Genomic DNA, 144,179 nt, shown 5'->3' with positions numbered 1-144,179 from the left:
GGCAGATTGGGGCTGTGGGGCCCAATCTGCCTGCCAGATGAGGGAGGGAAGCCGGTGCTGCTGCCTGGGACTGGGGAAGGGAACTGAGCCCACAGTAGATCGGGCTGGGGAGGGGAACTGAGCGATCAGGCTCAGTTCCTTTCCCCAGCCCGAGCACAGTGCTTGGGAGAGGAACTCAGTTCCCTTCCCCTGCGCTGTGATCGGCTTCCCACAGCTAGGCGGCAGGAGACAGGGAGAGCCAGGGCTGCACTCCCGGCTGCTGCTGGGAGGGCAGCCCTGGTAGTCCCCCGTCTCCCACCACCTTGCTGCTGGCTGCTTCGAAATTCAAAAACTTTTCAGCTAGCCTCGTTTTGTTTCAAGGCTGTTTCAAAGCCCTTCGTTTCAATTCAATTTCACTGTTTTGAGCTCAAAACTAGTCGAAACAGCGTTGATCAAAACAGCCAGTGAAATTCGCACAGCCCTAGTAAGTTCACTGTGTAGACAGCTGGTAAAAGTACTGACCTGAAGCAATCCAGTCTAATAAAGTTCCTTTACCATGGAGTGATTGTGCCTAGACTCCAAAAGAGTCTAAAGAAAGGACTCAGGATACTAATTTAGGGTCAGTAATAGTGGGTTTTTTGTCTGTGGGGAAATGCCAGAGGTGTAACAATGCAGATGGGTGCCTTGGGCAGCAGCAACACATGGGCGCAGTGGTAATTTTGGGCTGCTGCCATGCCATCATCATGATCAAATCATGCAGCTACAGTGGCAATAGTTTTTTTTACCCACATACTCCCCTACCAAAGTCAGCACCTGAGATGCCTGCCCCAGTTGCCTGCTCAAATTATGCTACTGGGAAATGCAACAGAGAGAATTTTTTTTCCTTCGACTGCATTGATGTGGATGTATAAGAAAAAGAAGGACAACTCATCCAGGAGAGCAATGGAAAAAAGCGTTAAAGCCGATGCTAGATAATGCCAAGAAAACCTTGGAGCAGCAGGCCAATCAAGTTGGGAAAGGAACTAGAAGCTAAAGCCAGTGCACACTGGGTGCTGGTTATAATGCAGTGGAACAACATGTTCTAGACGAAATGGCTAGGATACCGAGAAAACTTATCCAAGACAAAAGGACTGTGTGTCAGGGGTGGTAAACCTCAGAACTAAATTATCAGGAGCACTACATCAATACTGAGGAGTTGATTGACATGTCAGCTCTTGAAGAAGGACAGCTAGATTTCTGGCAAAGAAGGGGGTATTGTCTGTCACAAATACTGAAGTCATGAGCAAAATAAGTGCCCAATAACTACCCAGGGGATCTGAACAGTAATAAACTGGAGAGAGTTGAATGGCTGCTGATAAGAACTAGACTGAAGTCTTCATGGGACAAATGCAAGATGAGTGAGAACCTACCTAGCAGAGCCGTAAATGCATATTCTTCTCATGAGTACATGGTAGCACTGGGCATAAAGTAGGAGCAGGAGTACAAGCAAGGGCAGCAGTTGACCTGCCCCAGAATTGAAGAGGAAACCAAGAAACAAGCACTTGCCATTGCAGAAAGAGCCGACAAAATGCCAGACTGAAGCCCTGCTACAGAAAGAGCCTAAAACCAATATGTGGATTAACAGCCAATCTGAGAAAGATAAAGAGCTTGAGAGCCTAGAGGCTGAAGTAGTTACCTTGTAAAAAAGTGCTAGAGGCACACAAGAAAAAGAGAGGGAGGCTGCTAGAAAAGAAAGATTAGTTGTACAGCAGATACACCAGCAGGAAGAAAAGACTTGCCTTCCTGTGGCAGCAAAAGAACAGAAATCTAGGGAAGGAGAAATCGAAAAAAAAATAAAAATAGAAAATATGACAACAAAAGCCTCATGCTGGTGAGAGAGCCAGAAGTTGTAATGCCAGGCCTTGGAAGCCAGGGCAGTAATGACTCAAATTAGCATGGGTACAGGAAGAACAGAAAAGGGACCTGCTAAGTGGGTTACCCAAAGCTACAGGGGAAAGGATGAAAAAAATGCCATCTTAATCTGAAAGGGTTAATCTCCTTGCATATGTACCCGAAAAGGGGCCTCTTCAAGCGTTAACCTTAACTCAGATTAAATCAGAGTAGAAGGCAAGATACTGATCCTGTCAACTGCATCAGAAGTAGCTAAAGGACTACAATGCAAGTTATGTAGCATGTTATAAAGATGGTAGAGGACTTCAGGAATCATTGCTGGCTAACAGGATAATAGGAAACCCTCTACAGACCACCTGATTGTCAGAAGCACCCTAGGGAAAGGAAAGGAATAATATGTAGCTGTGTGTCTACATGTGTTGGCCTGTGATTAGCTGGTTCAAAGAAGAATGTATGTTCTTAGGAGAGCTTTGTTGGACCGACCAGCCAACTGACAGTGAATATAGGCGATTTGCCTTCTTTTTGGTTTCTTTTACTCACTGGCAAATGGTTAGCAGTAGGACTGGATAAGTGTCCCAGGAAGTTACAACAACCATGTGTGACAGAGAAATGTAAGTAATTGTCACTTCATATCTTACTGACAAGGATGAAGATATTGCTAAAGATCTGATAAGACAGCTAAAGATCAGATTTCCTGCCGATCAAGAATAAACTGTAAGTTGAGGCAATGGCAGAGCTAGTAACAGAAGTTGGATCTTCTGCTTCCTAGCCTAAGCCTGGGTCACCCTGCACCTCAATATTTCACCCATTTAGTCTACTCATGAAAAGTGCTTTTCCAAATACTATTACTTTTCTATTGGGCACACTGTCCAGCAAATATTTTTATCTGCCTTGCAGTATGCAAGCATTCCATGGTCTTCATTAGGCAGAATAAAAGCAAGCCCTTACCCTGCAAACTGTTCTGTTTCTTAATCCTCACTATAGAGAAACACCATCAAAATCTTGGACTGCATGAGGCCAACAGTAGCATCTTGACCATCTGTAAATCTCTAGGGAGGAGGACAATTTGCAAACAAAGATATATCATCTTATACCATATGGCTCCCACTCCAACCCCCAAAATGATAGCCCTACGCCTCTGCTTGATATGTAATGCAATTAGAAAAAGTTTCTACAGAGCATGGGAGCGGCCGCTATTATGTATGCTGTTCAGCATCCTGCCTATCTTGAACGTGCATGTGGTTAGTGCTTGAGAAATGTTAAGCTGTCAGTGTGATGAAGTTTTTATGAAGCTGTCCAATTCATCAGTAAAACTTTTGTCTGTGTGCAGCTCTCTCGTTCTCCCACGCCTTAGTGCCTCCTCCAACCACTGTGATTGAAAGTAAAGCTTTTTATCACAGCTTGGCCAGGAGAACTGTAAACACAGTTATTAAAACCTGTGCATACCCTAATTGCTCTATAATAAAGGCAAACCCATGTTACCACACAAATAGCTGTTTATATACTACCATATAGTACAGTTGCACTCTGCCCATAATTCCAAAAAGGTTATATCCAGACAATGAGCCTGCAGGTGAAAGTCTCCATAGTTGATAAGAAAATGCAGGAAGCACAGTAGGTAATTGCTATATCATTTCCAATCAGTACAATTCCATTTCATAATATATTGTTCACGCAGCTCCCTCAGAACATTACAGGTAGCGAAGAAACAGATATGTTGTAAAATGTTAGACTCTGCCAGCATGAGAGCAGGTGGGGACAGCCATCAAGATGTGAGATGTTGATAATAGCCTATGCCATTGTGGGAAACAGGCTGGCAATTTATTGATTGCTAGCAGAGTAGAAAATGTGAGGTCTGGATTCTGTTCTTTAAAAAAACTTCAAAAAAGTCATAGCACCAAATGGGGTTCAAAGAACGGATTATTGGCAGAGGGGAAGATGGGAACATTCGCAGAAGAGCAATGGATGGTGGTGTAAAAAGGACAAGTCAAATGACACAAGCAGATGGGGCGTAAGAATGCCAATTGGAAAATATCTGTGTCAATATAGTGTCTGACTATTGCTTGGTACTCACTCAGCAGGCTTAATAAAATCATCACTTCCTCTCCCCACCTGATTTTGGTTTAGCCATGAGGAAAAAAACCTGATGCTGGCAAGAATATTCTGATATAGCATCACCACCACCATTGACATTTCCTTGTATACCAAGACATCTCTCTCCTGGGTTATTTTCAGTGACTGAAATTTTCCCATGGAGGTAGGAGAAGAAACCCCAAAACTTTCTCACAAAGTTCTTCTTCTCCCATCTCTGCACCACGTTTGACCATGTTGTTACACATGCTTGTGCTCGCTTGTACTTTGCGAAGCCTTTCATTGTACACGTGCCTTCAAGCAACAGGTGTTGCAGCAGGTATTTCATGGCCTGAGGCTCTATGCTGCAGTCACAGGTGGTTGAACCAATGGCATAGCCCCACTTCTGCATTAGTTCCTTGGAGCATCCATCTCAGATATGTAGCCCATGGAGACATCGCCACCTTTGCCGTGGTTCATCAGCCCCTGGTGGTAAGGACGTGGCTGCTGGAATGTCCATTTTTCCAATGTCAAGTATTTTCTTCAGCCTCTTGTTCCACATCTGTAGTCATGCCTCCTTGGGTGTGGCATTGTGAGGTCAGGTGCTGGTAAGAAAGCTCCTGTGTGATTTCAGACATGTGTGCGCTGCAGGATGGTTGTACAGTGGGTGTCTCACATCTTCAGTTTGTCTCAATCTTTCTATCCTGCTAGCCACTGCTCTTCTGTCAGGCAGAGCGATGCCAGGCAGCAGGTACACACTGTTTAGGTTGGTAGGCTTCAGTGATGCACCAGCAGCTATCATTCAGGATGGAGTCAGGGCCCTTAGCATGTACAGATCTCTCCCATACAAGGCGCACACACTCTCAGAGAAGCCGAGACGGAGAGCAGTGGTTCTGATGGCTGAAGGGTTAGCTCCCCATTTTGAGTCAATGAACTTGTATAAAATGTTGTTATGAGTGCTCACAACATTGTTCCTTGGAAAAGGTTGCTTTGAGAACCCCCTCCCGCCCCCCCCCCCTTTTTTTTTTCAAAAAAATCAGATAAATTTTGAAATTTAAAAATTGTTAAAATGAAATGCTCCAACATATTCAGAAACAGGCATCTGTTTTCTGACCGACTCCAATTGCACCTAATATCTTCCTTGCTCCACTTTCTTTATTATTTGGTACCCCTTCTCATTGTCATGTATAAAATTAAGTGCCATTTCTGAGAACTGACTGATGTTAACAAAGTGTTGCAGAATGCTATTGTAAAACTTTCGATCTTAAGTGCCTTGTGGCAGGGACCTTCTTTTTTTTTAACCTGTACTTCATAAGGGCCTTAGATTTTTGGACTGCTGTAAAAATAACAATCAATTGCAGCCTTATTAACAGTTATTAACATTAACAGATATCACATGTTTCAGGGGTGTCAGTTGTAGCTGTCTTGGTGTAAGGATATAGGCAGACAAGGTTCTTTGGGTAAATGCGATATCTTTTATTAAACCAACTAAATAGTTGGAAAAAATGTTCTTTGGAAGCTTTCAGGTGTTTGTACCCAAAAGCTTGCAAAGAACAATTTTTCCAACTATTTAGTGGGTCTAATAAAAGATATCGCATTTACCCAAAGAACATTGTCTGCCTAGGTATCACATGGCCATTTGCTACTTTTGAATGAAAGAAAAAACAGTTGTAAAGGACATGACCATCAGTATTTGGGTCTCAGTCCTGCTCCAAGGTATACAGGCAGACTGCTATGCCTACAAGCTGTCCCAAGGACTTCATAAAAATCTATTCAAGCCCATTATATAATGGACAGCTTACATTTGGTCATACCTTTGCATGCACACATACACATGCGCACACACAAAACTTTTAGCTAGGGACCTCTTACATTGGTCCTTATATTAGCCCATCCTAAATCTAAAGAGCATTTTCAACAGGCTACTTGCATGAGTTCAGATTCATTAGATATATAAAACCTACTTTCTACACTGTGAGAGGAACAAGTCAAAAGCAGTCACATTATATACCTGCCATTAACTGTGCAATGGTGCAGTGTTACTGTGGTCAATGAAATTCAGTGAGTTGATGAGAACAGGGAGCAAAGGGGCTCAGAGGGTCATTCTTTCTAAGGGATAGCTCCTTGAGAGTGAAACAAATAAATTTTTACCTTGCATATATTCTTTGATTGTGGACCTCAAGCATACTCTACAACTGCATGCTTAATAGGATTCTGAATGATCACCTGCTACAGTTGAAAATAACCCCTAGATCACAGGCTTTCTTTGACAAAGCCCTGTCCTTATAGGATAAGCTATGACTGTCTGTCATTAACTAAGGATTTTAGGTGAGGAAAATGGAAGCTGGGGGAACCATTATTTAATTAATGATATGGCCCCTCAATTAAAATAATATTTAAAAAGTGGAATAATCTTCCAATAAAAAAATATGTAATCATTACAAAGTGATTAGAATGCTTTCTAAAAGACTAAGATAAAGAGTTAATTACCCTGTAAATCAGCAACAAGTGCAAAACCATTGGAGGATGAGATAACAGACAAAAGACTTTATGTCCACTTTGCTGGTTCTACACAGAATTTGCTCCTTATCCTAGGCAGAATAAAAATGAATGATTTAAAATCTAATCCGCCAGAAGAGCTAAGTCATTCTTGCATCGTGTAGTTTAATGAGCAGAAGAGTGCACTTCCAAGAAGTGAATGCAGTTATTTAGGAGCAATGCTACTTAAAACAGGGCACTCTGGGTGGAACAAAATGGAGCTAAAGGTGCCTCTCAAAACAAGAGCTCAGGAGTTGCCAGGCTGTTGCCAATGCCAGGTCCACCCAGTCCAGAATTTGTGGTGAATGTGAAGTGCCTGAGGATGCTATCAAGTGTCCTGTGGTTGGCAGATATAAGATAAAATCTATACTGGGATTCCAGATTTCCCAGTTCAAATCCTTGTAACCCCTGTACACTAGCAAATATGAACAGTGATGATTTGAAGCAGCAAGTCCTTTTTTCACCCAAGAGAATCAAGGAACTTATTTCTGTTCCAACGCACAGAAAAGTATATCTGTTTGCATCACGTGAGCTACCCTAGATTAATACTGATACAAGAGCTCAGACTAGCCCTAAACTTGTCATTCTGTACCTACCCAGCAACATCTCTGCCTCTCAACATGGCCAAAGACACAGTGTCCCTGTTGGCACTGCTTGTTTGAACTGAAGTCTGAAAACATTATTACTTCTGATATGCTCTGGTAGTGTTGGAGTGGTGGTGTAGCTGTGATGGTCCAAGAATTATGTAAGGCAAATATTTTTGTGGGTGATATCTTCTATTTTTATTTTATATTTTTTATGTTTATCTTCTGTCACTTGCTCCAATAAAATACATTACCCACTGTGATAGGCTCAGGGAATCCACCCGGAGTCTGATGCCCCCTGGTGGTCAGACCAGCCTGCCCATGTTCCCTGGGCTCCTCCACCTCCTATCTCTCGCCTGCCACAATTTGATCTTTAGGTCTTAAACCTGAGAAGGCTGCCTCCAAAGGCTGGGTAGCCTCTTCCTAGGTGCTTTTCCTTGAGGTACAATCCTCCAGGCTTCTCTGCCTCAAACTCTATGGGGTGGGCTTCCCCTTTAAGACAACCCTAGGGGCATCCACTGCACCCAGTTGCACCTTAGGGGCAATAACTGACATCCAGCATCCCCCATAGTTATGGCCATGCCTTGCAGATGTCAGTCAGTGTTTAGTGCAGGGGGCCTTGGCCCCCATGTGCACTCAGCTCCACAAGCCTGGGACCTTTGTTGTGGCTTCCACCTTCCTGACTTCAGCCCTTTCCTCTAGCTGGGCCCCCTAGCCCAAGGTCCAGTGCCCTGGATCTCAGCTTCTGGGCCCCAGCCCTTGCCTCTTACTCTGGGCCCCTGGCCCTGGTCTCTTGCTCTGGGCCAGTCCGCTGACCCCAAGCTAGGCTGCCCTTCTCCCTCTGTCCTCTGGTCTTTTATCACAAGTAGGGCTGCTTGTCTCTCCAGCCCTCAGCCCTCTGGTCCCTGACCCCGGACTAGGCCACCTAATGCTGAGTGCCCTAGCAGACATACCTTCATGGCCTTTATGCCTCCCCTGTAGCCTTCAGTGTTAAACAAATATACACATCAGCAGCATAATAGAAATATCAGCAGATTGCTTCTACAAAGTCTTGCCCCACTCTGGGTCAACACTCTACCCAAGTTATACTCCCCCATACTAGGCTTAATCTCCTGGGTAGCTTGGGTATCCGGGAGCCTCCTTCCTGCAGCCAGCTTCCATGGGAAGCTCCTCTCCCTGCAGCTTCACTGTCCCAGCTGGGTCAGGCCTTGGGTGTATATGCCTCATAGCCCTGCCCCCTTTCTTTCATGAGGCTCTCCAGACATGCACAGGAGTTTTCCCTTTTTTAATTAAGGGTCAGCCTGCACTCCTGCTGCTGCAGCCTCACACAGCCAGCTTAGCCTGCTGCCCTTTCTTAAAGTAACAGAAGCCCTCTGGCTCCCTGTTAAATACTCTATTCCTTCTTCCAGGACCCCCAGTTGGCAAGGGGAGGGGTGTTCCACCTGTCCCGAGTTCCTCATCTCTCACACCAACATACCCAGTTTGGATTGTCAGTTTTTGTCTTCTACAGCCCTGGTATAGCTGGTTCCCATCTGACCTGACCAGCTGCTTCTAGTTCAACTCAACATTGTCCCTAGCCCCATACCTTTGATACTGTCCGCACAATCTTTCACCTTCATATGAACTGTTTTTGCACATGCCCAGGATGTGCCGATTAGGTTTTCCTCCCACCCCAGTCCCACCTCAGTGGTCCCCAAATCATGTAGCCCATACATATCTGCAGGGGTTGCCACTTGGATTTGTTTGTGGGGTGCAGATCCGACATCTGTCCACACTCACATCTGTCTTCCAAATAGATACTTGTCCATTATACGCTGAAGCCACCTGGAAGGCCTATATGGGTCTCTCAAATATGATCCTACGTCAACCTTGGTTCTTCCCACTTCATCCACTTGGATGTTTGCTGTGTTCGCCACTCCTGCTGCCCCAGATATCTTCTTGTGTTCATCCCACAGGGACCTAGGGACTCAGATTGTCAGCTCATACCACAGCCTAGCCTTGGCCTCCCTTTGTGTTTCTGTTACCACCAGGAAAACTGATCTGGGATGATCAATGTTAACTCAGACCACCCAGGCACCACCTCAAGTCCCCTGTTCCTCAAGGCTTGCTTTAGGATGTGCTGAGGTCCCTTCCTACCTACTGGCCCCTTGAGCCTGCCTTAATGCTCAAAGGTGTCCCCCCCAAGGTCATATTGGTTCAGCATCCCTAGCACCTTCCAAGCATAGCCCTTATTCCTAAACTCTATCATACTACAGCCATTGGGCTTTCCTTCCACATTCCTGAAGAGTTTTACAAGTCTAACTCTCCCAATTTCCTTTCTTGCTTTGTACAGTCCATCTGCTCATGTTGTCTGGGAAGCTACAAAAGAAAACTGTTTCCCTGCTTCCAGTCTTTCCCATCCCAACTCCTGCCTTCCAACCTTCTTAGTCCACGTTGGATTCTCTCAGCCCCCGAGGTGGACCTACATTTGATTTCTTACCTATACGTGTCCCCTCATCTTTCTTCCTTTCTACTACAATGCTGGCTTTATCTCACCTGCATCACTGCTCTGGGTCCCTTTTACAGCTCTTGCCATGGCCTCCCTGCCCTTTCGCATTGCAGCTGCAGAGGCTGGCTTTTGATAGTGGTTGTGCCTTTATCCATTTTGCTCGTAGGTTCTGCTCCCCTGCTTCCTAATGCCAGCTCGCTTATGAGCTCAGTAATGTATGCATGTTAGTGGACTCTTACAAGGCTTAAGATCATACCATTAAGACTGCATGTAACAAACTCTTCCCTAAAAAAAATGTTGGCACAACTGTATAAAAGAAAAGCTGCCCAATGGTTTGCCTGAGCCAGCGCTATGAGCTCATCACTTCCCTAGCACTTAGGAGGTTGTACATGTGAAGTACATAAAGCGCTGCTTGCAAGGCACTCACTTGAGGGCAAACTCTGGTCTCAGTTACAGTTACAGTCGGGTCAATATGCTATAACATCACTGAAACCGATATGTACACTGGTTTACATGCAGTGTAACTGAGACAGGAGTCTGATGCTTGGTTAAGTTATGAAGTAGTGATATCAACTCTGGGGTGGGGGCACATTTGGGTCTGGTTTTGGCCATGTGAGGTAGAGAGCAGATAGCACAACATGAGCAATGTGTACGCCATTTTTCACTACAGCCCATGCAGCCGTAACTCCACTGAAGTCCCTTTGGGTTGCCTCACTTGGGGTGCTTTGAATATGGATTACTGCAAATATTTTGTTTAAAAGTTTTCCTTTTTTTTTTTTAAAGCTTCACAGAAAGAAAAAATAATAATAAAATGAATCTGTTCTGCAGTAAATGGTTTGTTTTTCTCCCAATTAATTTGTGCGCTAGCAGTATGAACTAAATAAATGGACTCTAATGCATCTGTACAAATGTCACTTAGACATGGATAAATCTAACATACATTAACATTTTCATTAGAAAATCTACATCAGCTTTTTGCAACAATTGTCCTGTCTAGGGTTTTGTTGTTGTTTTTAAAGATGGTTATTCACTACAAAGCTAATAGCTTAGAAATTCATTCTTTCAAAAGGCAATATTAGTTTTGAGTTTCATATTCATAACCTGGTTTGCTGGCTGAGTGTTAAAGCCATGTTGGGAGGCAGTGAAAGGTAAAGCAGGATTTGGTCCCTTGAAAATCCTTCTTTTGTTCACCTTTCGTTTATCTACAATTCCAGGAAAACTGAAATCCCAGACAACAGAGCAAAAGTGATATTTCGGTGACATCTAAAAAAAGGCATTTCAAATCATTTCCGGCAAATCCTCCAGCCTGCTCTGTCTGACAAAGGCACTAGACGACATGCCAGTAGGAAGCTATCTATCAATAACATCAGAAAACCACGCTGTTTGCTCTCCTGATTTCCCAAGTAAAAATAATGCACAAGTGCACTCCATTGCCATCAAATCAGCAGTGCTAGTCATATCTCCTAGGAACAGATGCCATTGGCTTTTGGTCTTATTTGATTAAGTGACTAGTGTTTCTTCTTCCTATCAAGATGATAGACAAATAGAGCTCTCAGCCACCACGTGTCTATGGCACTGCAGAGCACTGCTTAAGCACATTCAGAACATTGTACCTGTGTGAACCGACTAATCCTCACACTATTGGTGGGATGCAAATAAATAACGATCCCTGTTCTGTTGCTGTGGGAAACAGACACAGAAGTTAAGCAATTTGCCCAAGACCACACTGAAAGGAACTGCTCTCAACTCAGTTTATTGCTCAGGACTTACGTACCTCCCCCATTCTCCGCTTGCTTCTACAGTCCAGGCTACTACTGCTACTCCCACCTCAGTACAGGCACATCGGCCAAAGCTGAGCAGCATTTAACCATTGCCTAGCAGAGAAGGGTGTAGTTTAAACAACTTTTCTGAGCTTTCACAACCTGGACCTTGGCTGCATTACACTAGGACAGCCTCCAGGCACCCTGGCTGACTTAGCCTGGAAGAGTGGACTTGACCCAAGTCGTACCGATTGTCAAGCAAATGCTAGGAGTTGCATATACTTGCTATATAAGGGTCTAATCCTTCTACTATTGAGCCCAATGTCAGAATACTCCATGCCTTAATCTGAGCAGAAGCAAGATGTTCTGTTCAGTTCTAGCTGGATGCAAAGCCCTTTTTCAGCAGGTCTTGTATATTGTTTTGTAGCATTGCTGACAAAAAAAAAACAGATATTCCCCCCCACAGGTAGGTGCATTTTAGAAGGAGATTTCATTCCTGTGCATTATTTATAATTGCTGTGGTGCTTAGGAATCCTTCAGGATCAAGCTTGTTAAACGGAAAACCAGATTATTGTTAGGATCTCAATTTACAGAGTAAACAACTAATAAACTTCAGCTCTCAAAAGAGCACAAAATGGCTTCATCTATTAAAATTAATCATTCTTGCAGCAGACAAGGGCAGGATTTGTGCAATATGGCCCCTTTCCCAAAGGCAAACTCTGTGCCACCCCATCTGTCACCCCAAATGTTAAGTCCTTGAAATGCTACTGTGCAAAGGTATTAATGAAACACAAGAGACTATTACAGATTTAGCTTAGATTAAGAATTGAAGGTGAAAGAATGGCTACGGGGAGAGAACACACTGAAAATCATTCAGACTTAATTATATCCAATAACCCCTCCCCTCAAAAAAAGTTCTTAAAATAGGTTCGATAGTCTCTCAGCTTTGAGCTTATCCAGAGGCTCTGTATTTTACTTAGAGGATAAAATGCTCCATTATTCTTTGGGACAGAAATCACTTCATGCCTAGGCGTAAGTGGATGACACAAAACTGAAAGAAATAGAAATGGGTCACCATTTAAAGAAAGCAGAGATCAGCAACACAGTTGTGAAGAATTGTGTTTTCCTAGGTTTGCACATACCCTTCACAGCTGGGCTCCTGCTCCTAGCCACCAGCCTGTAGATACTATTAATATGCAATTTATTAACCATGTATTAGTTTTGGTTACATTTCATTGATACTGGTAGAAGTAGCAATTGCCTTTCATTTGGGATAATAAAAGACAATAAATGCCTCAAACCAAAACTCAAGTACATCACTTCCAAAAAAACAAAGGCACCTGTGAATCTGCCCAGACATTAAACTGTAAGGTGAAGAGTATTGCTTTGGATATCAGGGATTGTAGTCAGAGGATTGAGGTAGGAGAGGGAGCAGAAAAATTACAGAAAAAGACAAGGAACCTGCAGACAGATTGGGAAATCGTTATTTGGGGCCCTAGGAAGAGTCTTGAGAGTGCTTTTAGACTGAGTTTTAGCTGAAAGTATTAGTACCTGTGAACAAAGACTGTCTCTTGTAAAGCTGTGCAAAACCGCACCGTTTCGTTTCGACTTCCGTTCCAACATTTTGAAGGGGCAGTGTTTCATTTCGCTGTTTTGAAGCACTGTTCTGTTTCATTTATTCGAAACTGTTTTGCTGTTTCAATGCTGTTCCGATGCGTTTTGACATTTCGCCCATAGGCTATAATGGGAAATCACAAAAATGCCTATAACTTTGCCATTTCTTCCCTGATTCAGATGAAAATCACAGGGATGGTAGCCCCTTTTAAGGGCATGAAGCCTGCTGAGTTTCAAGGAGACAGATGCAGGAGTTTTTGTGAATTGTACCTCAAACTGTTCAAAGCAAGACTAATATCATTTGCCGGCAGCAGCAGCCTGCTGTCATCTAACAGACAGATCCAGGGGCCCACTCCCCCCGGGAGGAGTCTGGCACCACCCTGCAGTCCTCCAAGGGCCCAAGATCTGCATGCAGGATGACGGCAGGCTACCACTGCTGGCTCGGGCCAGTGCCAGCACTGGGTTCTTCCCAGCACTCAGCATGGGCTGCACCAGGCACACTCGGGTGCTGGTGCTGGCCCCAGCATGATACTGTCATCCACATGCTTCGCAGCCGGTGAGCAGAGCTTTAAAAAAAGAAAAGGACAAAAAAAAAAAATCCCCACACTCACCAGCTGCACCAGCAGCGATTGGGGCCTCTGAGGGCTCTTGGCAGAGCCTCCTCATGCAGCACTGGGCAGTGGCAGGGAGTGAGGATCACATCCCCCCCCCTCCCACCTGGCACCTGTGCAGCAGCTGTACCATTGCACAGGTGCAGCACAGCTCAGCAGGGCACTGTGCACTGTCCCAGAGCTGGGGCAGCTCCACCTGTCCGGTAGAGCTCTCAGTTCAATTCCCCAGCTCTCTAATCAGTCCCCCAGCCCTTCCCGGGGGGGGAGTGCTGAGCAGCTGCTGCTGACCCCAGCCTGCAGCAGAAGCCTGCTGAAACCCTGCACCCCTCCAGGAAGAGCTGGGGAAATGATCAGAGAGCTGGGGAATCAAATCGGGAGCTAGATGTCAATATCAGAGCAGTCCTTCCCCCCTCTACCCTCTCCCCCTCCTTAGTTTCTGTTTAGCTGCAAGCAAGCCAGCTTCAAAACATTTTGAAACATTTCAAGTGCCCTTGTTCTGTTTTGAAGCTGTTTTGAACCCTTTTGTTTTGTTTCGGTTTCGCTGTTTCAAGCTCAAAACAAGTCGAAACAGCTTTGAAATGAAACACCCATCGAAATTTCATAGTGTTATGTTTAACTCCTCCAGTGTTGAGGAAAACAGGACACCATACACCCTTTGCAAATAAAAAGGATTGCCTCAAGGATACCCAAGTCAGTCAGATGGCAAGTTTTCATTGTAATAGCGACAACTCCAAACTTTGGCTCATTTGTTAAGTCTAAAAAGGTAACAGGTAAGTTGTCCTTTAATGAGTTAGGGGACTTGTTCCATTGTATTTTTCTGAAGAACTCAATGAGTGATACAGAATGGGTTGTGGAGGATTTAGCAGTAGCCCTTTGCCTCTTAAGCTACTGACCCTGGCTAATCGTTTTAATCATAAAACCAGATTCCAACATCTTTGGTATCATGGATTTTCCAGTGACTTTTCTAAAATTAAACATTAGTCCAGAGTTCTGGGAATTTACATTTTCTGAGTAATTACATTTTCTGAATTCAAATTCTACCTATAATTTCAACTAATGCACGGTGCACTCCACTTGTAGTCCAAAACTGGCATTCCTGTCTGTTGTGAAAGTAGCAGCGTATCAGTGATGAAGCAACCCTCCCATTTAGAGGAAGAATGTAAATGAAATACATTTTACTTGTTGTGTACATCCTTTGAAGTGAGAACCAGCTTTTTATTCTGATTTTGTATAGTACTGAGCACAGTAGAGTCCTGCCTCACAGTTGGGACTCCTTTGTGCTAGATCAGTACAGATAAACCACAGTAAAGCAGCCTTTGATCCTTAATGTAGTAGTAGCAGGGTGTGTCTACAGGTGCAAATGATCGGGGAGCAGTTTACTCAAGAGTAAACTCTCCTGGGCACGTGTTGTCACAGGTAGGTGCTGTAAGGATTTGGGGACCTCTTTGCTGGTGCCTCGCCCCCCAGAGACATCAGGGTGAAACCCTAGTCCAGTGCCACCTAGATGGTCTGGGCTCTGCCCCTTTTTCTCATCTGCCACGTCTTCAATGTTAGTTGTTGGGGAGGCAGTTCCCTGTTGGAGCCCAGAGGGGTCTCGACCCTGGGGGTGTCTTTGTGGGGCTCCAAACCTCCCCTTTACTCCATCCTTACCACACCTTCAGCCTGGGTTGATGCTCCTCCCTGCAGATCTTTCCCACACTGCCTGCCTTGAAAGGGCTGGGTCTTCTGGGCCATGAACCTTCAGGGGTTTCACCCTGGTCTTCAGGCCAGTTTTCCCCTCTTCATGAATATATAGATGATCCCAGCAGGGGCAAGTTTAACTCAACTGAAAATGTCGGTACCTGCCAGTGGAGCTCCCAAGATTGTCTCTCTCTTTCTTATCTCAGGGCTCCTTTCTGTTCCTCCCTCCCGGGGGGGGGGGGGGCTTGTTTGTCCTCTCCCCTCTAAATGGTGGGAGTACTTGGGGCACCCTCATGCCCCGCCCCTACCAGTTCTTTTGGTGGCCCCACCCTGGAGCCCGGTTGACCTGAGGTCCTGTCGTCCTGGTCCCTCTTGCCGGCATCACTTCTTTCCCCCTTTAGGGGGCTCGTGGTTACCTGTGCTCTGCTCCCTCCGGAGCCATCTGAGGATGGTCGAGGGCTTGAGGGTCTGCCCTCAGCCACAGTTCCAGAGCTTCTAGCCAGAGCCCTACCAATCCCCAGCAGCATCCCACCTGATTGCTGCCTCTCTGTGGGGCTCCTTGTTTCCTGTCGATCCTCAAGCCTGCCTCCTGCCTTATCGGTCAGGGTCTCCCAGTAGAGGGCTGACCCCTTCTCTGGGAAACTGGGCCTAGAGCTGGAGCCTCCCAGCTCTGGAGTTGGCATCTCCCAGTTGGTGTTCCACCCCTCTCTCCCTGGCTTGCTGGCAGCTGTTTCCCCAGCTGCCTTTTGAGCAGCCCACACTGCTCGGAAGCCACACCCCCAGCTCTCTCCAATAGACAGGCTCAAGCAGCTGCAAAACTGCCAAGCCTGTGCCTGTGTCCATGCTCTGGTCTCCTTCCCACTGCCGCCTGTCTCTACTCCTGCAGTGAGTGCCATGGTGTTCTGATTAGGGGTCCAGGCCACGCTGGGAGGATTCCCATTTCCCCTCTTACACATGTCTACCCATGCAGAGAGACAGGAACAGTTTTGCTGCTCCTGCTTCCTACAGCCCTGCAACCAGCCCCTGCAGCAGCCAGGGGGAGCTCCTTATCTCCAAGCACCAGTGCCATGGTCATGGTCCCAGTGCTGGAAGATCCTGGGAGATAAGGATTTCCCAGCCTGGGCCCCATTACCACATTATTCAGGCTGGGATACAAGGATCTCCTACCACCATCTGCATGATTGTGGAGCAGGGGCTGGGAGTTTCCTGATGCCAGGGCAGGGGGACAGTCCCCACCCAGGCTCTAGCACAGAGCCTGACTCAGTAGCAGGCAGCTCCTGGAAGCAGGGAGCTATCTCCTTCCCACTGCTGCCTGGCTGACCAGGAGTTCATGTCCTCCTGGTTAGTGGTCTACATGTGTACTACTGAGCAGTTACTAATCATGAGTAAATTTGCTACTTGCATTTGCAGGTAGCAAATTTACTTGCAATTACAGTTAATTACTGCACAGTAAGTGTCTGCACAGATAGACATGGAACATGGATGCTTACCGTGCAGTAATTAGCTCTACTGTGCAGTAAAGGATCTCATGTAGACATGCCCACACTGTGGTATCACCCTTAGCATAGCAGAGTGTATATCATCATGCATGAATTGTAAAGATGAATGTTTTCAACTACTTTGGAAGGCACTGTTCAGGTATACAGTTACTTTAATACAATTCTATTTGAATTCTAGTATTTATGACAGGTAACTAATTAACAGTGGATCATGCCAAATACAAATGAATCAATCCTTGATGGATAAACATATTTAGTTGTACCATATTTACAGGAGTTATAACAGATGCCTTCATGGGTAAAATCTTATCATGCAGAAGCCTCCTTCAGTAATATGGCTCATTTCTCAGCCAGCTGGGTCAGCATCTACGCATGTGCTTCTGCACTCAAACACTCTGCATCGGGGTAGTACTTGTATTTACAAACACTACCCTGCTGTAGTTTATTAGTTTCCTGCTTCCTAATAGGGATGCACATGTAGACGCTTACTACAGAACTAATTAGGCAGCTCCACAGTAAATGTCTCATGTAGACACACCTACTGTATTGTGTAACAAATTAGTGTATTTCCCTCTAGAACTGGGATGGGCAAAATGTGTCCGGGGGCCAGATGCGGCCCACGAGGTCATTCTATCTGGCCCGCGGGGCCCCTAAAAACATTTAGAAAATTAATACTTATCTGCCCTGATCTGCCTGTCATGCAGCCCTCAATGGCTTGCCAAAACTCAGTAAGCGGCCTTCTCCCAAAATAATTGCCCGCCCCTGCTCTAGAAGGTCACTTGCCAGCTGCACTAACAGGTGAGACGTGTCGTTTTACCTTCCTTTTGCCTTCTGAGCCAAGATGGGAGCACTACCTGAGATTTCACTGTATTTCCAAAAGTGACAAACAGGTGCAGTCAGTGCTGCACAGCTGCAGCTTTCGCTCAGTGTAAGAATGAGCTAAGCAGATCCCAATGTGTTCAGTGCAATCAGTGTCTGATGAGATCTATGTCCCTTCTCCAAGAGACCATACAATAGCAATTTCTTTCGTGACAAGAAAATAGAACTCATGATAGCAGAAGGAGAAAGAAAAAAAAATTATTGTTGCAGTCCACAAAAATGATGGCAGTGTTATAGTCCACCCGGTGCTCTGGTTTTAAGTAATTTCACAGTTAAAAAGCTCTCGTAATATGAACCTTTACAGATGATTCAAGCATCTGCCTAATTTTTGCATGGAAATTTAACATTCATTACTGTAAACCAATAGCACTGATGGTCCCTCTAGCAGATTCAAGCAGTACACAATAAGTGTTTTGAGATTCCCAGGAGCCCAAGTACTGTTGCGGCTGGGGTTTCTTTTCTTTTTCTTCCTCCCTTTCTTTAAACTTATTATAGGTCTTACTGCAGGGATAGGGAAATACATCTTGCTAATGAGAGAGAAAATGGCTACAGCAGCCACGCATAGGTAAAAGGTACAATGCATTGCTCCTGCCATCTGGAGGCCTTTCATAAAAATGTCTCCGAGTGATTTAATCTACTGGAGGACTGGCAAAACCAGTTAGAGACATACACTTAAGTTCTAAAAGCACTGCTTCCCCTTTCTGGACTCCATGCAATGAGACACACAGATAACCTTTTAACACTGAGCCCCGATTGCTAGTTACAGCCAAAATTTTCTCTATTATAGACCTGTCAAATTCCCCTCCGTTCCCTTCTCTTCCCCCCAGTCAGAAGGGATAAAAGTAAAGACACTTTATTATACCCCTTGCTCTGGTAGTTTTTGATGATTGACATTAGTTGCAAGGGGCGGGGAGGTAGGGACACTTCCACTATTAATACAAAAGCAGAGGCAATTTGCAGAAGCTGAGTTTGCAGGCTGTTCAGTGCTCATGCCACAATCTGGATTTAAACAATTCTCTTAGCATTATCAGTGATTCATGACTGCAATATTACTGCTCTTTTCAGCTGCTATAATTATTAATACATTCACTATGGCAACTAAATATATCCCTATCAATAGGGACATATGTGTCCACTGATTTTTTTCCCGATCATTTTACGTGGATAAGGTTTCAGCCTTCTACATATAGAGATGGGTTTGGGTACTCCAGCTTACAGAATACTTATAATAAAAAGTCGTAAGTCTTCAAAATCTTTCTTCTCTCCCTGTATGAAATGAACTTCTTAAAACCAGAAATGTACCCCAATATGATGATTTTGCTGAAATCTGGATATGCTGTTTAGTCCAGGATGTTCAGATCCAAGTCAGCTGCTACATCCAAAGCTAGAGATGCACTTCTCCCAATTTCAGTGGTGTTTAGCTCATGCCCACCCTCAAGTAATCTTCCTCAATCCATGCCACTGCAAAGCTTCATACATTAATTAAAGCTTTGTCATTCTCAGATGAAAGACATGTCTGTAGCACAGGGTAGTTCAATATTAATAAAGAAGGTACAGGAAGAAAGTTCACCTTTCCACTCTAGCTGGTAACATTACTCACTTGGCTGTGCACTGGTCTTGAAATAAAGACTGTGATTTTTGTGCCCATGCCAGACAGTATGTTATCTAGATCCATAATCGGTAAATGGCAAAGCAATATAAGCTATATACACTGAAACTATAGATGTAGCTGGAGCTACTGCATCTCATGTAAATACATTATTGATTTTTTTTTCCTCCAGATGGTGCAATTCAGAAAAATTGTTTTTAAATTATGCCTTGCAGAGATGCTAAGAAATGCTGCTAATAACCGGCATATTTCAGGTGAACATTGACCTCCTTTTCCTCCCCATCAAGCTAAAGCACCAAGCACTGCAAGTGTTTTGTATAAATTATCCGCAGTATATGAACTTAAACTGGAGGCACTGTTTAATTGGAACAATATAACTACCACCTCTTCCCCATTGCTCACTCCTGTTTCCAATGGCATTCAAAGATGGCAACAGAAAACAAGTCAAATGAATTTCAAAGCATTGTAATTATAACACTATTTTTAAAGCTAATAATTAACTGCTAGGGCGTCATTTCAACGATGCACTTGACACATGAAATATAACTTTTATTGATAGAATAGACATATTTATCTTTTAAAATAACTGTCTCGATTTCAATGAGCAACATGAAAAACACTGGCTAGGAGTAGAAAGCCAACTCCCCATGAATGCCCTCTAAGCCAGACGTTGTCACATAACTAGGGACCTTCCAAATTCATGGGGCCCAGCAGGCGATTACATGGCTGTAACATGGCTGGGCCCCCGATTTTGCAGCCATATCACGGCTGGGGCTGCCATTTTGAAGGCAGAGCAAAGCGCCCTTCCTCTCCTGCACTTCTGATTGGCTGAGGGGTACCGCAAGTCCCACCCCTCCCAGGCATTGATTAAAAGCCCTAGCTGGAGCTGCCTGGCTTGTTAATTCAGTAATTATCATCCTCTTCAAGGATGATAACTGTTCCCAAACAGTTTCTGGAGACAGAAACTTTTCCCACTTCTCTCTCTCCTTCTCCCCTTCAGGAGATGGATAGTCTGTTTTTTCTTTTCTTTTTGCTCCCCTTCCCCACCACTCTAGGAGACAGCTTTTTGCCAGACTTTGCTGGCTTTTTGAACATAGCTGGTTCCCCATGCTTTTTCACAGGGAATCGGCTATTTCACTGGAGACTGCCAATTACACAATTTCCACAAAATCCATGAAATCATGTATTTGGTAGGTCCCTACACACAAATAGTGAAAGCTTATAATATTGTGCTGTAGGGGTGGATGGAGCAGAGTTTCCACGCTTGCTGCCACCAGCACTATGGCTGAAAACCTCATAATACCTCCAAAAATGTCAGCAGATTTATTTTAGTATGTTATTACTGAGGAATTATGCGTTTTCTTTTCCTTTTTTTGCTACAGCTAGTTCTGACTAGCCACGAGTAGAGCAACTTGATTTACTCCACAGAGGTATTACTTACTTATATGATTGTAATCAAGATCTAAATCTATCCCCAGTTTCTCTTCTGTGAAAGGATAGGAATTTCACTTCTTTGATACTTCAATAAATTCATGCCACCATAGCCTTACTGTTGATGCATTCAGGGGTCTGATGCATCTGTTGCCCAATTGAAACTAATGGAAAGGCTCCCAATGATTTTAGGAGGAAGTTGAAACCAGCCCCTTATTCTACCTTCCTTCAGAAAAAGAGCAGAACGTAGAAATAGAACAAACATGTTTAAAAAGTAGCATGGGTAAAAAACTGGCTGATGGGATGCACCCAGAGAGCAGTGGTGGACGGGTTGTACTCAACCTGGCAAGATGTGAGCAGTGGGGTACCCCAGAGCTTGGTCCTCAGGCCTGCAGTTTAACATCGTCATCAGCAACTTGGACAAGGGGGTGGAAAGCACGCTGTCCAAGTTTGCTGATGACACTAAGATGTGGGGCAAGGTGGACACACTTGAAGGGAGAGAGAGGCTGTAACTAGATTAAGACAGACTACAAAAGTGGACAGATGAGAATAGGATGGGGTTCATCGTAGACAAATGCAGGGTGCTGCACCTTGGGAGAAGGAATCCACAGCATACATACAGTCTGGGGATTTCCCTTCTTGAAAACACAGAGATGGAAAGGGATCTTGGAGTCAATATTGACTCCAGGATGAACATGAGCTGCCAATGCCAGACCCGCAGCCAGCAAGGCCAGCCATACCTTGTCATGCATCCAAAGATGCATCTCAAGCTGGTCCAGAGAGGTGATCCTCCCCTTCTATGCGACTTTGGTCAGGCTGCAGTTGGAGTACTGCGTCCAGTACTGTGCGCTGCACTTCAAAAGGGATGTGACCAGCCTGGAGAGGCTTCAGAGGAGGGCCACCTGCTTGGTGAGAAGGCAGCAGGACAGGCCCCACAAGGAGAGACTGAAGGACCTGAACCTGTTCAGCCTCAGCAAGAGGAGGCTGAGGGGGCACCTGGTGGCTGCCTACAAGCTCATCAAGGGAGATCAACAGCAAATAGGCAGAGCTCTTTTCTTCCCAGCACCACCTGGGGTGACAAGGAACAATGGTCATAAGCTGATGGAGAATAGGTTTAGGTTAGAGATCAGACGGCAATATTTTACAGTTAGGGTGGCCAAAATCTGGAACCAACTTCCCAGGGAAGTGGTCCTCGCCCCTTCCTTGGGCAAATTCAAGAGGAGGTTGGATGATCACCTGTCTGGGGTCTTGCGAACCCAGCATTCACTCCTGCCTGTGGCAGGGGGTCAGGCTAGATGATCTGTTCAGGTCCCTCCTGACCCTAGCTACTATGAAACTACTATGAATCTACTTATGAATTAAGGCCATGGTGCCTGACTAAACCAACTCCAGTCTGCTATGACTGTAAGTCAATATTTGTATAACAACTTGCCCCTAGATATCACAAAAGCCATAAGAGACTTTAGGACAAAATCTGCTCTCAGTTTTCACTAACTGAAAGAAGAGTCAGAGATTTGACTCATTTCTAATTAAAGTCTTTGCTCCCTTGCCAAAAGGAAAATGAATATTGTTGCCATTTTACTTGCCTGGCAAAATTTCCTTAATACCAGACATATTGACCAACAACTTTCACCCACGAAAGAACTTGGGATTGGTTAAAAGTGTTTGGTCAAAACTGTTTTTACATAGAGAATTGTATTTAGACTAAGTCAAAGTTGTTGTGGAAAGTCTGCTTTCAATGGAAAATAGCAATATTTTGTTAAAAATCCAGAAACCCCCAAAAACTCCGGTTATACCCAAGATCCAAAACTTGATAAATTCCCCCCAAAACATATAACCCTAGCCAGACTACAATATCTGTGATGAATCATGGCCAGGGATTCACTTAATACAGCAGTTGTGCCAAAGGGGAAACTGTAAAGTGTAATAAGAGATATAAATTGGTGAAGAACCCTGCCCATAGAAGAGACTGAGACCATGAGACACTCAAAGTACAATTTCCATGAAGAGTCCTGGCAAAATTTCTGAAATGAAAATTTGATTTCTTTTACACAGAGAAACCCCCGTTTCCCAACTAGGACTGGCTTCTAGTGAGAGGTAGACATAACAACATGGTAAAAGCAGACACAAGGAGTAAAGTAGACATAACGGAAAACATTTTCTTCTTTTGACCGCTTACTAGAATGTAGGAGTGCCTATACACGTGCTCCAGGGTGAGGTGGGGGGGAAGGCATTTTAATTAGAGCAGCTCTTGAGAGCCACTCTAATTAAAATGCTGCAGCATCTCATGTATTCAGCATCCCACATTTCAAAACAGCCACAGGGCTTCAACGAGCTTTAGTTAAAGCACCCTCACCACCATTGTGAAATGTGGGACGCTGAATACATGAGACGCTGCAGCATGCTGAACCGTTCTAATTAGAACATGTCGGAGCACGTGCACAGACACCCCAGATGTCTTGTCCTGACACAGTATAAGCTAAGTACGATGAAAAACATGATGAAGGCAACATCAAGCAAACTATACGTAACAGAACCAACAAACCAATGATTTCCACAACTGGAAGCAAAACTATAGGGTCTTTAGGCCAGTATCTGAGAAAATTCAGATCTTCCTACTTTAAAAATATAAATGGCCTCTCGGTTTAGTTAAAGGAGAATCTCAATTAGCAGGACAGGGCGTATGACACAAAGTTAAGTCATTCTGATCCCATTCAGTGTCCATAAAAAACAGTGAATTCAACAGCTGGACAAAGCTGTTTCACTTCTTTATGAACTGTTCCATAAGGTGGCTCACAATCATGCAGCCTGAAAATCAATATGTATTGTAGTTACTATATAAAGAAAATACTTTTTAAAAGTGGGTGTTGGGTGATGGCAGGGTCAAGTTAAAGCCATACTAGTATGTTACTAAATTCCTTGCGTTATTTGATAGCATAGTGAAACTACGTAAATTTTGTTGAAAAATAAGTGCCTTCAAAATAAATGTAAGGCCTCTTGCAATGAAACCTTAATAAATGCCACATCCAATATATGAATGTTTCAAGTGAATGTTACCCATTATAATTTATCATTATTCTACCTTAGTGAGTGCTGTCAGCACTACTAAATATATCCCAAACTGATGACCAATATTTTCTTCTTCCTGTGTAAATAATACTTGATATTAGCCCTCAGATTTCAGAGATCACACAGCTGGTGAACTTTTCAGTTTCTTCCCTGATGGGGACTGATGACTTGAGTAATTTTTTTTTAATTAACCATAATTGTTTTACCATTAAGATAGAAATAAATTGGTTAGAAATATTCCACTTAATGAAAAAGCACAGTGGATGGCTGAGAAAATTGATATCAACATATGGAGCTTTTCATTTCAAGTCTATTGATCTGAACATGGCCCAGCCATAGAACTCATGATTGATGACCCCAAACTGTTGTGCTATTAGGAAACAAGGCCTGTAGATGGTCAACATTTCTGTTTTAGGATCCTATCAGTGGTGACTTTTGTCAGCTCAGATTCTTTTTCTGCTACACACAGTTCAATTTTATGTGAAATACACCGAGGAGGGAAGAAATGTTGCATAGATGGGCTTCGCACTGTAACCACAATGACAAACTTCTAATTGAGAAGGCACAGGGACTGACAGCTCATCCTTTGCACTGAGCAAGCCACTTTTTAACGCCAAATGAGTAGGGGGGATCAATAGTTCCTAAGCATAAACAATATTTCTCAATACTGAGGAGGCACTGTGAAAACATGATAGATAACTGCTCACCTTTAAGAACTTCAAGCCTTCTGAAAGGGAAGGTTTGCAAAGTAGGTAAACTCCAGTAATTTTCTTTCGGAAGCTGCACATCCTTCATTAGAATATTTGCAGTACTTCTGTCTTGTAGTAAGTAAATATGGTTTCACTCTGCAGTAATAATTAGAGCTGGGGCATAGTTTCCTATCCTGTGAAAACGACCAAGATTTCAAAGAACTCCCATTCCACATCAAGCCAAAACCAGGAGCTTTCAAAAATATTGGTGATCGTTTCTCTCTCTCAGAAGCTTCAGGATAACCAAGGGCCAGGTCGTTAGGACATTCATTTGGGATTTGGTGGGCCCACATTCATATTCTTGATGCATCTTATTCAGACCAGAACCTGAGTCTCCCCAGTTTACTGATCCTGCCCAGCCTATTGACAATGCTGGACACTGCAATACATATGTTGTGTGTATTGTTTGGACCAGGCTCCATCTGAGAAACCTTTCCTCTTGAAAGAGGATTAAGGCACAAATCACTTGAGTATGTGAAGATTCAGATGTCAAGTCATAAGTGATTCAAGTTTTGGTGAAGCAAAAGTAGAACTAATGGGCCAAACTCAAAACAATTAGCATTTAACCTTTGAAATCCCACACTTCCTGCTGAACTCACCTGCTGATAGGGATGGGGCCTGTCCTGGGCCCCTACTTTCACAGGGCTTTGTTGCCAAGGGGGTAAATACTGCTGCTAGTTGCCATTCCCTTCTCTCCTCCCTGATGAATTCAGCAGCTGGGGAAAGGAGGAGAGAAGCTGTGGCAGCAGTGTTTGGTGAGCTTTGGAACTGAATGAAAGCCAAGGCCCAGCTCCAGGCAGCCCCCATGCCAAGACCTCACGTGTGACACAACCACAAAGAGGTACAACCACATTACTGCACTCCCTCTGGATTTACCCTTGAAGAAGGTTACTATACAATGTGGAAGTATCGAGCTTTTTGGATTTCCCCAGGTATGGGTGGTCTGTTAAACAAACACCGGTAGAGAGAAAGGAAAAAAACTGGCTTAAGTTTACCAAGACAACATAAAGCCTCAATTGCTCAGCTGTCTATGGTACCTGGGAGTGAACCTAAGAACTATGTGTTTGGTTTTTTTCCCCCCCACACACAACACAACCACCCAAACATAACTGATACTTCACCACAATACACAAGCCAGGCCTCAGGGTTTTGGTGTAGTAAGAAGCCTTTAGGGTACCTCTACCCTTAACCAATTTGCTTTATCCAACAAAAGGTGACATATTTATTAGGGGTGTATGAAATGGGCCCTATTCAATTTGGATTTGGCCTGAATTGGGGACAATGATTTGATTTGTTGCTTTGGATCATTGTCCCCGATTCGATTCAGCTGAATCCGAATCTGAAAATTCGATGCCGATTCAGAGAATCAGCGATTCAGCCATAGACACAGCTTTAAATGTTTTTTCTATGTGCCTCAAGGTACCAGGCATGGCTCGTGAATGCTGCGATGGTGGAGCAATTAGAGCATCCCACAGGAGCACAGGGGGCCCCCCGCATGCTTGGCAGCAAACCTAGAAGCAGACTGGAAGTAGTTCCAGTCCACTTCCAGGTCCACCGCCAAGTGCACAGGGGTTCTCCACCCCCACCCCCCACATTCCTGCCCAGCTCAGTGATTGCCCACGGGGAGGCCCCAGGTACCCCCCAGGACCCAGAAGGCACCAGTTGCTGAGCCGGGGGAGGGTCCCCCATGCACTCCCCAACAGTTCCACTTCCAGGTCCACTGCCAAGCACACTGGGCCCCCCCCCCCCCCCCGCGCTCCTGTGGAACTCTCCATCTGCCCCAGCATTGCAGCATTCACAAGCCACCTGGTACCTTGAGATATGTAGAAAAAACATTTAAAGCTGTGTCTATGTCTGAATCATTGAATCTTTCCAAATTGATTCAGAAGGTTCCAATTCAGAGAGATTAAAGGGTCTCCTGATTCGATTCAGATTCAGAGGTTTGGCCGCCGAATTGGGCCGAATCTCTGCCAAATCAAATCAGTGACTTAAGCTTTGCATAGCCCTAATATTTATAGTACCTGAATAATATCTAGAAAGTTAGTGATCCCGGCCCTAGGCACAGGCAGTGCCTGAACCCAATGGGAACCATTGGTGGAAGCAAAGATTTAAAAAAGAGAGAGAGAGAGAGAGAGAGAGAACATTTTTGAAGCCTTGTAGAAAATCATCGCATCTGACTCCATCTAAGCTCAGGCTAGGTAAATGTTGATCAGCCAAATAGGGGGAGGGAGAAGAGTCATTAATAAAGCTAAGCAAATATTCAAATTATAAGATAGGTAATTAATTTAGCCTTTTGGTTTATTAGTGAGTTGTGCACACAGGGTATGATTTATTTGTTACTTCAGCACTGTTTGTGAATAATCCTTGATCCACAGATACTTTAAGTAGTTTACAAATCTTCAATATCCAGCATTACAAGCTTCCTGATTAGTTTAAATCAATGGTGGCCAACATTTTTCAGTAGGTGTGCCCTACCATTTCTCCAAGAGCCACTTTGATCCCTGCTCCCAGAGCTGTACCTGACAGAGTTTGCCCTGGGGCACCAGAATGGATATGGGGGGGTGGGATATGGAGAGGATGGGCGGAAAAGAATTAAGCCCCCAGCAGAATGGGCAAGTATCGCCTTCAAAAGCCAGGCAATCCCTTCCCTGCCCCCACAACCACTACAGTTTTATATGGGGAATGAGAATCCAAAATCATGGATTCAACAGCAGCTGCAAAAGAGAGGGAAGGGTTAACCTGAGTCTTGCTGGTGATACTGGACACCTCTTTCCCAGTAGCATTCTGCCTCCAAATTCCACTCTCCAAGGCCTGAGCCTCTGCTCAAGCCCCACCTTACCCCCAACCCTCAGCCTCCATTTCAGTGTCTTCCTGCATTGAGTGCCCAGTACTTGCATGGCACATACAGCAGATGCCCATGCCACTTGCAGGACACATTCCATCATTTGGCTACCCCTGGTGCAGATCAAATATATTGGTCTTGTTCTATTGTTTCCGTGTTCAGAAAAGCAGAACAGAGTCAAGTTTCTGGTAAAAAAAAATATACTGGCATTTGATTAACTTTTTGTAATAATCTCCATTAACAACTTCAAATGTGCTGCTTCTGTGGACATTCCTGCCAGAAAACTCATTAAAAGAGACCCCAAAGTATTAATGCTTTATAAATGCTAAAATGTTTGAGGTATTCAACTGATACACTCACTCCCATACTGACTCCCCTTCCAAACATATTTCCCCTCATTTTGACTGATAGTAGCAGTGAAGATCACATAAATCCTGTGAAATTAAATTTCAGTCTCTTTACACAGCTATCCTGGGAAGTCATGTATTTATATTGTTGCTCAAAGGAGTTTTAAATAATGCAATTATAAAAGAGAGTGCCAAGATATTGTACACTCTTAAGTACCATATTTTTTTTTAATTGAGAGTTTTCTGATGACAATACAAAGTCAGCATGATTTAGAGTGCGAACAGACTTTTTAAAGGAAAGAAAAGAAATGGTACATAATAGCAAATAATTAATATATTTCAAGAATAAAAGAGATGAGACAAGGCTATTTTGGGAATAAAAGCTTTGATTCTTAATAAAAAATGGCAAAACAATAGAGTTGGGCAGGACAGCATGCACACTGTTTTGTGTACTTTGCTGGAAAGAACAAGAAAAATATTTCTCGATCTGATTTCCATGTACTTTTCAGTTCAAGCATAACACATGCAGAAAGTGTCTGTATCAACACTATACCTTGAGAAATAGCAGACAAGATAGAAAACATGACACACATCAGCTAAGTATAACTGATCTATCCAGCAAAAGCTAATCAGTTTAAAAGCACAACCTCCTTTGAAACAGCAGGGCTTTGAAAAAGATTAGACAACTTATTGTTACCCTTCAATAAATATAATGAAAAATGAATATATTCATTTCTATTTTAATCACTTTTATTAACTTGTTTTTTAAAGAAATATGTAAACCCAGTATTCTCTAACAAGTGATCTTTCTGAATTTGCATACTATAACATTTAGCATATAAAGCACTTTTTTTAAAGGAAAGAATGTTGATTGTTGCATGTTTAAGTTGCACGCATTGGAATTTAGATAGGACTCGAGATTATTTTTTGAGCCCTTGATCTACACGCTGTTATCCCACAATGAAAGTAAACCATCTCTTGCACTGTGCTGCTTTGTTTAATACTGATGCAAAGTGACTAATGGTCCAATTCACTGATTCTCCAGTTTTATGCTGCTGGAATTCCACCATTTTTTCTGAGTGAAAGTGACATATAACGTATGCAAGCTGGTGGAGAGTCATATCTCAGATCTATAGAAACATTGTTACGAGTCAGTGAACAGTAAGCACTAGACAAAATATTGCAGGGAGAGAATCCTGCACTGGCAGGGAATTGACAAGATGGTTTGTAATAGGCCTTTGAGAGGGAAAAGGCCTATAATTTCAGTACTAACCCGTTCATCATATTTAAGACAGATTTATATGGCTATTTTTTTTTGGACGTTAAAATGAAAAGAGATTTTTGCAAGTATAAGTGCTGTATCACATTACTTGAAGTCTTTCATGTTTTGCCACCTCCCCCTTTCACTAGACCACTAAAATATTAGATTCTTGTTGAAAGTATTATCCAAGACGCTAAAGATTTATTCACCCAGAAATAAGAAAAAATTAGGGGAGATGAAACATTCAATCCTGTCCTGGCAACTTGCTTCCCAGAATTTCAAGTACTCCCTAAGTGTCAGAGATGGGCACCCATATCCTGTTTCCCAGAAAAAAAAAGCCATATTTACTCCTCTTGACAGAGTTGTCACTGGTGCAAACAACCCAGTTGGAACAAGATGATATGCATGCTTACTGAGGAAAGGAAAACATGATGTATTTAAGGCTTGCTTCTAAGACAGTTGAAGGCCCCCACCCACTTCCACAAAGACTTGGTCAGAGATTAGAGGTATTATGCTATTTTAATGTGTTGCACGCAGCTTGCCTTCATAGGGCGCATCCACACGAGCGCGCACATGCCTCTTGCCCCGCCTCGAACCCCTTTGAGGCAGGGCAACAGGCACATGCGGGAACAAAAAAAATGTTCCCCGCGCTGCAGGCCTGCAGCGCGGGGAGATAATTAGACCCCTGGATATCCGGGGGTGTAAAAAATGCGAAGTATAAAAACCTGGGGCAGGGCACGGTCCCCGACTGTTCCCTGAGGCAACCAGAGGCTGGGTCCTCCATAGAGATGCTCTGGCTGCCACAGCGTCTCTATGGTTACCCCTCGCCCTGGTACTGAAACATGCAGCCGGCCAGGCTATGTGTTTCAGGACCAGGGCTCTGGTGCTGGTGAGTAAAGGGTCCGGGGGGCTGGAGGAGGAGGGAAGGGACTGTGGGTGGACTCCCCGCCCACTCCCTCAGACCCCTCCCCCACCAACCCCCCCCACCCCGAGTCCCCGAAGCCCTGCCATGGCTGGCCTCATCTCCCCAAGCCCCCCATTCTTGCCCCCCCACCACACACTTTAAAAAAAAATTTAAAAATGTACTTACCTGCAGTTGTAGGTGCCGTGTGGCTGCCTGGGGCCCTGCCTGCACAGTAGGGGGCAGGCTGACAGTCCCAGCAGCCTCAGCCCTCCTGCCCCTGTGCTGCCCAGGGGGCTCTGCCAGGAGGCCCTGGAGCCCCCCCATCCCCGCTTCTAAGGTAAGCAGAGGCTTTTTTTTTCCTTTTTTTTCTGTTCTTTTTCTGGGGGGGGGTTGTTTGTTTTTTAAGTGATGGTGCCTGGGGTTGTGGGGGTAGCCTTGGAGGCCTGGGGGAGTGGGATGGGGCCAGGTGAGGCAGCAATCAGGGGGCTGGGGTGGGGCATGTGGGCCTTTCCAGGGGGTGGTAGCCCCTGCAGGGGCCATTTGGCCTCCATTGGGGGGCCATACCCCTTGTGTGGGGGCTGAATTCCCTGTTGGGGGGGTGCAGCCCTTGTGTAGGGGCTGAACCCCATGTTGGGGGGCCGTAGCCCTTGTGGGTGGGGACCAACCCCTTGTGTGGGGGCCATCACCCTGTGGGAGGGCAGCAAAATTTGTATTCATGAATTCATGAAACCTGTATTTAGAGTTCACTTCATTATTATGATAAGAGACTTGCTTTAACACTGTAGATATATCAATAGAACATTGTCCAACTGATCGCTGTCTCTGTCTCATTCTCTCTCTCTCTTCATAGTGGTCTTTTGTTTTACTTGTGGAGGAACATGGATTTGGGGGTATTTTAGAGAGTGATTTGGGGATTTTTATTTTTTTTTTAAATCAGGGATTTTTCAGTTTTCCAATAGGGAACACCAGAATTCCTGCTAGGGAGGTGGGTGGCAGGACCCTGCCTGCTCAGAGCTGGCACCCTGGACCCATCTGGCTGTGGCTGACCTCCTAGCCAAATGGGGCCAAGAGGACATGCTTTGACAGTTCAAAGCAGGCCACCACACCTGGAACATCTTCTGGGTGATAGCTGCCCAGATGGCCGGGCAAGGGGCACAATTGGCAGTAATGCCGCACAAAGGCCAACCCTGCAACCGCAGTCCACTGGCAGCTGGCCCAGAGGGGCAGATGCCTCTACTGGCTCTGCAGTCCCCATCCGAGTCTGGCAGGTGCGCAGCAGGTCACAGTCAGACAGCAGCCCCCACTGCCAGACTGCTGCAGTGGGTAAAGGGTGCAGGGAACAGTCAGGGCTGCTTCAGCAGTCCAGCTGGCACAAGGGTAGTGTCCACAGGTACCAGTTGGCTGGGCCCCAGAAGGTCCTGAGAGCTAGTAGCCCTGAACTACTTGCCAGGGTGGCTTTTATACTGCTGGGGCCAGGACAGGTGCTGACCTCGGGCTCTAGCTCCTCCTGGCCGAAGATCCAGAAGGAGCCAGGCAGGGTTATTTTGCCCCTACTAGCACAATTTGCTCCACAACAAAATGCATGTCCGAGCATGTGCGCTGAGGCAAATAGCCCCAGCTCAAATTTGCACCACTTCTATTTGAGCTGCTGCAAGCGCACGTGCTTGCATGTGTGGACGCGCCCATAAAAACTACTCAGATCCTTTCCACTGACATTCAAACTAGTAGTCACAAAAGCATCTTTACACATGCTCGGGGGGGGTAGCATTTTAATTAGAGTGATTCTAATTAACACACCCACAGCATCTCTTGTATTCAGCATCCAACACTTCAAAATGTAGGTGGGGGCATTTGAACTAAAGCTCATTCAATGAGCTTTAGTTAAAGAGCCCCCACCACCATTTTGAAATGCAGGGATGCTGAATACAGACGATGCCAAGGCTCAAATCGAGTCTGCTCAGACACATTCTAATTAGAACGCATTGGAAAAGGCATTGGGCATGTGTATAGGTGCCTGAAATCAAGATTTACCTATTAATTTGTCTACTTCACATCTCTTCCCCAACCTCAGAGAAGCAAGAGTTTGAATTTGCACTTGCTTTATAAAAGAGTCTATAAAACCCAAACCTCTCACATCATTGAGCCTCCATTAACTAACGGCACTGAAATTCTCAAAAGCAAAATGAAAAACACATAGTTGTACACCCCGTCATTGTACAAAAGCATGTCTGCCATAAATACCATTGACAAAATGCTTTTCAAAGTTGCTGTTATAGCCAGCGCAGCGACACCATTATATAGGCAGCTAGTAGGTTCTAGCTGCAATCCTGCAGAATGAAAACATTTAAAGCAATGGCAAGCTTCAGGAAGTGCTGTTACATCCACCCACATTTTTGGTGGCAATTGCTAAACATTAAACACTTCGTGACCTGAAAGACGATGGAGAGGTCAGTTACCATGCGAGAGAAGCAGACTTGAGAGCATGTTTATCTCTACATTTGCTTTTAAAACAACATCATTCCATTACTTTCTTCACTCCACTTCCCCATCTCTCATACTTCCCGGAACAAGATACACATTTTCATTATCGATTGCATCTCCTGGCACTGAAAGGAGTTTTTATCTTTTACTTGCAAAGATGCAAACTTTTCTCCTCTTGCAGGTAAACCCTCCTTCAGATGGGAAATAAAATTATAATGGCATTTGAAATGTCAAGCATCAAAATTGACTCACAGGGGCCTAGAATTAAAGCTGCATCTATACACTTCTAGTAAATCTGAGTCTTTAGAGGGAAAAGTAGGGAAAAGAATGTCACAAAAATAAATCCTATTATATAATAGCTCAGTGATTAATTATTTCCTTGTTCAAAGCTTGTTTTCTCACCAGTGTTAAGCAAAATGCCTGTTATCCTTTCTATAAGCCAGAGGAAGAAATCCATGAATCACTATTTAAAAAGCAAGGAAACTTTTAAATTAGAATCCTTCCTGGGAATTTTTCTTTTTGCATTCCATAGTTTCTCATCTAAAACATCAATTTAGTGCTCATGGAAAGTACCACTTAAAACACTGGAGGTCCATGTTTTCTATTTATCCTTGCTACCTGGACAAAATTCTTGTTATTTATTATTTATTGTGGGTAGTGCCCATAATCTTGAAGAGATCTTACATACATAAGACAACTTGATCGTTTGATCTTACATACATAAGACAACTCAATTTTATTTTATGATAAAGTCACAGCACAGAAAGGGACACACCATGCAAGCAAAATGTTCATAGTCATGACTGAGGAGCATCTTGTTATGTTTTTCATTACAAGGAAGCACACCTCAGTGAAATAGTAAGGGGATAGGTGGGGAATAAGTGTAAGTGAGAACAAGGAAAAAATGGAAGAGGGTCCTTTGGAATAGGAGAACAAAACAAGTAGAGGAAAGGGTGGAGAGAAATACGGAGGCCAGGAGAAAAGAAGTTGGCCGTGAACTGAGAAAAGAGAGAAAAGAGCCAATCAGAATACAGAAAAGAAGACTGTGCCCAGGGCATCCAGAAATACAGGTGCAATGTGTTCAGCTGATCTTTCCCCCCCCTACCATACAACTCCTGTGCTGTTCATCCTGAGAAGTACCTGAACTGGGGGATGTCTATCCAATAGAAGCTCCTGTCCATGCTTCTGAGGAAAGAAGGGCAGTTGTGTTTTGGTGTCCATGGGCTGTGCCCCCAAAGGAGAGTCTACCTATTCTGGTCCAAACTATGCTACGGAGATCCCAACAAATCCTCCCCCTTTGCTTGTTGTAGAAACAAAATAAGATTGCCTCACTACTGTCACTCTCTCTTTAAAGAACAGGAAATGTCCCGTCCTTGAACCTCTTCCTGTTGGATTGTCACTAGTAATGCTTCATTGATACCATGATTGGTAGACATGTACATTCAGAAATACATTTTTACCGCCATATCACCTGCAAATGTAGCAACAGGGCAAAAAACACACCAAAGTTCAATCTGTATGCTCTTACCCACCACTGCTCTCATGGGTGAAGCTGTACCTACAGTAGTGCAACATTCGCTAAAAGCTCATGCGGGGCTAAGTCTGCAGAGAAGTTTTAGCAATTTGGACAGGGACCTATTCTTGCTGTCATCTTATGATTATTAGGTGGCCTCTGATAAAATCATTTTGTGGCTTGAATCCAACTACAGATGGGCACATAGTGAAAACTACCATCACTGCTATTTTTTCAGTAGACCTGTAGCTAGACAACCAGAAGTTTGTGACTGTCAGGGTGGTACAGTTCTCCAGCAGAAAGAGCCAGATGCACAAAACAACTTTGATGCTGCTACATAATTTTACGTGTGTGGCCCTTAGACTAAAATCCACAGGCCTGAGTTGGGCACCGATGCTTCCTACTCAAAACCAGGTGAGAGCTAAAGGGGATCTCTAACAACCCCTATGCTGAGTGGAACATTGCTTAAACTAGCCAACAGGAAATGCTGAAGAGCAAGTCTTAAGCCTCGCATCTCTGGTAGCTTAGATCCCTCACTTTGGGATAAGGAAAGGCACCTGTCTAACTCGGGCTTCAGTCCTGAACCCTTCCATAGAAACCTGCAGTTGGGTGCCTGAGCCTTTTCTATCACAAGCCACAGAAGGGGGTGTCTCTCCTTTCTTTTTAAAATACAGCTAGACCAGGAGTTGGTGGTACATCTCCCCCTTCTACACAACACTCTAGTTATGATAGCGCTCACCCAGGTTATAAGTCATGCAATACAAAGTACATGATCTGTACATGGGTGTTGGCTGTAGCCATGTTGGTCTAAGGACATAAACAGACAAGGTTCTTTGGGTAATACTGGTCTCTTTTATTAGACCAACTAAATAGTTGGGAAAAATGTACTTTGCAAGAACGTTGTTTGTACCCAAAAGCTTGCAAGGAACAATTTTACAACTATTTAGTTGGTCTAATAAAAGAGACCAGTTTTACCCAAAGAACCTTGTCTGCCTATGATCTGTATATGAATCAGGGACTCCAATCCACATCCCGCCTCTCCCCAGGTGAGTGCCATAATAGCATGGATAGAAGTCATGTTCATACTTTCATGCCTTGGTTCAATGAATCTTGTATCCTTCTAAGTAAAGTGTAACAGCTTCAACAAAAGGGGTGAAGATTGCCCTCCCCATCCTAGAGTAGCTGATAGCTTGAATAATCTCCTGGGAGGGGGGAGATGTTGATTTAAACCCCCTCGGCTAGCAGAAGTAATTGAACCTCAGCCTCTTTGAAGGGACACCACTACCACCTCCTCCTACTACTACTCCAGCTGTGCTTTTGAATAAAAGTTTCTCTGACTGCCAGTTACTTTATGGAATCCAGTCTTGTAGGCACACCACCCGGGTCCCCAGGAAATGGCTGGTGTAATGATTCCATTATGGCTTAAGTAAGACATATGCTGAGCTGTCTTATAAGACTGATAAGACTGTGGCAAACCAAGGCATGCTCACAAGCAGAACCCAAAGACCCTAGCAACCTTCTCTGACAACAAAAACTTAGTATATATGGATGTAACTGCCTAAGGAGTTGGAAGCGTTTTCGAGAATCACACTCTTGAACTTGATCAGCATTTAAGCACCTACTCTTCTGATTCTGGTGGTAAATGCAGACAAAATGTTCCATAAATCATTCCCCAAAGGGAATTCTTAATACCGTGATCTCCTATTCTCTTTTCATTTCTTCCCCGTGCCCCTCTAGAGAGTGTTTTGTAAAACAGTGGAGACAGATGTGTTAAATTAAGTCAAAGAGTAAAAGAAAAACTTAAGCAACTGCATAAAATCCACAATTTTAGATATTGCAAATGTTAGTAATTTACTGCTGTGCTTTTGAATGCTGCCTTGTTCTTCATCATCATATCCTGTGGTTCAAACGCTGCTGCTGTCAGAGAAGGAACTTATGTCTATTTAAACTCACTTTTCAACATTTCAGAACCGTTTTAGTCATTCGGGGTTGCTATTAATTACCACCCTCATTTATTTTATATTTTCTCATTGTGTAGGGCAATTTATGAATCTCCACATTGCCTGCAACAAATCTAGACTCACCGCTTGACAGGTAGAAAGAAATTTATAGGGCATTCAGAATCAACCACATTATGTTTACTTGCTAATGAGATTTATTCTGGTATGTTGTTTTATTTATAGTGCACTGATTCAGAACCTACACAACCATTAAATGATAGCTTTTATCTGGCCAGTTTTAAATATTTAAAATCTCTTCTCAGAGCTACTAAGGAAAAGAAAGCTAAATATGGTTAAAGAAATAAAAGTTTTGTTACAAACACAATATAATGGGCCTCAAGTCTCAAAAGATGATCTCAGAAATGTGATGGAAAAATTGCAAGATGCTTCAATAGGCATCTTGGAGTTTACCTGCTTCTCCATAAAATAAACTCTTGAGGCCTGAATCTGCTCTAGCAGCAATATCACTCCATTTATTTCAATCACGTTCATACTAGTGTAAGTGGGAATCAGAAGAATCATATTTCTCCTAACATTTCCTCTGCTTTGTCTCCCTCCATACACATCATTCTCCCATTGCTCTGTCTCAACTTAAGCTTATTCCGACCTTTTGTCTTCACCTTCACAGCCAACTTACCATACTGTGACTGAAGAACTGCTCTTCTCAGCCTCAGAGTGAAGCTGAATGCTTGCCTTCTTCCTCCCCTTCACCTTTCTTTGCAAAAGCAGCAATCAGCACATGAAGCAACAGCTGGCTTGGTAGGTTCAACAGCTCTTAGCTGCCTCTGCCCTCCAGTCTGTCCTTAAAAAGTAAAGCTTCTCACTCCACACAGTTGGATACTGAACTTCCATGAACCATATCTTTGGCACTCCTGAAATTAAATTTACAATAGCCAGGATGGATTTATGAGAACTTCGCATTCTACGTCTAAATGTGGCCTCGCAAACCTCCAAGTTCAATTAAGCATCCTACTCAGCACTCAGACAGACCTCCCTGGGGGCTGGTGGAAGATGGCATTTCTCAGGGGACTATAACCACCTCAACTCAGAAGGGTGGAACTGCTAGGGGAGCTTTGTCATTTCCATTCCCATCTTCCAGTTCAACAACAGTCCCACAGGGTTTGTTTATTTTTATAGGACAGGGAAAGAGAATGATGTTATCTTTAGTATAAAATTTCAGCACAAGAATACGGTTATATTCTGTGTGGATAAGGAGACAGGTAGAATATTAGTAAGATTATAGCGTCCTTAGGGACTCGGTACAAGAAGGTAAGCTGTATTTCCTATTTTCTTTTCTGCTGAAGGGGTCCAGTGATGCAGCCATTTTCCTTTCGTGAGATCCCTAAGAGGATAAGCCTGAACTCAGGAGGCAGCTAGTAAGAAAAACTCACACTCACTAGACAAAAGTAAAAACCATCAGCATCTTGTTAGGATGGGGGAAGTAAAACAAATGATTGTAAAAACTACAGGAAAAGATACACAACTCCACCTCCAAGCGCTTCTCAGATACTCCTCTTTTGAGGCTAGCAGCAATTTGTAAAAGGAGAAGAGCTCTCTGAATCACCGTGTTCCTATTAGCAATCAGGCAATAGCTAACAAGCTTCTTTATTCTTCTCTTCTATTAACGTTGTTATACAGAAACACAAAAGCTGCTGTTGGGCAGACCAAACAGGAGAGTGTGGAGAGAACAGAAGTGGGAGGTTTCTTCTGGGTAAGGCTCAATTTAAAAAGCAGAGCAAAAGCAGCTAAGAGACACTACAGTAATTTAAACAAACTACCCTCAGTTTAATCTCTCTGTATAGCTGAAGTTATATTCAAAGTACTGATATGTCAATTTGTTTTTGTTATAAAGATTGCTATGTGAGTGCTATAATAAACCGTATTCTCAAATATCACATGCTAGCTATTTTAATAATCACTAGGTCCAGACATTCAGAGACTTTGGTACATAAATCCATACAGAAATCTCATCTATTTTTTATCCATTTGGGTCAAAGGGATTTATGCCAAACTGGTCTTCCATATCCTAAATAGCTTCTTCTTTCACAATGGATCTATCCAAACTAGGTAAAATCTTCCCACTGTTTTTAATGTAACCTGGTTTGGGGGTCCGAACTGCACTCCCCCAAAGGGATCTGCCCTTTCTTACTGGAGCTTTCAATGAACTTCAATTATAAAGATAAAAGAGACCTGTCACAACAAAATTTGAATCTGTGACTAAGGGACTGTTTATATGGGGAGAAATTACCTTGCACTGAATGCAAGAGAGCTCAGAAATGGAGACACCTGTGGTATTCATTAAGAGCACCCCCATAGCAGGGTTAGTGCAGAGAACCAAGTGTGCCATGAATTCACACAAGGCTTGTTAGCGTGCAACAAGCTAAAGAGTATCACTCAATCCTTATTAGCAATTAATAAGCTATTAAAAGGAAAGGTTAGAAAAAATGCCAACTCTAAGGCTTTGTCTGAATTGTCAAACTGCTTAGATGTAAAGCTAACTTGCTGCAAAAGACTGCATAGACACTCCAGTTAAACTGCAATAAAAGTGTCTACACCCAAGGGGTGTAGGTTGTAGCCATGTTGGTCTAAGCACATAGGGAGACAAGGTTCTTTGGGTAAAGCCAATATCTTTTATTAAACCGACTCAAATATTTGGGAAAATTATTTTTTGCATGCTTTTGGATACAAATACTCTTCATCATCAGGCTGAGGAAGCCTCTGCAGTTAGTCTGTGCTCTTCCTCGATGGCGTGGTTAAGCAGCCAGAGGCCAGTACATATCAAGAAAGTCAGTTAAAATGTAAATTGAGTTGGTCAATAGCTGGGGGGAGGATGGGGGATGAATATAGCTGTGGTCAAAGGATGAGAGATAGGAACTGGGGGGAAAGGAATGAATATAGCTGGTAAAAAAAAAAACAAAATACTCAAAGGGAATTTACAAAACAACTTTCACAGACAAGCCTATGATCTTCACTTCATCAACCTACTGGATACAAATAAATCATGGACTAAATATAGAAATCAGATTTATGACACATTATAACATGCCTAACATCTGACTCTCCAGGTAAATCCTCTACTTTTTACCAGCTATATTCATACTCCACCCTCCCCTACCCCAGCTTTGACTACAGCTACATTCATTCCCCTTCCCACCCTGACCTGTCTCTCATCTATTGACTGACCCAATTTACATTTTAACTGACTGGCTTTCTTGCAAAGGTACTGGCCTCTAGCTGCTTTACTACTGCACCCAGGAAGAGCACAGACCATCTGCAGATGCTTCCTCTGCCTGAGGAAGGGTAATTGTACCTGAAAGCTTACAAAGAAGAATTCTTCCAACTATTTGAGTTGATCTAATAAAAGATACTGGATTTACCCAAGGAACCTTGTCCACACACAAGAAGTGTACACAGAGAGGTTGCACCAATCCAGGGTTGGATCCAGAGGGGGTGCAATGGTACGGTTGCTCCCCGTTCAGACTGGACTATGCCATGGGAGCATCTTGGGGCTTTTTATTTTAAATCCCTAAAGCATGTAAGAATCCTCCCCTTCTCCAAGCTCAAAGGCATGGCTATGTCCTCCCCTTCCCTCCTCCCTTCTCTGCCACTGCTATTTTCTCCACAATCCCCTGGAAGGGGAGAGCTTCAGAGCCATTCTTGCTGGCTCCAGCTGGGTTGTATGGGGCCTGGGCACAGCTGGGAACAGTCAGTGGAAGCAACAAGGGCAGGGGCAATGGGCTTGGGGGGCCTCCCTCCCAGCACCTGCTCCTGGGGGACCAGCATGGTGGGGGCACCCACTCTCCTACCCAGTCTCACTGTTGCCACTGTGCTCTTCCCAGTTGAAGCAGCCACTGCTCAGCCTGGCTGGAGTAGCTAAGAGCAGCTTTGAAGCTTCCCCTTCCCTGAGAAGCAAGGAAAGCAGTTATGGCAGGCAGTGGAGAGAAGAGAAGGGGAGGGGACAGGACAGGACATGCCTTTGAGCATGGAGGGTAAGGGCAGGGAGGATTCCTACCCTTTGGAGACTTTAAATATGTCCACAGTGGCTCCCACAGCACAGTCTGCCCACACAGATGGGTGGGCAGTGGGGAGGACGTTGGGAATGGGAGTGCAGCCGTCCTTGCAGCATGGGTGGCTGCTTCTGCCACCCATGTCAAATCCTGGATATGCCCCTGCATTGGTCTAACTAAACTGATGGAAATTTGTGCAGCCCTAGGCCTCAAACCCTTAAGGGCTCCTTGTGTGTCATCAAACATGATATATCAATAACTAGAACCGTGCTGACTTCTGGGACATCTCTAAGCAATTCATACAGCTCCCCAGCAGGCCCAAAACTGAGGTGTCAGGAACAGCTGTAAAACAACATGCCAAACTAGCTTCACCACCACTGCTTCCAGGTTTGCAGCATATCAGCAGGAGAGAGTGGGCAGGACGTGCCTGGAAGCATTGTGACATTGTGACTTGGTGTCAAGGGGAACTTAACCCAAGCTCAAGTCTCAGCTCTCCCATCCTTCCTCTCAAAGAGCTGGCTTCACATGTTTTTTTGGCACGGTTCTCTTTTATGTAACAACACTAGAATTTGAAAAAAATGACCAGTCAAATGATATCAGAAAGGACTTCAGTGCAAGAGCCGACTTCTGTAAACAGCATGGATGTGTGAAGAATCCTATTTTAAAGTCATTAAGTTCTGCTCGCCTGGCACTACAACTTCAAAAAACAAAGGTTCTTATTTTATTCTGCCTCTCTCTCGCTGGTATCTGCTTTTTGGATTGTTGTGAGAAAAAGGATTTTTAGGAGGTATTCACTGCTCATTTCACTCATTACGTGCTCTGAAAATAGGGAGGAAAAGAAATTTCATTCAGCTTGATCTCCCCTAAAAAAATACAAACCACAAATACTAAAAAATATTCAGTTGCAGACAGGAATTACATACTATAGCAATCCTCTCTTTGAGTTTTTAAGGAACTTAAGCCCTTCAACCCTTGTGATGTTTTCCCTCCTGTTTCTGCTTTGCTTGAAAATTCAGTGCTCAGGCACAATTATCTTTCTGAGCTTGGGTGCTCTTCCAAGAGACTCTATCTGCAAGAGTGGTTAAAGTAAAATAGAATTGGGATTTTCATTAATGCCTTTTCATACTTAATCCATCTTAAAGCACTTTATGAAGTGACCCTATCTACTGGAAATACTGTGGCCCTGTGTAGGCAAACAAAGCACTCATTCTCTTCTCAAGAAGAAACTACATTTATGTCAGACTTGTGAATGGTTCTTGAATGTTAGTGAGGAGAACACCATGGTTATCAACAGGAAAAGCATCAAGGGAGCTCCCATGCTTTAGGGTTGTTGGCGGTAGCCTTGTTGGTCTAAGGACATGGGCAGACAAGGTTCTTTGGGTAGATGCGATATCTCTTATTACACCAACTAAACTGTTGGAAAAATTGTTCTTTCCAAGCGTTCAGGCACAAACAACCTTCTTCAGGCCTAGGGAGAGTCTGCTGGTGTTTAGTGTGGTCTTCTGAGTAGAATAGAGCCAATATGCAAAATGCAGGTCTGTGAAAATGCAAATGGATGGCAGTGAGGATCAGAGGGAATGGGAGACAAGAGGTGTGAGACAGGTAGGTTGGGGGGGAAACAGGGGAATGTTGAACTGGAGAGAACGTATCTGAACAGGTTACCTGGGGTATCAAAACTTCTACCTGGACATAATCAAAGTTACAGATAGTGACCTTCAATTTAAGAAGAGTTGTGCATAGCTTCTCTGTGGCATATATAAATGTGAAGTGTCTGTAGGTAGTAAAAGAACATGGTGATTAGGTGAGAAGACTGTCAGTGGTCTACAGAAAAACTATTGAAATCATCCCTTTAAATTTTTTTATTAAGAATATGTTTGACGAAGCAGAATATTTTGCAAAGCTTTGAGGTTTTCATCAAGAACAAAACAAATATAGTTTTTCATTTTGTATTTTTATGAAAACCTAAAAAATTGGAAAAAAAATCAACCAGATCAAATATTATTTTAATGCTTTAAGTGAAGCATTTGGTGAGGGGGGGAAAAATCCAGCTGCTTTCTGAACTGATCTAGCGTAGGAAAACTGGTTTGTATTCACTCCAGGATAATAGTCAGGAATACTCACCATCAGATAGCTTTTTGGGATGTTTCAATGCAGTTCCTAGTGGACATGTTCCCATGCTTACAAAACATACTATCCTAATGGGCTCTGACTGGAAGCCTGCCTGACAAACTCTGTCCAGTGGCCAAGGAGTGGATGAGGCAGAGGGACTAAATTGTCCCATTACTCATAGAGGTAAAGAGCATTTATTACAGGGGAAGCTGTGTGCAGCTGCGCATGCAATACCCATTCTGAGATAAATAGTTGAATTCAGTCTATAGGGCTGCCCAGACATAAGCCAAATGCAAAAATTATATTCATATAATTAATAAAGAAATAAATATAATTGATTTTTTTTAAATGAATGAGCTTCTCATTAAAGACTGATTGATTTTCTTTGCATAAAAATTTGCAGCTACCTTTTCTTTCCATTTTTACTCTCCATGCAACTTATTTCTCCTGAAGTGCCCAGAGAGGCAGCTCTTTATTAAAAATAAATATAAAGGAAATGCTGTAGGCTAAAAAATAAAATAAACTGTAAAATTGTGAAATGGTTTATTAGCACAGAACACACTTTAAATGGAAATGAACATGTACCTGGCAATGGCTCATTACATACACGTTGTGCTCCATCATGCTAAGAATAAATAGCTTCATATTAGATGCCAAATTACAGCTCCATTTTTGCCCCTAAAGCAATAGATAGTGGCATCATTAGATGATTTGCTTGCATCAAGAGCTGGAAACAAAGATCCCAAAAGGTGCATAAGTAAGCTGCCTGTTTCATACTCAATGTTTTTATTGGCATCTGCGTTACAGCGGAAATAGATACAAAGTCTGAAAGTGTAATTTTAAAGAGAAAAAATTGAAGAATGCATAAGAGTTTTTCCCCAGCCTACCAGTCAACTCAGTTGTCTCATTTAAGCGTAGCTATCACAAGAAAACTTTGATGGCATACCTCTTGCATTAGGGATGTTCAGATTTTTCTTTTTTGGGGGGGAGGTAGGAGAAGGGGGAGCTACTTGAAGTGGAACTGTATTCATCACGGCAAGATGAAAACCACAGTGTGTGCTCATCTCCCACCTCAATACACTGACAGACATTAGAATGGGGTCAGATGATCAAAAGATCTTTTATGCCTCCTTGTGAATGCCAGAACAGTCTTTTTAAGAAAAGTGAGCCAGACGATTGAAAAGTGAGCCCTGGGAAGACAAGGCATACAGTAGGATTATCAGAACAACTATAGTGGGGTTAAGTTCTTATGAATTCAAACTTTTCTTCATCAGTGTTCATCCACAGAGCCTGCAAGCTTGCAACACCACCATGCACACCATTGATAATTTTGCATATGCATTTTCAACTGAAATCAAAAGGCATCATGCAGTAAGTAATGAGGACAAAATTTAGCTGCAAAACTTATATTTATTATGTGACAGGGAGGAAATCACCACTCATGGATAAAATATGAAATAAATGTGAAGGGTTTACAATGCCTAGGGCCCTGGTTAGATACCGTTTCTTAGTTTTAAGTATAAATACCAACATTTGAAAATTTACATTCATATCTACCATCAGCCAAATCCAACATCAGTGCCCATCTGTCACTAAGAGGTACTTAGTATTCAAGAAATAACGTGTAGCCCTCACACAAAGTAGGTTCACAGTGGATGGGGGAAGTACACATGCTTAAGGAAGCAAAACTAGAAAAGGATTGCATTCACCCTCTCCGCACCAAGTTTTAAGAAGTATACTGACATGCCAAATCTGCAGAAATCAAAAGTAATACCTGTTACATATCAGCTTCCTAACTTCTTTGTCTATATAGTTTTTCTCTTCACAGATAATGTAAAGATCCAACAAAAAACACCCAGTGTTTGGTAAAATTATAGATCATGTAGAGTGTTTGTTCAGCTTTTAAAAAGACATTAAAAAAAAAACCCTTTTTTTGTTAAAGCACATTTTGTTCAATGTCCTTTTTTTTTGTAAAAATACATCATAATAGAACTGAGTCATCTTCATGGCATTATAGCATGATTTGATCTAATTTTCTTAATACTTTCTCCCCATCTGTTCCATCACTGCAGGACAAATTGTCACCCTGAGAGCCAAGGACAAAAAAAAATGAAATAGCTCAATAGCTAAAGATTATTTTTTTAAACTCAAAAGTTCATCTTGCCATTTAAATTCAGAAAGGAACAACAATGTGAAAGCTCCAGAAAACTAGGGGAATCTATGGCTGAGTTTTACAGACAAATAAGTGCTAGTTCATCAGAAGATGAATGCGTTATTAATAGTTAACATCTATGTTAACGTAACAGAGGCTACATGGCAGGAGGTGACATGGATAACCTAAGAGGGCTTTTATCGTCATTAAATTGTATGACGAAAGCGTAAGTACAACTGCTTGACATGTTTATGTAAATCATTAGGTAATAGCTCCTGCCATGGAGGACATGCTTTACTACCATTGATCACACCAGGAGGACTTGCACTCAGACAAGTGGAATGATACTATTAGCACATAAAACAGGATCAGCTGTACTGCAGGAAGCACCCATACTGAACAGAAAACACTGAGATTTAATCTAGGTCTGCAGACTGACCGTTTTGGTCAGGATCATGACCAGATCATGATCACCTGCCTCCAAAACAAAAAACAGCCACTTTCCCAATATGTTTGGATGAATAAGCTATTTTTCCTGAACTATTATTAAAACGGAGGGAGGTATTTGTGTGAGTGCATAATGTTCAGGTGACTAGATGAAAATTCCCAATTCTAAAGCATACTGATGCCTGTGATGCTGTTTCTTTTTTTTTTCCCCTTCCTTATAAAGTATCTACTGAAAGATGCCCTGGCTTTGACACTGGTTTCCTAGAGCTGCTAAAAGGCTTACTGCACTGCAATATGCCCTAAACAACCACTCAGAGTGGTATTATTTTCTTGTAGGGAAAACAATTGTATTGTATTTCTAAAGCAATAGTGCAGTAAATAGAAAGTGTGTCAGTTAGCCCCAGATATTTCCTTTCGTCTGATTCTCTTCTTTCTTCAGAGGGATACATACATTATTTTTTTCATCTCTAAACTACTGTGATACCGTTGGAGAATTGTTGCTGTTTTCCACACCAGGAGGTTAAGGGAGCATTTCTTCTTGAGAGAGTGTGATTCTCTGTAGACTGTTAAGTACAGTGCTATCCTTTTAAGACATTAGGATTTGTCCAAGAAGCATTAACCTAAACCTTTCTTTTTTGACACCTTTTTCCCCTCAAAGAGAAACTGTTGCTAATGTATTTATAGTCTGCTACATAGTCTTGGTGTGATGCAAATGGATAGAACAAAGACAAATCTATGCAAGAATAGCAAAAAAAAATGTGCACAAAACTTCATTTCATTTAAAAACAAGCCACAGTCCAGCAAAATTCTGTTTGTAAGAAAGTCTATGTTCGTTCTTGCAAAAAATGTAATTGCAAATATCCATGGCAAGTAAATAAAAAGGTCGGAAGCAAATCCATGGGGTTTGATTTAAATGAACAAGTGAACAACTTTTGCCACAAGAACCTGTCTACTCGTGTGCTGTCTCCTGTTGGCGGTAGTCAGGATGTAGAGTTTGCTTAGTTATCTTACAGAGAAGAGAGTTTAAAATTCCAGCTAAGGAGCTCTTTCATGCTGATTTCCCATAAATCTTGACCACTGGGAAAGGTCCAGAAGACTGAAAGAATGCTAATGTTTGGTCAATATTTAAAAAAGGCAAACAGGACAACCTAGGTAATTATAGACCTGTCAACTGAACATCAGTCCCAGACAAAATAATGGCATGGCTGATATGGGACTCAATCAGTAAAGAATTAGAAAAAGAGTGATGTACTTACTTCCTGTCAACATGTGTTATGGAAAATAGATCTTGTCAAAGTAATTTGGTGTCATTTTTAAATGAAACTGTACGTTTGGTTCATAAAGGAAATAATGTTGATTTAACACACTAAGAGTTTTGAAAGACTTTGAACAGCACTTTATTAAGAAACCAAAACAATACAAAATCAATCATGTCACACATGAAATGGATTTAAACTAACTAACTAGCTGATTTCAAGATAGCATTATAAATGGACAGTTATCACCATGCCTGTATATTCCTACTGGGATCCTACAGGGACTGCTTTTCTGTTATTTAAATTTTTTACCAATAACCTGGGGTAAAAGAAAGAATCATTACTGATAATGTTTGCAGATAACACAAAGATTGGAAGAGAACTCAGGTTGCTGATATGGAGGAATCTGGATCACTTGGTAAATCAGAGGCAATGACTGATATGTGTTTTGATACAGCCAAATGTAAGGTCAGACATCTAAGGAAAAAGTATATAGGCTGCATGGGGGTTTCACAGTTGTAGGATGAGTTGTGTTTTAGACCTCATTGCAGACTGTATTGGGAGCTTCACTCAGGGGACAGGCCTGGCTTTCTTCATGTCCCAAAAGGAGACTGGATCTAAAGGTTGCAGCCCTGTTTACCAACCACATACACATGACAGGCCCATGGTATTTGCAAATCCTTTCCCTTGGGAGCTGTGCCTAGCAGCTGATGAAAGTGACTTTAAACAGTTTTATCAGAACAAACACTTTGTTTAAAGGTGTAGAGTCTTGAGTTTATCTCCAGACCTCATCCTTTCCTTCCAAATTTTGGTAACTTCTATTCAGTCCAGGACCCGTATTTCAGGCTGGGAGGAATTGACTGCAGTGCTACATTATTGGCCCTTGGAGAAGCTGGCCAATGATTGGGTAGAGTCTTCATCGTCAGGAAGAACTGTTTTTCTAACATGGATGTTGTAGTTCAACTGTAGCTTTCAGGCTTGAAGCAGGGATTAATTTGGGAGGTATCATGGCCCATGTTATACAGGTCAGTCTAGATGATTTTAACAGTCCCTCTGGGCTTAAAATCTCTGACTCTAAAATATAAAAAATGGAGACACAAGTAAAATGTATTTTTCAGGCCAGATCCTATGCCACCTATTAGATGTCTAGCCATCTAACCACCTATTAACCATCTAAGTGCAAGCCTATTCCAGCCTGCTTATGTTTCTGAGAAACCATTAATGTATCTTATTTTGTAATACACCTCCAAAAACTTTCAAAAAGCACTGAGGAATAGGAATATGTCACAACCCAAAGTTGTGATTTTTGTTTTGTGTGTGCTTCGGCACTGCTAAATTATGTTCCCGCTAAATTGCAGCTTCTTTGCACGGTGGAGTTTTCTGCTGCAGAAGAGAACCCCGGTGCAAAGGAGAATTCCCGCCAATTTGTAGCTTTCTTTGCATGGTGCATTTCTTCTTGCATCTAAGAAGTGCTCGGTGCAAAGAGTTCCCGCCATTTGTATTTAAATTTGAGCCACATTATTGGTTCACGTTAAATTATGCATACGTGGCGGCTAGCGATTGGCTTGCTAGCTGTATAAAAAGCTTGAGTGGTTTCCGCCCAAGTTGGAGGACTCCACGAACACCAGGAGGAGGAGACTTCACCCTGTGTGAAGATCTCTAAGAGCTGCAGCTCCTATCGGACCCAGTGCATTTCAAGCAGGCAACAGGGGTCTGATCAGCCTCTGGCCTCTCCCCGTCGCCGATTGATTCCTAGACGTATCCCTCCCTGCACGCAAAAAAAGACGGATCCACGGAGCCTCAACAACTCCATAGGAGATAGAACTTGTCCGAGTCCTCAAACGAGGATTTAAGCGGAGCTGTGCCTGGAAAACTGTCCAGCCTACACCACAACCATCTTCAGTGTAAGTAAACAATCTTAAATCAACCACTAAGCGTCCGTGACTAATTCTAGCTCGCCGCCCATTTTCTCCGACCCCGTGTGCCCGGGCTGCTGGCCACAGCCCGCGTGCACCAAAAGGGCCGCGGATCGCTCCCGGCCCACACATGGCGATGAGGACGGGATCAGGAGAAGACCCGCTAGAGCTAGAATTGGTTAAGAACTGCCCTTGGCGCGATAACCAACACCAAGTGAAAAGCTTTGAAGAACTGGAGGTGCATATCACTTACCACCAGGCGGGAGGAACAGGTGAAAGATTTGTGAGCGGACGCCTTTTGCTGAAGGGAGAAGAGGGAGTCTCTGAAGACGGAGCCCCAAGAGAGAGGGAAGTATATTTGCTCCCTGCGGCATTCGGGTGTATAATGAGGGACGAGCGGGTCCTGTTCAGGCCCCTCAATAATGTGTCCCTCGCCAGAGTTAACCCAGCGGGCAAAGTGAACCTGACCCTCACCCAGGAGTGTGCCCGATGCCTACGATATGCTTGGGAGAGTAGAGAACCGGTGCCGATCGGCCAGTTCCCTCCCTTCATGGCGTCTAGATTAAGGGATCGCGAGCTTCCATCCGAGCTCCACGAAGATCTGGAGATGGAGGAATGCGCCGCAGATGAGAGGGTGGCCCCGTGGTACGACAAGGGGGGAGAGTTAATTGCAACTTTTCGTACGATCATGGATTTAATGCACAAGAACTTAAGTTTAAAGGCCCAGCTGCGTATGGCTGTTCAGGAGGTCAAAAAAGCGGCTGAGAAAAGGGATCCTGAAACGCCAGCCCAAGATGGCACCGAGCAAGAGAGAGACTGTGTGGAAGAACTGGAAAAGAAGGGTGGAGCTTCGGAGGAATCCGCGAGAGTTCGGTCAGCGACTCCGCCCATCGACGCAGCGTCGTCTCCAGCAACCCCACCTAGCAACGCGGTGACGCCTCTGCCGACCACGCCTTCTTGCCAATGAAAGAGAGAGTCAAGCGGAGGAGTGCATCCGCCCCTCCTGCCTGAAGCAGTAACAGCAGCAGTGACTCCCGCAGCGGCAGTTCAGCCTATAACAACATCAACTCCCAAAAGAGCAGCTTGTCCTACAGCCACGGTCAACCAAGCAACTGATGAGCGAGAAGTTGTCACCAGTCGCATTCGTGCTTGGACAGAGTTACAACAGCTGTACAAAGAATCTGAGATGGAGTCTGACGAGGCTGTAGTCTCATGGCTGGACCTCATGGCCCTAGAGTTTAAACATAACTAACTAATCTCCTTCGTCAGTTGTCACGACTGCGTATCCTGATGGAGCCAAGATTGTCTGGTGATCGGGACCGTCGACACCCGACCGAACTTCAAGGCACGAAACATCGCGAATCCGATCTTCCATTATTGCCACCAAGAACCCCAGAGAAGCGATTCATGTTTGGATTTTTCCTACAGCGTTCTGGACTCAATAAGCGGCAGCTTCGGATTTTAGGGGACGCAGGCCAATGGCAACTGGCCTATGAGTTAGGTTTCCATTATTTAGAGAACCAGATGATGGCTCCTCAACGATTTCATCCAATTGAGAATATAAAGAGAAAATGGTTTAGAGAACTAGTAAAGTTCCATGAAAATTTTGTAAATTTGTTAAAGATGCGTTAATCTATTTTTTTTTGAGAGTTTTGTTTACAGATCCGGAATCCAGAAGTGCGTGGCGAAGAGAAGCCCTGAGAGGGATAACATCATCGGAAGAAGTGAGGGCCTGACGTACGACTACGTAGCGATTGGCTTGCTAGCCGTATAAAAAGCTTGAGTGGTTTCCGCCCAAGTTGGAGGACTCCACGAACACCAGGAGGAGGAGACTTCACCCTGTGTGAAGATCTCTAAGTTCTGCGGCTCCTATCGGACCCAGTGCATTTCAAGCAGGTAACAGAGGTCTGATCAGCCTCTGGCCTCTCCCCGTCGTCGATTGATTCCCAGACGTATCCCTCCCTGCGCGCAAAAAACGACGGATCCACGGAGCCTCGACAACTCCATAGGAGATAGAACTTGTCCGAGTCCTCAAACGAGGATTTAAGCAGAGCTGTGCCTGGAAAACTGTCCAGCCTACACCACGACCATCTTCGGTGTAAGTAAACAATCTTAAATCAACCACTAAGCGTCCGTGACTAATTCTAGCTCGCCGCCCGTTTTCTCTGACCCCGCGTGCCCGGGCTGCTGGCCACAGCCCACGTGCACCAAAAGGGCTGCGGATCACTCCCAGCCCGCACAGAATACTTAGTGTTAATGGTTTTTAAGGGAATTAAGCAGGGTATAATAGGCTTACACTAAGACACTTATACACCTAAGTGTCAGTTAGATACCTAACATGTGGAATAGGATCCAACCATTCATGACTATGAAAAATGATTGTAACACATTTTATCATAGTCCTGGCAGCCATTACCTTCTTAATAGTCACAATGCTATTGCCACGCTGTATTAAAAATGTGCTGGGTTTTTTTCCTGATACACAAACTGCATTCCCTGGTGTTTCTAGGTTGCTCATTTCTATTCACTCTATAGCATTTATAAATGACATCATGATGGAATACAGTAGGACCCGGATCATTTGTATCCAGGTGGTTCGCAGCCAGCTGTCAAGTGAAGGACAAGCCACTCAACTGTTTCCTGCTGCTTTTACTTCAAAGGGTGCTGTTTCTCCCATTAGCTGAAGCACAGCAGTGGTCTCATGCATCTAAACATAAAAGCATCATCCTTGGAAATAAAAGCCACAGCAGACAGCTGGGGCATCTCAGCAGTCCCATGCAATTGTTTGCTGCAGCTTTCAACTTCAGCCCCAGTCACTTTGCAAACCCACAGAGGGTAAGGAACCTCAACCTTAGGGAATAGGGGGATACATTGGTCCATTCCATTTTCTTTAATTTTTAAGCAAAAATTTATCCTTGCTTCTGTGCCTGTCACCTTGGACCTCCTATTAAATCCACTAATAACTTGAGGGTGGGATGCAGAGACCCGGCAACGGGACTTTTCTGCAGCATGTGACATTAGTAGGTTCTGCGACGTGTCACCATGCTAACACAAATGGACAAAGATCACCCACTGCCTCAGAAGGTTAAAAGCTTTTCCATTACCAACTTTTGCTGAATGCATTTGGTAAAAAAAATGAAGCAGCCTGGGAAAATAAAGCCTTGTCATTTACCTCAACAAGTAATTCGAGAATGGTAACGAAAGTGAATCAATCAAAGCTGTAATCACAAGTTACTTCCAAGTGGCATTAACAGGCAAAAGCATATCAAATCCACTTTAACTGCTTCTTCACATTTCCAGGCAGAAGACCAAGGTTCAAAGAGAGTCCAGTCCATATCTTTTGGGCAGCTGACTCCACACATTTTAAAAGGAGTGAAGAAGGCAAAAAAGGACTTGAAGAAACCCCACCAGATGTAGTGGAAAAAGCAATCAGAAAAATCATTCATTGAAAGAAAAAGAGTGTGTGTTCAAAGAATAATTCAACATGTCAAATAAACTTTTGTCTTTTAATTGTCATCAAAATGACCCACTTGCCCTTGTCAAATATGAGAGAGAGACCTGGACAGAAGCTGTCAAAACCTGACTGATGTAAAACTCGAGAAAGAGATTGCAAAGAGGGAGACTGTTCCTTCTAAATGTACAAGGAAAGAGTTGTTACATCAAGAAAGCTAGAATGTGTGAAAGACTGATGCAAACATGTTTCTCTCCAACAGAGAATGACAGACTGATCATTAGAACCAACTATGAGTTCCTCAGAAGGATAAAATTGAAAGGTACAATGAGTTTATCTAAGAGAATTGAAGGTGTTAATGTAGTGAAGGATTTCAGACCTTGGGTATCAGAAGTTCTTAAAGCTAGATTGTAAAAATGGCCTACTCAAAAGCACAAGATCAATAGCTTCATTCTTAAAGAAAGAAAAGTGCCCTGGTGCAATGAATAAGGTGCTACACAATTTCTACATACAGAAAACTATGGAAGTTACTCACACAGTGGGTGAGATTAAATTTAATGGCACCAGGATTTACTCCCACATCAATATCACACAGTCAAGCTGCAAAAGCAAATGCAATCCTTTTGGGAAGCAAAATATTGGCTATTAGAAAACTACCCCTATGTTATGTTTTCCCCTAACAGACTCAAATTGATCGGTATCAGCGCCCCACTTGGGCTTTCTAGCTCTGATGATGGATCATTTTTTTATAACTTAGTTTTAGTTACATGTGTTTTCCCCTATAAACTCTGGCATGATTCAGATTGGCACCTTACATAGCCACACCTAAATGCCTAGGATTTAGTATGCACTCACAATATTCCATTTCTTTTAGAAAGTCTAACTGGAAGAGTTTCTCAGAAAGAAGGGTCTGCTCGGTAAATATTTGACTATTCCAGGAATCATCATGAAATGGAAGTAATATACTCCTAAGTACTGAGCAAGAGATGCTGAGCTCATTAACATCCATGAGAGCTGACATTCAGCAAATCTGTAAATCAGAACATGGGGAACATTTTTAAAAAATGTTTAAGTGGCTTAGTCACCTAAGTCCCATTTTCAGAAATGACTTGGGCACTGAAAATGCCTGAGTCTCATTGAAAGCTGATGTCTTAGAGTCCTAATGGCTGTCACTTTTGGAAACTGGATTATGGGGTAGAGTCACAAAGGCTATCTTTTTAAATGTGTTTAGATGCCTTACAATGCGGACTGGCACCTACTGGAATTTTCAAAACTCCCTACACACCTACAGACCGACCTTTTTCACCTATAAGCCATCTAAGTAGCATTGAAGCACTAGTTAAGTGTGTAAGAGCAATCTTATAGTACTCTGCTCACCTTCCTGAAACATTAATGCAAAAATGGGTACGGGGTAGGTCCTCCTCCTCCTTGTCTTTCTCTCTATCTTGTATGGCTTAGTCTTAAGGCTACAATAAAGCCTTGTTACAAAAGTATATGTATTAACAGTTTTTCAGTACTCAAGTGTGGCATCACACTTAAAAGCAAAGGCTTTTATCAGTATTGCATTTGCAGAGTCCTGGCAAAGTCACTGTAAGGACACCTTCTACTGCCACTCTCCAGACCTCAGCCTACCACATACTTGAAAGCAGCCAGTGATGATGCCCCAATGACAATGCCCCGCTTCACCATCTCATTTCCAAGTGCAGAGTGGGTGAGTAGGAGCACTTAGGTGGGGTGTGTTCAAATGGTACTAGGGATGTAATGGAGGCACACTCAAAAATGCAAACACACTCAGTGTGTTCCTTAAACACCTAATATGTGGAATAAGTTCACTCCCCAAATCAATGCAAGTTAGGGGCCCTGGCCGCTTCTGAAAAAGCCGATGGACTCCTATCTCCCATCTTTAAGTGCCTATCTTTAAGATCCCTAATCCTTGGACTCTGGAAAAATCTCCCCCATGTTTAGTTAGGCACCTAATTCCCTGTGCAGGTTTGAAATCTTTGGCCTGAATCCCCATGTCCCCTGCACATCTTCTAAGTTACATCTGATGACACCAAACTTTGGGATAGAGCATCCACACCTGAGGATAGACTGGTGATCCAGGCTGACTTGGATAAGCTCAAAAAGTGAGCAGATACAAACCTGATGACATTCAATACCGAAAAATGCAAGGTACTCCACCTTGGGGAAAAAAAACCCTCAGCACACTTATAGGCTCGGCAGTGCTACCTACACTAGCTAGCACCACAGCCGAAAGAGACTTGGCGGGTATGATTGACCACAAGATGAACATGAGCCACCAATGTGATGTCACAGCTGGTAAAGCAAACCAAACTCTGGCTGGCATCCATAGATGCTTCTCAAGTAAATCTCAGGATGTCATCCTCCTGCTGTACTCAGCCTTGGTGAGGCCGCATCTGGAGTACTGCATCCAATTCTGAGCTCCACAATTCAGGAAGGATGTGGAGAAGCTTGAAAGAGTCCAGAAGAGAGCCACGTGCATGACTAGAGGTCAAGAGAGCAGGCCTTATGAAGAGAGGCTGAGAGCTATGGGACTCTTCAGCCTGGAAGAGCTCAGGCTCAGGGGGGACCTGATGGCAGCCTATAAGTACATCAGGATTGTGCATCAGGATCCGGGGGAACACCCGTTCACCAGAGAGCCCCAAGGGATGACAAGTTCCAATGGTCACAAACTCCTCCAAGACTTTTAAGCTGGACATAAGGAAAAACTTCTTTACTGTCTGAGCCCCCAAGGCCTGGAATAGGCTCCCTCCAGAGGTGGTGCAAGCACCTACTCTGGACTCCTTTAAGAAGCATTTGGACACTTATCTTGCTGAGATCCTTTGACACCAGCTGACTTCCTGCCCTTGGGGCAGAGGGCTGGATTCGATGATCTCCTGAGGTCCCTTCCAGCCCTAATGTCTATGAAATCTATATGAGCATTTGATGCCCTTTTGTAAAGATTGTCTGAGATGATTATTTGATGAATTCACCAAAGAAAAGAACAAAATCCCAAGTATTAATTAGCTATCCAGGATATGGCCCAGCATAATATGCAAAGTGTGCTACCCCTTTAAGGAATCAAATATTTGATACTTGAGGCATAAAGAAAAAGACATTTCTTGACATTTGAAACACTTTATATTTCAGATGTCTCGCATCTGGCAATAAAAAAAAAAATCAGTGGAAATTTACAGCCTCTTCACTACAAAGACGGTAATACTGACCCAAGATTACACTGATGTCCCCTCAAATGCCAGCAACACTTAAAACATTTTCTGTTTACCAGGTAACAAGGACTGTGATTTTTTTAACACTGTACTCAGAACACATTTTGCATTTTGATAGTGATGTTTCTTTTTGATCAACCCTCTATAATTGGCTCCTTCTAAAGTGAGGATAATTTAGTTTTCTTCCAAGATCAATCCTGGCTATCCTTTCTCTCTTCTAAAATATAAAAGAACTTTTTTGGAAAGAAGATGCATCATTTACTTTCAGCCACCCTCCCACATTATGAAATTGGATTTCTAAATAATACAAAAAATAGTGGCAATCTACTGGACCCGTTTCAATCTGGACTGCATTTCTCCTGGTAATGCAAAATGTATCATGTTGGCAGATAGAGGGGTTTGGCAAATCGTGTGTTTAAATCAGTTGGTTTTTTGTCTGGTTGCCTGTGGTTTTGTGCCTCTGAACTAACCAAGTGAGGCAGATTTATTTGTTTGTGAATAGGATTGGGTGAAATGTTATTTGTGAACATTTTAGTCACTTTATAAAGCCATCAACAACCCATGGTTAGAAGCTAAGGAAGACAAATTCCAATTGAAAATGAGGCACGTTTTTAAAAGAGGGCAGTTAACCAGCCTACAAAGGAAAGTAGTAGATTTCCCATCAGTTTGTATCTTAGCATCAAGACAGATGATTTTCTGAAAGATATGCTTGAGCCAGATATGAGTTACTGAGCACAGTTTGTTGGTAAGTAAGTAGAATTCAAGGAAAATGATCTACAAGTCAGACTGATGATCTGATCTTATGGTTTCTTGTAACTTTAAACTCTATGGTCACGTCCAGATATACATGGACATTTGGTTCCCTGGGGAGAACCAGTGGCAGTGCATCTTATGCTGCTGCTAGTTGCCCCAGGAAACGGCAATGCCGCGCATGCTTTGGTACGTGACAAGTTACCCCAGGTGGCATAAGGGAGGCTGGGGTCAGCAGCATTACCTGGTGTCCTGGAGGCCTCCCAGGGCTGCAGCAGTGGCAATCCTGCCATGCGAAGCCTGGCGGGCAGCAGAGTGGCTCTGGCTGGCTACGTTCTGGCTTTGGGTGGTGCACGCTGCTGCCACGTGTGCCACTCTCCTTTTAGTTTCCATGGGGTTTTTTCACCCTTGTATATCCAGGGGTCAAAAAACCCCTCCGGGCTGCTCCCTTGCAGCACAGAGAACAACTGAATATATGGTATGTGGCACCACAGACTTGCCTGCAGCGCCACGTACCACACAGCTGTGCTCATCTGGATACAGCCTATGACTCCACGAAAACTCATGCACCGAGTACATTTGGCTGTAAAAGGGTCATCTCTCTGACACTTTACAAATATCTCCATGTCCACGTACCATGTCATATAATATAGCAGTCAAGTCAGCTTTGGTTCGGGCTGCGTACACAAGATACAAATAGATTACAGTCCAGGGGCAGGATACTGATCTCAGTGACTGGTATAAACCTGAATGCCAAGATGGGTTTGTTTGATTTTTTAAATGGATGTCTAACGTGAGCTTCCTACATTCACATTCAAGCATCTAAAGAAATGACCTGATTTCTGTGGGAGCTGGTAGGTGCTAGTCATTTTGGAAAACTAGGCTACTTATTTAAGAGATGAAGTAAAGGTCTGACAACCTGATATGAGGACCTCATCTTTAAAAAATACCTCACCAGATTTCTTTACTATTGCTTTACTTCACAGTAACATCAGTGTAACTGAGACCAGAACGTAGCCCCTGTACTACAGCATATTTTCCCAACATGCTTATAACAAATGTATCCTGTCAGCACAGCAAATTTCCAGCAACAACACAGACAAGGTGCCCCTGACACAATAACATGCGTTGTACACTATCTCTATTCCCATGGATGTGTATAGTTTCTTAGTAAAATACACTATATGCTAGAGCACTAAGTGGCTAGAGGTGGCACACACTGAACATGGAGCAAAAGTCCAAGTCACAGGCCCAGATTTCCACGTGTATACCTCACTCATTCTTAATCAGCTATTCTACTCCCCTGCATCTGTTCAGTAGTTCAGTACTTCAGATGACTGTGCTGCTGATCCAAGAGCAGGTTTCTATGAAGCATCTGACACTAAGCTCAGGTACAGACATTACACTTGTACCAGTATACCAGTCTATACCTATAATGGAACAGAAGTTTTGGCACACATTGACTGGTTTAAAAATGGTGGAACCCAGTCTAAGATTTGACCTCCTCCAATCCCCCACCAAAGAGCGAATGTGTGGTCTGTTTACTACCCATCTAAACTACACCGCTTACAGAAAATCACATAACTTAGAGCAATTCTGCCTTGGGCTTCTTGAATCTCTGTACCGAGCCTAAAAGGAAAACAGTGAATGGCTGCAATTTTACATTGGCTACATCCTTTCTTCATCAAATGTCATAATTTAGTTGCTGAGGCACACTTAGTCCATTCTGCTAAATCACTATAGTGGAGTTTTAATTACCTCTGTATTGAAAGCACTTGCATGCTTTATGGTGTTATTTAAATCTAAAGGAGAGTACTCGGTCCTTGACTCTAATGGGGGGCCTGCCTAAGTAAAGATTGCAAGATTTGGCTCTGTGCAATTAAAACCCTCTAAGGACACAAATTGGTCACCAGGTTGTTTAAAACATTGAGCAGAGTAGACACTTTAATCATTAAACTTGACAGGCTGTATTGAACTAGCCATGTTTGCAGTTGGCATGTCTTTTGTCTTTCAAAAAAGTACTTCATGTTATAAAGAAGGGGAAAAAACAATTTAGCATTAGGAAGAAACTCAGTCAACATCTAATTAACAGCTAATGGATAGCAGAATGAACATTACACAACGATTAATTTTCTTATCGTATATAAAGGCTGAGGGAAAGACAGGACTTTTGCTCCTTTAAAACAAGCATGACTTTTAAATGCGAAAGCTAATAGCAAAGAACAGTGGTACTGAGGAATGGGTTATGTGGCTACTCCTTTTGCTTTTAGCTTCCTGAAGATCCAGCCCTGTGACAATGCGAAAATATATTCCCACTTCAGACTTGGTGCTGCGAATAGAGCAGGTTTTACAAGTCTTCTCCCTCAGGAAAGACTGATAACGTTAGGCCACTATGAGAGGCTGCCCAGTGAGCCTCACCCCGTATTTTGAGGTGTCAGTGTGTACTCTGCCCTGGCCCCATTGTAGTCAAGTCAGTCCCAAAGCCACTGCAGTTGCAGGGGCACCTTAGATGCCGTAACAACCCTCCTCCACTCTGCCTGGTGTTTGGCCCGCTTTGTGCACTCTGTCAGTCGAAGCCCTGTCAAGTCCTTGTACAGGTTTCCCTCGACTGATGTGGGTTTTATTTATGTGAATTTGCTCTGACGCGATGACCCTTTATATACCAGAAATTCATTATATGCAAGGTAAACTCCCCCAAACAGGTAAGTCTGTGAGGGGAGGGGTAAGGAGAGAGGAAAGGGTCCCACTCACCCCAGTCCCTGCTGCAGCAGCCCCGGGAGCAGCCAAAGCCAGCTGCCTGCAGCCACTGGTCTGCACAATGCCCTGAAGCCCCGGGGCTCTGCTGCCCCCGAGGCACCATGCTCTGAACCCCCCAGTGCACCACAGCCCAGCGCTGCAAGCAGGCGGCATCCACCGTTCCCAGGGCTGCAGCAGGGGTGGGTGGCAGCTTGCAGCAGGACAGAAGGAGGCTGGGGACAGTGACCACTACAGATTGGGGCCAGCAGCAGCAACAGACTCTTCCCAGCATTCGGGGTGGGCTGCAGCAATAGGAGGGGGGCTGCTGCCACCCCAAAATTTACCGTAGTTTCCCCCCCCACAGCGCCGCCACCAAGAACCAGGAAGAGCCCCAGCCTGCTTTCGTGCCACTGCAGGCTGTCACCCACCTCTGCTGCAGTCCCAGGAGGGGTGGATGCCGCTGCCTTGCAGCCTCTGGGCTGCACTGTGCTGGGGGATTCGGGGGAAGTGGAGCCCTGGGGGGTTTGGGACACAGTGCAACCCAGTGGCTGCAGGCAGCTGCCGCTCTCGAGGCCGCTGCAGCAGGGGCTGTGGTGAGTGAAGAGAAGTGGAGCAGTGGGGTGAGTGGGGAGAAGTGGGGTGAGTGGAGCTGCCGCCTGGCCCTCCATTGCACCCTGTGTTATAGTTTTGGCAAAGGTGTCCGGCCTTCTTGTCATGTGTCCAAAGCATCACGGCTTCTTTTGTTGCACAATCTGCAACAACGATTTGTAGGTTCCAGTTTCTTGACTGATTTGCTGTTGTAGTTCAGCATAACATCTCAGTGTACAAATTCAGCATGAAAAAGAAAGAGAGATTCTGACCAAGTGAGGATGTCCAAGCTCTTGTGTGTCCCATGCTGCTTGGAAACAAAAATCCAGAGTGATCTAGTGGACTAAAACCCAAATGATGTAGGTTTTACTCCTCATTTTGCCACTAACCAGCTGTGTCATCTTGCACAAGTATCTACCTCTGTCTGTCTTTGCTTCCCTACCAAATCTCTTTCTGCCTTGTCTAAGATTGGAGGAGCTCAGGGTCTCTTCTCACAATATAGTTTTGCAGCCCATGGCCCCCTGAGGCCTTGAGGTACTACTGTCATAGAAATAAAATAAGAAGTACTGGGAAAGATAGAAATAAAATAAGAAGTACTGGGAAAGAAAAAAGGTGCATGGCATGAGTGGTGTTACTACCTTCTATCTATTCTCAGCAGGAGATGGTCCCTGGGGCACTGCTGGTATTTAAAGAGCCAACGTGTTGTATCCTACACTGAGTCTGGAATCAAATCAGGTAACAATGAAAATGAATCTTGTCCCTAGCAAAGGATCTAATTTGCTTTCTGAAGCAAACAGTTTGAAGTAGAGACACAAAGACACAGGACCCTATACCTGGCACAGGAAACAGAGAGAACATACTTCTGCCATTTTGCTGGGGAGACTAGATGTAGGAAGAGTGGTGGATGGGGGAAAAGAGACTATCTCAATTATTTTAATTTAGTGTTAAATCTACTTAGCACAGCGAGGCTGAAAACATGATATGGGTTTTTCCTCTCATCCACATTCCCTGGAGAGGAAGAGTTCTTCAAGGCTTTAAAGGTAACTAGAAATCCAGTTTTCCCCAAGGCCCAGTTACAACTCCAAATAAGGTAACCGATTAATATTGAAACATGTAAGTGTGCTAAATCTTGACATTCTTGGTGAAATCTTTGCATCATTAGCAAGACAAACAAGAAATGGGATTCGTCAAACAAGAAATAAACAAAAATACATGCCTGTGAGCTGGGAATATGCATCGTTTTAAGCCACTGGTCATCACTTAGATTGCTGCAAAGCTATCGTGGATGTAATTAATTTGTATACTTCAGAGCTGTCAGCCCATCAGAATGAAAATGAGCTTTGGGGCTGAAGAGGGCAAACTTCCAGATTTGTTTTACTGTAAACAGCAAAACCACTACTATATCAGGTATCCAAAACACTGAATGAATAATAACAGCAATAATAACATTAAGTATTGGACAGCCTTTCTTTAAATTCATTGTGTCAGGCAAACTTGGTATAAAATTGATTTTTATTCCATCTCCATGGTGTTTCATCCTTTCTTCTTTTTCCAGTTCCCCTCCTACACTCCACCTCTCTTCTGCTGTATGACGCAGTCTTTGTTTTCCCCAGACTAATTTTTGGTAATTTTTTATGCTTTTCAACATTTCCTTTTTCTCTAAATCTATTTTCTCACAGCCCCATTCTTCACTACCTTAGTCTTTTGTCTGTCCTATTCCCATACCCTTCCCATCCTCTTTTTTGCCTGCTATTGCAATTCTTCACTTCTGAATCTCACCGATTTTTCCCCTATCTCACCCCAATTCCTGTCCCCCTACCCCCCAGGCACTTTTCCACAGAAATGGGAAATTACCTCATCTGGCATCAGAACACTTCCATTTATCCAGTACTGTATACTATAGATGAGGGTGAACTGGACATCTCCGCTTCTTTCCAGCATAGGAGAAGGGTATGGCTTGCAGTCTCCAACTTCATTAAAGAATTTCAAAAAGTCCAAAGGAAGGTAGTATCACAATTCAAATCAAATGAGCTGCATAGCCCAGATAAATGCACACACAGACTTCATAGCTTTTGGGAGCTGTCATCAGGACAGAAAGAATGGCCATATATACAAAATATCAAATGCTGAAGCTCTATTGATTCTCTGAAACAGAAAAAATGATCCAGCCAGGAAATGTGTTTCAGTCAAGCAGTTAAATACAATCTCAAGGAAGAAAATTTTCCTGGGACAGTGGCACCAGAATATATGCCTTTGTTTCTTTGTTTGGCATTTTTTGAGGACATTAAAAAAGCGTCTCTGAATAATTTTACAGAGATTCAGATATGCACACAAAACCTATCCAAATCCTTCAGTAGCTAATAATTTCATACTGTATGCCTATTATTTAGCGAGGGGTCTCTCCTTGTCTGATTAGAATTGCAAACTCAATTTTGCAAAAGACCTACAGAAGCAGCAGCACTGAATCCAGTAGGAGTAAAAATTTACACAAATAAGGCTTTCTAGGATCAGGACTTGCATTTGTTTTCATCCCTCTGTACTGAACTCCAAACATACATCTTACAAAACAGTAGCATCCTACATTGTCTGGCACCCTTAGCAGGCTAGATTCACAGCTGTACAAGTCAACAGACACAACCCAGAGCACGGAGAGAAGAGATGAACACAGATGCCATAGATCTAGTTACTTGACCAGAGCTATAATAGCTGAGGGCAGTTGAGGACCCGCACCATAAATTCTGGGATAGCCTTGAAGCCATTTTAACGTCCATCAGATTCCCTCCTGGTTCTTGGCATGCCAGGTGAGCCAGAGGTAGAAGGATTTGGTCACTCCTCGCCTCATGCTCTCCCACCAGTAGGCAGGAAAAAATCCCTGGAGGTTGCTCAAGAGCCCTTTACATTGCCAGAGCTAAGGAAAGGGGCCTTAGCAGGGAGGCAGCATCTGACCCACAGAGTTTATATTTATCAGAGTCATTCAGGAACGAGGAATGCTTCACCAATCAGATTTTCCCTTTTTTATTTTTAAAAATGTGGTCTCTCTGAAGTCTGCCTTTCCAGTATTCCTAGCTTATCACCACATGGAGTATTTGGCTGAATCCACTACACAAGTAGCTTATTTTATTCACAGAAGTGTATTAAAAGAATGAACCATCTTTTACAAACGGGTATTTTTTTAAAATAATGTATAGATAATGTCGCTTCCCACCACCTGAATTCAAGTTGTGCGGTCAAATCTATTCCACCGCACGTGGCTCACCGTGCTTAGCAAAAACGAGACAAGCTGTCGTCTACAGTTCTGCCAATTTGTTTCACATCAAAATTACCCCAGACTTGATAACTGCTTTGGAGGACGAACGAATTCCTCTGGCTACCTAGAGCTGTAACATCCTCAAGTACTTGAGCGAACATCTGGAATAGAGACAAATTAGGTTTTGTTTTTAAAAACATACTGTGACAACCAATTACATGCTAACAATGGGTTGGTTGCAATTTAAAAAAAATCAGTATCAACAGTCTGTTCCTCAATAAATGATTTTCGTCCAGGGAACTGTTCAATTTTTCTCATAGAATAAAATGTGTAATTTTTCTCTGGAAAAGCAGAATTGTGCATATGTCACAGCAAGGAGGGGGACGACATCTCAGAAACCTTTTATGGAGCTCATGCTGGTCCTTCCAAGTCCCATCCAAACGTCAGTGGGTGACATTTAAGTCACCTGCACATGTTTACAAGTAAATAGACTAGACGGTAGGAATCATCTGGCCCGGTGAAAAAGGACAGGCACAGCTGACAATGAATGTAACAAGTGAACAAAAGGTGGCTGTAAACATGGCAAAATATAGCCCTGAGAACCGTGAGACTGGTATTTTTAGTGAAAGGGACTTTCAGGTTACGTTAAGCAGGAAATAGCACATGACAAGAAAGCAGCTTTAAATGTGAAGCAATTCCCTTGATCACAGGCAGGCAATGGAAATACAGTTGGCCTTCCATCAGAAACCCAAAAGTTATGCATTCATTCTTTTGAGCTGTTCCCACAACAAGTCTTGAAGCACACCCACACGCTTTAAAATATTCTTTGCATCCACCCAGGGATAGACCCTGCTCACTACCACACACGCACCCTGGAGCAGATTCATGCACAGGCCCAGGGGCTTCGGGCCTGCCAATCGGGGGCCCCCTCGGAAAAATTCAGAGGGGAGGCTAACTGCGTGCCACGGATGAGCCGTGACCAGCTGCAGCACCAAAGTATACCAGAACCAAGCCGAGGCAGAGGTGGAGCTAACGGGCCCACCCTGGGCTGCAGGTAGCGCTACAGGAAGAAACAGTCACAGCACAGGTATGTGGTCGGGGCACAGTGCACACCCCTGCCTGGCAGCCCTGCAGCTGGGGCAGAGGCTATATGAGGACAGCCTCCTCACTTGGTGCCGGGTGCTCATGGCCGCACACTATCTGCAGTGCTGGCAAAGCTCCGCGGGCAGACAGGCGAGCACGGCTCTCTGGGCCAGACTGGGGCAGGGCTGGGGGGAACCAGCAGCCCCTGGCAATGGCTGCCTGTGCCTGGTAGACCCCACACACATTCACACTTTTGCAGACAACCCTAGCTGCAAACAAATTTGGCCCCAGCCCCAAAAGTTTGGCCTGTCATGCAGTTTCCTGAGCTGGGTTGTGGAGTTGAGGAGGAATAGGCAGAATGTGAAAAGCCCACTCAGGGGGCTATGGAGCTCAGCAAGTGAGATAAACAGTACATTCATCAGCCCTATTGTTCTACAATGTAAGAACTGGTGTTACCCAAGGAGAGAAGTCGGGCTTTGTTACACATTCATTTAGGCATCTCAGGAAGCTCTTAACCCCTGGACTGTCCACACATTAAGACATGTAAACTAGTTTTAAGCATCCTTTAGGCATTTTAATGTTATGCCATTCCAGGGCAGATTTATCTCTGATTTGTATTACCCAGCTCATGTGCCACAAATGTGTGGCCACTCCCCAGACATAGGCCACCCACGTTTCAGTCTGTCAGCATCCCAGGGTGCAGTGAGACCCCAGCTAGACAGCCCGCTAGTGGCAAATCACAGCTGGGGACAGTCAGAGAAGGTTTTTAGCCTTAAGGTGTGACTGCTCTAAACTTGAACGAACACTGATCAACATTTGCGAAGCTTAAAGCGCAATGCGTAACAAGGCTCTTTGAGAGCTATCACTGACATTTCTACTACTTTATGCAGCTGGAATGGAAGGAGGACGAGAAGAGGTAAACTTTGTTTTCCAGCCCCCAAAGGACTTCCCTAAGCCAAGCTCAGCTAATTGTACAAGGGGAAGAGTTTCCAAATCTCTAAGGGGTGTTACTGGGACACCCGCTAAATACCAGCCACTCAAATGATTTGAGTAAACAGATGCCAGTTGCAACGTTTCCAGAGTGTCATTAGACACACATTGAACAAGTTTCCTTGATTAGCTTTTTCAAGCTAAGGGAGCCTATAAAATAGATTTGCCCTTCAAACCATTGTCTTTCTACAATCAAAACCCCACCACATTGACAGCACTGCTAATAAAAATATCTTGTGGGTAAGGACCCACATCTGATCATTGCCTGAATTTTGTACCTGGACAGTCCAAGGGTTAGGTTAGAAAACTGATAGGATTGTCACAGAATATTCTGAGTATGACAGTGCATAGGGAGGCGGTATCAGTTCTCTCATAAAGCTGCCATCATAAAGAACATAGCACCTTTGCATGGGAGTCCAGATTTGGGTGAGGAAGAGCAAGTATGTTTCCTCCAGTCAACAAATCCATTTGCTCCTTTACCTATTTAGGTACCCCATTGATTTGAGGAGCAAACTTCTCAAGAAGAACAGATTTAGTCTCTTTGGGCATTTATAGACGTGGTCTGGGAGCCAGGGGGGCGCTTTAATTAGCTTGGCTCCAAGAGCTGTACTAATTAAAACGCCTGGAGCGTCATGTGTATCATCATCCCCGCGCTGAAAAATGGCGGTGGGGGTGCCTTAACTAAAGCTCATCGAATGAGCTTTAGTTAAAGCACCCCCACTGCCATTTTTCAGCGCAGGGATGCTGATACCCATGACGCTGATACACGTGATGCTGAAGTCTGCTAGAGTGTGGTAATTACCATGCTCCAGCAGACTTGATTATTCAAGTCTGCTCCAATGCGCTGTAATGACAGCACATTGAAGCAGCCTCCCTGCACATGTATAGGAGCCCTTTGTGTGACCTTCAGAGCCCATGGTGATGGTGAATTTAGAAGACCTATACACTACCAAACACATGCATGGCATCTTCCAAGTAAATTAGGTTCTATCCCCAGTAGCAGAAGGATCAGTCTCACTGGGGAAATAATCCCCACACACCCACACCCAGTTCACATGCATTAACCCCTAAAGTAAGGCAATGAGGATGCACTTGGGGTGCTCTAGAACAGCACATTTGAGTATAGCAAAAATTCAGGTCTTGAGACCTGAAAATGATCAAGGACTACTCCCATTTCTGGGTTGTTGCATACAAAAATAAGGAGTGTGTAGGCAAGGCTTGTTTCTTTGGCAAGGGACTGAGCACTCTGCTGCTGCAATGCAAACATAACCTAAGTCGATCACTTAGATGCTTCTAAAAATTGTACTCAAGACATAAATTAGAGTGCAACTGGGAATAGGGGAGGGGGAAACATGGGACAAAAGTAAACCATCATGAGATGTGTGTAGTATTACATATGGAAAGTTAATTCCTCTTAGAATGTATTAAAATAAATGTAGTAAAGATCATGAAGGCCAGCACAGATAACAGACCAATCTTGAAGCAAACAGGCTGGGCAGGACAACTAGTCTTAGAAACATTTTGTAAACAGAACAAAAAACATGCATTTCTGCAGACAGCTGGCATCCGCTATTCACCTAGCAGAGATAAACGTGTCTGAAATTAGATGAGAAAGAGGACTCTTTAATTGAAATGCTGATATTTTAACTATAGAAGAGCAGTCATGATGCTATGGTTAAAAGTATTAAATACTGATTGTCTCCATTTGCAATTTACTTTTGTTATTCTTCACCTTTCTGAGACCCAATTTATATAGTTCTTCTTTGTTTTTTAGTCTACCCAGTGAAAGTTATGGATTAAGCTGCTTCAGAAAGTATTCTGAAAAGAGATGGTATTCGCATTAGTCCCCCCTCTTGCTATTTAGTTAAAATAGATCTAATGTCCTATCTCTATACAGCAAAACATTAAGCTTACGTTTAAATTTAAACACATTTTTTTACCTTCAAAAGTGCCTCCGTGAGTTAGGAGCATAAGTCATACTTTCAAGAATGACTTTAGACACATAGGACTTAAGTGGGGTATGAACATGCAGACAGGCAGCTACTGTGGAGCACTTGGCATGCATTAAAACCCTGATCTTTCTTGTCTCCTGGTAAACTGTTCATGTAAGCCAGATCCTAAGTCAGGGCTGTCCAACTTCTAAGTGGCAGGGGGGCTGAAAGTCCCCACGGACCACCCCAGCAGGGCCTGCACACTTGCAGGCCACACCATAGGGAGCCGTAGTACGTGGACACCCTCCTCCCTCCCCTCCTCTCCCCCCTGAACATGTGTCCGTGCACCCCAGGCTCTCCCTCAGCTCCCCCAGCCATGCCACACTGCACTGCCCCACTCCCAGGGGCTAGGGGCAGGCAGCAAAAAGCAGAAGGGAGGGGAAGCCCAGACTCCAGCTGCTGTTGCAGTGGCCAAGCAGGAGCTCGGGGGCTGCAATGTAACCCCTCCCAGGCCACATGCAGGCTGCCAGTTAGGGCCCTATTACACCTTACACTGCACAAACATTGATGAGTGTTAGTGACAGCTCAAGCTTGGAGCAGGTGCACGTTGAGGCCAGCAAGGGCCTTGAGGGCTAAAAGGTAAGAATCTCCCCTCTCCCATTCCAGGCTTCCTCCCTGTCCCTGACCCCAGGGTATCCCCCTGCCTCCCCCCACCCAGCATTACTTGCTTGGTGAACCTGCCTACCTGGCCACTGCTGCTGCCACCAAGCTGCTGCTCTTCTAGCCCAGAGAACAGATGCAGCCACAGCCTGGCAGACAAGTCAACCCTTCCCTGCCTGCTCCCCCAGAACAAGCAGTCACAGGGCAGCCACAAGCAAGCAGAGATGGAGGGCGCATGGAGGCACTGAGCAGGGATCTAGGGTACTGGGGAGGGAAGGGGGCAAGTGGGCCCAATCTAGACAAGTGAGAGGAGGGGGGGTGGGGGTGTTTACACTAAGGTGTACCCTAAACTAGAGTAGCTACACCTTAATGTAAGATGAGCTGGATAACATGGATCACAGATAACCCTGCCCTGGAGTGGTGTAGCTTTGAGGTGCATAACCTGTTTCAGGTGTTGATGTGCATGCTTTAAAACCAGTGCTTGAGTGCTTAAAACCAGTTTAAAGTGTTAATGTGCAGGCAATTCAGGGGTCAAGAGCTCCAGGAGGCACCCACAATTACCATGCAGCAAGACTATTAGACAACCCTGTTCTAAGTCACTCATAATTAGGAACTGTTGGCTTCACTGAGACTTAAGTATATGCATCAGTTTGGCATCAGTTTGTGCACAGTCTATAATACACAGGTGGCCTGTGCAATGCTTCCTCAGCATATATATATATATATATATATATATAAAATTTATATATTTTAAATAGCTGTTGGGGGTTCATTTAAACACAAATAAACATAGTCCAGTGTTAATGCAATGTCCTCTGCAATCCAACTTTCAAACAATTGTTTTATCAATCTAGGTAAGACCTGATAGCTAATGGATCATTTGGACATAAACCATAAAGCTCTGTGGTTCCTAAATCACTCACAGGCCACTTGTAGTTCATCAAATGATAGGAAGTGATCCACAACTGGCAGATACTTACATATACCACATGCTTTTACAGTTTTTTCAATTGGTAAGAGAACATGGACTAAAAAACCCTTTTAAAGCCCTGGACTAGATGATCTGAACTTCTAATAAAAATGTATCTACTGTGAGATGCAGATATTTTTCCTGAAATAACCCACAGGGATTATATTAAATGAATTTCCCAAAGATATTTAAAAATATTTTAAAATGGAGAAAAAAAATAATAATACGGCCTTCGACACCCTCCAAAAATCTAGCTTCAAAATATGCTTCAGTACAGAAGAGAGTGCTCTTGCTGTGCCAACCAAAAACAATATATATTTAGGTGCAATCCAAGGATTGTCATTCCTGTTTTATCAACAGTTACCTGTGAATATATTGAGAGATTAATATTTATGCCACTTACTACGAATCTTTTATTTGTATTCATACAGACACTTATTTAAATGTGACCTTTCATTCAGATCCACACCCCTCTCATTTATAACAGCCTTCCCCAAAGAACTTATCCATTGGATTCCTTTTTCTATTGTACTCACTCAACAGAAGCCTCAGGGACTTCATAAGCCTGGCTGAGAAGAACTACTTTGATCTCTAAGTGACCAACAATTATCATCAGAGGTAGTCATGGTGACAAAACAATTCAACCTGTCTAGCAAGAGACACAATATCCATGAAGCTCATTAGTGCAGAAATGGTAGCAATAGACTGATTTAAAGTTATTGTAACACTTGTCATAAAAAAAAAATCTCACCTGTATCTTGCCCATCATTTCTATTGCTGACGGTTCATACAGGAAACAAAGAATGCAAAATAAATTAGACTTTATTGGTGATAGACACTGAAAGTTTGCTTCAGTGTGTACTTCAGATAACCTAGATACGTATTTCTTGGTGGACAAAGTCAAAACTTCTTGCCACTCCCACACTTTTATTCCAGAATTAACAGTGAAATGTTCAAAGATAAACTGTGAGACTCACTGATGTGCATGCTTCCAGTTTGACAGAGCATACCTGACTCCAAAGTGTAAGGTTGTGTAGTTAATGGGGAAGCAAGATTTCCCCTGCTTTGGTCTTTATTTAATAAAGTTTTCAGCATCTTGTAATCCCCATGATCACCTTTTGGACCCCTCTAAAGCCCCTACTACACATTACATATATTACACTATTAATTGGTTAATCATGCAATAAATTTCAATCAGTGCAATGGAACCTCTACCCCATCACTAGAGGAGCAATGGTGCATGGGCCTCCATGTTCCCTTCCTTTTCACTCCCCATCCCCTCCCTTTGCCCCATCTTAGGTTTGCCAGGTTGTCCCTTCCCTGGTTGCCTTGGGCATGGCTCACTCCCCTTTCCCCAAATGCTTTCTTGCCCTCTCGCTGTAACACCTTTTCTTCACACCCTCCTCCCCCCTTACCCCCATGTTATTTTTACATGGTTACACATGTTTTCTGGGTGCAAATGCAGCACACTAACAGGCTGAGGGGCTTGAAACAAGACGCCTGCCGGATCCAGATGCATTCACCCCAATGACTCAAGAGCAGAAGTAGAAGAGTCAGGTGACCTGCATCACCCTTTATAAACTCAAGCAACAGGCCAAAGGGGCATTCTGGCCAGAGAGGCAGTCTGGCTACAGGAGTCCCAGGGAAAGGAGCTCCCTGCAAAGAGGTAGAGGAACTAAACTCAGAGCTGGAGAGAAGTGGCTCCAGGCAGCAGCCGGGCAGAGAAGACTGGTGACGCTATGTTGGGAACCAGATAAGTTCTGGAACTTGTTTATTCTTTGTAATTTAGGCTGGAGAGTGCTGTCCCAGGGTAAGATGAACCCAAGGTAGATCATTTTGGCTTAGAGTTAAACTGCATGTCAGCCACTAACTCACTTATAGCCAGTGGCTATAAGGGAGGTAGAAGCCACAGAAAGGTAGGTGCTCATGAAGCGCTGCAAACCTCAACACAAATGGCAGAGGACAGAGACTGTGAAGTTAACACCAAGCCCAGCAGGGAGAAGCCAGCAAGGACTGAAAGGTGGTGGAAAGACATGTGGTGGTAGACCCTCACGCCTGCAACGTGCCTGCTGCACCTAAAGCTTGCGGCCCTGACTAGTGGGTTCTGCACAGCTAGAGTAAAATTGAGCCAAGACCAGGAAGGCCCTGGCCCAAACACATCTCCTCATCTACTCGTTCCATCAAGGTGTGGCAGGCAAAAGTACAGATGGGGGAGAGCCCACAGGAATGAGGAAGCTAGCAGGAAGAAGTCCCCAAAAGTGGGTATGCTGTTCCTACACCTTGGAAGATGTATAATCAGCCATGCATGCAAAGTAATTATCATGCTATAACAATAACTGTCCAGCTGCACAAAAAGCCAACCAGGTACAAAGTTAGTGCTTAAAAATGTGTAACAACTCTATAGCTGGTTTATATCTAGTTTCAATTTGAATGTTTAGCAAGGCCTTAAAGGTCACAACTCACCAGCTCAGGGATATTGGTTTATGTTTGTTTATACCTGCTACACTAACAAAGCCTATCCTATCACTTGATTCAGCCAGATAATGAGACTACAATACAGTCCCCATGCAAATTTGTGAATTTGTCTTTAAGCATTATTCAAAATGGCTCCACTTCAATTAGGGAAGAAATAGAAATGCTGGAGTCAGAACAAGGCACCAACCTTCCAGTCCAAGTTCCCCCTGCAAATGAAGTGCACTAGAAATCTGCTTTTAAAGACAAAAAGCAAACCCAAAACCCAGTGAGTGGCATGATATAGGTAGTGAAAGAATATCAAAGCACTAGTCTCCAATTTCATGAGGCAATTTGAAACAGGGAAGAGCTTTGGGTTATGAGAAATTATTCAATAATTTCCCTTCTAAGGAGCAGTCTTTACATGCAAGGGAAAAAAAAAAAACTTCAGTCTACTAAAGAATTGCGTGTAATGTTGGGCATTAGGGCTCCTTTCATTTCATAAGTGTTTATCATTCAATGTTCAAAGTAAAAATAAAAGTTCAGCTAACTAGCAAAGTAAGACCAAATCAGATGAATTTCAGTGTACTGTGCCAATATTAGACATACAATAGTCTTTAAAGGAGTGTCTTACAGCGGTTGCAGATTTTATATCACAAAACATATGGATCCAGATTTTCCATTGCTGTTAATCTGCACAGCTTCATTAATTTAAATAACGGTATGCAGATTTAAACTAGCTAAGAATGACATATGGCTCACATCTGTAAACATGCCTGCCTGTTTGACTTCAGGTACGGATAGCTGTGAACGTTAGTATTTGTACAAATAAATCCACATGCTCTCATGGGCAGAATTGCTCCACAGAACATTTACATTAATTCTATTTCAATGGAACTGGAAACTACAAAGTTCATACTTGCATTTTACATATGCACAAACCATTTAGTTTGAACCTGTAAAAATGACAGCACGCAGACCAGACACAGGAGTTCTCGTAATTTTATTTTATGACAACTGCAATATAATGATGGGTACTATTTTGAGGATGTACAGAGGTGTGATGATACTTGCCAATGTAGTCAGCTCTCACATTTTATATTTTTCTTCACGGTCAAGCAGTTTTTGCGCAGTTATATAGTGTAAGTACAATGGTATTGGAATACATTAAATATTCACAGTGTAATATTTTGTATACAAAACAACGCTGTGTATCCAACAGTTCACATACATTTACATACATAATATATAAGAAATTCAGCATCTTCTCCCATCATATGTGGAAAACTGCTAGGCAAAATGAATTACCTAAATTACTGTTCCACATTCAAGTTTTTCTTTCACGTGCTACAGTAGCAGTTGGTGTATCTAATAAATATACAAAATTGATTGCTAATGCTGCCATAAACAATTAGCTATCTGAAATGTACTAATGAGTACATTAGCCAAAGGACTGATACTGCTCTGTTAAATTAACTAATTTTCATCTTATCATGACAAAGCTCATAAACACAATATAGTTAAGACAAATTATATACTTCATTTTGAAATAAAATTTGCCCTTCTTTACCCTCATGGTCTCTCAAGTTGCTGAGAGAGAGATTATGTTAGATGTAAGGCTCTTCCTGTTGTTCCAATTTTTTTAAAAATATTGTAAACAAAAAATGGTTCAAGTAATTTATTACCATGTATTAAACCCACCCCCTAGAGCATTAAAGCAATCCATAAAAGAACACTAAATTTAAGATTGTAAAACAAGTGATAAAAAAAATACATAAAAGTCATGCTTAACAAAAGGGATTTGAAAGCTGCCTTGAAGCACAGACCTAATCTAGACTGACAGAAAGTTCCACAGAAAAATATATAAATTAAGCAAATGATTTTGCTCTAGATATATTGGTCCTGAGTACAAAATATTCAATTTTTAAAGGTTTCACTGGATTGTGAATGTCGCACCTTTTAGAGAGACTAACATTAGGCAAATAGAGGAAACGTGACTTCATGGGCCCTTATAACCAAGGTTTTCAAAACCTATGAGTCTGATTCAAACCCTGCTGAAGTCAATGGAGCTATTTCCTTAGTCAGACCCTGGGTGCATAAAATTAGGTTCCCCGACTTCTATGGAAGCCAATGGGTGCTCAGCACTTTTGAAAATCCTCCTACTTTAGAGCCCTAAAATGGATTTAAGCATCCTAATTTAATCATTGTGACAAACTTTCATAAGGAAGCTACATATTTATTCACCACTCTTCTCCATAGTATTTCTAAGCGTCCAATCTCCTGAGTTACGAATTTACATTTGAATATTAACAGAGAAACTGCCAAAGGCCACTGGCACATGTTCATTTAAAGGTGTCAGGGAATCTGCTCCTCAATTCCAACAATCATGCCTCCTGCCATGCCATGTGTATGTACCAGGAGGCACAATTTTGGGATCAGAGATCATCAGATCACAATTATGCCCTTTCTACTTGGCAGTGCAGAGGGAGCACAGGATCACATTGAAAGCCAGGTGACTGGAGCCTGGCAGGACCCAGTGCAATCAGCTTACTGTTGGCCCAGACCCTAAGACAGCACTGCAACCGGTTTGAAACCCCAGTGCCATCCCAGAACTGGAACTAATAATCAGCCAATTGTCAGCACCAGCCCCAGGGCAGCACCACAGTTGGTCTGAAACTCTGGTGCAGTCCCAAAGCCAGGAGCAACAATAAGCCACTTGTTCAATTTAATACACCATACAAACCATCCTTAAAATGTAGAACATTTTTATGGCATCTTAAATCTATAACTGGGTGCACATGTAGCACCATTGCCATTTATGCCACTATTAACACGGTGTTGCATAAATGTAATGTGTAGACAGGCCCAAAGAAGGGAGCAAAGTGGTATCTCCGAGACATATTAGATTAATTTTATTATTATTTAGGGTCCCCCCCCAACTCCAATCAGTTAGCTGGATCCCATGTACTTTTCCTATTTGAATCTCTACAGTATTTATAAAGTTATATTTCTAACAAAAGCTGTTACCATAATCAGGCTAATATTATATACAGGGTTATCATCTCAAAGAACAAAGAGTGCAAGGAGGGGAAAAAGCTTAGCTTCCCTCCACAAACTGACTCAGTAATAGTGAATGGTCTGATGAGGTAAAGTAACCACATAAATGTTCTTGGTCTCTTTCTCCCTGCTTTTCCTGGGGGGAGTCATCCTCTAAGATTTTTTTTTTGTCTATTTTATCTAAATTATTCATTCACAACCCAATCTACTAAAAACTGTGTAACAAAGCCAAAATATGTCCTAGTTAGGATCAACATGCTCTGTGAAAAATATAAACAATAGGAAACAAAAATAAAGCACATTATTCCAAATGTAAGAATCAATTAAAGTTTACAGTGATGGACATGTCAAAGAAAACATCACCATTGCTTTCAAATACATGAACATGCTTTCTTACACTTACTTGTTTGCCCTTTTACTCACCCTCTTCAACCTGAAGTGCATGCCATGTCATGCCTTTAGTGTAATGAACTATAAGATTTTTGTCATGTAAAAATATTGAATATATGAATTGCAAATTCAGGATCAGCTTTTCAGAAGGATGCATTCGCTTTTAAATTGTTTGCAAGTGTTCGCTTCTGTTTGTATGCCTGATAGCTGATCAAGTCCTTTTTAGCTCTATTAGCTCACACTGGAGAAGATTTTTCTTCACAAAAGTTTTACGTACCCTATGGTTAAACATAATGAATAACAGCAAATCAACTATTTTCCTAATCAAGGAAATATACTGCTAATTGATCAGCCAGTTAAAAATGTGCTCCATATCTACCTCTCTTTGAGCTGTTCCAGTAACAACTTAGTAGAGTAAGTCCTGCCTATCTGTTCTTCACGGATAGTAAAGATCCTAACATTTTACATAATGTAGGAGTGATATTGTACCCACGAAGGTCCAGAGATTAGGCAAGAGGCAAGAACTTCTTAGGGTGATGTCTTTTTATTGGACCAACTATATAGCTGGGATAAAATTAGACAAGCTTTCAAATGCAAGACCAGCATAGTTGGTCCAATAAAAGATATCACCCTAAGAAATCCTTAACTCTTGCATTTTACAAAGCAGCATTATCTGCCAAAATTTCTCCTCTTCAAGGAGAGACGAGCCCATGCTCAGATGCGAACACTTGGTACCATTTTATACTTCCTAAATTGTGGAGAAAGGCATTACTTGGCATGACAAATTCTGACACAAAGTTACCTGCATCTTGAATGGAAGTTTTAACCAAAATTGTTCTATTGAACTGCATGTACCCCTGTCCATAAGATCTCACTCCTTCTTTAAGGACTTTACTCAGAGACCTTCTAATCCCGTTAGTTTCCCTCTTCTCCTATCAGAAGGCAACAAAAAGAGAACATCTGCCAGAACAGAGACATTTATATCTGTAGAACATCCTTCCAAATGAATCCTACCACACTGGTACGGGTATGTAACTTGGATGTTTCTATCAAAATGATGAGCACTAAAATCTTGATGTTGACATTTCATTGTCATCATTAGTTTTCTTTTCACTGAAGTGATGGTCACAAACGGGTATAGTCACACCTATCTCCAAGCTACCTGTTTTGCTCTCCCTACGGACTCGACAGAAAAACTTTGTACTGGTTCACATTCAAAGGAATATTTGCATAATTCAATGGGCTGCATACATAACTTCTGAAGGAAGCTTTAATCTCTTTTTTTTCTTCCAAGTTCTGCAGGTCTCACAAGGTCCCTTCCACCCCTAAACTTCTGCAAATACGTTGGAAATATTAAATCTGTACAGCATGGCAATTCTTTAACATGCATTCCCCTTTTGGCCAGATTACTGAAGATCATCCTTTCTGTAGAAGACATGGCTAACTACCTCTCTCCTTGCTGTAGAGAAGAATTTCTGCCCCTAAGAATTAAGATGTAAACCAAACAGTCCGCAAGCATTTTTCATACCTTTTTTGATAAGACTCAGGGCAGCTGGTTTAACAGAAGATCTCTTCATTGCATATATAGCTTTTTGGGTTTTTTCTTGCCACATGTTCTCTTTTAGTGGAGATAACATGATAAATCCATGATACTATTTACAAAATTACAACCATAAAGTCCCTTTAAATAGCATAATTCCTTAAGTCTTCCCAAAAGGACTTATAGATAATGGACATCTTCTCTTCAAGCTGTGCATCTGAAATCTTCCCTTTCCTCAATTAAAATGGTGCAAATAAAGTTTGAGTAACTTCTGTAGAAACTGTGATAGCAATAAAGAAATATTGCTCTGGTGAAACTTAAGACAGACACTTTTCCTCCTGTAAAAGCACAGAAAACAGCTTTTAGAAGAACATTTATTAGGAGGTAATCAATAGCCATTTGCTCTCATTCTGAAACTGCTTTAAGAGTTGGCCAAATCTTGCATCTATGGACAATCCTTGAAGAGATTGCTTTTCTGCAAGTAATAGTGATCTTCAGACAAAGTGAACATCTCATTTTATTAAGCCTATCAAGTTCATGATATAGATAAGTTAGGGAAAAAAGACAGCATACAAAGCAATCTTCAACAACCTGATATTAAAGAACTCTGGTATTATCAAGCCTAACAAAGTAGCTGTTCAGTATTCTTCCTGAAAACTGTACTAAAGATATTTCATAATATGAAAATATACATACGTATACACACTTGCATGTAGAAACATGAACATATTAATGAAGACATAGTTTATATTACCTTTTTTTTTTTTTTTAAATCGATGTCATACATATTGTTCATTATTACGAAAATGGGCACCCATATTGTTCCTGTAGAAGTGTCTCCATTATTTTAATTCCCTGTAAAGAACACATAGGAGTAACAACTTTGCACAAAGCTGAAATATTGCACATATTTAAAAAGAAATGACAGCATGCAAGCACACTACATGTTCAGATTATCCTGGCAACATGAAGTTAGTCACATCTTTAAAAGTACAATCTCCTACTCCATTATAATATGACATTAACTGTAGTTATGTACTGAATCTACAGGAATGCTGTTATACTGCTGGATGTGCATGACAGGTATAAAATGAGGAGGAGGAGTTATACGGTATTTTAAACATAGCATTCTATCCTAATTGGGGACAGTAAAGTATAGAGGAGCGTTTATCAGGGGGGATGTAAACTCTCTTACCAGCTTTATTACTGGATTGCTTGGACAAGGCACTTCACTTCTCTGTGTCTCAGTTCACTCATATTGGAAAGGGGGATATTAATAACACATACCATTTTTGTAAAGCAACAGAAAATGCCAGAATGAAAAGAGCTATACAAGAGCCAGGTGTGCTTTAATTTTTATAATGAAACAAAAGGATCAATGAACAAGCACTAATAAAAAATGAAGTTATGACTTACAACACGACTACAAGGATTTCTTCAGAAATAGCCTGCAAAGGAAGTGATACTGTGGGTACAGATGCATGTATATTTGGGGCTGTTTCAAAAGGGGAGCTGCTGATCAAGCAGCGGCCGTTATGTTCTAACACTTGCATGTAGACAACCTGGGAGAGATTTAGCAAACCTGAACCAATTTTAACCTTGAGGAAGGAATGTTAATGCTGGATCTGTTTAGCTACATACCTAGTGCATTAGTGCCACAGTGCACCTCCACATTGAGAAAACATGTCCCATTTGCTTTAATTCAAAGCACACTGCCTCCATTTTCTCAGCACAGAGGCATGCTGAGCCGTCGATTCATGCGCTCCCAGTGCAGCACCAGGCACTTTTAATTACTGCAGCTCACTGATTAAAAGTGCCTGGCGCTGTATCAGTAGCACGTGTAAAAATGCCCTGCCTGTTGAGATGTGGTCTAATCTCCAGGACTAGAAACGCCTTTAGGACGCATTCATTTACTCCAACTTCTATTAATACTAATCCAGCACTCTGGGTACCACTGAGAAACTTGTACAAACAAAGTGACTCAGATTAAGTTACACATCTCTGGGAAAAGAGAAATAAGCTACCTTCCCTATGCAATCCACAAGACACCAGCAAATAGTTCTACTTTCCTTCCATTTGTTCTCAGGCAAAGGAAGAAAGACAGCCCTTAGAGCACACCCTGTAAGGGCAAACAACTGTCGGCATTAGTGCTGACCTAGTTAGTTAGCCAGTGCACGGGGGGGAATAACATTTTAACACCCTAATGGACAACAGCCTACCAGACCATCTCTTAAGTACTCCAATTGCCAATGATACCCTAGTGCCTCACCAGTTAATGTATTTATCTTCCAAGCACCCCACAAAGTAGAGCATGCTATTATCTTTTTTCAAGTGATTTTCATAATGCTATTATCTTTTTTATGGGAACTGACATGCTGAAAGACACTGGCTGCATCTTCACTAGGGGAAAAAAGGTGTTCATATAAGCAAAGAAAAATAGGGCTGGAAGGAACCTCAGAAGGCCTCTAATCCATTCCTCAAAAGTTAACTTGAACTAAGTAACCTGAGGTAAAGTCCTGTAAAGACTAGGCAGGTTCATTCCCCTTCTCTTTCCAAAGACAAGCTTAAGTAATTTGCCCAAGATCACATAAAGGAAGTCTGTGGCCAAGCAGTTATCAATGTGTATGAACTCTGAATTATAACATTAAATTAATGAAAAAGACTATTCAGCATTGTTTCATTTTGAAATAATTTTTCAGGACCAAATTCACATTAAAACATTAAAAAGAATACCCCAAAATGCATTCCATTGAGGACTGAATAAAGTGTTTTGACTCAAAATGCTTTTTAGGTGTTTCAAATTCAGTGCAAAAGACTGATTCCATTTTGTTTGGGTCTGACCCAAAGCTAAATTCTTCTCAATTTTGGGGCCATTTTTTGGTCCAGGCAATGGACTAAAGAAAAAAAAATTATCTGCACAGCTGTAATCTTTGTTAGAATATGTTCACATCCTATCGGTGATATCCTGAAGTTAAAGGGCAATTTTGCCATGGTCTTCCATGAGACCCTGTATGTTCTTCTGCTCAACAAGCTAACAAAATGCTTGTTCAATTGGAGTCACTGAAAATAAAAAGTAACACTTAGTTTAAAAAAAATAATTTAAGACTACTTTTCACAGCTCTTCATAAAAATCAGATGAGATTTTATGTATATTATACATGTATATATTAGTTCATTTTCTGTGACTACTCTTTCTATAAGAGGCAATAACTGGCTAACTTAGCCCATCAGTCTAAATTAAGCATGCCACCATTTACAGAATAGAGCACTAATTGACATAAGTGAAGACTCAGAGGTTTGCCTTGGGAATTTAAAAATGTTATTTATTGAATCAATTATGTTCCCAGTGTGACAGCTGCTTTTTCTTTTCTCCTCCTTATAGTACTGCAGTCTTTTAGGCAAAGTTGTTGGAGAGGGGAAGAGGGAAATCTATTAAATGAATAAAAATACTAAAGGGCAGGTACAAGTCATTACAGGGTATCTTTTCAGTGGGGAATGACTAAATCAAAGACTAATCAATATATTCCTTTCAACTAAAGTTCAAACACTTAAATCTCAGCCACAGGAGATCAAGCTTAAAGGGGCTAAATTTATACTACTTAAAGTGCAATGATGCACTTGAAATGAAGAACAAACATCGCCTACCCATTAAACTGTCCACCTTATAGCTACAGCTTAAAAGCTTTTCTGACTGACAAGCTATAGAACAGTTTCATTTTTTCCCCCAAAAGTAGAGATCCATTTTTCTACTGTAATAAAACTAAATCCTACTGTACTAGTCTGAAAAATCTCCAAAAGTAGCATTCACAAATGTACAGGAGTTGTATACATTCCAAATTCAACTTTATGGATGATCTATATTCCAACCACAAATGTTTCACTGCAAAAATGTTGTATGTTCATCAAGTATCGGAGTTTATTAAGCATCAAGGAGAAGACAAGTGCAGATAAAGGCCATTTAAAAAAAAATAAGGGAAGCCTGATGAATGTTAGTCTACAGGAACCCCAACACCATACAATATATCATGATAGGGAACCTAAGCTGACACCCTGGATTGTAAGCTTCCTGCTAACCTAGCTACTTGGAACAGAGGGCATGTATTATGGTTGTAGAGCACCATGTACATCTAATGAAGTACATAAATATTAAATGAGAGATTAAGTGGTGCACGAAAGAATTTTACCTTAAGTGGAAACCACGTGTTTGATTCACTCAGAAAAATGCATATTTGAATGCAAAATTAATTCCCACTGTCAACAGAAAAACCTATAACCTAGCTGGGTTTTTTCTGTTAACCAGCTTAGCATACTGTACAGTCTCTGACAGAAGTATCGTAATATCTGTCATATTTTTTTAAACCATAACATAAAATATTTGTGAGGTTAAACAAATATTTAGTTATGATTTACATTTCAAGCACTGTAATTTTGTCATTTAAGATTCATTATAACAATGTTCTTCATATTTCCATCCTATTACTTTTTATTTGGCCTACACTTCAAAAATTAATCAATATACTAAAAGAAAATAATAATAAAAAATGATAGCATTTTAGAGACACTGGATGAAGCTTGAATCAAGGCAACATGAAAAACAAAGCTGCTAAAGTTCGTCATTTTGTTAAATAGCCTTGAAATACTTTACTTGGCAACACAAATGGCAGATTGCTGATCATCTGCAGAGGAAATTATATACAATGAACCTATAAACCAATTAGATCACTTTTTTGAAGTATGGTAAAAAACAAGCTGACATATTGGTCACCACTTCCCCTCAAGGTAGTAAGCATCTTTCAGCTGCTGTCTCGGCACAATATTTAATAAGTCTCTCCTCCAGTTTTTGATGTCAGCCAGAAGGTGTCCTCAATAGATGCCAGAACATGTTGTTTTGATATTTGAGATTCATTGGACATATTTGCCCAGACTTTTGAATTATTCATACAGAAAGCCATATCAACATAAGCATAAACGCACAAAATCTACAGAATATTTTTAGCAGAGGAAAACTCTTTACATTTTTTAGTTTTTACACTGACTTTACATATCTATATTCATGTGTCACAACATCAAATAGATACTTCACTACACTTCCAATAAAAAGATTTTGGACCCAACTCTCCATTGACCCACACTTGTGTTGATGCTGTATGGATTCCTTGTATTCCACAAGACTGCTCTTACTTATACTCGGATTAGCCCTAAACAGCCAAGAATAATTTCCATTCCTCCTCCTTTCCCCAACATACACCTAAAATTAAAAGGAGCTATTCTGTCAGCTCTATGTTAACTATGGAACACTGTTCTTCAAAGACGTATTCCCTGGGGATATTTGCACCTGCCCTGGGAACCTTTTACGCTATCTGCATCATAAGGGAAACTCAGGACAGTAGAAAACCAGGCCAGCACCTCTCTGTATTTAACGCTGAAATTAGCTTTCAAGTTTAAGACCAGTTTTCAAACTCCAACTCATACATTCTACAAACTAAAATCAATACCTAAGTAACTTCACAGCTTCTCCCCCATCTTCAGGTACAATATTTGTTCAGCGTGTGAATTAAATCAAAAAAATTCAGAGCTATGTCAAGCCATAGATTTCACTGGCATTCGTTTTTTGTATTTTAAAAACACAGTTTTATAGAAGTTAGTGGGATTGTATCTCAATAGTGAAATATACTGAGAGAGTCAAATCACCTTTTTCTTCTATAATGCTCTCTGAATAGAAGTACCTTTATTTTATTACTATAGGAACAGAGATATTTAATGCTGATTGTGTGTGAATACAGAAGTTTAAGTGTAGTCAGTTCACAGTATAAATATTAATGTAGCATTTTCTTCTGATCCTACCTGAAATCCATCTCCTACTCCTTTGCCGCCTTCTCCAGGCTCACTGCTGCCTTTCACCCCCTTCCCATAAGCCTTATCTTACTAAAAACAGAAGTGGGTTTATAAGGGGACTGGTGGCTAAAGACAAAGAGTGGGGCATAGTTGGGTTTGTTGTTCTATAGTTCTGCTGATTACAAGCGCTAGAAATGTCAGATGTAAAGAGAAAAAGTGCCTTTTCTGAATACCATATACCAATTTATACATATACAAATCAACATCTCAAGATGGTTTAATAGATATGAATGGATTGTTTCATAATTTCTTCTCCAATACAGAAAAAGGCAATTCATTAAAGAATAAAAGGACTATCCTTATTAATGATTTCAAGATTCTGTCTTTAGGATTAACCAAATTGTCAGTAGATGAAATCTGAACAGTGGATATTTCTATAAGAATAACTCTTCAGCTCAGCACTGGCTTTGGGAATATAGTCAACCCCCAGTATGGAAACCTTCAAAATATTAGAGTGGTCCTTTAGGGCCCCTCAACACATGATGGTAAAGGTGTGATGGGATCTAATATGCAGTCTGCACAATTGCCATACCACATGTGCCAGCTCAATCCTAGGCTCCCCCTGTACCAGCAAGAAACAAGCTCCCACAGCTGGGAGCTGATGGGGCTCCCAGGCACAGGGGTGCACCATGCACCCCTTCAGCTGGAAGCCCTGTCAGCTGGGAGCTATCAAGCTCAGGAGTGCATGTGAGCCCACACAGCTGGGAGCACCAATTAATTGACAGGGCTCCCAGCCACAGAGGCCCCTGGCCACACATTCAATTAATGGCATGATAGGAAGCAACTAAATATGTGGAATAACTTTGTAGCTTATTCCTCTTTTTATCACACCGGTTGTTGATTAATTAATCACACCTTAAGTCTAACATGTTAGCTTTAGTTAAAGTGTCCCACTGCCATTTTTCAGTGCAGGGACACTGATACACAAGATGCTGGAGTCTTCTGGAGTGCAGTAAATACCATGCTTCAGCAGACTCAATTAATCATTAGAATTACAGCGCATCAGAGCAGCCTCGCTGCACACGTATAGGCACCCAAGGGGAGCAGGAATAGGCTAACACTGACCATTTTTGAAAATCCCACCCTGAAAAAAATCACTTGTAGCCATCAATGAATAGATACTCCTTGGATAGCCCAGCTCTTCGAGATCTTTTGACAGACAGGTTAGTTCTGGTAGAGAAGTAAAGCACAGTAAAAGATAACACAGAACTCCAGGTCAGTTACATTCTTGTGCCATGTACAATTCATGTCTTTCCCCTATGACAAAAATGCACCATAATCATTCACCTGCTTCTGCCTGTGCACATCATAAAAATGAGATGCGTGTCACACAAATTGTGCATTTCTCAGTGAAAAGGCTTCCTTTCCAGTGTTCTCTTTACTTTTCTTTAGCTCAAAAAGATCTGCAGTATATATGGAATAAGCTGGACCTCACCATTGTTTCTTCTACTCACAGCTTTCGAAAATGTAAGAGCTCAACATAATGCAATTTCATGGTGAACAATTACATGAGATTTTATCGTTAAACCCAAATTATCAATACAACATGGCTTTCTAATACTAAAGATACCTGCATACTAATTTCTTTGAGGTGCACTACTGGATAGCAGAGTAGCTTTTATCCTTTTATAATGTTTTACTGATAAAACAGAATTACTGATCTGTATAAAATCATTACAAGGAGACTGGTCAGTCTTATTATCAAATTGCTGAAAACATCCAACATCACTGGGAAAAAAAAGTCTGACAAAATACAACTTCATATTCATTAAGTACTTCTTGGTATCTGGATGTAGAGGTGCTTGAGAACTACACTGCATTATTATTGTTACAGTATCTTAACTGATACAATGAAATATTAGCTGGAAAACGTGTTTCAATGCCTAGAGGAAGTCAGAGATAACAATGAATTATGAAAATTGATCTGGCATGGTTTATGCTTTAAAATAGACTGGGAAAATTACCATTACATGTTGAAACTGTATCCTATTTCTTGTTTTATTTATTGTTCTCCATTACAGGAATAAGCCAATGTAATCTTTTAAAGGGGGGTATGGAAGCCAAGTGTAAATTCCAACCCTATTTTAAAACTCCAACTGGATTTAAAATGTAATTGCAGGAACAAATAATAAACAAACCTACCTTCTTCACACCTTGATTGAGAAATGCTTGAGCAAAAGCTTCCAATACGCAGTTGAGCAACCCAGCCCCTGTAATGGATATTCTGCCCTTCTGTATGAACTCTGTCCTAAGAAACAGGAAAGTAACACCATTTTAATTCTCTTTCTAATACATGGACAACAACGTCCATGATATGATAAAAGGCATTTAATAAAAATTACAGAACCTCATTCTGGTATCAATATTTGCTGTTAGATTCAGAAGAGTGGGCTGAAGTGGGTATTCCTGTTAGATGGATGCAGAGCAACTTGGTCCATCTCCAACAGGAGGAGGCATGTTTATAATACTTCTCAGTCAAAATGTTAGTAATCTCAAAGTTTAGTGATTTAAAAGTATTAATTCATATTTTTAAATTATTTAATTGCCAATGTTGTTATTGTTTCAACAGCAGTAATGGGGAAATGTCTAATTTTGTGACTCAGAATGGAGCAGGAATCTTAACACACTATATGTGACTATCCTCCTTAGGGCCAAGTTAACAACCGTACGCTGCTGGCAGATGTTAAGGCAATCCCGTAACTGGAGTTTGAGGAATTTTATGCCCCATCCCCAAAATCACGTTATCTGCCATGTCACATGTGCATGGCAAGTCATGCAGTTTTGGGGATGAAGCATAAAAGTCCACAAACCCTAACTGTGCGATTGCCAATGGCCAGCATCTGGGGAACTCCACATCAGAAGTCTACAGATCGTCCCCGACATGGGCAGAATTCCTGCCTTGCCCTCCATCCCACCCACAAGTAGTAACACAAAGTAGTTTGAACCTACACATGCAGCTGGGGAGTGGGGAGCCCCTAAGATGTTGTTTCCATGGGCCCTTCCACGGGTGCAATTTGCACTCCCAGCAGTATGCCCACTTTTTAAAGATGCAAGGTGCCATTAGCACACAATCAAGGGTCCTCTCCCCAGTGTCAGGCTTCTGGTACCCTGTACTTTTAAAAAGTGGGTGTGCAGCTGGGAGCCAGGCATCTGTGAAGGCAGATTCTGGACAGTAGGGAGCACCCCAACATCAACCTCAAAGTACTGCCTCATCTTCCTCCAGGAAACTGGCAAGGTCACCACATTTCCCCCAGCCCAATCCCACTGGATCAGGTAGTCCCAGACCCTGAGGCTGACCCACACCAGATTCCAATATTCAACTGAGCATGAGGATCTGTTGTAGGTCAGCCCCAACATGCCACATGTTCAATTGAAAGTGTGACACAAATGATCCACAAAGATGCTATACATTATACATGGAGTATTTTTGTGGCTTGTTCGTTACGTTATCATCGCACCATAAACTGGCTCTAATGTGCGGCAGCCTTACCATTTATGGCACAATTAATGCCTTTAATGTAACACGTACCAAGGCCTTAGTGGAAGATCCATAGAACTCTAGCAGCAGAGTATGATTAACTCTCATTCTGTCAAGTTAATGCACCTTAGCCTAGACATTTTTTTTCCTGACATACAAATATAGTTCAATTTCTATGACCAGAACAATTGTCCTTTTGCTGCCAACTGTGGTAACATGATCTCAAATGAACGACAAACACCTACTAGACATCCAAGCTAGATTTATACTAGTGACCTAGTACTCCAGGCACAACATCCCAGAATCAAAGCTTCATTATTGCACTCTAATCAACCCTAGTCATCCATGGTCCTAAGCCACCACAGTAATCCATTGTTTTAATCTGAACTCAGAATACTATCATTATTTTTATTAGGTTTACATCCACATCTCTATTCTTTGAGGAGCAGCAAAGAACAACATCTTAGATATGTTTATAACAGTGGGGAATCCTGGTAGCATCATGGATCTACTTTAACACGCTCTCTCCAGTCTGTCCAGTCTAATTCAGTAGGCATGTAAGAAAGGACACAAATTCACTGGCACAGGAAAAGCAGAAACAAGATCACATTCTTGCGACACAACATGAGCTGCACTGTTTCTCAGTGGCCAGAGTGCTCATAACCACGCATAAAGATTCATCTCCTCAAGGGTTATTTATACCTTCTGCTAGATCAGGGGGACTCCACCCTGAGCCCATTAGCCAGATCCAGCCTGCACAGCCATGTCATCCGGGCTCCCCACGGCAGCAAGGGAATCGCGGCAGCAATTGCTGCTCCCCTACTGCCAAATTTCCAAACTCGTGGGGAGGCCCCTGGGCTGAATAACATGGCCCTGTGCACTGTATCCGGCATGCTGGGCCAGGTGGAAGCAGTGTAGGGACCAATCCTAGCATGCTAGGCTAGCAGGAGGCAACACGGCCTGATTCCAGTGTGCTGAGTGGGGTAGAGCTCGTGCAGGGCCCAATTCGGATGTGCTACGCTGGGCAGAGGTGGAGCAGTGTGCTGGGTCAGATGAAGGCCACGCAACCCCATCCCAGCATGCTGGGTTGGGCAGAGGTGGTGCAGGATTGAAAGGCAGTGCATGGATAGCTGGATGCAGGCAGTGCAGGGTCAAATTCTGTCAGGCTGGCCCCTCACCATTGTGTGTTAGATCATATAAGACCAAGGGTGGATTTGATAAGTCTTCCAACATCTGAAGGGCAATTACAGAGGATGGAGATGAGCTTTTCTCTGTGGCTGTAGGAGACAGGACTAGGAGCAATAGCCTCAAGCTTCAGTGCTAGCCTATGATGATCATCATTACTAATATTATTATTTGTACAACAGTAGTGGTGAGGAGCCCTAGTCATGAAACAGGACCTAAATGCATTTGGTGCTGTTCAAAACACAGAACAAAGTGCCATACATGTTCCTAAGAGCTTACAGTTTAAGTAGGTTCCTATGAACTTTTAATTATCTCTTCAGTGCAAAGCAGAGCAAACAAAAAGCCAACAGTTCTCCAAAAGTCTGTGTATCCAAAGGGGCATCTCTAACTTAAGTCTGAATGCGCTAGAACTCTGAAGACAGCCTTTAAAGAGTGTAAATGCAAGTACTTTTCTGGTACGCTGCTATGCAGATCTTTTCTACAAAGGGAAAAGATGCAAACCCAAATACAGCAAGCATAGACAGATTTAGCAATTGCATTGTTATCTAAAGGACACTAATGCCAGCTGTTAGGATGCAGCTGCTACATCTGCATGATTTTGTAGCAATGCAAGTGCAGAAAACCACTCCAACTTTGACCCTGCTTCATTCAGGGTTAAAGTTGGGGTGAATGAGTACTGCTACAGGCTCATGTGGACACTACAGCTAGATTGTACCAGCTGCTGTGAGCTCCTGAGCAGTAGCTCTCCTTTCCCTTTGGAAGTGGCTGTAATGTACGTTTATCCACACCCAGTGGCAGCCAGCCTACCAGCTCACATGAACACTTTCAGCTTCCGTATTTCTCTGCCAAGTAGTCTCAGTGAGTGTAATTATCTTTCTACCCATGGTACTTTAATAATCTTCACCCTGCTGATACCTAAATTCTTCTCTGTCTTTAATGTATGTCTCTTGCCAGAGGTCTAATAATAGATGCAGGTCTATTGTTTCCATTTACAAGATAATGGAATTGCCATTAAGACATGGAGGCAAACAGCAGAAAGGAAACATGAAGCAGGTCTAACAAATACCATCCTTCTTCCATCCTGAACCATCCTTCTTCTAGACTACTATCCCCTGAATGGAGCTGGGGAACAGTTGGGTTTTAGGATTTAGGAGTAAAGGTCCCTCCAATTTTATTAGCACCTGAAGTGCATGGGTATGGTGTTGCCAGCCTTGGCCATTTTCAAAGCTACAGAACTGTGGCTAGGCAGAAGGCCCCAAAGCCTGTTTCTGAGTCACCGTAGTATAAACCTTCACAGACATAACAACTAGCTTGGTGAGCAAAGCAAAGGAAGTCACCAAACACAATTAAACAAAGCACTAGGCCTGGAAGGAGATAAGAGAGGATCATACATTAAATAATCCATATACACTATATCATAGTTTTATCTTAAAATATTAGTAGTAGTAACTGATGTAACCAAATGTATTAAATGTTATTTTGCTATAGATGCATTTTTGTTAAGGTGATTAGATAATTTGTAAAAACAAAAACAGCCTTGTCAGAAAAGACCATAAACTAAAGTAAGAAGAAAAAAGGCCAGTGCTGAACAACACTCCACAATGGGAAGGAAAGGAGATAAGATTTATATCCTTGGGAAAGTAAAAGGGAGGGTTTCCTAAATAATTGATACCTTCCAGGTCCACAAGAGAGCTAGTTTAGTCCAGTTCCAAAAGTTTCAGTGAAACAAAGAAATTTAAATAAAAAGCAATCAAAGATCTTCTGTTAGAATATTAGAACTAGCCATCTAAAAATACAGAGCATAGGCTGGAGAGAAATTTGGAGAACTCAGCAAATTCAAGAAGACTTTCTGGCAATCTGAGTGCCACCCTCCTCCCACCTCTCAAATCTCCCCAGCCGGTATAAGTGAAAAATCTATGCTGTCCTGCCATAGGTAGCCAGACAGCCTTTGGGATAAATGTTTGTTTTCATGTTTTAAAATGCAAGCAAATAAAAGGTTGGGCTGTAGACCTGTTTCTGTCTCTATTATCACTAGCCTACCCAGAAGGTTAACTGTAATCTGGGTAACAATGAGAAGTAAAGAAACATACTCCCTATAATTAATTCTGAAGCCAGGTACAGACATTATATTTTTATTGGTACAAGTGATCATAAACTGATTTATACTCATAACAGGACAGAAGTTTGGCACACATAGGCTGGTTTAAAAATGGTGGAACCCAGTCTAAAATATGTCATGTTTCCCCCTCTCCCCCCGCCCCCACCCAAAGGGAAAATGTATTTTGCTCGCTACCAATCCAAACTACGCCAGTTATAGAAAACTGCATAATTTCTACTTAGCCTATGAGACAAAACGTACAACTGACAAGCAACAAGGCAGTCAATCCAACCAACAACACTATTAAATATACAAAATAGGGCAAAAAAATAAAAATAAATACCCTCTTTCCTTTGTCTGGTTCCATAATCAGATTTTTTAAAAGTAAATTAAAACTCAATTTCAAAGTCAGTATCTCTTCACTCCTAAACACAAACATTTTCCTACTACAGGAAACACCTATTGTCTCCCAGGGCAAATATTTAGATTTGCTTACATCCAGCTTTCTTGGGTATCTTAATCCAGCATTTCTTGTTGTGATGGGCCTGATCCAAACTGTACTGAAATTAAAGGAAAATCCTCATTAACCTCAATGGATCTGAAATAGATATTGAATCCTCAAGAAAGCATTGAGTCTAGGTAAGAGATAAAGGAACAGAGATAAAGCTGGGAAAAAGGTTTGATCGGAACCAATTTCTTAGGGAAATGACAGTACTACCATTGCAAAAAAGGTACTCACAACAGATCCATTCGTTATCCTCATTGAACCACATTCATTTACTTCTTCTTTCATATTGGTACAACTTAATGCAACAAAAAGTCCACTAGATTAAAAAAAAAGACAATCTGGAGTGTATAAAATAATCATTATCAAAACAAGCAATGAGGCCACCATTGATCAGATGGGGAGGGAGAGGGAGAGAAATAGAGGGAGGATGGAAAGGGAAAGGGACAGAAACCACCTGTAACAGGGTGGCCCGTCCTCTTAAGAGGGACCATCCCACTATGCTTGGTAGCAGCAGTTGTAGAAAGATTGCTCCTGAGTTTAAAACCGCCAGAAGGCTACAGGGCAGGAAGCTGTAAGGAAATAATTGTGAGCTGGAGGCAGCTGGTGTGTTGAATTGCAGGCTGCCTAGAGGGGCCAAACAGCTGTGCTAGAGCCCAAGCTATAGGGATCCCCTCCAAGCAGCTGGGATAGGACAACAAGGATTATTTCTCTCTTTTGCTCATTTAAAAACTGTTTTTGGCTGTGTACTGGCTGAGGAGCACCTCAGGGAGCAAAAGGCTGCCAGGAGGGGCCCACAGGCGAGGTAACCCACTTAAACCACCATTAAACTTAGCTGCATCCAGTTGGGATTTATTTATTTATTTTCCTATTTAAACAGCACTGCTAATGCTCATGGAAAAATATTGATCACTGATTGATTCTTATAGCACACTGCTGGTGGCTATGCTGCATGCTTACAACAACACAGTCACAGGCAGAAGTCTATTAATGAGATCCAACTACTAAATTATTGACTAGTTAAGTACGGCAAATTTGGCCTAATTGTTTTCATGATGGGAGTTTAATTAAAGTGTCTTTAGTATAAAAAGCCTAGCAATATTCTTGCTCGGATAGCATCACAGAATGCTCACAATGCTTGCAAGGCTTTCAAAACTAAATTAAAAGCTATATGCAGTGCGAGATCCTCCAAGGAGGACGCCTTTGTTATGGAAGAATATATGAAATTTCTGTATGGATAGTTGAAGCCATTCTTAATCACTGCTCATGCAAGGCACATCTTTCCTCTGTTTTTTAATTCAGAGAGACAGTTTCTGCACCCATGCCTGTAATACTAAGAACTATGAGACAGCTGTATCTTCAAATATCTCAGCAAAAAAGTATCTATGCAATGATGATGAAAGAAAGGAAGTCCAGTTATAACTGTGGGTTATAGGAGTCCAACTACATGGCACAGCCAACAAACAGGGATGGAGAGAAATGGTAAATGGGCATACAGGAGAACGCTATATTAAAAAACCCCATGATAGGCAAGTCAGACTACTTCTGAGATATACGACTTGTGGGTCAAATTCTCTGTGGGTGAATTTCTATTGAAGTCACTAAAGTTATTTAGGCAAAAAAAAATGTTTTGGGGGTTTTTTTTAGATGCGAGATGTTAAGGGAAACCTTCTTGGCATTATATGTCATATAAGTGCAGCCAAAGGATAGGTAAAAGTGATTAACAAGAAATCAAGGAGAGAGAGAGAGAGAGAGAGAGAGAGAGAGAGAGAGAGAGAGAGAGAGAGAGAGAGAGAGTGTGTGTGTGTGTGTGTGTGTGTGTGTGTGTGTGTGTGTAGATGCTGCTGTCAGGTGAATGAGGGGTGTGTGGGCTGGGAGCGATAAGGGCCCTTTTGTGCACACGGGCCGTGGCCAGCAGCCCGGGCACGCGGGGTCAGAGAAGACTGGAGGCGAGCTAGAATTAGTCACGGACGCGTAGTGGTTGATTTAAAGATTGTTTACTTACACCAAAGGTGGTCGTGGTGTAGGCTGGACAGTTTTCCAGGTACAGCTCCGCTTAAATCCTTGTTAGAGGACTACGACAAGTTCGCTCTCTCCCACGGAGTTGTTGAAGCTCCGTGGGTTCATCCGTTTCTCGTGCAGGAAGGGATACGTCTAGGAATCTATCAGCGTCGGGGAGAGGCCAGAGGCTGGTCAGGCCCCTGTTGCCTTTTAAGAAATACGTTGGGTCCGTAAGGATCCGCAGCGCTTAGAGATCTTCACACAAGGCGAAGGTTTCTCTCTCACTCCCATTTGTCTCGCTCCGATTTCTCTCCAACTTGGGCGGAAACCACCCAAGCTCTTTATACGGCTAGCAAGCCAATCGCTAGCCGCCACGTGTGCATATTTTAGAACTAGCCAATAATGTGGCTCGAATTCTCATACAAATGGCAGGAACTCTTTGCACCGAGCATTTCTTAGATGCAAAAGAAATGCACCATGCAAAGAAAGCTACAAATTGGTGGGAAATTCTCCGTTGCACCGGGGTTCTCTTCTGCAGCAGAAAACTCCACTGCGCAAAGCAGCTGCAATTTAGCGGGAAAATAATTTAGCAGTGCCGAAGCACACACAAAACAAAAATCACAACTTTGGGTTGTGACAAGGGGGACAGGTTATTACAATGTTATAGCTGAAGTAACAACCCTGGACCACAAGAATATGAGCTGAGTATAAATATTCCTCCCATAAGAGTCACCATGAAAATGCCTTGGCCTAGCCCAGCAATTCTGGTAACATAAGAAACAGGATTTTACCAAAGGGATTTCATGTGATTTTTTTAATGCACCTATACAAAACTAGTTTGTGTTTCCAGTAAGTGTTCTTTAAACCAAGGGCATGGATCTGCAGCTATTGCAAAATGAATGTGGTTGCATTCAATAACAAGAGTATGGCTTACAGGTTTAAAACTCTAGGTTAAAAGTATCAGAACTGCAAGTCCGAATCCCAAGAGTTTACTTGTATCGTCTACAGAGTGATAAACTGAGCTCCATTCAAGTGACTTTATACAAGTTCACCTAAAACAGCCCTTACCAGGCCCCTGTTTGTACACACAAGATTCCAGGGAACCACTTAAAGAGCTGGAGAAGCACAGCATCCTAAGGCAGAATTCTCCCTGCCCTACAGCCTCTGTAAATCAGTATCACAATCTTCAGAGGCTGACTGTCATCTGCTAGCAACAATGGTGGTATTGTAGATAGAGTCTATAAAGCATATTAGGATGGAGGGCATATACATCAGGTTATATTTGGTGCATTAAGGATTTAATATAATAAGTGTTTTTCCCCCTTAAGTTTCTTAAGGGGAAAATAATCAAGTACTATGATTGCAGCCTCCTTCTACATGGCAAATCCAAGACACAAAAAAACAGGTTTGGTTTCTTCTTCCCAGCCTTCACCACTTTCCCTTACAGTATGGAATTCCTGCTGGGATCACTTAACAAATACCGCACCATCGTACAGTATTGGTCTTACCTTGGTCTGTCCTTTTCTGTGCCTGAAGACTGAAATAGTTTAGTCTAATTCAGGTTACTGGACTCAACAAAGGGGAACCTGGTTGAAATGAACATACAGGAAATATACAGGAAGCCAGACCAGAGGATCTGATGGCTTTTTTCTAGCCTTAAACTCAATGTACAAACTGACAAAGTTCTTTGGGTAAAGCTGATATATTTTATTACACCAACTCAAATAGTTAGAAAAATTCTTCTCTGCAAGCTTTCGGGTATAAATACCCTTGTCAGGCTGGGGAAGCATCTGTAGTTGGTTACGCTCTTCCTGGATGGAATGACTGATTCTCAATCTACATCTTCACTGACTGGCTTCTTTACTAGTCATGCCATGTAGGAAGAGCAAACACCAACTGCAGGTGCTTCCTTAGCCTGACAAAGAGTATTTATACTAGAAAGCTTGCAAAGAAGATTTTTTCCAACTATTTAAGTTGGTCAAATAAAAAATATTAGATTTACTCAAAGAACCTTGTCTGCCCATAAGCCTCTCTGATATTTAAAACTAGAATCATCCAAACAGTTCTGAAGTACTCCCCATGGCAATGGGTTTATGTAACATGTGTTGCAAGTACAGGTACCTAATGACCTACCTGTTTAACGACCGCGCGGACTTCAACCAGCTCTCCGAGCAGTCGGTATTGTACGAAACGTATTGTGGAAATGGCAGCGCGGCGTCTCAAGCCAAGGCACGCAGTATCAAGGGGCGGCTCCTCGCTTATCGACCAATTCGCTTAACAACCTAGTCGCAGGAACGGAACTCGGTCGTTAAGTGAGGAGTGCCTGTATGTACCATTTAATGGAAAAGTGTGGTGCTCCAGCCTTTCAGGTCAAATAAGCCCAGTTGCGTTCAGCTGAGATCATCTTGGGCACCAAACAGCTCTGCTTTGGGGAACCTATGACATACTCTCTGACTTTGTCGTTCAATTTCCAGTATTTATGGACAGGGACAAATTTAGGCAATACAGACTAAAGATGGCTCAATAAGATCTAGCGGCATACTGGAGTTACACAAGCTGTAATTTCAAACTGCTGCCAGTCCACTCATTACAAAAGTACCTTTGAGATGGCCTATCAGAAAAAATTATTACAAAATATTTTAAAATCCAGGACATTGAAGATTTCTGGGAGCAAGAGGAGAGGGAGGAAAGTAGAAGGCAGGGGGGGAGTGGTGATCTTGAACTAGGAAAAAATTACCAGACAAGTAGTGTTCTTGATTAACTAGCTAAGGTATGAGATGTTTCAGAGTTTGATAGATACTTTACAAGCCTCTTTTAGGAGCATACAGCTAACCATACTGAAAGAAACCACTAGACCATCCCTTATTCTTTCTCCAACAGTGGTATATACCAGATGCTTCAAAATAAGAAGGAGAAAAATGTGCTTAGGCAATTGTGCAATACTGAAACACTAGGGAAATTTCTTCCTGAGCCCAGCTGCTCACTAGCTTATCACCTGAAGCACAAGGCTTAATAGCCCTTGTAATTTTTGTCCTGGTTGGGCTACAAATTTATATAGCTACATAGCATTTACTGTGAAAAGCAGCAGGACAACAACATTTGGGCTTTAGTCCCTCTTAATTTTAATGGACTACAGAGGTGAGGTTTCCAACACCCTGTTTACAATTCAAGAGGCTAATTCAGCAAATCACCTCATTTTTCTCTATACAAACATTAATGACAACATATTCACCTAACCATCTGTCATTGTTCTGATCACTTATCCAGATTGACAGCATCTTCAAAAGGCAAACCACAAGAAAAGCTAGCCAGCACTATTGTATTCCAGTACAGACAAGGATAAGTGCATCTCTGAACAAACAGAGGCAGGATTTTCTATTTCCAGCACTCTGGAATATGAAAGCAAAGCACGAGCTGGATGCATTGAATCAGATGCTGTATAGCAGTTAATTCATTTCAGAATATATCACCCAGTTGGAACCAGATAAATTCAGACTCGTAGGAAGTTTCACATTTTTAAACAGTAGAGGTAATTAACCATTGAAAACAATTTACCAGGGGTTATTTTGGTGGATTTTCCATAAAAGGCATTTTAAAATTAAGATTAGATGTTTTTCTAAAACAATAATTCATTTGGGGAAATCCTATGGCCTGCTCTATACAGATGGTCAGACTAGATGACCACATTTTGGCCTCAATATCTATCAGTTTGCCTGACCGTATCCTTTATATGGTTCATTAGTATTTATTTAGGGCAATAGCTATTAGGTGCTTTCCAAACATCCAAAATCCTGACTCTGAGAAATTTATATTGCCAGGACATGCAGCATCTAGCAATTGGGGTAGCAGCAGAAACATTACTTTTATTCTTGAGAGACTAAGCTAGGGCTAAGGAGATTCAATGTATATATGCAGATAAGGGTTTTGCTGGAAAAGGTCCATGATTTTTCTCTTAGAAGACTACAGAAATTTTCATGTGGACAACAAAGTTACAAAATGGTATTTAGAAACACTTGAAAAATATTTCAAAATCCCTATAGTAAGAACTGGTCATTTGCTTGATGACTGAGGGCTGCCATTTTAATGAGAACTCCCAGAAACATGGCCTTGTTAAAGACACGCACTTAAGTGATGATTGGAAACTTGCATTCTTTCTCAGGGCAGAATCCCACAATCTGCTCTAATTCCAGTCTGAGCATTAGATTTCAGACTGCTACAATTTACTGTTATCATCTCAGTTCCTACACTTCTCTTTCCTCGGACATAACAGAGTTAAGCAGCGACAAGCCAGCTTTCATAAAGCAAAGTACTATTAATTCAGTACAAAAGCATTTTTAGAGAATCTGTACCTTAAAACAATACAAATTTTATAATCATATCCGCATTACCAGGTAGTCATCCATTTTCTATATGAAGACTCTACAGGTCAAAAGTATTTCAGGTCATCCACTGGCCTGTCTCTGTTCATAACTTTAGGATTGTCTGTTCACAATCAACTATAAGTAACCATCTACCAGGTCAAGGCTGTTATACTTATACCATCCTTGGAAAGTAGTTAAGTCAGTCTCTGGGCTTTCCTCCTTTCTCCACCAAGAGAGTTGGATTCAAAAGACTTATTACTAGCATTTTTCTAATACTAGAGATTCGTATTAAGGAATTCTTCCTGGAAGAAGAACTAAATTCACCCTCTGAGCCAGGAATACAATCACTAGGCAAGCCCATCATGGTGTATAATATTTCTAATAATAATGAGATGATTCCTGAATATTCTAGGTTTGCATAACAACTGTTACATCTTGCATGTAAACCAATGACATGGCTGACTTCCATTTTGTGCTTTCACATGCTTTAAAGTTTTCAATATAAGAGCTTGTAAGGATATTATTATTGGTGAGTTAGTCACATTTACAAGGGAATGTGTCATTCATCGCTATTTTATATAGTGCTGCAGAGTTAAACAATTGTATTGCACTATTACTTATACTAAGTTATCATTTCTGTCCAAAAAGACTTAGCAAAGGCCCATGGAACATGAAGCAACAGAAAGCTGAAGAGCACAAGATGAAAGGAAAGCAGTGTGGCAATTAAAAAGAAAGGAGTTATTTTTACCATTTCTTTGAGAATTTACAACCAAAATCTGTTTGATGCAAGAATGTTGCCTAATGATTTCTAATGTGGCAAACCCACACTCGGAAGCACAGATGGAATCTAAACTGGCAATCACACCTTTCTCTCAAAATGGTGGTGCTCAGTTTTTAAAAGTGAAAATGAAAAGTAGAGAAGAGAATCTGAAATAGAAATGAAATATACAAGTAAAGAAATCCAAAGCAACAGGCAGCTTTTCAGTTTGCGTGTTAAAGATTTTAGAAACCATAGGACAAGAATACTGTTTTAGCACTGCCTTCCTCACCTGCAATACAGGATACACCATATGCAGATTTAAACAATTTTGTAGCTTAAAATGCATTTATTCAGATTTCTAATTCTTTACAAGTTACGATGTTAGCAAGTAATGAATGACATTTCTCATTTGCTAGGCGATTCATTTTCTATTCCTGATTTGTATCAAGGTACATTTAGATGGAAATTGGAATTCACTTAAAAATACAGACAATCAATATTTTAAGAGGTATTTAACTGAAACACAACAGATAAACAAATAAGCTCAAACCAGCAACTTTAAATACACTAGATACATAAAAATAACATATTAATCAGCATGTGCTGATGTATTTACATACCCATCATGTTGTAGTTAAGTCATAAATTATTAACCAAAGAATTTTATCTAGCTAGAAAACTGAACGGATTGTTTCAGGTCATCATGTCCTTCAAGAGTTTAGACTTAGTAGATCTTAACTTCACTCATCTGTTTTTAATTCTTAGGCTGAAAGAGTTAAACAAGCTTTCCTGCTTCTCCAGCTCCCAGTTGGTTTCCCTAACTTTGAATGAACTAATTACTGACTTGAACTAAACTAAATGAACCAAAGTGTAGAAAATTGCATTTCTGAACCTATAGAATAGGCTCCAGCTGTCAGAAGCAGGTTTATCATTTCAGCAAACAGTGCTTGCAGGAGCTTAGCTAGGGACTTGCACCAGTTCGGTGATCTCACTTTATTTACAACTTTGGCAGTAAACCAAAATGGTTTCAATAATGTTTTTTATTTACTTTACCAAAAAAAATGATAATAGACTCATTAAGTGGATGTCTTAATATGGCCAGTCATTATTGATGTTATTTATGAATTTTAAAAATCTAAATTAAATTTAAATATATCTGATTTAAACTAAAAATTCTGACAAAAAAATCTACTTCTAGTCTATTTGTGTTGAGTATTCTCAAGTAATGCAACCTTTTATCTCACTCCAGAAAATTTTTTTTTTATATAAGCGATTGAACTTCAAATGTGTGTTTTCTTTTGTACTAATAGTGCATATATTAAATCAGAGTTAGTTCAACCTGCACAGTTCTACCTGTAACTGTATTTTTCACACTTACTAACTGAAATAAAACAAGTACTTATATATGTAGCTGCTTAGTTTTGGTTCAGGTTGGGTTTGAAGCTCCCAATATTTGATGTGCAAGGGTTCACATTTATGTGGAAGGGAAAGAAATTTAAAGCAAAATCAAGGTATCCAAGGTAACTCCAATTCTGCATTAATCAAAATGATGCTAAATAGCCACTAGTTACTTCCAATCATTAGCAAAGGAGATTTTATGCCGGATATTTAACCCTAAACTTGCTCCTTTTTTAAGCACATACTTTTGACAACCTCTTTATTAGGGTATGGACATCTTAACACTTCACCCTCAGGAGAAACGGAGTGGGCTTTTGCTACTCCACAGTACAATCTTCATGATATTACTCCATATTAAGAGGAAGCTAAGCTACGTTAGTTTAATCTTCAGTGAAAAAGGTAAATTCATGCAGGTTAGCTCCTACTTACTATGGCCTTAAGAGTGTTCCCAGAGCATATTTTAAAGTCCTGCCATCCAAACAAACACCTAATATGTCCATACTCTTTGCAGTAACATTCCAACAACACCGATACGTACCCACAGATTCAAGCCCCATGGTGCTACATGATGTGCACAAACACCTAGTAAAAAACATATCACTAATAGGCCTGAAGTGGCCGATAAATGCTCATGCATGCACGCAGCCACAGAAAAGCGTGCAGGCAGCAAAGATCACACGCCTGGCAGCTTGGAGAGCTGCATCCAGCTGTTAAGTCTGGTGTGATGGAAGAGGAGTGGGGAGGGAAGGGGCTAGGGGTTAAACTTCAGGTATGTCTACGTGGCAATCTGGTACACCACGGGTAGGCATACCCAAGTATGTTTTAACCTAACCCACATTGATAACAGTAGCAAAGACATTAATTTTAAAGCAGGCTATATAAGCTCAGCAGAAATCTGCACTAATGACTGTACTCACCACAAATTCAGTGCTGATACTAGCTAGATTATGTCAAACCCAAGTATGTCTACCCATGTGTAGCAGAAAGCCCCTTTTCCTCTTGCCTGCAGTTGCTCTCCCCTCCTTGGATATGTTTTTCCTCTTCTACCTTTTCTTCCTTCCTCTTTCTTTCACTTTAAGATAAGGAACTGTGTTTTGAAATTTGTGTGTGTGCATTTTGTATCTCCCCTTGTATTTTGGTATTTTTATCTATTTGTGTGCCATGGCATTACTTTTGTAGCTTATATTTTATACTCCTCACCTTTCAACTTTCAACTAAATGTGTTTAGTTTCATAAACAAGTTATACATTGTACCAATGTTAACAAGGGCAAGAATCAAACTGCCCTTCCCTGTATCAGGCTGGCCCCTGAAAGAGCGAGTGAATCAGTGATTGGATGTGTAACACGGTAGCAGGCAGCAATTAACACCTAAGGAAACTGCAGATCAACCAACGGAAGAACTCAATAGAAGTCAATGTAACAACCAGGAAATCTCTAAACGTCACCGATCGAGGGCTAGAAGCCCTGGCCTGAGTTAATCAGTGCCGGGGACCAACTTTTGGGCTGAATATCTCTAGATCGACCGCTCCCAGAGCCCTATTCAAAATTCATCAACGGACTCCCAAACCTGCACATACGTGCAGACAACCCCTGGGGCTGACAGATGCCATCCAGTAGCCACCGAGGGGGGAAATCCCACGAGGGTCAACGACCCCTGGATTGGGCAACCCTGAAAACTGGGGAGTCACCAAAGTCTGCCAAGGACAGATAAAAAAGCAGTGAAAAGTGACCCTCAGTGGCGCCATCTTGATCTCCAACTTGACCAGCACTCAACCTGTCCAGCCAGAAGGACCAGCCGGTGACCCCCTTCTGGAAGATAACACCACACTGAAAGAAGCCTCAACGGCAGACTCCAGCACCTGTGGGATAGGTATACCTGACTCTTGTAGCTTGCTACTGTGTGTGCATGTGTAAGGACCAGCCCCAAGGTTTATGATTTAACTCATTACAGTGTTTCAATCCGCCTAATAAACCAGAATTTTTAAGGATCCCGAGTTGGACATTTGTAGCCAACACATGCATGCTTCCATCTGCTACTCACCCTTAGAGTAAGATCTGCTATTCCACTTCCTGACTTCCGCAAAATATCCTAAAGCAGCAGAGTTCAGTCAACATTAGTCAATGAATTTAGATGGGTATATTGAACTTGCCTCTTCTATTTGGCTCTTCTGAGAAACAGATGGATCTACAGTAATTATTGACAGAACCAAAGTATATCCTCTCATTATCATCAAGTAGCCTTGACTGATGGAAATCTTTTTGATTCCCAAAACATGTATCTGGGGACAATTAAGCTCCATTTCTAAGAAACATGAGACTACCTAATACTGATATAGTAGATTCCTATATACTTTGCAAACACAAGCCTGGGTCAGAAAGGCAAATTTATACATTTAGTTGCAGGGATTTGAATTTACTTAGTCTGAAGATGGGATGTTTCTTAAATGTCCTTAGGAGTTTTCAACAATAACACAGACTGCACTAGACAACAGAGAACATCACCCATTAAATATACTGGACAATAAGAGTGAAGCAAGAACTGATGGATTTAATAAAAGGAATACATTTCTAATATTACTACTACCACTACTAAGAAACTTTGCAGTCTTTTTATACTTATCATGTACCCGCTCATTTAACTGTTATAATGGCCAGGAAATAAAACACCACCCCTCACTGATTGTTTTATGGATGTGTAAAACAGCCATTGCAATGTCCTACTCTGGATTAGTAGGACTGTCTTTAATTTCCTGGTTCTTCATTTTCCTGTTACTTTTCACTGACAAAGAGCGTCTTTTGAAAGCTGAGCTGCTACCCGTACTCAAGCTGGCTAGTTTGAAACTCTACACCAGTGATTCTCAACCAGGGTGCCATGAGATCCAGAAGATCTAGGTGCCACAGAGTGTGAGGAGATAAGCAAATAAGTGCAGACTCAGGCTTGTCCCTGCCACCCAGCCTCTCTGCATAAAAGTAAGCACTACAATATATAAAAATCTGTTTTTGAAATTGGGTGTTACCAAGTACACAAAAGTTGTGGAGAGATGCCTTAAGTCCAAAAGGGCTGCTCTACTACTGCAGTGTCAACATACCTTAAAATAGGACCTGAACTTTCCCAAAGCCTGGGTATGTTTGGATGTAGCATTTTCTTTCAGTAACCAATAGCTCAAGAGGACAAGTAGAACACTTTTCAGGATTACATAATAACCCCTTGGGCTAACTGGTTTGTCTTTCAGGTACACATACATCTAACTACATTCCTACACCAGGTACATACCAATTTGGATTTTCCAAACTTTTCCTGAAGACAGATTCTTCACTCAGAGATGCAAATTTTGTCCAGGTAAGGCAATGTGTTTTCAGAACCATAGTTCTTTCCTGCGCATTAAGCCAAGATTCCTCTTCTAAGTAGATTTCAGACACTTGTAAGACACTCACCTGTCAAGCAGAAGGATTACAGCTTTCAAAAAGTCAGTATTTTGAGAGAGAGAAAACACTTTCACATATTTAGGATTTATTTTCTATCTCGTGATAACACAAAGGATTAACTGCTAGGCGGAGGATGAAGAACCATCAGCTGCAGTTAGCCTTTGATGATAATACACATGTTGACCTTAATAGAAGCTGGTAAGGCCATGTAAATGTTCAAAGATTTATGCAAGCTGCTCAGTCCCCAGCCAGATTTCCATGACTGCTAAATGCTAAGTAAATTATCTAGCTACTTCATGTTTCATTTCTAGCTGGTTATGGCCTATTTAAAATGATGGATTCTAATGGGACCTATTCAGAGACTGCTGCATGCAAGATACAAACAGCTAAAACGGAAAGGGACAGTAAGGAAATTCCACCAACGCACTCTCGTGGCCCTGGGCTGTTCTGGGGGCTGGTTTGGGCCCACAGAGTAACTTAGCCATATTTTCAACACACACAATTACATAAAGTTAAAAGGGGATTTAACCATGGAGCAGCTGACACAGAGTAAGTGTCCATGGGCTGCCCCATGGGAAACAGAAGCTCAAACCTGTTTTATTAAGGGCTAAGCTGTTCAAGTTTAGCTTCTATAAGCCAGCAGGTACAAATGAGCATACAGACAATCACTGCACATCAGCTGCTCAGCAGTTTGCCCCTACTCCTTTTTAACTCAATATAAAATTTGTTCATTTTGCAATACTCTTGCCAGTCCCAAAGATCTTGCGAGTTACAGCAATCTGTCCCCAACTGCTGCTAGCCACAGCTCTCCGGACTACAGCTCTATTCCTGATTTACTAATCACGAGCTCTAGAATAGTATCACTGAAGGCAGGACCAGCCCACATTTTAGGGGGCCCTCTGCAAGAAATAGTTTTGGGGCACCTGCCCTGAAGAAGCTGCCAGTGATGATGGGGGAAGGGGGGGAAGTGGCCAAAGAAGCTGCCAGCTGTGGTGGGGGGGTGGGGAGGTGGAAAGCAGCCGGATGCAGGGGGCCCCTTAGCTGCAGGACTCCCAGCAGCCGCAGGTTCCACAGTATAGGATGGGCCAGCCCTGACTGAAGGGCTGTCTATGATTGTATTCCTCGGTGCCTGTGCTGGGTTTCCCTTAGCTGCTTTTAGAGCTCATTTATGCTGCTCTACCACAGAGGTCAGAGAATGGGTGAGAATCTCATCCTAAGCTAATTTTACATTCTGTCCCATACCTGGAAGTTTGTTTTCCTGGGTAGATGAAGCATGGAAAATAAAATACAGATATTTAAATGCAGAGATGCATAAATGGTCTTGTCACAACATGCAAGAAGACATGGTTATATGGCCTTTTCTACATAAGACACAAGAGATTAGGAATGCTTAACCAGTGCAAAGATCTAATGTAGCTACTTAGAAATACAAAATTTTATTCATGCATTGCACCAATCACAAGTAAGGATTAATTTGCATCACCTGACACACAAAGTGAAACCACTCATCATTGCAGCAAATCAGGATTCTCTAAGTCATCAGTGAGGCCTCTAACATATTCCCATTCAAAAACTGACAGTACCTTGCATTTCTGAGACTATTTACATAGTGCAAGGGCAAGAAAATGGACTGCAACTGACATATGCCATAAATGTTTTTAATTGAAACATAAAATATTTTAGATTAAATTAAAAAGGTTAAACAAGTTATTTTCTTTGTGAACTTTGCATTTCCTTCAGGTTTGATAATGAATATAGCCAGTTTACTGCCAATTCCAGTTTCAGACTCTCAGGAATTAACTCAATGCTACACAATTTGGATTTCAGGACATGCATGTTTATTTCCCACTCAAAGTAACCCACAAATGCCTTCCCGAATCTTTGTTTTATTAGGTTGTAAGCAATTAAAACCTGAAGGGTGCATTCAGACATGCAGGCACATGTGGTTTTTGGCACCACAGCCTCTTTGTGGTGCCACAAACCATATTCATTGCACCTTAAATCATGCACAGCACTGCTGATTTGCAGTGTGGGGACAAAATTTGCTACCAGGATTTCACAGTAGCAAAAAAAAAGCCAACCCAGGAAAAAAAAAAAAAAAGAGAGAGAGAGAGAGAGGCAAAGCACACAAAAATAGTATGTGCCAAACAAACATGGAGACGGGGGAGCAGGCAGCCCTGGGCCCTGTGCTGCCTGCACCCCCATCTCCATACGCTGCTTCCTGGATGGCTGGGACACAGGGTGCCTCTGTGTGGGGAATTCCTGCCGGCTAGCCCTGCATTGAGGCACTCGGGGCCAAACCAGTACTGCCTCTGCCTCCCCGCAGCACCTGGAGCCCAGCCAGGACCTGGGCATGGCCTGCAACAAAGGGCACATGCAGGGGTGTGTGCTGCGACAAAGTAGCAGCACAAATTTGTGCCACTACTATTTGTGCCGCTGCAAGCACACACCCCTGCTTTTCTGGACGTGACCAAAGTGTTCAAAAAAACAGGCTTGCCCTTAAAAAATGATAAGATTGGCCTGAAAGTAATCCTCTTGAGTTTTTTGTTTGTTTTTTTACTTTCTGGTGTCTCACCCTAAGAATCTAGTTGGGGCTAAGCAGCAGCTCTGCAGAAAAGGACCTGGGAGTTACAGTAGACAAGAAGCTGGATAGGAGGCAGCAGTGTGCCCGTGTTGCCAAGAAGGCTAACGGCATGCTGGGCTGTATTGGTAGGAGTGTTGCCAGTAGGTCAAGGGACATGATTCTTCCCCCTCTTCTGCACTGGTGAGGCCATATTTGAAGTATTGTGCTCAGTTTTGGGTCCCCCACTATAGCAAGGATGAGGACACATTGGAGAGAGTACAGAAGAGGGCAATAAAAATGGTAAGGGGGTTGGGGGACATGACTCATGAGAAGAGGCTGAGGAAACTTGGCTAATTTAGTCTGGAGAAGAGAAGACTGAGGGGAGATTTAATAGCAACTGTGAGCTTCCTGAATGGTGATTACAAAGAGGATGGAGCTGAACTGTTCTCAGTGGTGGCAGATGACAGAACAAGGAGCAATGGTCTCAAGTTTCAGCAAGGGAAGTTTAGGTTAGATATTAGGAAGAACTTTTTTTTTTTTTTTTTTTTTACTAGGAGGGTAGTAAAACACTGGCGCAGGTTACGCAGAGAGGTTGTGGAATTTCCATCCTTGAAGGTTTTTAAGACCCTGGTAGACAAAGCCTTGGCTAGGATGATCTAGTTGGGGATCGTCCTGCTTTAAGCAAGGGGTTGGATTAGATGGCATCCTGAGGGCTCTTCCAACCCTGATTTTCTATGACAAGCTGGCATTCCCAGGTATTCTGTGAATTCCAAGAACTGGAGCGTAACAGAATCACCAATGATAGCAAGATAAGATAAGATTCATGGAAAAAACCATGACAGCTGCTTATATGGAAGTTGCTTTTTAAAAACCTATATTGTGCATGATATCCCTTTAAAACCCTGAGCTTACATTTTAACTTGTAATTGAATGCGTTTTATATAACATGTTCCCAGTGCCTATTTTTCAAAAAAAAAAAAAATCACACCTGCCCAAACCCTACATAAAACACATCCAAAGTCTTTCGCTAACCTGCTTCCAGGAAAGGATGGCAACTTGCTTTAAAAGTTTTCAGTAAGAGAGGAAACCATTTAAAATGGATGAAGGCTTCTTATTTGCCACCTTGCAAGTACATAGAGATTAAAAGCGCATCACCACATTTACAACATGCCAACACCATATATTACACTTGCCATATCTTACAGCATAAAAGACTGCAATTTTGGCTTTGCACTTTCTAATCCAATGCAAAACTAATAGGCACAGAACCATTTTATCTTTTAAAAGAACAAAAAGGAAAAAAACATTTTAACTGAAGCATCATTGGGAAACCTGCTCCTTTAATGCAGCTAGCATCACAGTCTTGTCTTAGGTTGATTTTTGGTTTTGTTTTTTCAAAGCCAAACTGAGCCTAGGTTTAAAGAAGTTACCTTTCTTAAGATTTCTGGAATTACATTCTGACATGTTGCAATTCTCCTCCTGTAAACAATTCCTGTAGACAAATCTGATAATAAAGAAGAAAAAAAGCTGAGCAGTGACAGTAACAAACATTACCTTTTTCTCAATAAAAAGAAAAGAGTTGGACGACTTAGCAACAAAAATGAATCTGCAGGCAAGAAAGCTGGCAAATGCTAGCTAAAGAATATGCTAGCTTGTGTTTTTTTTATTATTATTTAGAGCAATGACAGTATTTTTTGGCCAGGCAAAAACGGTAAACGTGATTGTTACAGGCATTATGCATCCCATCTCAAGGGGGGGTCCCTGTGCCCTACACTGCACTCTAGCACCCCCTGCCAGCTGGAAAACAGATGGTGCCACATAAACATTTCACCGGCGTTTATGCTAGTCCTTATGAGCGACTAGCACTGCATACACTGCCAAACTCAGCCTTCACATAAGTGGGTAGAACTCCACTGAAGACGATGCTGAATTTGGCACATAGTAGTGAGGTAGTTCATTTTCTGAGACACTGTCTTGTTGACGATCTGGGAAAAAAGAAAAGCAGCCTGCAAATATATTTGTCAATATGGGCTGTTGAACAGTCAGACAGTTCAGGTCCAGACTAAAACTTTGCACTCACTCCATCTCTGCATTTCATATTCTCAATTCCATGCCACTGGGATGTAAAATACAACTCAATACCATACTTGAGATCTACAGCAGCCTCTGATATGACTACACATTTATTTTTATATTGAACTGGGCCCAGTGACAAGAACACAGCTATCTATTAGAAAACAAATTATAGTTATTTAGCATCACCAAAAACATGCCTGGCTTTCAGGATCACTCTGCATTTTAATATTTAATGACCCAGATCAAGTACAGAAACCTCAGTATGCTACTAAATAAGAAGCCAACTGGCAGACAGCCCAAGTGAAAGTTCTCGGGGGGTGGGGGAGATGTCTTCCCAAAAAGTTTATTTGGAGGATGTCTGACAGGAAACTTTAGCTTGTTTCTCTGAGCTCTTGTGGTAGGCTGACTCAATGATATCACATTTTACAGGGAAAGGAGAATCCTGGAATTGCCACTTATCATGCATAGCTATGAACCATAGATATTTCCATTTTCTTTACAGATGAGCAGAAGGTACAGAGGGAGTAAGGCCCAGGTGTTTACAGGGAGTTAGGTGCCCAAATAACTTAAACATCTGTGCCCAAGGTCATTAAGGAAGTTTTTAAACAGAAGAGGGACTGAACCCAAACCTTTCAAGTGAGATCTCTCAAGTCCCAGCCTCTATTTTAAGCTGGGACTGGGTCGTCCTTCCTCTCCATTTGATGACAAGTCTTAACTGCCTGTTTCATTTGAGTTTTACTGGGGAATGGGTAAAATTTCTGGGTAAATCACTGAAGCTTGGGACTGTTTCCTCTTATATACTGCCCTCTCTCAGCAGAAGTAAGTATCCAAAGCCTGCTGAAGTTCAATGGGACTTAAATCTGCTCCTTAAAGATGGATGTCCTTACACCAATGCAAAGGATTGAGACACAGGGAACAAGTATTACTGAGACATTAGCCAAGTCATGCTTTTCAGTCCCTGAAGCAGCTCAAAAATCCAGAAGTAGCATGCATATGGATCTGAGGTGGGAGGGCATCATTTTGTTCTGGCCTTGCACAGAACCCGGCACAATGCAGCCCTGGTTGATTCATGGTGGGGCACTACTGAAATACAAGCAATAAATTAATCAGCACTGCAAGCAAAAGCAAGCCGCTTACCATTTTTCTCTTCCACTGTTTTTACAGCTGTGACATGTTTCTCCATGGGACTGGGATACTAGGTGAAAATGTAAAAGTAAACATCACCATTTGTCACTTGGGTAAGAGAAAATTGCTAACATTCACTTGTAAAATCAATACACATTTTCACCATCTCTCTCAAGAGGTAAATAACAAACAAAAAAAACCCAGCTTTGTGTCATCAGTCTTTAGCACCCACTTAAATTAGCTAAAATGTTCACAAAGAAAAGGAATTATACAATATTTAAATGTATATCTCAATGCTTGTGGTGAGGTTTGCTTTGCAAATCTTAAGAATGTTAAAGAAAACATACACCCTTCAATACCTCTACACAACAATTTACATTAAGTTTCAAGACTCATCCAGAATACCTTCAAAACAGAAAGAGAATAAGTTGTAAACTTTTGACCTGCATCACATGGCTCAAAATCACAGCTAATGTAGCTTTCATGAGTTTCATGATTCCATGGGCCAATTCCATCCCTGGCAAGCTACCTCAGAGATGAATTGAACCCTGGGTTTCTGCAGTAGTACCTGTGAAATCCTGCTAAGCAGGCTTGCTGTCTCATCAATATCTTGAAGCCATACAGCAAGATGCAGAAAACCATGAAAGCTACTGTATATCTGAATTGCATAGTAGGGTGTGCTACTTTTAACTGTCCTGCAATACCTGGAAACCTAAGGTGTCATTTTGTGCCAGAACTGGTCCTGTGCAGTGGGTGCAAACACTGCTCTACACTAGAGACTGGCTTGCAGCCCTCTGATAAGGGACCTACTACTACTTCCAGGTAAGGATGATCTCCTTTAAATAAAGTGATGGAAACCAGTCATTTAAGGGCTGAATGAAGAAAAGGCTAACTGACTCCCCAAATGATGAAGATATAGAAATTGTATCCACTGTTTCCAGCACATGGACTCATTTGGATGCCCTAGCTAATGTTTTATATTAAAAAGAGAAGAGTGCTAAAGGTAAGGAAAGCCATTTTGGGATTTTTTAAACTCCTCTATTAGAATAATGGTTGAGATGGTTAGCATAACTTTATTACTCATTACTATAAATAAGCAGCCTTTACATGAACTGAATCTTAAATTCAAATCTTAAAGCAAGCGATACCTCTGAGCATTGTTGACTGTAGTAAATTAAACAGAAGTCTAGATACTAATACCAATGCCAAATGAGAAAATACTGAATGCCAGATAAAGATTGGCATTAGACAAGCATAAAGATTGAGGGAAGGTGAAGAAATTACATCCAGAAGCCAGCGATTACTAGGATTATAAAATCCTAGTTTGCAAGTAGTCATAAATTACTTGCAGGACACCTCTTCTACCATGTATTTTTATTTTGGTTGCTGCTGAATAAAAATCCCATTAAAAAGGAACTGCGAGGTTTTAAAACTCCTATTTCGTAGTGAAATTGGAGGCTTCTATGCAACATGCTGCTCTGAAATGGCAGAAGTAGTGGTGTAATTACATTATGAATGTAACTTACACTCTGTAAGGCCCAATCGTGTGAAACAAAAAGCCATTTACATAAATCTTTCACTAAATAGCAGACTCTATTACCCAAGTATTTAAACAGAAATAGACTCAATTTCCTACATAGTAGACTATAAGAAATGGTGTTAGGAGTCTATAAGCAGATGGAATGGTTCAGTGAGTCTAACAGTCGCAACAAAATAGTCTTTCAAGCCAGCCATGTTCTTCCATCAAGGTTTTTATTCCCTGAGGATCTTCTAGTTCAACAGCAGCAGAGAACAGAAAGAATTCACTCTATTAATTCAGCCTTGTAGTGACCTACTGGGGTGCCTCCTCACTCAAAAGCTTTCTGCCGTACCATTATGGCTACTGAGGTTTCAGTCCTCCTACTGGAGACTGATCAGCCTGATGGCTCTCACCATGCCTCATCTTCTCTGAAGCAACAGTAAAAGGAAGCAATAATGCTGGACTGACTTTCCTGCTCCCCAAGAGCAATATGCATCCTATCAGGAGGTGCAATTTAAGCAAGTTAATCTGCTTGGTGACTACTGCTAAATATTATCAATGATCATATGGAAGATAATACACTTCCCTTTCGCTATTAATGTATTTATATTCTATCCAAAACAACTTAGAAGAAACCTATGGTTGCAAAGCCAAAAAATGATGCAATAAAATTGCCCACTCAGTGTTAAATCAGTCCCTTGCGTTGTGCATCTGCGTTATGGAAGTCTTTATGATCACCATTTCGCTCTCCTACTCTGCTTCCCTCTACCCTCCATGCATAGCTCTTACTCCCATTCACCTGTCTCCAGCAGACACCTTCACCCTCAGCATATGCACACACTTTTCAGCCCACACTTCCACTGTGTCTGCTTCCTCCTTCTCTTCCATACCCCTATACACAATAATGCAGGGAGAGGGAGGAAGCATAGGAAAGGCATCCTCTTTTTTCACATCCTGCACACTTGGCTAACCTATACATACACACATGCATGCACACCATGGAAATTTTCATCCCAAATGCTTCAGGAACTATTACAAAAATAGCAAGCAATTGAAAACTAGAGTGAAATAGATCAGGTAATCTTCACTACCACAACATTAACAGCTCAGCCTGTATCAGTATTCACAAACCTGAAGGGCTCCTTGTAGTACAATTCACCATTTGACACCAAAATCATGGGACATTTAATGAGTTGAAATTAGAGAGTGCCCATGGGTTAGTCAGTGGATTGACACTTGCCGTGTGTGATGAAAAGTCAGTGGTGAGAAGGAAGACTCCCAAAGTCGAATGTGGATAGAGCATCTGGACAGCTTATTTCATTGCTTTAGTGTGGGTGGGAGAAGCCCTCCAACAACCTGAAATTTCAAGTTTGGTTTTTGTATGGAAACTACAAATTTCAAAAGACCACAGTTCCTTATCTTTACCATCACCTTGAAATGATTTGATGCCATCTTGTGGTCAATACAAGTAAGACTTTGAATCTGTCTTCTCTATATTTTATTAAGGCAAACATTAGAAGGTGTAGGATAGATGTTAATTGGGGGGAGGGGAGCAAAAGACTACTTATTGCTTCATGGTTTCATAACTTAAAAAAAGATGTAGGAAAGTGTATGAGGAATGTCAGTATCTTGTAATTCACCCATTCAATTAACTCTGAAAATGTGTTCATGTTTACTAAGGTTGTTTATTGCTTTAACAGTTGGATAGGATAAGAGAATATGAAGAGATGCAGCAGCATCATGCAGTTAAAGCAAAAACCTAGGGGAGAGCAAGGAGAGTTCTATTCACCTTATGCCTTTCACTTGCTTTGTACTTAAACAAGGAACTTGCCTCTTGGTTTAAAAATAATATTACCAACCTTTGCAAATACTGAGAGACCTGAATTTGAAAAGTTCTAGGTAAATCTTAAAATGTGTTTAATAGGAAAGGTATGGCATGGGATGGAGGGGGAAATTAAAAATGTTATGCCCACTTGGAAAGTGAATTAGTTCTCCTGGTGAAAGATGGACTTGAAGTATAATTTGTTTAAGTTTAAAGATGTTTCAGATAATACAATTGCTCCCAAGTTCCCCTACCAGTTTTCACAGACTTTGCTGTTTTACAGAGTATTTATCCTTCTATTGCTGTGTGAAAGATTCAAACAATAGAAAATAACTCATAACAAACACAGTGAAACTTACTTTGCCTTTATTTTTTTTCTTACTTTCCAATTTATTTTTAAGCGTCAATGATGGCCCAGAACCGAGACCATGATAGTTTAGTATAGTACCTATGTAATGCTGTCTATTTGTTTGTCTAGAAATTCATTTGCCTTTTCAAGGAACTGGACACATTCCGAGTCATACTGGTGATACGCTTTTTTATTATTTATTTATTGGAAATGGTGAATTCTTTTCTTCAGCTATAGAAAGCCAACACTATATAGTTACTGAATAACTCTTTATGTGCTATCTTTCTAAAAATTCTTTGACTGCTCTACAGAACAGATATATCACAAGAATTTCTCAGATGTGTTATTTTCTAATACAATGAAATACAACCCTAAGTAAAGTAAACTGAATTAAGTGCATAAAATCAGTTATACAATTAAAGATGCATATTCCCACCACAAAGCTTCTTTGGGCGAGTAATTCGTGAGAAAAACAGATTTCTAAGACAGATTCTGCATTCAGCTGTAGTGAGAAATCAATGTAGATTACATGTAATGGTTTACATAAAACTGAACTATTTCAAAGCAAGAAACTGTTGATTTTACATGCAAAATCAAATGGAGCTCAAATGAAGCTCAAAGACCTGCAAAAATATTTAAATCAGTAAATATTTTGGATGATTCTTTTTTATGCCAGAGAAATTAAACACTGACAATGTACAAATCAGCTCAACCCTTGCAGGCCTCTCAGAACACTTTTGTAAATTAATTTATATTTAAAATAAAAAGGTCTAAAAAAACCCATGGCACAGCAAGCAATCTGTGATAAAAATCAATAAATACAAAAGCCTTTTCACATATGGATATGGGTTTTTTAATACAAATCAATTTGTCAGACTTGAACTAAATGGTTGATTAACAGTTACAAGCCAGCTCCTATGATGGTATTTGCACCCAGATAAGGCTTCACAGCAGTGAAAATTATTAATTGTCCTTTGTTTGGTAGTAGTGCTTTTGAGCGCAGGCATTGCCCCTTGTGATACATGATATGCACATGCATAACAAATAAGGCCTCTCTCCTAAAGAGTTTGCAGTCTAATTTATACAATCTGTCTATATTAATCTATAGTTATATATGCTATAATTATCACTCAATCACTCATCTTGCCACAGTGACCATCTACACTACTACATAAGTGGAGTAAGCTAAGCTAAATTTCTACACAGCCTCAGGTTTTCCCACAGGAAAGGAGAAGTGAACCAGGCCTGCTACTGCTGCCCCATACCACAATACAGAGGCACAGGCCAGCTACAGATAACACATCCTAAATCTGTATTGTTTCATGGCAATGAGCTGAAATGATCCAACTCAGGTCCAAGCAGGCCAGTGCTAGAACTTGGCATCCGTGGCTAGGGGCAGACATTACACCTAAACTGAACCAGTTTAAGTGATCAGAAACTGGTTTAAACCTGTAACAGAAGAGGCATTCAGTGCACATAAACCAGTTTCAAAATGGCTGAAACCAGTTTGAGATAAATGTGGTTGAATGTAGTATCAGACTTAACTGATTTGGCTCAAACCGGTTTATGCAATATCTGTCCCAGACCCTTTCCTGGTTTAAGTTAAACCAGAGTCCCCCAGCATCCCGTCATGCTGTGGGCTGGGCTCTCTTCTCCAGCCCAGCTGGGCTGGTCCCACCCCTCTGCTCCCCAGCAGCAGCAGGAACAGGCAGGGATGACCAGGGTCAGGGGTCTGGCCTAAGAATGGTTTAATTCCCTGCTCCCTGTCCCACTGGCAGTGACCCGAGCTGGGTCTGTCAGGCCCCCTCCTCGCTGCAGCAGCAATGGGCCAGCATGGCCCCTGAGGCAGAGGTAGAGACAGGTGTTATTCTCCCCTCTACCCCTACTGTCCCCGAGGGGCCACAGCCAGGTCTGCCCATCCCAACCGCCGCCAAGCAGGAGAATAAGCCCCCTCCTGTCCCCTCCGTTGGATGCCAGAGGGAAGGAGAATAACCCCCATCCCAGCCCCCCTGAGAGCCCCTGCCAGCTGGTATCTGGCTCTGCCAGGTAGGAGCTGGCTGGGGAGCAGGCTTCCCTGGCCAGCTGAGAGGTACCGGTGGGCGCCAAGCCCAGCAGCCACCACCATCATGCCCCCTGCCCTGTGCAGCACCCGGAGTTGCAGCCTAACAAGCAGCTGCAGGCTGGCCAGGGTAGGGAACTGCTCTGCTCCCCTCACGTGCAGCTGCTGTAGCCGCACCACGCTGCACCGCACCACTCTGGGTGTGGGGGCAGGAAGCTTCTGCCCCACACATGGAGCTCTGGCTCTGGCTCCCAGATGCCTTGGAAGTTGGAAGGCACCCAGGTGTAAGGCTTCAGTCCAGAGACTGCAGCTGGAGCTCCACACATGGGGCAAAAACTGCAGGGCTGAAGCTCCCCCGCTGGTTCCTCCCCAAGCGGCAGGAATGGGCAGTCACCACTGCAGGCCACGGGAAGCTGGCATGACATGGGTAGCTTCTTCAGCCCAGCAGCTTCAACCTGGGCTGGGCTAAAACTGCCGGGCTGATGGAAGCTCCTCCAGCCCCAAACGGCGCTGCACAGTGCAGCAGCAGCCACAGTTGGAGGCAATGGGAGAAAAAAACAGCCATCCTGGGCCAAGACAGCTTTCTCTTGCCTGCAGTGATGAGTCCCCCTCCCATTCCTGCCACTCCTGAGCCACTCCAGAAGGCGGTGGGAGGGGGAGGAGGGAGCACTCAGCAGACACAGCTTGGGTCCCTGCTGGTGGGACAGGGAGTAGGGAATTAAACCTCTCTCTGGCCAGTGACAGGGGAGTTTATTACAGTTTATTGCTTCACATTAATTGCATGTGTAGATACACCCCACGAGTCTCAGAATCCTCCAGAAATTTCCTGTCTCCCCAAGTCACCTGGAGCACCTCTAGATAACAGCAATTTTTCTCAGATACACCTCTATTATGAACCTATTTTTTGCTTTTACAAGCAGACAGTAACTTGGGCGCTAATCCCACAAGTGGATCCATCTGCCAGTGGGAGTGGCAACTGTCTTTATCCCTTGCCATTGTGTTCTGGGGCATATAGCAATTCTGCCTCACTTTTCCTTAAGTATGCATCTCAGTCCCTTGGCTAAACCATGTCCAAAATCATATAGACAAAAAACAGCATAACAATCTATACAGTGATAAAAGTGATACAGATACCGCATAACATTCCAGTGGGAATATCCGCATCAGATCAGTAAAATAAATAAAAGAAAAATTGCATGGCACCCCATGAAACGCCACCAGTCCACAGCAGGGTTCATGTCACATATATACACTGATACCTGCAGGAAAAAAAGAGTTATCAATCACACATTTCTGCTGGTCACAGGATCTTAAGACTGAATTCATCAGATGAAGGTGCAAAATCCTGTTCTGCAAACTGTGTATATTTTTATAGGAGTAGGCTTAACTTTACTACTGCACACTCTTTTTTTTGCTATGGAGAATTATGTGTTGCTAATGCATTATTGAGAGGTAGATGAATGGGAAAAATCTGACTCTTTGGGAATGCTAAAGGTCATTTGTATGAGCAGCAGGAGATCCAAGAAGTAACCATGTATCTCAGTCCATGAACTCTTACAATCCAAACAAGGTACAGCGGGATTCTCAGAGGTGCCTGGGGACCTTAGGCACAAAAGCCCCTTTAAAGAATCCCAGCTGTAATTAATTTGGTCATCTCTGAAACCAAGTTTAGTTTTACCTGCTCAACCTATCTTCGTACAACATAAAAGCCACAGCATCAAGTATTGTATCTGCAAATTAGAAAAATATATAGAAAAGCAATAAAATCAACTTGAACCATAGGATTTATGAAGCTAACTATACTAAGTGGTTTCTTCCATGAGACCATGTTCCTACTTGAAATAAGTAATGTACTGTGCTGTCACATTTAAGAAATGTTAAAATAATCCTTTCTGCTTAATGCCTCTGACTGTCATAATTAGGCTCACTCTTTTCCTCCACTTGGTTTTTTTATTATGTCTTGAAGAGGTATATGTCAGAATGTTGTTTCTATTTGTAATACTACTTTGGTTTGAATAGTTAACAAGAAATAGCAGTAACAGCTATTTCTGACCCCCCCAAATTGTCAAATGCCTGAGAAAACCAATTTAAAAAGTGACCCTTGGGTGCCATGGCCCTCTTTACTAAGTTAGTACTAAGTTTTCAAATTAATATTTCACCACATATCCCATTATGATCAGTTAACTGCTGGTACAACATCCCAAACTGAAAGGTTAATCAGCATGACTATTTACACTGGCCAAACATACTGCTCAAGATTTGTGCAACTGGGCAATATATTGTTTGTAACTTCATTTTTTTTCCATCTTTGCAGAGGCTTCTTCTTTGGAGGCCAAGAAAGGGACAGCTGTGCAAGATTAATAGAAATAAGAGAAAAAATACTGCAGACTGGGCACTTCTGTCTCTATTTGCTGTCCAACATTCTGGCATACACATTTGAGGAATACACTGAAGAATTATATTTTATATAAACTTCAGCAGGCAACAGAGAAGCCATTTTCAGTTATTAGATTATAGTATATTAGCAGTGAACTAATTTGGTCAAATTAAGTATTGAAACATAACATTCTGAAAAGCAAAAAAAATGGTTAATAGTAACACAAATGTGACACCAATTAATTTATGATCCCTTATTCCTATATCACATCAAATGCTCTCATTTTTCTTCAACAAGGCCAGGATCTGACAGACAGACTTTAGAACAAAATGTAACCACATTATTTCTTGGGGGAAGAACAATGCTGCTCAGTGCCCTTATGCCTAAGCTGATCAAAGGTTTTTAAAGAAATGGCAAAATCCTTAATAGAAACAGAAAACTAACATGGAAGCACACATCCCTGCTCCTGTGAGAATAGATTACCAATGGTTTTAGTAAGGATCTCTCTCTATATTTTAAATGATAGATCATCCACTGCTGGTGGCAGGAACCAAAGATAATTTAGGTCCTGACCTTGCAGCTGACCAATCAGTGTGCCTGTATATGATGCCACTTGTTCTACTGGTAAAACAGGCTGCCCAGGACTGGTCAACTGCAGTCAGTTCAGTTTTCATAGCACTGCCCAGACCACAGCAGTCAATTTTTGACTTTTCCAAGCGCACACACATTTTTGTTTCTCCCCAGGGCCATTTTTCTCTTGCCAAGACTGCAGCTGCACTACCCTGATAAACCCTATAAGATACAAGTTATGGCTTCAGCCAAGATAGATCAAAATGTATACACCATATTTGGATTTCCTAAGACTTAGCCTATATTTTAAAAAGCTGTTTGTAAAATCTCTCTCGTCCTGCTTCTTTGGCAATGAGATCCCATTCCAACTAACAGACTGACCTGCCTTTGTAAAGAAAAGCTTTGTAACAACAGGTAGTTTATTACTAATAGGTAGGAACAAAGCAGAGTTAAAGTACAGTATCAAAAAAAAGAAACAGAAGACCAAATTTATCCTTGATGTTTTCAATAAAGTTGCCCTAAGTCAATAATGTTTGTCTTCCACAATAAAAGAGGTTGTAGATAAACAAAAAAAACCACCATGGTATTCTGGGTTAGGAAGATGCCCTGGGCTATTGCTAACGTTTATGCTGCAGAAACAAATACTGTGGAGACTGCTACATATTTTCCTTTTGTGTTTTTTGTTTTTTTTAAGTTGCAGCAAGAAGGCAAAAAAAACCCAAACCAACTAGTGTCAGCACATTATAAAAACTACAATTCACCTCAAGTTTTAAGCTTTTATTCAAGGGAAATGTCAAACAAAGGCTAGTTTGGACAAGTCTCTTAAAACCTGTGCCCAAGAGAAACCAATGCATAGAGAAAGGAAAGTTGAGCAGCACCAATGAAATGTTATTCCCCTGGATGTAAAATGATTTCCATTTTAAACTCTGCTTCCCATGTTAATATTTTGGTTTGCACTACCTTCATCTTGCACAAGGCAGACAAGATCACTGCTCTGTTTTTATATCACTGCTCTGATATAAAAGCATCTTCCTGCAATCATTAGTTCACAGATTCTACAGGGGAATGTTTACAGCCAAAGAAAACTATTTCCTTGATTAAAATTTACATCATGGAAATATTTCTACTGATCTGATTTTTATTTTTAAACATAAAACAAAGTTTGGGCCTATGCAACCTGCTAGGGGCCCCTTAAATCCAGAATCATGCAAGTGTCTTCTGACAATAGAGCTCTGCACACATGCAGCCCCTCTGGCTTGCTTGATTGCTGGAAAAGGGGGGGGGGGGGGCAACAACACCCACATGCACGTACTTGCAGGATCATAACTTACGTTGTAAAATAAACAGGAGCTGTTTGGTTACACCATCACAGAGATGTATAAAAAGGCTTGAGTCTGCTGAAAAGCATGTTTTAAACATGTAACAATATAGCACAAGGTAACCAAACAGAGCTGTTTTTCTAAATCAATTGGAAACCTTTTCATTTCCAATCCTATCCATCTGCTGTGGGCACCCAACCTCTTTCCTTCTGAAGAAAATGCTGAAAGACTTCTGATGTAATTGCTTATCACACCTGGACCTGCCCTACTTAAGGCACGCAGTCAGCACAGATGGAAGTGAGGTTGCAAAGAAACAATTTCTGAAAAAGAAGGGCAAGGCACAGTTCTTAAAAGGATACACCACACAAGCAACATCCCAAGTCCACATGGAAGCATGCTTTCATCCATATTAGAAACACTTCCCTGCTCTAATTACAGAATCCAGAGTTTTCACATCCAGTTTCTTTTCACTTACACAGTTACACAGGCAAAACGAGACCAGCAAAAAGGCAAAACATACATGGGTGACTATGGCCTCAAAAGAAATGCTGACAAGATTCATGTCACATCTTTAAATACTCCCACCTGTAACAACTGAAAGAGAGGAAAAGAAATATATATATTGAAAGAAAGGAAGAGAAAATTGTATATACACACACAGATAAATAGATATATAGATATATTCTTTCTAGAAAGAAAAAAATACACACACATACACATGCATACCCCCACCTGTAATAATTGAAAGAAAGGAAAAGAAATGTTTATATATATTTTTTCTTTTCCTTCCTTGCAATTATTACAGGTCGGGGTATGTGTGCACATGTATAGATGTATATACATTTCTTTCTCTCTTCTCCCTCTCCACACATAAAGTTACCTGATGATACTTTTTGTACTTAATGTATCACTGATTCTTCTGTGTAGAAAAGGGCTTTTGTGTGAGAGTCTTTTGAACAGCAAGAGAGGAAAGGCAAACCTTTAGCTAACCCTGCCCCCCCCCCAAATAAAAACCGAGGAAGGTATCATCACAATGGAAGGCAGGCAGGCTCCAGAACTACTGCAATATCTGGATTTGAGTTCAACTATTTTTTAGTGCATCCTAGTTAACACAGCTGGGCTAAAAATGCCTCTCTCCTGCCAAAAGGAGGGAAAGAGGTAGCGCAGTAAACTGCCTTATAAAAAAAAACAAAAAAAAACAATTATAGAAAAAGGTCGTTCACGAAGCAGCATATTACAGTGATCCTGGGCATGTTCACCACTGGCGAGTCACTGGCAGTACTCGGGTCCAGTTAGAAATGCCAGTGATCCACCAGTGGTGAACATGCCCAGGATCACTGTAATATGCTGCTTCTTGAACGGTTTTTCTGTGGTTTGACCATGGTTTATTTTAAACACTCTTTTAAAAATAAAGTTAAAAAAAAAAGCTGTTAATAGTGCAGCCCAAGGGCCTAGGGTGGCCATCATAGAGGACATTCCAGTTTTCTGCTACTCTGTCCTCTGTTGATATGAAATCTGACGCCTTTATGTCCTCTATTTTTCTCTTCAAGAAAGGCATAAAGGCATCCGGTTTTGTATCAAGAGGACAGAGGACAACTGGATGGTCCTCTACGATGGCCACCCTACCACAGTGGGAGGACCTGGATCCAGCCTGGACCTGACAATCTTTAAGGTCCCTTCCAGCCCCTAACAACTGTGAAACTCAGCTCCTCTAGTTAGACTCCCCTTTGCCAGAAACACTTCATGAAGAAACCTCTGTGCTTGGGAAACCCTTGGGGAAATAATCCTGGGGCAGGGGGGAAGGAAATGCTGGAAAGCAGACTAAAGAAGCCCAGCCTATTCCGTTTAGAAAAGAGACACCTGAGAGAGGACATACAAGGGGGCTACAAAATACTAAATGGCCCAGAAAGTGTCAGTAGGGATTCATTATTCTCGAATCTCTCGCCTTTCCAGGAGGAAGGGGGCACACAACACGAAGCAAATCGTGTTGCACGTTTGAAGCAATAAAGCAAGTTGTGCCTCAAGTTTGAAGCGAATCGCGTCGCGGTTTTGAAGCGATAAAGCAAATCGCGTAGCAGGTTTGAGGCAAATCGTGCTGCAAGGTTGAAGTGAATCGCGTCACAAGTTTGACGCGAATAAAGCAAATAGTGTTGCAGGTGTGGCGCGAATTGCATCGCAAGCTTGAAGCGAATCGTGTCACGGGTTCAAGCGATAAAGCGAATCGCATCACAAGCTTGAAGCAATAAAGAGAATCGCAGGGCAGGTTCGAGGCCCACGAAGAGATGTTTTCTCGCAGCAAGCCAGTCAGGCCACGGGCTCGCTCCACGGCTGCAGGGGCCGTTCCCCGGGGGCTGGGCCTGGCTGGCGGGGAGGCAAGGGGCAACCTCTGCCTCCCAACTGCTGGACGGAGGCTTAAACTACACTTTGGGGGGCCTCTACATAAGAAAAGAAAAACACCCCTGGACATTTTGGCTGTCAGACCACAAACCCAGACCCCTCCCTGCAGCTCCTCCCTTATAACTCGCACGTGGGGTCCACGCAGGTGTGCGGAAGTGACGATACTTCCGGCTCTGAAAGAGTCATGAAAACCCAGAATCGGGGGGGAGGGGCGGGGGTATTTATCGCCTCTTCACCCAGCCTGCGCGCGCCCGCGCCCGGCCCGCGCCGCCCCCAGGAGCGGCCGAGAAGGATCCGCCGGCGGCTGCGAGAGGAAACGTGGCGCGAGGCGATGAGGCAGATCCGGGGCGGCCCGCCCGCCGGGGCAGGGGCACGCGCACGCGCACAGCGCCCCCTGCCGACCCGCGCGGCCCCGGTACCTTGCGGAGGTAGCTGGCCACCACCTGCTCGAAGGGGTACTTGTACACCTGCCGCACGTCCACCGTCACCCCCATGGCGGCGCGACGCGCCCGGGCCCGCGCCCGGCTCCTCCCACGGGCCCCCGCCCCCTCCGCGCCGCCGCCCGCCCGCCCGCCTCTGCCGCCGCCCCGCGGCCCCAGTGAGGCCTACCCACACCCCCTGCCCTGCCCTTCCTGCAGCCCCCCCCCTTGCCCCCGGCTGCCTCAAGAAAAGCTGTGCTGAAATCAGGATAAATTACTGATAATAAAAAGTGCCTTATTATCCATCCTCTCCCTGACAAAGCCTAAAGGGGTCTTTCCGGCGGGAAAGCCGTGGTCCCGCTTCCTGCCACGGAAGTTGTGCCTTTGCAGGCTGTCCCCCGTGTCCAGGTCAGCCCGCCCAGGCCCGGGCCCTGCTCTTCCTCCACTCTTCAATAGACGGCGCCAGCGGACACGGCGTTGGTATTACCCCGCTTTTCGTTCCTGGAAACGGCGTCCTGAAGAGCGCGGCCCTCGCTGCCTTCGAGCTTCTCTCTTTCTGCTGGCCTCCCCGACTTGTCAAATGCCTGAGAAAACCGATTTAAAAACCAGCCCCCTCGGGCGCTGTCTTTACTAAGTTAGTACTAAGTTTTCAAATGAACGTTTCACCGCGCGTCTCGTGATGGGCCAGTTATAACCGCGGTGCGGCATCCCGAACTGCAAGTGAATGAACGTGACTATTTGCATTGGATGAGTGTACCGCTCACGATTTGTGCAACCGGGCAATGTGTTCAGCTTGTAAGTTCGTTGTTTTTTTTCATCTTTGCAGAGGCTTCTTTGGTAGCCGGGAAAGGGACAGCTATGCAAGATGAATTCAGCCTGTGATGATGGCAAGGTTGAAGAACAGAGGGGGAATAACGGGCACTTGTTTTCTCTGCTTATAATCATGCCACAAAGGCCTTGCAAACATAACTGCATCTATGAAGAGTGATCCCTGCCCCCTCCCCAGCTTTCCTTCATTGTCGTTATATGACGATAACCTCTAGGAGCTCCAGGGAAGATCCAGATGACGCTGTGCCATGCACTACACAATTATACAGTAAGAGAGAGTTCCTTTTCTGAAGGGCCGCATGCAAGTAGACACGACTGACAAAAGGAAACAGAAGCACTAGGAGGTGAAGGGACTCTGCTAAGGTCAGAGCGCTATTTAGAAACAAGGCCACAATCAGAACTCGGGTCTTCCCGTAGTTCACAGCTCTCTAGCACGGCAGGCACTTGACCTATTGCCAGGGACCACCGTCCAGACAGGCTTGCACGCGATGGAAATAGAAATACTAATAGCAGAAATAATCCCATTGACTCCATCCGCTGTAAATGTGATGTTACTAAGAAAGCTCCAACATATTCAGTGACATTTCTAAGTACGGTAAGAGAATATTCTAAGTTACCGAGGGCACTGTACAACCAAAAATGTCTGAATTAATGTGAAAGGGGAGAAAGAAAAAGAATCAGACCCAAATAATAATACAACACAGTGCTGGATTTTACAATGTGTCACTCACATACCTTTCTTATATGCAATGCACACTGAGACACATCTTGTAGTCCTTAATTTTTAATTGGGTAAAGTTCCTATTGAAGTCAATGGGATTTTTGCCTGAGTAAGTAAAGGATAGAGCTCATTATTATGCCTAGTGTTTCTAACCATGGAACTGTTACAGTAGAGTGTCAGGATAAATGGGGACAGTCGACAAGGAGAGGCATAAAGAGCTGGTAACAGTGCTGAAGAAGGAATCTGTTCAATGAGAAGCAACAGCAATAAAATACTTATTTTCTAAATTTATATTTTCAGCTAATTTTATTGTAAGCATTTAAATCCCTAAGCAGAAAAATTACATTGTTACATTTACTCATTTTAAGCTAGTGAAATATCAAAGCTAGCAAATTTTTAAATGAAAAACCAATCAAATTTTGAATAAAAGGAACTTAACTAAGAAAAATTTTACGAACTTTAGGAGTTTCATCTACCCTCATATTCATGCACAGAGCAGGACTCCTGCACTAAATTAAGAAATCAGATAGTATAAAGCACTTGGGAAAAACAAAGCTCCTATATAAACTACAGCCTTTAAAGGAACCTGAAAACTAAAATGGATTTTTTGCAAATAATCTAGATGTCTCAGAAAAAAATTGTGATGTACACCTACCAAAGTGAAAACTTGGCCATAAATTACCTTGTCTCAGCTTGCAACCTCAGCATGTACAGCATGTAAGAAGTCTTAACTCATCAGGGTCTCAGAGGTAATATGGAAGTTAAACCTGCATTAACATTGCCCATGAATATCAAATGTAATAAACTGAAGGCTTTGAAGAAAAAAAAAAAAACAATTTCCCCTGTTGGCTGCCACTCTATGAAGCCCTTGTTTTCCATGCTGCCACTTGCATCCTGCTAAGTATTCAGCATTGCCGCTTCATTGAAATTAATTAGAGTTTGCATTTTGCAAATTACAACACCAGATTAATAATAGGTATCAGGAGCCCTATTCATCAACAGTCTGATTCTGAAAAGTACTGAGCACCTGGAACTCCCACTGACATCAAAGGGAAATGTGGGTCAGCACAAATCAGAACCAACATATAAAACTCTCTGGTTTTTCTGTTTATTTATGTTTCAAGTTTTACAGTGATCATTTATCATTATGACTCTAGACTTGGAAACAGCTTCTGCTACCTGAATTATATGCTAAAAGAATCCCTGTATAACATAGAACTAGAACTGAAATAAGCTACATCTATTGGAAATACATGCACCACTGCAGGAATAAATATAGATTTAATTGCAAAATACAGTGCAATGTTTGTATGTTCAGCATTTTAAACTTGACAGCAGGCTTTATAAGATTGCTACACTGTTGTTTTTCAGTTCAACAAATTATTTACATGCTTAAGGTACTGCTATGTCTGTTATTATTATTATTTTGTTACAAGAGTGCTTAATACCCCCAGAGATTGGGACCTCATTGTGCTGCACAATATATGTGCATACAGAAATAGACAGTATTTACCCCAGCAAATTACAGACCCAGATTCTGTCAACATTTGCACATGTGCTGGACTTGAAGCATGTAAGTAGATCCTCTGACTTATGGGGCTACTCCAACATGTGAAGTGAAATACTGCATGTTAGCATTTGCAAGATTGGGGCCTACCTTCATTAACAGATGTAACAGGTGAATGTACCGAATTAGGGACAAGGAAACAAAGTAATAGGGATAGATTTGCATGTACACCTTTACCAACTTTTAATAACCTTCTGTTATACAACAGCTATTTAGATGGAGACAGGTAACATAGACGGAGGTTTCAGTAGGATGCTGCTGAGATACAGTTATGCGGCACAGATCTGGCAAGGTTGCAGGCCATTTTCATTGCAAGCAGGACAGCGGAGAGCCCTGAACGACTCTTTAAATCTATTAGCCAACATCGAAAACTTGCTTCCATGGCACAGAGAGCAGGGGGCAGAGCCTGATCCTTTGCATAGGGAGCAGCAGCGCTCTATGTCTCCTCCCTGGAACAAAAGGATCAAACAGAAGTCTTTTACTTAACATCTGACATCCAAATTAGTGACAAACATAGAACTCTCACCAGGAGAGCCCAGTTTAGGGGATAATCCTCCTTTTGTGGTCTGTACAACAGCTCTTAGCATTGAAACATGCTCTCCTTTCCCTCTATGGGCTTGGATTCCAACACGGTGTGCCAGGCACTCTTTCAAATTCCTTATCAGAATGCACTGTTTCTGCAAAGACAGGATTAAATACTTTCTAACAGAAAAATATACCATGGCAAAATTTCATCCTTTTGATGTCAAGTTCAGTTATTTGCATCCATGTACTTCTGCTTTACACAATATTACAGAACTAGTGTTGAAACTCAAGGGCCTAAGTCAAGATGCAGATTGGTGGCAGATACATGCTTTAGGTGCCTGCAAGGCGATTTGAAAATGCAAATAGGTTTATTTCAACTTATAATGACAATAGCAGAACACCTTCCAGTGTCACAGATGTCCTTCACATATATAAATATTCATTATATCAAATGTAATCAATATATATATATTAACGTGAATTACCATAAATTACTCTGCAAAACCAACAATAATCATTATCACAGGACCTTCAGCTCCATCAAGTGCTCACTATAACACATGGACTCTGTAGAGAACTCAGGACTTGACAAATTATTCAAAAGCAATGCCTTGTGACAGTTTTCTCCCTTTTATACTACGTTAACTCCAACTTGAGGACTTCCAATGCACATAACTATGAGAACATCATGAAAGTGGCCGTCTAACCTATTCAGATTTAGAACTGAGATCCCTAACTTGGGTGATCACAGCTGAAAACTAGTTTCCCCATATCCGTTTCTACATAAATAAGTTCTATGCTACAGTATGTGTGATAGATTTGAGAGCCAAAGACACTTTAAAGACACCCTAATACTTAGCATCCCCTTCCAAAAAAATAAATCTCCTCTTAAGGTGTCTGAAGGTGGGCACCTAGATCACTAGTTATTTGGTAGGCCTTAGACTTTCCAGAGAAGATACAGTCTTCACTCTCATTGTGTGCTTATGTATCTGAGCTATAAGTAGATTTTCTGTTTGAAGAATTTATGTAAGTAAGCCTACATCAAGCATAAAGGTCGGTTACTGATTTGCAAAAGTTGTAATTCTTTGGAGTTTCACTGCACAGCAACACTATATATTGGGATCCAATTAAGATCAAACTAATTGGAATTCTGACCAGTAATACAGCAAAGAACGACCCATGAAAGAAATGGTTGACCTCACTTTGAAATACTTCTGCTGATATGAAAGTACTTCAGTTTCAATTTCAGGGCTGTTTTAGCTCTATAGTAGTTTTTCTCTGTATGCTCGCGTGAGAGATTGAGAATAAATTTTGTGGCCTGGTCTCTTGTTCCTTAGGTGGAATAGGGATTTAGGACCTGAGTCTGTTTGCATACATTTCAGTGGAAGTCCTGTTGGCTTACTGGAAAGACAATATTCCTCCCCTGCAAAGGAGCCATTGTGCTATTAAACAATGATCACCGTCTCCCCCCAGCTGACGTGGATGCATAGGATTGGGGTGGGACCCTGAGGAGTGTGGGGACAAAGCATTGCAACCTATTTTGTTTTACCTGTCCACACTGACTGTGAGCAAAGTGCCTTTCTGCATCTCTCAAATGCCTATTGATTGGCTCAGCATCTCCTGTTTTCCCTTCTCGGAACATGAAGTCATTCAGGCCCTCATTCTGGATGATCTTCCTCACCAGCTCTTTCTTGTCTGTTGGTGCACGGATGATTTTCAGGTTGTTAGTGTAGATGATGATCTTACCAAAATCTAAAATGGGTGAAGGCTGTAAACAGGAGTCATGAGCACATCAGCTGTACAACAACATCATACAAGGCAAAGGTTCACCTGCAATTGAACCGCACTTTGGCCAGATTTTTAGAAAAGCTTAGCAAACTGAGGTGCTGTGCTCTATCGAAAATTCTTGTCCTGATTCTGGATGTTGAACACTTGAAAATCTGGCCCTGACTTTAAGCCCAAAGTCAGTGAGAGTATTCCACTGACTTCAGTGAGCATCCAACAGCCCTCTGAGTCCATCTTCTCATCTTAGCCCCATGTGGAAGTACTCCATTCCATGATATGAACACAGCAGGAGAAAATTCGATCTACAGTTTTTGTAGACAGAGAAGTCTTCACTTTATTTCCCCACAATTTCACATATGTCCAAGTGTATTTTCATGGTTTGGTTCTGCCCAAAAAGTGTAAGTACCAAGTTACAGCGAGGGAATATGCAAGTTTTAACTTTCTCCAGCTCAGTTTTGTACAATTAGAAGTGTGGATGAACAGATGGTTTGGAGCACTCACTCAAGCCAAGATACATTCTTACAAGCATATACAGGAATAATTCACAGCCTAATGAATATTCCTTCTCAAGTTCTGACACCCAGATTTACCTAATGGCTCCCATATTTGCTCATGCAGTCAGTGTACTGCCAGAATCTAAATATTTGTTAAACATTCATATCACAAGTGATAAGAAGGAGACAAGACTAATGGTTCAAGAACAAGACATCCTGTAAAAAGGTCTGGGTTCATTCCCCAGCTCTACTACAATTTCTCACATCACATAACTGGAACTACATCACTTTGGCCTTGCTTTTCAGGTCAGCTGTGTACCTGCAGCTCCTATTCATGTTGAATGTGATGCTCTCATTTGAGGTAGCATCTTTAGACAAGTGTTTACCATCTATGTCTCCCTTCTCCTATTTATCCTTGAGCATACAAATATTTACTTGTTTCTTCAAGCAGGAAACAATGGTAATTCTTAGATGGAAGAGAAAGAGAAGCAAGTCGAAAAAAAATTTTTACCTGCTTGAATTTTTAGTTTTTTCTATTGTTTTTAAAGGTCTTGGTCATACACTTTCCTGAAAGCAGTAAGTTTGCTCCTCTGTTCCATTTTCCCTTATCTCTTTACAGAGTATCATATAGCAGCTTCCCTATCCTATTGTTTTACACATTGTGTTCATATTTCACTCTAAGTATGTATGTCAGAATGCCAAGTAATTGGAAATGCTGCAGTTTTAGAAGATACCAGGCCAGGCTTCCAGGTGATATAAATCAGCCTGTGAAGCTACACTGATGGCCTGGCAGACCCTTTCCTGTTCCAGTAGAAGCATGAAAAATTCAGATTGGCTTAAACCATTTCCATTTGCTGAATGCTTTTAAAGGCCATGTATTTATGATGCAACATGATTTCACTAGGTCCTGAATGGATTTTTGTAGCATACCAATTACCTTTGGAACAGGGTGACAAGTGATCCTAGAGAATGTTGGGGACCCTGAGACTCAGAGATTAGGCGACTTGTCCAAAAACACAGAAAAAGTTAATCGTCTCACCAGAATTAGTGTCCAGGTGCCGTGACATACAGTATGGTGGCATTTGCATTGGGTAAATATTTGCTGTTGTAGAGTATTCCTGCATTAGCTAGGTGTTGATGACATGGGGTTTTATACTGCTCATCTTAATAGTATGGGATTCATACACACAGCTTTGCTTAAATATGAATGCGTGTTTACAACATGAATGATGTATTCAACCTTGTCCATAGGAAATCATTTCTAGCACTTTTTAAATACTTCCCTGTTCATTGTTAAATAGAGTTATGATCATGAAAGTGCCAGATTGACAACTATGGGGAGTCATCATTCCCACTTTATGCACAGAACAGCACAGGTAGTAACACCAAAGGACTGAGAACATATTTCTGTCTGTAGGTCCATTATGTCCTGGCACTTTAAGCAAAAATGCCAGTTATGCTTGGCTTAGGACTAGGTGCATTCCCATTCATTAAAAACTGAACTGAAGTTACCAAATCATCTCACAGCAGCCCACTCAAGCCTTGTCAGATGGTAATAATATCTGGTTACTATCAGTTTGAAGCAGTAGCCCAACAGTGAAGTCTTTGTATCATAATTTGTATCATAGTATCACTCCACCAAACTGGTTAACCCCAGTCACCTATTTTTAGCTTTGTTTTCCATTGCATGCAATTCTTGAATTTTAGGTGTATACCTGTTGCATTGGCAGACAACATTCTTTGGGTAAATCTGGTATCTTTTATTAGACCAACTAAATGGGAAAAAATTCCAAAAATTTTTCCAACTATGTAGTTGGTCTAATAAAAGATATCAGATTTACCCAAAGAACCTTGTCTGCCTATGTCCTTAGACCAACATGGCTACAACCTACATCCCTGTACCTGTTGCTTCTACTCTGCTTAGTATATACTTACTTTCCAGTTTAATATATGTTATTACAGAAGTTACTATACCATGATTTATATATGAGTTGTTCTGTAGTTGGTATATCTAGATTTGATCTTCCAGGTTCACTAGAAGATCCCAGTCTAAGTCCCAGCACCTATCACCAAGGTACAGCAACTCAGTTATTCAATAAAGATGTGCTACACATCTATTATATTTTCCTAAATTTGATTAACAATCATTTGCTAATTACTTCAGGTACTGGGCCATGTTTTCTAAACAGATTCAGTTTAGCCTCTTCTCATGTGCCATTTTCACCCACAATGCAAATAGTCTTTTATACCTGCCTGCCTGTCAAGTAGGTAAATACAGAATCCTGTGTAAATAGTTATTTTCTTAAACTAATAAAACACTAAACCACACAAACCCTTTTCTCACTGGGGAGAGGAGGAATGAAAAAGTGAGCTGTCTAAACCAGATGTTTCTTGTGTCGCCTAGTGCCCTACTGTGATGCGCAGATACTATCATTTAGAACGGAACAGAAAACTGGCACATATAAATTTGTGAGAACAAGCATACCTGCAGATTTAGAGGCACATATCTGAAGACTTGACCATTATGGCTTTAACTAGATCTGAACTGAATCTCCATTGGATTAAACTAGAAGACTCAAAAAGTCATATTCTAAAAGTGAACCATTTTCTGGTCAGCTTGTAAATCTAAAGTGAATACTACTTACCTTATGATGACTATCACTTGTCTGGTAGTCACTGAAGAGAGGAGAGTTGCTTGTTATACTGTACTTGTTGTCCTCTTTGAATATACTGATCCTTTGGGCAGTCAGTTTGGCTGAAGAATAAAACCTGGGTTTGGATGCTTCTCCAGCCCCATAAAAATGGTCCCCTGACTCAAAGCTGCGGTGGAGAAAGCGGTGGGAATATTCTTTCTCTGGAGGCTCCAGTTCTTGGCCATCTTCGTAGACTTGCTTTAATACCCGACCACTATATGCAGAAGATATTCTGAATCTCACTTTGCGGGGTCTTCCCTCATGCTTCTGGCTAAGTTTCTTCTGAGGATCATCCATTGATATGGATTTCACGTAGCAGCTTCCAGAAATCACCTCAGCCAGGAGAACTTTGGGTTTATAAGAAAAGTCACTTTGGTTTTCCCCAACCATGCGATGTATAATTCAGGGTCCCTATTAGGTCCTCACGTTACAGGCAAGCTGACACCTCTATATTAAATATTGATGGATGTTCACGAAAAGGAATGTTATTGTGGTGGTGAAATGTAAGGCAAGGTTTACTGCATGCCCCTGAATGGTAGATGGGTCCGTTTACAAATGTGAAAAGGAGTTAACATGGGAAGGATGATATTAAACTAGGAAATGCTGCCTGCTTTTTATCCACAGGAACACTTCCTTTATGTAGTGTGATCAGAATCACCCCTACCAGCAGCTTTTAGCAGTGTTCTGAAAAGGTTGAAAGTTAAAAAGAGAGTTTTGCAGAAAAAGCAATCTACCTTCACAAATGGCAAACATAAATAATTCCCCTCACCATGCCTGCTCTGAAAACGTAAATACAAAGCTCTATTTCATTTTAATCCAAATGTGTTTTTCTACAGGTTGGTGGAGATCTAATTAAGATCTTCTCTTTATCTTTAAATCCTTGTTTGTAATTCTCATTGGCTTTCTGAGCCTTCTGTCCATTCTGATTTTGCTTTTCTATTTTTAAAGGCAATCGCTCCTGGAGAGTGACACAGGAGGCTTGACTCTCTCTGCCCTGCAGTTATTTGCCACTGGGCAAAATGCTTGTTCCTATTTATTCACTTTATGGTATGAGAAATGCAAAGCAGGAGAGGATCAGGCTCTGTGTCCTCAATGGCTTGGCGCTTCTGTTCTCCTTTAGCGGAGAAAAACAGCAATTGCCACAATTGCTATACATTTTTTTTCATGGCAGCTTCAACTACAAGGTTCTGGTTACTATAGAAAAGATCTATAGTATCTGATAGGAGTCCTTGTCTAGCCTCCAACCGAATCACTTTTAATTCCCTGATACTCATGATGCTCTCCAACGGTATTGCAACTAGTAGTGACTCTGCTAAGGCTTTGTTAAGGATCTATATCTGTTGCCCAGAAACTGATGCCTTGGTGACATGCACTTAAGTGCCCTGTTAAAACAGGTATTAGCCTTACTGTTCCCATTTCCAGCTGTGCAATATAGCTTTTTCTTTCATTTCAAGGGGTCACATATGTTCAGTGGAATAATACATCAGTCGAGTAACTGTCATCTGGCTTTTAAAAATCCCATAATACGTACTTAACACAAATACACAGAGCAATATATTCAGTCTTTCTGCTGTCTTGCTTAGGATCCCTAATATTATAGTAAATTGCTATCATAATTAAATGGGATTTCATCAAGTGGTGCTTAAACTAAGCTTTCTACCTACAGCCTACCCAGGTCACTTTCCTATAGCTGAAAAAGCAGGCTTTATAAAGCTAAATAGATTCCCAAGCTATGTTTTTTAAAAGGATAACTTCATGTAATATTCCGAAGATAGTTCAGGGACCTATGTACTGAAGAATTACTAGGCATTCATAGGGTACCTGAAGGAAACTGTACAGCAGGGCCCTCATGTACTCTGGCAAATGCGTCTCTAGATCCTCTGGACTGCTGAGATCTTGCGAGAAGCCAATACAGTAAAACCCAGATCATTTGTATCTGAGTGGTTCACAGCCTGCAGAATTCACAACAAGTTGCCAAATAAAGGATGAACCACACAGCTACTTGCAACAGCTTTTGCTTCAGAAGGGTGCTGCTTCTCCACTCAACTGGAGGACCTCAGTGGTCCTGTGCAGATTTGCCATAGCTGCATATAACCCTTGTTTGGTTCACAAGCCCATTTCTTCACAAAGGCTACAAACCATAACCATATGTAGTAGCCATGTTCTTCATGTATCATTACAAGTTTAAAAGATAAGGATTCTGCTCATCTTCATCCCAGCATTGAACCCTACCTCATATACACAGAATTAATTTGTTTGGTAAGAATGCAACTCAGTTCCAGCTGCATTTATGTTTAATAAATCTACTATAAAAACTGGCCCTCAATATTGTTGCTTCCTTCTGATAAACAAACTAATTAATTGACATGGATTGTACTTTTCCAAGACACTCTTATTTGGAATGAATTTTAGTTTAGATTAGGAGAATATCAGCATAGGAAATAAAAGTTAAGTATCCATGAAAGGACAGCATGAGCACTTCCTCTTTAACAATCTACACTGCATGAACACAAAATGGCTTCCAACCAGAGTATTATATCTGCCTCGTTAAGTATGCCACAAAGACATGATGGCCTTTTGTTTTAGGAATTGGTTTATCTCATTCTTGTTCTCTCTAGTGTCATTGGCTATTTTTTGGTGCATCTGTGACATACATAATCCACGAACTAGTTAGGGTGAATTTCATCCTAGTACAAGAAAACCACACAAGGAATCCCTACTTCCCGTGCCATGTATGAAATACAAAGTAAAAATCCCAGCTCCCACAACAAAGGGTCCATACAGTACAACATGTAATCCATAAACCCCATTCTGAGGGCATCAATGGGACTCATGTTGCATTGGCCCTAGTGCCCAATAGTAAATCACGCTTATTGAAATACACACTTATTACTGTTATTCTCTATTACTGTGCAGATAAGGAGAAATATTATAAATAAAATATTTAACTGCATCCTGAAGCTACTCAAATATTTTTAAAAGCTTCAGGCCAGCATTTCCAAATTAAATCTTGTACAAAGAAGTATAAAGCTGTACTGCAAAGGTTACATTTTGTTAGGTCTTCCTGCAAACTCTTACCCCTTCCTGGCTCCAGCCGAGGAATGTAAAGGCATGTCTCCTGCCAGTCAGCATACAGACATAACCTGCAGCATCAGCTGGGAAAGCATGAGCTGTTATACAGGGTGAGGATGGCTGTCAGAAACCTGCCAACAACAGCACAGATGCTGCACTTGGGTATGTGTCAGACTAGTTTTACTGGACTTCTCATAAGTTAATACAATAATTACTACAATATACTACCACAGTGTCCTAAAACACAGCGGCAATGCTACTGTAAGCCGGGGTGCTTTGCCTCTGCAGTATATTTTACATAAGTGGTGTCCAACTGGAAGCTCCCAAAGGGTGAGACTACAGCCTCTCACCCAGCCACCACTACTCCCTCTGTCTCCATTTGCTCCTGCTGCATGGATTGGGAGGGAGCTGAAGTGCCCAACCTGAGGGCACAGCAAACAAGGGAGCTGCTGCTCATGCTGTGGGTGTGTGGTATGAGAGGCTGGGAGCTGCACATGTGGTTGTGGGGGGGAGACAGGCTTCTTGTGCTGCAAGGAGGGGCTTCCCATGTGAAGTGCATGCCCAGGAGGGGAGGGGAGTGCTGTGCATGGCTTGTGGGGTGGGAGGGGAGTAGGAAGGGACTGGACTGGGGCACTGGACTGGGACACTGGGCAATCTACAGGGTGCACGCATCCAGGAGAGGGGGAGAGCCAAGATGCCCAGGCTATGTAATTAGCAAGGGGGGGCTGCTGCAGAGTGAGAGCCAGGTGGGCCCCAGATGTGTGGCCCCAAGAGCGTGCAGTCCCCAGCTGCTCAGAAGTTGGACAGCCCCATTTTACTTCATATTTCTTAAAGCTGAAACTCCAGTTATCTTCCAACAGTAGAAACTTCCCAGTATAGGACAGGATAGGAAATGAGACTGCAAGGTCACTGTTTGAAGACAGCCTCACACTCCAGAGCTTGGTTAAAGCTTGTATTGATTAAGTACTCATTACTCACTTCTCATAGTCATTGCAATAGTAAGGAGGTTTTATAGAGAGGGACTGAAAATATTATTATTCCAAATATAAAAGGCTTCAAAAACCCTGGCAAGAATCAGCTCTACTGGATGTTTTAGTCTGCTCATTAGGGGAGTCATGAAGAAAAGCATAGGAAAGACTGTAGGAGAAGAGAAATGAAGCATGTAGACTGGCATCACTGGCCAAGCAAAAGGGATACAGGATAATGTAGTAAGATACTAGGTCAGATACATAGGAAGCAGTGAAGCAAGGTAGGAGCTTTAAAGCAATGACAAGAATGTTAAACTTAGTGCAGTGGGACAGGAGGGACTGAAAGCATTCAGGTTAATAAGCGAGGAGGATAAGTTTAGCAGTGACATTTTTGATGGATCAAAAGGGGAGGAGGGACTCCACAGGTGCTAAGGAAGCCAGAATGGAAGAGACACTGAGAATGAAAAAGAAGGCACCATATCAAGCCATATTCAGGAATATTAACTAGAAGACTAAAAAGAAAAGATTGAAATGTGCAGTAATACTGTCAGAATTTGGGTTCAGTTTGCATGTGTGGGAATGAAAACAAAGGAATTAGAAATTGCTTCTGATGCAGGGAGGGCAGTGGTATTACGAGAAGTAGCAGAGAATGGAGAAATTGAGAAAATATTTCAGAAAAAATAAGGTACTTAGTATTAGCTATATGAAGCTGAAATTGTCAGTGGAGAAGGAGGAGGAATGAGGGTGTGTCTACATGAGACACGTTACTGTGCATTAGCGTAATTTACTGCACAGTAAGCGTAAACTGCTCTACACGTGAGCTCTGTGCTCTCTTACTACGCAGTAAAAATCCTCAATCCCACTTGCAGGTAGCAAATTTAAGCAGGATTAGTTGCTGAGCAGTAACAAACGTGTGGACACAACCCGGGAACCAATTTGCTCCATGGTGAGCCCTACCACTAGAGGGCCAGCATGAGGCCAGCCACAGGGCTCCAGGCTGGGTGCCTCTCCTGCCCCAGAGCTGGGCTGCCTCTATGGCAGCCCCTGTCTCAGGCTATAAAAGGGCCACAGAGTGAAATCCCCTGTGGTTGTAGTAGAGCTGGTAGGGCAGCAGGTAATAAGGATGTGGGTCCCATCCAGGGCCCCGATGCACTAAGGGAATCCGAGGGCATAAAACCCCACCACCACTGCTAAGGAGTCATGCACACGGAGCATGGTGGACCCCAGCACATCCTAGAGGGCTCTGCACACCTCTAGTGTGGCCTTACCCACGCCAAACTGGTGTCCAACATACCGGAGGCTGGAAGGCTTGAGCACAGTGAGGGTCAGCAGGGTGTCCACAGGTAAAGCCAAGTGCATGCCAGTGTCCTGCTACTCCAGATGGGGCCGGAGCTGCTGTAGGAGATCCCAAAAGGTGGGCCAGGTCAGTCAGAATGCATCCAGCCACTGTTCCTCATCCCAGGTGTGCTGTACGACGTGCAGCCACCAGTCCTAGCTAGCACAGCAAGGCCAGGGGCAGAGGGGCTGGAGGCCCAGGAGGGCAATGGTGACCCTGGAGTGGTATCCTGGAGCCCCTCATTAACATCCATGACGGCAGCAGCTGCACAGCAGTGGTAGCATCCCCAGAATGGTGTGCTGTGGCCAGGCAAGTGGTCACTGGGCATGAGGGAGCCAGACCAGGTGAGATGGCTGTGGGTCAAGTGGTGGTCAGCACAGTGGGATAGCAGGATCAGCATGGCAACCAGCAGGAGTGTGGGGTACTGGTTGTCCTTGCCAGGGGCAGGGGCTGGAGCAGCCATAGCACAGGGAGTCAGAGTTGCCAAGGACAGAGCTGCCATGTGCTGCCCCTGTGCTTGGCACACTGCTCCTGGGCAAGGAAGGGGCTGGCCAGAGAGCAGCATGCAGGGCTGGCTATTAAAGAGGGATCTGCTCCCTAATCCCTGCCTGCCCAAAAGCTCTTGCTCCAGAGTAGTTTAGACCAGAGTAAACTCAGATCAAATCAAATGCATGTATAGATGCACCCTGAATGAAATAAATGTTCCTCTCTTCTGGATTTATCTGCAGTAGGGGGCAATCTGTCCTAAGGTTTGGAATGGTGTTCAACACAGAGGACTTCCCACTTTGTATGGTGGACAGACCTTGTACTAGCTACCTGCATGGGCGTAAAGTACAGCCACAGTGAACTGGAGCCTGAAGAGCACTGGACTGGAAGGGACCTCCTGAGCCAGCAAGTCCAGCCCTTTGCTTATTGCAGGCAACTTTGCCACATTTCATTTTGTAAACTGATTGGCACCATCTTAAAAAATACTTAGGAGTAGCAGAAGCAAAAAAAACCCCCAAAACTATTGAGAGGCTGCTACAGGAACTTGTCTAATTTACAGCCAACTTACACCCAGTTGTTCTTGTGCTAAAATTGTCCTTCAGTTTAAATAGCTCTCTGCCCTTCCTCTTGTTTGTTGCCCTAATATATTTCTAGACAGCAATCATATTCACCCTTAGCCTTCATTTTGTGAAGCTAACCAAGTCATGCAATTTAATCTCTCTTTCTGTCCATTTCTTTGATCATTCTAGGAGGTCTCTCATGACCCTGCTCCAGTTTGAATTCATCTCAGTATCTAGCTGAGGCATCCACTAGGGATGCAACAGCCACTAGGGATGCATCTACTAGGGATGCATCCACTAGGGTGCAATATCATTAATATTTCCCTACTTAGAGCCCTGCTCCAGGCCTGCCTTCCCCCCTTGGGGATTCTAACCAGCCACCATCCTTCCTAGAGAGGCTTCTCTCCCCAAGTAGAACAGCTGATGAGCGGTCCTCAGCCAGCCCCTGCCCGACTCAACCTTCTCCCTTTTTTAGCCCTTTCTGACAAGTCAGACATCCACTGCAGATGTAGTGGTGGGGGCAAAAGCACTCAATGGATGTTCATTAACCCTTTTCAAGCTGTGTGAGGTTTGTGTACCCCATCCTCATGATATTGCTGGTTGGTAGCATAGCAGCAAACTCAACGAGCGCATCCACACATGATGCTATGTCACCATAGTGATGCACTATGGCAACGTAGTGTCCATGGTTGTCTACATGTGACCAGCAACTACTTTGCTGTAGTGGTGTGCTCCTCCATTCTAGCGTACCATGCATACGGCACAGGATGGGTGGCTACTGCGCTGTGCTGTAGTACTTTCAAAAGGAAGTACTAACACACAGTGCAGTAACAATGTTGCCATAGGGCAACATGTATACATGCCCAATGAGTACATTTTCAAATATGCCTGACTACAATGGGATTCCAACCCTCAAGTCACATAAGTGCTCTTGAAACTCTCACTTGGGTACTTTGGAAAGTCCGTGAGCAATTTTCTCACTGTGCTTAAACCAAGATTTCAAATCAAACTCGTCATTTATACATTATAAAAAGTGATTTCTGCTCTGTGGACTTTGGATACTTCCTGAACAAACTGGGAGAAGTTTCCTTTTAACTTATTTTTATTGTATTTGCTTAGTGTATTTAAAAATGTCCTAGCACTTAGGGTTTGAATTACAACAATTTGCTAACTCAGATCACAGAAGTGACTTTGCACTGTAATCATGGTCTGTATTCCCATTTTTCCCCCACAAGATGATAAACCCCTAATACGTGGTACCCAGAAGGGAGAGGAGCATATTTGGGATTTTTTTCCCAAAAAAATCAAAAGCAGAGTGGCTTGTTTGGATGTTGGTCCCATTTTACCTACACCACAAAGTCTGAAAGTGGATTGTTGAATAAATTATACTGATATTTGCCCATCTTGAGTGCAACTAGAATTTTTAACCTGATTTTTAGCCCCTGATTCTTGCATTAAAAGCTCTTTCCACAACCCAAGCCATTGCACTTTTACCCCATCATCAACTTTGCTAACACACATGGTAGAACAGTCATCACAAACAACTTGTGCGACATCTCATTTCAAAGAATCTAATGTGATCTCTCTCTACCTGTGAAAGGAAAACTCCACGACATTTCTGATCCCACAAAGATTAAGGGATGAATTCAGGGAAAAAGTTACTTCCCTCTTACAGAATGGTATCAGTAAAAACTGACATCCTGGTACTGACAGCACTTCTCAACCTTCAGGGGCTGGCCTGTTGTGTCTGTAAATTATCAGATGTGACAGTGTCATTTTACTGGCACCGAGTGGATCAGAAATAGAAAAAAGGTGACCTGTCTTTCAAATAGGATGAGACATTTTACACACTCAAGCTAATTTTAAGAAGTCATGCTGATTATAGGAAACTTGTACTACCAAGCTACCAAAGCATGGACTTAAGAAAAGGAAACTATTTCAGATCAGGCTTCCTTACATCTTCCTGATTTCCCAAAGAGGCTCCCCATTATTATGGACAGACTCCAACTAAAATGAGATATCTGGCAATGGGCCTTACTGTCTATGTGTCCATTCATCTAGGACAGTAATTCTCAACCAGGATGCTGGGGCACCCTGGGGTGCCTCCAGATCCTTTGAAGGGTGTCATGAGATGTGAAGAGATAAGCAAATAAGCAGGCTCAGACTTAAAATCATAGAATCATAGAAAATTAGGATTGCAAGGGACCTCAGGAGGTCATCTAGTCCAGCCTCCTGCTCAAAGCAGGACCATCCCCAACTATATCATCCCAACCAAGGCTTTGTCTAGCCAGGTTTTGAAAACCTCCAAGAATGTAGCTTCCACCACCTCTCTGGGTAACCTGTTCCAGCATTTTACTACCCTCCCAGTCCGAAAGTGTTTCCTAATATCTAACCTAAACTTTCTTTGCTGCAACTTGAGACCATTGCTCCTTGTTCTGTCATCTGCCACCACTCAGAACAGTCCAGCTCCATCCTTGAAACCACCTTTCAGGTAGTTGAAGGCTGCTATTAAATCCTCCCTGTCTTTTTTTCTCCAAACTAAATAAATCCAGTTTCCTCAGCCTCTCCTCACAAGTCATGTGCCCCACCCCCCCTAACTATTTTCATTGCTGTCCTCTGGACTGTCTCCGACTTGTCCACATCCTTTCTGTAGTGAGTGCCGTGTTGGTCTAAGGACCTAGGCAGGCAAGGTTCTTTGAGTAGATGTGATATTTTTATTAGACCAACTAAGTAGTTGAAAAAAAGTTCTTAGCAAGCTTTCGGGCACAGTCATAATCACTTCTCTTGATTTGCTGGCAATGCTTCTCCTAATGCAGCCCAGTATCCCATTAACCTTGTCCACTGTAACCCCCAGGTCCTTTTCTGCAGAGCTGCTGCAGAGCCAGTCAGCTCCCAGCCTGTACTGGTGCATAAGATTGTTCCATCCCAAATGCAGAACTTTGCACTTCTCCTTATTGATCCTCAAGATTTCTTTTGGTTCAATAATCCAATCTGTCAAGGTCTCTCTGAATCCAAGCCCTACCATCCAGCATATCTGTTCTTCCCCACAGCTTGGTGTCATCTGCAGACTTGCTGAGGGTGCACTCTACGCCATCTTCCAGGTCATTGATGAAAATATTGAACATAACTGATCTCAGGACTGACCTCCAAGGCACACTACTTGATACTGGACACCAACTAGACATCAAGCCACTGACTTGTCCCTGACTGGCTGATGCCCCAGCCCCACTGCCCAGCCCTTCCACCACTGTTACGTACTGGAATATATAAACTAGTTTTTGAAATTGGATGCTACTCAACTCACAAAAGGTATGGAGGGTGCCTTGAGTCCAAATAGGTTGAGAACCATTGGTATAGGATTTCCACTGTTGCCATTCTCCAAGTTAAGCCAACAGACTTCCTTCTGAATTTTGAGCTTTAGTTGAAGAACATTCACTCTGGCTCCAGTCCTGCTTCCATTAGAGCTAACATGATCTTTGCCACTGATTTCAGTGAGGCAGATTTTGCCACTTTTACTTATGTTAAGTGATATTATTTATTCTGCAGTTATTTATAGAAAAGGAAATTATATGGCTGGCAGAGTATAGTGTTCAGAGTGAAGGTGACAAAATCTGACAAAACAAGTGGTGGGGGAAGGAAAAGGGAGCAAAGCAGACCCTCTGTATCTAGTAACATGGACTAGAAGATTTAGGGGAAAAGAGTGCAGGTGGAAGAAACTTAGGCCAAGGACATCCAAAGAACACTATGGAATCTTTAAACATTCATGTAACTGCAGAACAACAGCCAAGTAAATAATTTAGTTAACAATTATCATTTGGTTTAAATTATAGTAATAAAAAAGGTCCCAGCCAAGAGCACATTTACTTTAGGTGTTTTGCAGACATATAAATAGACTATACAGAGGGTCAGTGCAGAGTTAGGAATAGAAATATAATTTAAGACCAACCCACTAAATAAAATTGCCTTGCAGCCTTCCTATTTCCTTTGTATCTGTTATTTAAAAATCTGTACTCAGATCATTCCAATGAGCTAGTTAGCTCTGACTGGACATGTAGGTTGTGTGATGTTCTTTCTGTTTCCTGCCTGAGGTTTTCCAAGTGCATACTTATGACTTCTGTTTTCTCAGAGTATTCACTATTCTCACAAAGAGTCCTGCCAGTGAACTGACTTGTTATTAATAAACATTAAATTAATTACTGAGGTGTCCCACATAAACAAACCCCCCTCCTTGCAAAGAGTATAAACACAAGCATTGAAGTTTATTACAAAGAATAAAACAAAAGAAAATATTAAATATAATTGTAAAACACTATTACTACAAAGCAAAGTATATAGGTGGCACCCCGTTGGGGGAGGCTTCACCTATACCTAGGCAGTCTGGGACTTGGGGCTCCCCAACAGGTATTTCCAGGGCCCTGCACCTTATACCAGCCCTTCAGCAATGGTCTGGAGAGTGGGGCCTACACCGGAGAGTCCTACGAGCTGTTCCTTGGATTCACTGCACTGTGGGGAGCTGCTTGAGAGCATGGGTCCTTCTGTGTTGCAAGAGGCTCTGTTGCTCCTGGAGAAGTGGTAGAGTTCAACCTCCACTTCTGCATGGTGGCTTTGAGGGGTTAACTGCAGATTTCATCAGCATACCCCACCCAAAAATGCCTAGTCCCAATCCCAACTCTTTTGGGCAGAAAACTGCAAAAGAACTCAAAGGAAAGATCAAGCCTATCTTGGCTTGGGCCTGAACTACAACTAGTGCCCAACCACACTGCTTGGTTGGGACATAAACTACAAAAAGGGACAAAAGGAGGCCCAAGCCTATCTCACTGGGCCTGAACTGGGCAGCAAAAAGCCAGCCATAGACAACAAGTAGTGCCAGGTCTCACCCTGGCTCAAACCGTGCCAGGCTTTATCTTGGCCCAAATCTGCCAGCTAAACATATGGCTGAGGTTCAGCCACATGATGCAATAGCTGTGAAATAGCAAAAAGGGCCCAGGCCTATGGCGGTAGCAAGGACATCCAGTCTCAGCTATACCACAATTCTCAGACACTACAGCTCCTAAACACAGGGGCCAGTAACTGCCAGGACCCTTTCCTGGGCAATTTGCTCCAGGAATTAATACCCCCATGCAAGGCTGTCCCTAGGGCATGGCGAATCAGGGCGACCCCACGCTTTTGGGGGCCCTGCACTTCAACATCACCCCCCCATTCCAGAGCCACCTGCAGGGCGCAGGAGATGCCAACCTGGCCCCTGGCAGGAGCTAGCAGCACCCTGCAGGACAGGCCAGTGGCAGGTGAGCCCCGCTACTGGCTCTGAGGGCTGCGGCAGAGGTGCTGCCTAGCACCTGCTCTGCAAGACTGCCAGGCACTGTGGCCCGGCTCAGCTCAGGGCCCCCCACCACAAGGGCATTCCCCCAGCCCAGCTCACCTGGCACAGCCCTCACCTCGGCTGCCCTGCACTGCAGGTGGCCCCCAGGGCGGGCTGCACCAGCTGCAGCACCCTCCACACCAGGGTCAGGGCCAGGGCCAGGGCCAGGGCTGCCACCTCCATCCCGCTCTGCAGCCTGCACTGCCTGGCTCCCCTGGCCCCAGCCCCAGCTCCGGCCCTGGAGCCAGTGAGCACCAAGCCGGAAGCTGCAGCATTTTTTTTCTTAAATGGGTTAATGCCATGGGGGCAGAGCCAACCCTAGCTGCAGAGAGCAGGTTTTCTGGCTCCTAATGCAGCTGTGCAGTTTTTAGCAGCCCTAAGAGAACCAGTCAGAAAACCATAGTGCGTTGTTCTTATATACCTGGTGTGACATCATCCAAGCCTTGTCCAATCAAGGAGAGCCAGATTTCAGTCTTTCTCCCAACCAATCTGCCTGAAGCATCCTCTGCTTCCTCAGGCCAAGTGCAGGACTTTGCACTTCTTCTTATTGATCCCCATGAGATTTCTTTTGGTTCAATACTCAGGCCAATGAAGCCAGAGAGTTTTACATATTTTCCCCAGATACAGGCTCCAGCTTGCCATGTGCTGAGCACATAGCCAGAACAACAGGGGCCATCTTGCCTACATAAAAATGCACACACACACACACAAAGCCCACAATACACAACCAAAGTGTGTGTGTGTGTGTTACACACATAATATGAAGGGCATGTTATGTGAAATTCCAAAAAAAAACCCCAGAAAGTACGTAACAGCAACAGCAAATGCATCGCAACCAAGAAGAGCTCAGTAGACAGTGGCACTTAAGAAGTGCTCACGCAGTTTTCATACTCAGCATGAAGGTTTCATAAAAGCAAAATATTCCAGGAGTTTCATGCCAATAGCTTTACTTTACCTTTAAGGCTGAAATTGAGATAGCCCAGCCAAACAAAAAAAATGTGTGTTTTCCCCATAACCAAACACTAATTTCTGCAGTGCATAATGTATCTTCCTTAACATTTTTTATTTTAAGTATAGCCATTAGCTCCCTACTTTCCTGCCAAGCTTTTATGGAAGCTTATCACTATACATAAACAGCTACTGATAAGAGATACTCAGTGAGTGTGTCTAAACATGCAATTAATGTGCTGGAATTTTCTGCACAGAAAATTCAGGCACAGTAAACTGGGCCCCCACACACATGTGAACGAGTGTACATTGAGAGCAAATTTGCTCCCAACAGTTCAGTTTAGGGCTGCTCCTCCCCTGCTCTGCCCCCCTGCAGCAGTCAAGGGAAGCTCCAGGCTCCTCTGGGTGCCAGCCCCAGACTGGCAGGGAGCATAGGGGCTGGTACCAGTCTCTACAGGGTGGGGGAGAGCTCTCCAGCTACATGGAGATCAGGATCCATCCCAGCTACATGGAGATCGGGACAGTTTGGACAGCTCTCCCAGCCCCCTGTGGCCCCCGGCTGCCTAGGCTGAACAGGAACAATTTGCTCCCAGAGAGCATCAACACGTGTACTTCAGCATAGTAGTTTAATACTCCAATTTCTAGTATCTGTATTTACCGGTACTAGAAAATCATGCATTAGACTAATCTACTGCACAGTAATTGCTGCACACATATGGATGCTGACAATTTACTGCACATCAGGTTAGTGTAATGCTCAGTAAAGTGTCTTGTGTAGATGCACCCAGTTTCCTTAGAAATCTCCATGCATCAGCCAACAAGTCCTGATGGCAAGGGCAATCAGTATTCTGTAGTGATTTTTCATTGATTTGCTTAAATGTCCTTATTGCTTAGTATCCAGAATTTTTGCTGGTATTCATAGAAACAGGGTCACATTTGTATTTTACTCACACAGACCTATTGAAGGGCACAAGTGCAAACCAGAGCAGGATTAGATCCAGCAAGGACACAGGTTCTCCTGGCAGCTCAAAAAAGTAACATGGTTGAGGCACAGCAATTTGTGTAGCCGATGTACACAAAGTGGTGTAGCCAACGTTACATCCATCTGTCTTCAAATTCCCAGCTTGAATATCTGGATATCCATTTACAGCGGTATTGACCAGTGGTAGACTGCAGCACAAATCAAGAATAAGGCTTCACCACTCTGCCATGACACTGTTTGGCCCAGTAAAACAACCAGAAAAAAACCCACTTCTCTTAGCTTTGTTTTCTCATTGCTATGTATTATACAATGTGCAAACTGCAAAACACTATGGAAGACCAAGATGCTATCAGAGACTGCAGTCAATGGAAAGGCACTCAGCGCTTCCAGAAGTTTATTAGTATCTTACAGAATCACCCCCAGGTAATGAGAGGTTCCAGCTTCATTCAAAGAAAAATAAATTAGAATTTCCTGGCACCACTGGGGGCCCTTAAATGAACAGAGGAAGAAGAAAGTCACACTCATAACTATATCATTTGGTCTTAAAGCAACAAAGAAAGAGAATTTTCCAAAAATTATTTCAAAGCATCAAATCACCCAGTCCAGAAACCATGTCACAGTTAGCTAAACTGCCCCAGTAGATAGTAGCAGAAAATGTTGTATCCTTCTTAGTGTTTCTGAGACTGTAAATCCCTGTAGTATACACAAGGAGGAGCAAGGGAAGGGAAATTTAGACTGCTATACAGCGGGAATAATCTGTGTGCAAACATATGGGCAATGTTACTAGTTGGCAAGCAAGAGGAAATTCTAATGTTCCTTAGTTCCAAAAATAAATGCATATTCCCTTTCCTCATTGTGTGGCAATGGAGTGGGTATCTGTGAAAAAAAAATAAGCTGCACCATTTGCAAACTGTTCTGCTTCTGTGTGTGAAGTAAATACATGCTCCTGGAGTCTTCTTGGGAACTTCTTTCTTTCTAATTACCTCTGGCCAAGCTCTGCTGGTGTGCACACTGGGACAAAGTCACACTCGCAGTTGATTTTCAGCAGAACTACTGGGAATTTCTCTGAGGAAAAGCAGAATGGGGCTTATAGACTACAAAAGGAGAGTGCAGAATTCCACAGCAAAGGACAGCTGTATTCCTGATATGAAATGCTTGGCCTTTTCAAGACTATGGACAAATTTCCTGCTGTTCTTTCTGTCTCAGCACCCTCCCAATTGCATTATATCAGAGTTACTGGTTAGAAAAGTAATCAAATGAATCATATCTCAAACTGCCTGGCATATTGTACCTCCATTTGTATGGCTTTCTGGCATGATTTTGTGCTCACAAATTACACAGGCCTCAAACAGGAAGTTTGATGTGTAACATAAATACTGCTGCAGCCACAAAAGGAGGTGTTGGACCTCCAATTACAGTTACATCCACCAATTACCTCCAGTATCATTTCTTGAAAAGTGTTGAGCATAGACTTTTTCTCTACAACCCACACTACCCCTCATTAGCCTTAGTTCATATGCCATGATTACAACATGATTCCCAGAAAATGTTTACCTAGCAATACCGGCAATAGGAGCGTGTGCTAGATTCTTGCCAAAGGCAGTATACATTCAAGTATTTCTGTTACTTTCTGTCCTCCCTCATTTACTGCAGCAATGAGTTTATTTGAATCTAATTCTTTAAGTTCCCCTTCCCAAGAGTAGCATTAGACAGTATTAATGAGTAGAAAAATAAAATCATATTCTCTCACATACATATTGCTAACTAGTTACAAGCAACTTTTGGAAACAAAGAAGGGAGTTTTTGCTTAGCTAATATTATGGGCTAAGATACATGTGAGTCAGTTTTATCCTCCAGCGATACACTAAATTAGGGAGTTTTCCACTATTACCACCTACCTGTCCCTCCTCTCCTTCCCCCACGCCTATCAAAGCTTTTCTACATGTGCTGGACCAACTTTTATAAATATACTAATTTCAGTGGCCAATCTTCCAGAAAGTCCATGGACCATATTGCCATCTATGAGAACTGCTGTTTTCCCATTGGTTACATGCACCTGGGACCAGTTAAAGCCAATATATTGTTGCAAAAAGTGTTCTTCTTTGCATGTGTGCTTAATTAAGTAACTGAAGTCTGTGCTGTCTGTGATCAGTATTGTGCAAAGAATTGCTGAGAAGGGCTAAGAGCAGTTTCTAAAGGCTGGTTAGCCAGCTGCTTATGTCTGTGGCTCCTTGGAAACCTTTCCTTTTCTTAATAAAGATTAAGATTGTCCATGTGAAGTCTCTGTTAGGCAAGTCCAGAGGGGTATTTTGTGTAATAGTCCCTTACCAGGAGGAGAAAGGAAAAGCACCTGATAAGCAGTAAACCTCACAAGCCCCCTTACCCCTACTACCAACCCCAAGTGTTAGGTTGGTGTAATCAGTATAATCCTCTCCTGGATCTATTAAAGATGACACAGGTTGGTGATGGAATTATAGATTCAAAACACCTGGATGGTGACCAGAGCAGAAGGGGCTGCGGTGTAGCATCTCAGAGTGAGGTAGACAGTGATGAACTTAGCCAGAGAACTCGGAACAGGCTTAGAGTTAGGCTGGGTTTACAGCCTGGATCTAAGGCCAGCTGAGGGACAGATTTCAGGTTCTGATTTAAATGGTGACAAAATCTCATGTGCTAGCCTTTCTACATCCTCTCTAAACTAAATCCAGTCTCCTGTTCAGTTGCAATAAGCCATTTAGGGATGAGAGGCTGTGCTGTGAGTCTGGAGGAGGAACTGGGATTTGTACTAGTCAAGTAGCATTTAATTTCCCAAATTAAACTATTCAAAGAAATGTGCTGGTGCTGAAGTAAGCATTTTTCCACTTGCAAATTAAGATGCTGCAGAAAAAGACAATTTTTTTTTCTTTATCTGTGATCTCTCTCTCGTTGTTCCTCACACACACACACACACACACACACTTGCAGTCTAGTTGAACTCCTCATCTTCCCAGGAAGCTTGTAATGAGCTATCTACATGGATGCCCACAAGACGCTCCAGGAGCAGACATGCTTTGAGGAGGTAAATTTCCCTGCTATTAGGGGAATTTTTAAGGTTTGTCCAAACAAGTGTCCTTCAACAGTAAATAAGAAATGATGAAACCATTGACATAGGAAAAGCAAGGAGCTATACATCCTTGTCATATTTAGTGCCTGAACAGAACTGTTCTCTCAGGAAATGAAAGAAGAAAGATCTACAACTCATTATCAGCTTGCTCTGGGTTTTTTTTTAATATCAAAGGGGGGCAGGAGGAAATACTGCTGAAGACAGCACTCCTTTCCTTAAAGAAGGGAGAAGGAAAAAAGCCAAAGAGAAGAAAATGTGTAAACATCTGGCATTAGAAACCTGGCCTTCCTCTTG

The 144,179-nt window shown here is 42.4% G+C and overlaps 2 protein-coding genes and 1 long non-coding RNA gene across 3 annotated transcripts; 1 reads left to right on the top strand and 2 right to left on the bottom strand.

Moving 5' to 3' along the window:
- Positions 1-70,760: 70,760 nt before the first annotated feature.
- Positions 70,761-118,578, bottom strand: PRELID2 (PRELI domain containing 2). Its single transcript, XM_006269508.4, has 7 exons — positions 118,462-118,578; positions 105,643-105,700; positions 103,860-103,933; positions 99,715-99,875; positions 82,797-82,902; positions 75,514-75,614; positions 70,761-75,097 (listed from the first exon to the last, which is right to left on the bottom strand). Exons 1-6 carry the CDS (start codon positions 118,534-118,536, stop codon positions 75,558-75,560), a joined length of 531 nt encoding a protein of 176 aa, XP_006269570.1. The 5' UTR covers positions 118,537-118,578; the 3' UTR covers positions 70,761-75,097; positions 75,514-75,557.
- Positions 118,208-120,301, top strand: LOC109280893 (uncharacterized). Its single transcript, XR_002087354.2, has 2 exons — positions 118,208-118,470; positions 119,288-120,301. It is a non-coding gene; the product is annotated as an uncharacterized LOC109280893 (long non-coding RNA).
- A 1,091-nt stretch (positions 120,302-121,392) lies between these two features.
- On the bottom strand, positions 121,393-127,393 carry GRXCR2 (glutaredoxin and cysteine rich domain containing 2). Its single transcript, XM_006269511.3, has 3 exons — positions 127,027-127,393; positions 123,652-123,870; positions 121,393-122,026 (listed from the first exon to the last, which is right to left on the bottom strand). The coding sequence occupies exons 1-3, from the start codon at positions 127,369-127,371 to the stop codon at positions 121,847-121,849; spliced, it is 744 nt and encodes a 247-aa protein (XP_006269573.3). The 5' UTR covers positions 127,372-127,393; the 3' UTR covers positions 121,393-121,846.
- Between the last annotated feature and the right edge of the window lie 16,786 nt (positions 127,394-144,179).

The sequence above is a fragment of the Alligator mississippiensis genome, chromosome 9, assembly GCF_030867095.1.
Source record: "Alligator mississippiensis isolate rAllMis1 chromosome 9, rAllMis1, whole genome shotgun sequence".
NCBI classification, from domain to species: domain Eukaryota; kingdom Metazoa; phylum Chordata; order Crocodylia; family Alligatoridae; genus Alligator; species Alligator mississippiensis.
Note: the sequence above shows the minus strand (reverse complement) of the source record. Positions and strands in the feature narration are given on the sequence as shown.

Coding starts and splice junctions, on each gene's coding strand:
- PRELID2 (XM_006269508.4), bottom strand. CDS start 118,536: ATGGGGGTGACGGTGGACGTGCGGCAGGTGTACAAGTACCCCTTCGAG. Junction 105,701..118,461: donor TGGCCAGCTACCTCCGCAAG/GTACCGGGGCCG, acceptor ATTTTCACCTAG/TATCCCAGTCCCATGGAGAA. Junction 99,876..103,859: donor TTCCAGAAATCTTAAGAAAG/GTAACTTCTTTA, acceptor TCTGCTTGACAG/GTGAGTGTCTTACAAGTGTC.
- GRXCR2 (XM_006269511.3), bottom strand. CDS start 127,371: ATGGATGATCCTCAGAAGAAACTTAGCCAGAAGCATGAGGGAAGACCC. Junction 123,871..127,026: donor CAAGTGATAGTCATCATAAG/GTAAGTAGTATT, acceptor TCCTGTTTACAG/CCTTCACCCATTTTAGATTT. Junction 122,027..123,651: donor CTCACAGTCAGTGTGGACAG/GTAAAACAAAAT, acceptor CTTTTGTTCCAG/GGAGGAGACATAGAGCGCTG.